At 32.9% G+C, this 103,360-nt stretch overlaps 2 protein-coding genes across 3 annotated transcripts; one reads left to right on the plus strand and one right to left on the minus strand.

Moving 5' to 3' along the window:
• Positions 1-5,074: 5,074 nt before the first annotated feature.
• LOC143223004 (uncharacterized) lies at positions 5,075-64,382 on the minus strand. 2 transcript variants are annotated; one of them, XM_076450343.1, is made up of 10 exons: positions 64,246-64,382; positions 54,206-54,392; positions 48,872-48,963; positions 37,586-37,699; positions 31,981-32,058; positions 27,593-27,686; positions 15,947-16,026; positions 7,491-7,627; positions 6,250-6,338; positions 5,075-5,679 (listed from the first exon to the last, which is right to left on the minus strand). In XM_076450343.1, exons 2-10 carry the CDS (start codon positions 54,383-54,385, stop codon positions 5,389-5,391), a joined length of 1,155 nt encoding a protein of 384 aa, XP_076306458.1. In that variant the 5' UTR covers positions 54,386-54,392; positions 64,246-64,382; the 3' UTR covers positions 5,075-5,388. The 2 variants fall into 2 exon arrangements, with proteins under 2 accessions (XP_076306458.1, XP_076306459.1); XM_076450344.1 differs by lacking the exon at positions 64,246-64,382 and adding an exon at positions 63,911-64,028.
• A 15,440-nt stretch (positions 64,383-79,822) lies between these two features.
• On the plus strand, positions 79,823-87,598 carry LOC143223005 (troponin C). The gene is made up of 5 exons (XM_076450345.1): positions 79,823-80,072; positions 80,179-80,209; positions 83,374-83,517; positions 85,856-86,107; positions 87,224-87,598. Exons 1-5 carry the CDS (start codon positions 80,061-80,063, stop codon positions 87,250-87,252), a joined length of 468 nt encoding a protein of 155 aa, XP_076306460.1. The 5' UTR covers positions 79,823-80,060; the 3' UTR covers positions 87,253-87,598.
• Positions 87,599-103,360: the final 15,762 nt, after the last annotated feature.

A 103,360-nucleotide genomic window follows, 5' to 3' on the forward strand; every position in this document is an offset into this window, starting at 1 on the left:
CTACGACAGTCCGCTTTAATTAATGTTGTGTATTGAGTTCTATAAAAGCACTTCAACTAATGCTGGATCAAAAGGCACATGTATTGTGACCTTAGAGTCACTATGGATTAGATTCAGCTGTTGACCTTTGTGTTGGTAAGTATTCCTTGCCTGGCTTTCCCTACATTGTTTATTTATCTTGGAAAGTTTTGAATATTTTCATTCAATAAATATGCTATTTCATATAAGAAGAAAGGTAGCATTGCAAATGCAAAGAAGTGGGATATTTTTCAACTGAATTGGTTCAAGTGGGTATGACATACACACTCTGGCAAGATTTCTAAGTTTTTCACAGTAACACACTCACACGAACTTCTTTAATTAAACATTAACTAAACTAAGCAAAGCAGTGAACTTGATTTGAATAAATATTACAACTTCGAAATAAGTCTTAAAAGTGTAAGTTCGGTAGACAATTGGCACTCGTGAAAAATTATAAGTTACTATTATTACAATATATATGCATACGTATATACTTGAAGTTACTACACTTCAAATATGTTTAGTTGTTTTCCGGTTTCTTCTTTTATATAAAAGATAGCATGTGATGTTACGTGAAAACGTTTGTTGAACAAAGAACTGGTAAACAGTTTGTAAAAAGACTTTTCTTATACGTGTTTATCTTGTAGTAAAACTATCTTGGTTTACAATTTATGTTTATATTTAAAACATGATTTTGTAGCACATATTTACCTTGTGTGGTTTTGAGCTCTCTCACCACATGGCCATGTTAGTATTCATTAACTGCCAAAAACTTATTTGAAAAATATGTCAGTTATGTTATGTCAGTGACTCTCTCTTAATAAATACTATAGCTACAAAGAAGTAAGTACACTATATTAAAATGGTTTTATGGGTAAATCAGCAAGTCATGTGAAAATCACAAATATAAAGTTATGGTGAAACATAATGTATCAGAACAACATTCTGACATTATCTGTCCCCTGAAAAGGATATGTTACATCCCTTTCTAATGCAAAATTCTCATACACTCGTTTCATACAGATATGTTCAAACCTGAGATTCAGAATTTCTAACATGAAGATATCCTTTCTACTTAACAGATTGTAAAATAAAGAAGTTTGAATTAATTTAAAGCACTAAGACCATCCATAAAAAAAAAAGCAAGTCACACTCTCATTGTGTTAAGCAACGTGTAATGTCTTGCAATAGATGAGAATCTATGAACACAAAGCTTAACAACAGAAGCTGACCACACTCTTCAAGCAATAGTATGCAACATAATGAAGAACCACACTCTTGATAAGTGACAGAAGTTATGCACACACAAATGTTTGCAGAACGTATTATTTCTACCATATCATATCAAAAGAAACTGGAGAATGAAACAGGTATTCATGCTATTCCATAAAGATAAACCATTCAAGTTCCCACATGCAGAACCAACAGATTTTTATGCAACTGAACTGTTAAAACTATCACTGAGAAACTGTCGTACTCATTGCAGCAGAAAGATTATGGAAAGAAACACAGTGTGCTTTGACATGATAATGTTACAAAAGAACCTCTAAAAATGATATCTGTACTGCATGGTTATTATCAAACAGAGCATTAACAGATATTGCAGCATGACTATAATGACGTGGTGAGACAAAATTTTAATATTAAAGAGGCCAACATTCGGGCAAACGTAACATGTCTCTGTCATGCAATCTCAAGAAAGCAAGTTTTGACACCAGAAAATATGCAAAAAACAAAAATTTCTTATATCACTGCTTGGGACTTGCATATCAATATGAATAATTCACAAAACCACCAAACTGTATTTTTCTCACTAAAAAATTAAAGAAAATGATAAAGCTTCCAGAATTGTCTATATCTCTGTATGGGATCTGCAAAGACTATCTTTGTACGAAATTATATGTAAATTAGTCTAAATTAAGCAAGGTAATTGACCAAAACATCTAAAATTATGTTTAACATTTTGACCCCCCTCCCACTCCCAAATGACCAAAATTGGGCATAACACATTTTTTTAGTATAGGTAAGAGACCTGTAAAAAGGTATATTTATACCAATCACATAAAGTATACCTCCATATTTTGCCAAATTCTTAAAAAACAACAACATAAAATTAGGTTTTTGTGGCATCTTAACCTTTCCTGTAATAACTTAAATTCGACAAATCTGTCAATGATTGGTACTTGTACAAATGTATCTTTGTACCAAATTCTATGTAAATTGGTCAAAAAACATAATATGATGCTATTATGCAAGTTCTGGATCTCCTAGAAAAACAAGATTCATAATTTGAAAACCCAATGTTTTTGTATGTTAAAGTGTTGTGTGAATTAAAATTATTACTGGTGACATTTTTCATATTGACTGCTTTAAATATGACCACACAAAAGTCCAGAATATACATTTTTGGCCTGTTCGACCTTTCCCCAGATAAAATCCTTCTAAAGCCTAAAATAAAAAAAAATAATAAAAAGTTGAATGAAAGCTTTTCATTAAAAAGTACATGCAAAAGATTTCAAAACTATTCATTTTTGAATTACACACACCAATTTGTCCTTGTCCAACCTACAACTATAAAATACAAAAACTGTTCCTATTTTAAGATACACAAATTAGCGAAATACACATTTATATATCTTACCTACAGTGGAAATGATACAAACCTAGTCCCATTAGAGGACTAACAGACTTCAACCTTTAAGAATGACTAGCTGGTTGAATTTCAAATATCCTAGTAAATGTCTTATATATAATCCTATTTTACTTAAAATAAAGAGTAGTGAGTAATAAAATACATTATTGTATGCTACAAGTTAATGATAAATATGATGTGCTACAATTATTATGACACACTACCCCTGATAAAATAAATATACAGAACTGTTCCTTAGTTTCAGATAAAAGGAGAAAAAATGTTCAAATGTGTGGCATGATATTCAATACTTATTTTATTATCCTAGTCTTTTATCATTGTAATGTTATGTAGGCTCAGTTTAAAATATTGGACTAGTTGATCTTTTGACACGTGTTCCAGTACATTTAGTTTCAAACTGAAATTATTCAAAAGTCATTATTAAGGTTTAAATGTCTTTCAAACGTATTTTACCAAAAAATCAAAGTTTTTCCAATGAAAACTGCTTGATACTGAAACCACGACTTTAAGTAGTTTAATAACTGAAATCAACTGAAGTTTTTTTTGCACTCTCACTCGCTTCTCTTCTGGTAAGCCAGCATTGATTTACCATTTTATTAGATAGCTACCTTAGCTTTAAGTAACCACAATTCATCTTATAGGTAAGCTTATTTTAAGAATTATTAATATTGAATAAATATGAATGTGGTTTGAGAAGTATTTTTGTATATAATTTTCATTTCAAACAATATCTGTGTGATGATATTTCATGATTAATGTAAAATGCACATTTATTTAGATGTATTCAGGTAATTTGTTTCTAAATTTTGGGTTAGATATTCACCAAATAGTTAGTATCTTTTGGTAAATAGAATTTGAAAATTCTACAACAGTGGAACCCTAAGCAGCCACCCCTCAGATTCGGTCACCCCTTGAAAGCGGTTGTTCAATCACAGTCCCTTTTTTGTTTACATAATCCCTAATTATGTACAGTGGAACCCCTCTAATCAGGCCAGTTTGTCTCAGTCCCAAAGGTGGCTCCTTTAGAGGGGTTCCACTGTAATTGACAAACTTTTTAGCTCATGCAGGAGAGCTAAAACCATTTCACGGGTTAATGCAGACTTGTATACAAATTAGTATAAATTGAATGTTTACCTTCCTTACATAAAATTTATATAAGAATACATTAAATTTTTGCTCATAAAATTAGTTCATATTATTATTATTATTATTACTGCATTGTATATTTATATTAACTCTTTAACATACTTACATGTACACACTTCTTTAAATATGTTTAAATATATGAAATTAGAAGTTACTATACAAACTTAGAGAAGGGGACATCAATGTCCCTATATTATTTATCACATGAACTGAAGTCCTGTATTAAAATACTAATATCTTTTTGAATGGATGTGAAAAGATCAAAAATAAATGAATAATATTAACCTTTTCTACAACAACTTGGAAACTACTGTATACAAAACAATATATCTGGAACAGTGAAACTAAAAAACAGAAAAATAAACAAGGTAAGTAAAGAAGACTGGAATGAAAAGAAGAGAAACAAAAATACTAAAATGGATGACAGATGAAAGATAGTGGTATTGAAGGTTTGAATATATAGAAGAACAGGAAAAAATGTCAGAGAAAAGTTTGTTAGTTGTTCAGCTCAAAGGTACACAATGGATTATCTATTCCCTGCCTATTGCAGATATTGGAATGCGACCTTCAGCATTAAAAGCCTTAACACTCCTACGAAAAGTGGAGCCTAATAGGCCCCAGAGCAACTTGAAAGGTTATTAATATTAGGCTAATAATTTTGTATTTAAATGCCATTTAAATCCATTAATGAATGGATTAACGAGATTCCCACTGTCCCTATCTACTATCTAGAAACCACAGCCAGGGGAACGGGCTTGAAGAAATCAGGACTAGAAACGTCTTTTCGTAGGAGTGTTAAGACATACAAGTGAGCCACTAGAGGGTAATATAAGAAACAAATGTACTGAGAGAAGACAAGAACTACTAAAGTACTGATGATAAAGATGAGAATTTGATACCAAAATAAAGACAATAATGTGAAAAAATACACACAGAGACAGACAGACTTGAATATAATACACAGTGACAGTAAAATACAAAATATTAAAGTATATAAGAAAAATAATAGTTCCATAATAGTACATACAAGTATGCATAGCAGTAATTACAAGTGTGAACAAATGTGTTATTGAGTGAATGGAACTAAGAACTGTTCATTTACATTTTTTGAATGTGCTGATGTATCAGACTGTTTTCAATTTCACAAAAATATGGAAGGGAAAAAGAAAGTTTCTATAAACCCAATAAAACTTTAAATTTAGAATTACACAATGTGTTAAAAAATAAAACATCAATAACAAGTAAACAACAGGCTAAAGTTACAAGTATTTATTGTTTAGAAATGTTAACCAACATTACTTAGAAAAATAGAATCCATACATTTTAAGTTCTTTTAATGATACTGTCATGTTTAGCTTCCACTGTATAATAAACTAAAGTTTTTGAACATGTTCTATATGACACTGCAATTGATGATGTAATTTACAGTTCTTGACAAAAGTAATGAACTAAATACAACAGTTTCAGGAAAAGGACTAAGAGATTAGATGGAATTATGTATTGAACTTCATAATTTTTAAGAACACACACATTAATACAGAATCCACACAGGATTATATATATTTGACTCAAACATTAATCTTTTTTTGAAGTGAAACAATTTTGTGCAGTTTCTTAGAAGCTAGTTGAATTACTTTAGTGACCTCAGCATTTTGTTTGCTCCGTTTCAGCTGAAGGATTTTTTTCTTTGTGTAACGTAAAACTTTTCGTCCTTTAAGAGTTTGTTCCTCAGTCATATACAAAGCTAAACATCCATTCTTCTTGCATTTACAGCTACTGAGCTTCCTCCAGACTCGAGATAAAGATTTCATTGTCTTAACCCTTACAAATAGCTTATCCATAGGGTACCTATTAAAACACTGGAAACAAAACTTAAGTTATTTATAGCCTGATAGTAATCACTTTTAAAATTACATAAAACAACATAATTCTCAGGTGATTGTAATTTCTCGTTTCTGTGATTTAATCATACACTAGTATAACAATGTTAACTTCACAGCTTTTTTAGCTACTGTGTGCACATAAATTTACAATGCAAAATAATTAAGACCTGTACACACACTTTATTCTTGGTCATCCTACCTCTAATTTAGATTAAACTTTTTACTATAAGTAAAGATAATTTTCCTGATTAAATAGATAACTGCATAAAAATATTAAGTTGTATAAAAACAACTGTTGGTCTGTACTACTTACTCTCTGGATAAGCTAGGCTTATTTACAAAAACTCATCAACCTATTATAGAAATGTTAAGTTCCATGGATTATCAATAAGATAATATCAAACTGTTTACTTTAGATAAGGCATCAAAATTATTCATAAAAGATACTTCAGAAGAAACTAGCTCAGTATATTGTCAACATGACAACACTATTAAACTAGAAAGAGATTTTTATTTTGATAAATCAAATGAAAATAACTGACACACCTCACAATTATCTGATGATTTCAAAGTTGTTTTCTTCTTGACAGTTTTGTGGACTAAACAATGACTGAACTGTTGTCTTGATAATGGTTCTATATAAAAAAGTTTATACAAAGAAATTATTTCTTCACACTAGCTTCTCTAGATTGAAAGGATAATTTATCCTAAAAACTGCATAGTATATTCATTTTTACAAAATGTATCTAAAAAATACACAAAACATTTACTTCTTATAAAACTACTATGACTTCACATTTTTGTCCTTGAAACAATCCAAATTATACAACATGAAATGGTATACTTCTTAAAAATGATCAGTTACCTCTTCAATACATTGTTACTACACTACCATGCAACCAGTTTTTAATACAAAGTCAAAACATAAAAAACACACTTCACTATCAGATGTTTTTACTGAATAAATATAAAACAATACATTTACCCATCTCTGATTGTTCATATAATTTGTCACACGTAGATATACAAGATCAATTATTTTAAATTTAATTTTTAACATTTAAAAACTGTTTCTGAATTAGACTAAGACCATTCTTCACATACTATGACCTCCGTTTTCTGATCTGATATAAATACTATTTCAGTAAATTTGTAAGCTCTGTTACTTGTATTTCCAGATTCTAAGGGTTTTTTTTTTTTTCCCTTTATTAAACAACACTAATAACACACATTTAACTTCAATAAAAATAACCAAACAGTGATAGCATTTCTTTGGTTATCAAAAAAAAATATCCACAAAATCAAAAGTAAAGTCAAAAAGTCAAATTCATTTCTTAAATTTTCCTCTGAATGTTAAAACAAGTCTAAGGAAATAAAAATTCTTAAAACTTAACACTAAATATATATATATTTTTTTCTTGTAACCTAATATTAAATTGCTGTTTTGATTTTCTATCATTCTTTATTAAACTTTTATACTTAAATTATAGCTTGATTTTAACAATTACATTAAAAACATTTTACTTTAAAGTTACAGCTTAGATGCCAAAAAGATTGCAAAGTGTTGGTAAACCAACTGGCCTAAAAACTATTAGAAAAGTAAGTTAACTCAAAACACACCACTGATTTTGAACTGTAGTGGACAAATTAAGGTGAATGTGGTGAAAAATCTGCAATTAACTTTTTATAACAATTGTTTATTTTATTACATACATTTAAGAATTTCCATTCTCATTTTCTACATACTAAAATATGCTATATAAATGGCTCTGAAAATAAAACCTAACCTCCAAGATCTTCCACATTATTATTTCCATCACTTAATCCTTTTTTTGTATTTTCATCACAAACATCACGACTTTCATATTCTCCTTTAAACATCTTTTCAAGGAATTTCAAGTTTTTCCTATCAGGAGCTGATAAACTGTAATATACATTAAATATATAATTAACTTAAATATATGACAAATGATATATATGTAATTAAAATACTTTTGTTTAAAAGATAATTCAACTTTTCAAAATTAGAATTTTTATAAGAACATCAATGTAAAAATTAAAATACATGTGAAAAGATATATTTTTAGTTTCTTCAAGCAAAATTACACTAAAAATGTCTTGCAGACATCAGCAAGAAAAACTAATAAACAAATAAGAAACGATAGCATAAAAACAAAATGAACAAGCATCAAAGCAGAGAGGGTAGGTGCAGTATTCCAGATTGGTAAATGATGCTTCATGTGTAGAAATGTGAAAAGCTTATATAACTCCATCATAAGTGTAGAGCATAAAGAAGGTTAAATTAAGCTCAGGAACATGTGGTAATTTTGCAATGCCTAAAACCACAAATGAAATGGTAAGATTTCATGTTTAATAAAAATGCAAGGATCCTGAACAGGAAAATGAACATAAAGACCATACCTCAAATCCTTGGAGACGTTCTATATTCCAAAAACAAGATCCACAACTAAAGATAAGAAAAGAGGTGACTTGAGATTCCATGCTGTCATGAGTATGTCTATCAAAAGAGAGTTGAATGCAAGATAAAGAGGGTGAAAAAAAGACTGTATGGACACAGCCATGAGAGAATGTAAACAATGATTTTCCAAGTTATTCAAAACTCTTGGAGTGACAACCTCATGAGAAGATGGAATTACATCATACCCAAAGCAGCAGTTTTGTGACTTTTCATAACAGACTTGAGCATGCGTATTACACATTTTGTTGATACATACGCAACAATCATACTGATGTAAAGATGAAGAAATATGAAGCCTATTAAAACCAGAAACCTAAGGCATTGCAAACAACTAAGAAACTTGACTACCAAAAAAACCTCTTCCAAGACCCATATAAAGGTACCTGCAAACAAATAAAAGTCTGTCAGGAGGGTTAAATGAATCTTTCAAGTTTCAACCTTTACTGTGTCTGTCACATCACAACTACCATGACTAATACTAGTCTTATATGGCATTAGATACAACAGATATAATGTGATTGATATTCACTTACTGCCCCTCATGAAGTTTTAGAATTATTAACATGGTTTTCTTCCATTGATGTTGTGGTTGATCTTCAATAACATGGGAAGTAAATTTTTACTTGCACAATAATTTATTGGTAAAGTTTAAAAACTACATGTTAAAATCATTAAAAACTCTACATATTTTGGTGGAGGTAATTCCACCATCTTCAGAAGAATAAACCATGAAGCACGCAGAAGTTTCTTATAAACCAACGTACAAGTATAATTAGCATGTTTTATGCTGTCACCATTTACAATAATGATTTCCAAACATTTACTTTTACAGCTACTGGACCTAAATCTCTAATTATATCAGTTTTGTTTTTAACAATTCTAGTAATTCCCTTACAATTAATTTGTCTTTTTTTTTGTTACTTTAGAAACTGTTAAAAACAAAATGAATATAACTAGAGACTTAGGTCAAGGACCCATGGAAGTACATTTTTGGAAACAGTTGTAAAATATGTGGGAATTATTTCACTGAAACATTTAAATTTTTGAAGCTTTTTAAACTTGTATTTTTTAAAATTTGTAAATTATTATGCAAATAGAAAACAGACATCTCTTTGATTAATTACATTTAAATTTTGTACACAAGAACGGTCTGTTTTATGTAATGAGCACGTGAACTGGTTTCTGATTCACCATTTCTTCTGAATGAAAATAAAGTTATTAAAAGTAAAAATAAATAATAAGTAACCAGTGTTCAAGTAACTATATAATAAAGTGTTATTAATTCTTGCCTTAATTATGAATGTTAAATGATTTAGTCTAGTTCACACTAGTACAACTATTCATATAAGTTGATACTACATATAGCATCTCAAACACTACTGTGTTTGTCTTATCTCAGCTGGCCTGATGAAGACTTGAATTGGGCAAAAGGTTTCATTAACACTGGATATAGCAGATGTAGTGTGGTTGGCGTGTTGCTTTCTTTCATTCACAAACTCTTTGAATTACATTTCAGAAAGTACACAGACATAATACTTGCCTTTATCACCAACCGGCCCCTCAGTAGATGAGTCCACAACTGACAAAAACTGAATAGAACCAGAATTAGATGACAATATTCAGTACACTTAGAAAAAAGGAAAATAATAAAAACTTCAACTCAGGCCTCAAACTTCTCCAATCGTTCAAGGTCAAGAAATAATATAACTTCCACACATGAGAAAGTATGGTTAAAAGAATCTTTTGTAAGAAGAAAGTGAAGGAATTTTCATACAAAACAAGAAATATTAGCTTCTAGATCTCCAGAATCCAAGAATTAACCATCACCTCCTACCAATAACATAAAATCTCTATCAGCTTGCCTCCTATCAAACCTGTGGCCTAGAATCTCCACAAAATAGCTAGAGTAGTCAATAAAATGGACACAAATGAAAATATTCTTCAAAGGTTGAGTGTATACATAAGAAAGTTCTTATACGACTAGATAACTCCTTCCACACAGGCTTAGTCAAATCAACCAAGTTTGTAACCGTTTTGTATTCTTTATAGTTTCCAAATTATAACTTTCACACAGTATGTGTATCTTCTCAAAATTTGTCAACCTTTCAGTAAATGTTAAAATAATTAAAAAAGTCTAATATTTTGTGTACAAAAGTAAGTATTTTGAATAATAAAGATCTATCTGTAAATATATTGAGTACCTTTGCCTGCAGTGATTTTGTGGTTAAGACTGAAAACACATTATTCACCAGTACATTTTCAAATTTCATTCTTATAATCTCTTTAAAACCTCTTAAATAATTATGAAATGTTATTTTTAAGTAAAACTTCAGTTTATCTGTTATTATTAACCACCAAAACATATTGAAAACAAATCTAAATTACCCTTTTTTCTTAATAGAATGACTTGAAATTGAAGCTACATTTATCTTAAAACTTGTAACACTGCATGTCTGTTTATACTTTTGTTTTATTGCCCTTTGAATTGTATCTAAATTAAAATTCCCACTGTAAAATTAAAAAAATCAATTGTTGAACATGTAGCTCATATTATATTAGAGAATTATACATAACATATAGGCTGCTCATAAGCACAGCTTGTGAAAATCTTTTTTATTATTATTCTTTATTTTGTCTAATCTAACTTTTTCTTAATAGAATGACTTACATTTATCTTAAAACTTGTAACACTGCATGTCTGTTTATAGCTTTTGTTTTATTGCCCTTTGAAAGTTTCTAAATTTACATTTTAATTATTATTATTATAATGTCTGTTTATACTTTTGTTTTATTGCCCTTTGAATTGTATCTAAATTAAAATTCTGTAAAATTAAAATCAATTGTTGAACATGTATTATTATTAGAGAATTATACATAAAATATGCTATTATTGTGAAAATTATTATTATTCTTTATTTTGTCTAAAAAAGTTTGTAATTAAAATCTAAATTACCCTTTTTTCTTAATAGAATGACTTGAAATTGAAGCTACATTTATCTTAAAACTTGTAACACTGCATGTCTGTTTATACTTTTGTTTTATTGCCCTTTGAATTGTATCTAAATTAAAATTCCCACTGTAAAATTAAAAAAATCAATTGTTGAACATGTAGCTCATATTATATTAGAGAATTATACATAACATATAGGCTGCTCATAAGCACAGCTTGTGAAAATCTTTTTTATTATTATTCTTTATTTTGTCTAATCTAACCCAAAAGTTTCTAAATTTACATTTTAATTATTTTTATAATAATAAATACAATACACATGAAATATATTACTTGCCTACATATTTCGTTTTTGCTGTTAACTGTTGATAACACTTAACCTTACTTTTTATAGAATAATAAGCAAAAAGCAGAAAAACTGGAAGTGGACAATTCTTTGTACACAAAACAATGCAATATATGTCATTTGATAAACTAAAACTTTGGATTCTATTGGTTATGAACAATATAGTTTTAAATGTCAAAGCCAAATACTGGCAATTTCTGAAAAAGAATGCAACAGGTGAGCACAGGAAATGGAGTACGATTTTGTATTTGATGGCTCTGTAATCAAATAAGATTGAATGGTATAAAAATTATGCTTTTTCTGAGCAATGACAACATTATAATAATTTACATTAATACTTCTTGAAGAGGTGGTAAATACATTAACAAACAGGGGGCATGTTGAGAGAAAATGTTAATTTAAGGATTATTTCAATAAACTTAAAAAAATTGCATAATAATAACATTGATTTATTAGCTATTCATATGACACTTTATATAGCATGATAAAAAATAGCTTAGTCATACATCTAATGTATCTCATTAAAACATCCTGGCATGCACACAGAATGATGCCCATTCTGAAAGATAGACAGAAGCAGGAAAAAAGAGGATTATTGGGATCATAAGCACAAAGAGCAATTGAAAATTTGAGCAGTGAAGTACCTAAAAAATGCTCATGACAAAAACATAGTGAAAAGAAATAAAACATCTGCAGTTAGCTTATTTTTACAACAGATTTTAGACCTATTGGTTTCCAATATTTTGCGAGCTTTTTGCATTTAAATTGTTAACTTTAAAGAATATAACTGCATAAATGAATAGCATTCCATAAGATCTTTTGTATGTAATCTTCCACCCAAATTGATTTTTCTGGAAGAAGAAAGATGGATCTCAAATGCTATTTTTTACTTTTAAATGGCAGCCATTATCAATTTTTGCTGTTAACTACAACGTTCCCACTGTTTAAGGGTTAAACACCATTAGTTTCAAGCTGCAATAGAAAAATTATGGGAAATGTAGAAAAAATAATTCAGATGTTTCTATAACAATTTTAAGGACTGTTAATTTTCCACTATTTCACCAGTTTTCATTATTTAGACCATACACTGAAGAGAGTCAGTTACATTGTCTCCATTTCATAAGAAACATCAATAAGAACATAATTAATGAAAACAAAGCTCAGAGGAAAATAAATATTCAACAGTAATTATTACCTGATCAACTGCCCCACAAATAATATGGCCAAATAAGACAAAACCACAGACTTAGAAATGCATTACTGGAAATGCAACAAAAAGTAAATAATATAATCAAAAGTATACAAAACATGAGTCTAGCATCTCTGCAATAACATATACGAAAGAAATAAAATACAGGGTAAATGACAAACTTTGCTGGAAATAAGAAAACATCAGTGTTAATAGGGACAAAGAAACTGTGAGAAACATTTATAATCATGAGTTAGGGCAGGAGGTTACTAATGAGAAATTCATCTAACATTTTTGAAATGTTCAGGCAATAATAAATTAGCTGGCACAGAAAAGAAACATGGAAAACCAGGTAGCAACCTATGTTACCTAAAATAGTAAAAGGGGGTAAAGAAACAATTACATATTCTGTCTTAACTCTTCAAAAAACCAAAATTTTTTTACCAACCAAAAGTAGGTCCAACTCTAAAAGCACCATTGCTCTTCTAAAAAACCAATCTTCTCAACAACATAGGTAGGCTAAAGGACTGTCAGAACCATGAGAGATAAACACTAATTAGGAGAAAAAAGCAAGAAAAATAAAGCCATATACCAGTACAGTGTAAAACATCAGACAGAGAATGCTCAATGAAACCTCATTAGTGGAAAGTTACATTTTAAGTTTCATTTCAAGAAAAATGAATGAGCAACTTCTTCATTAGTAACATAAAAAGTGGTTTGTAAGGGAAAAAAACACATACATTAGAAACAAAGAATAATTCAAAAATAAAAGGAAACAAAAAAATTAAAGATCACTCACAGTACAAACAAAAGCAGAGATGGGCGATCAAAGTTCCAAAAGAAAAATGTATTCTCCACTTCAAATATAGGATAGAGAAAGGCTGTAATATATAACAGGAGATGACTAACCTATAATGACATGAACAGAGGTAGTAAGTACGTGAAAATGTGGCTATGTAATTTAGGAAAGAAATCCAATGCAGAAAAAATGTGAAGAGTTGTAAGACAGGAGGCAAGAGAAAAATTATGTTTATATATTAGCAAAAATCAAGATCACTGACTAGATCAAAGTTCTATTAGAGATAACATTATTTAAACCTTAGCATTTTTTTTAATTGTAAGTTCTACTGATGCTCCATGAAGTTGATAAAGGCCAACTGAATGTAGCAGAGATTAGATAGGTGTGGCTGAAGTAATGACTAAGTTTATCTTTTCAAACTTACTTAGCTGTATATCACTCAATGTTCATTGGTAGTGCATAATCCAGGCTAAAAGTAGCTATGACTTTGGAAGAGAAAGCATGTGACAGATTAAAGGGAAATGAAATTATCTTTGCATATTAACTCTGTCAATGCAAGTTTGGTCTATATGACTGACAATGTAACCTCTTTGTACTTATTTAAAGTCTTTATAGATTTAACACTTCTGACTTTCAATATAGTATATCTTTACAATATTTTAGTCTTTCATATACAATAAAAGTCATATTTCTTAGCAAAGTATTTTTAATAAAATAAAGGTTTGTCCATGAAGATATTGAGTATGTCTTTTGAACAGTCCATGTGCAAAATACTTTTCATATTAAAATTAAAAATACTTTTCCTCATCTCAGAAATCTCAAATTTCTTTTGTGTAATTCCTGAAACCTTCTAAAATGCATTTGACATTTTGTTTCAGTAAAACTTTATAGTTTCTGTTATATTCTCCACTCTATCTCAAAAGGAAATGTGAACTTGAACAACATCATAACTCCACCATAAAAACAAAACAACAATTAAATAAGTCTAAATTTGTAACATGACACTACACAAATTTATCCTAAGTCACTTTATGTTCATAACAGCATATATCTATTTATAATTAAATTTTGTTTTATTGCCCTTTAAACCATATCTAACTACATTTTTAGTTGTAAAATCACTCAAGGCACATGCAGCTCATGCTACGCTATTGAATTACATTACCCTTTAGCTACAAGTTGCTTGTGTGTGCACGCCTCTTGAAACATTATTATCTATTTCACTTTATCTAACTTTAACTATGTAAAAATATTTCTACTTTTACATTTTAGTTACTTTTTTAATCATACATAAAGAATAAACATGAAATAAAATTATCTTTTTTCTTGCTCTTGATTGTTGAAGAAAGTTAGTCCTATTTTGTTTTTTCTAATAATGATAGTAATGCACTTAATTTTTATTTAATTAAATAATGCATCAAATAATAAGACTAATAACATGCAAAATGTAGACAAATTACCTTGCCTCTCAAATTGTTTCTGGCTTTCTTATTGTGTAAAAATAGTTATTACAAATTTATCCCAGCAAGCCGTTAACTTTCCCACTAGAAAGATGTTGGTACTGTGAGCAAAACTGGCATCTAATCATTCAGAATATAACATTATACAATATTTTATTTGATAGATGAAAACTTTGGCTTTCTATCAGTTACAGGTAATATATATTTAAACATGAGAGAAAACTAATAATGAATTACAAAAGAGAGGATATGCCAGGTAGGTCTGACTTTCTACTTGATAGCTCTGTAACCAAACAAAATTAATTGCAATAAAGATTATGGTTTGTCTGAGTAATGATGATTTTATAGAGAATAGTTTACATTTAATATCATACTTTTTCGAGGATTGGTGGAGAAAATAAGGAAGATGACAACGTAACAAAAAATGTGTCGTGTGTCACACTACAGGAAATGCAGGACTTTCTAGAATTATGCCTTGAAGAATTAAGAGCTTAAAACTTGTGTACTATTTAAATACAGATTATTAGCTAAGATTTTATGTTATTCTAATTGCTACATCGTAAATCAAAAAGTAGTTTAATAAAATTATGAACTTAAGACCCTAAAACCTTTTGTCATGCACAACAAAAGAATATCCACTGAGATAGGGCTAATTCTAGTACTATTCCTGCCTTCTTCCCTCAACAGATTTTTTTTTAAACATATCTTTCTAAATATTTATATATTGAAATTATAAAGAGCCCATCATTTTGTTGGTTATAGGTTTCTAATTACATATGAATCAAACAAACACTTGAATAAAAAATACTATCAAAGCGCAATGAACCTCACTAATTTAAGGGTAAACAACTTACATTGTTCAAAATTAAACAAAAATCATTCATCAGTAACACATCCACAGACATTTTCAAAATTTAAAAAATTCTGCCCTAAAATTATTTAAAATACAACAGAAACCAAAATTTAAAAATCCATGAAGGTATTGCATGTAAAAAAGCATTAAAAAAGAATTTAACATACCTTGTTAAGGAATAAAATGCAGGCTGTAAATCAGGTCCTAAAAATGTCCACAAATCATCTGGTAGTTTTTCATCATTGTTCTAAAATATAAAATATTATTCATAAATTAATTATGACACAAACATTAACAACTGTTTCAACAATAATTTTACAGCCTTATTGAAACTAAGGGAAACCACATAAAATACAAAAGCAACTCCAACCTAAATATTGATATGTGTTGAACATAACAGAATTGTCAGAATAATAAAACTTTAAAATAAACCACTGATAAAAATAGAGATAAAAAGTAATCATTCACACTTTAATTTATAACCAAATGTTCAGTTGAGGGTTTCATAGACCCTTCATGTGAAAACAGCTGTCTTGTAGCAGATAAAAAGAGCACTTTTATTAATGTAAACTTTGAACTTATGGCTGTATGGTATCTCACTGGTTCTTTATATTTTGCTTTTTCTAGCTACATTGTATGGTACTTTGTTTTTGTCTTACAACTTTAGAGGAGATCAATATTTTGCCAGTAGAATTTTAGAAGATTTAATTCAGGTGATTTTCTTGTCAGCACACTCATTTAGCAGTATCCTGCATGACCCATATATTCATCCAAGTGATGGTCTTTTAATTTAGGTGACTATTATTTCTGCCATCCACCTGGAAATCAACCATACTCAATTTTATGTTGTACTGTCCATGAGCCAGTTGCAGATATTACATTTGTGGCACTCTATTTTTAGTTCATTGCTTTTAGCAGTCCAAAGGAAAACTGGCTTGATGGTTTCCACTTTCATCCTTGCATTGCTTGTGCAAAGCTTGAGTGATCCACCAGCCTTATGTAAAATATTACTGTCATATGAGAATATACATGCTCAGCAAGCTTTTTCACTACTTTCTGTGGTTATTATGACACATGACGAACAACTATAGTATCTTTAAATTGGTGCTATCTTTTATCTGCTTCATAGCTGTATTTTCTGCCTAGGAGGGTTACTACAGATACCAGTGGCAGCAACTGTATCTTTTGCATGGAAGTATCTTACATATTGTAATGATCAGTTGTGGCAGCTATATGGCACCGTTCATAACTGCCTTCTAAAGTGTGAATAAGCCAACCCCTTACTTGCTTGTCTGGAGTCTATGGAGTTACTGTAAAATTGGAATGTCCCAACTAAAAATAAAGACAGCAGCAACGATGACAGAATTTTTGGCCTTTACACTGCAAAGTCTTCATTAATAATTTTGTGTATAAGCTCTGAGAGACTTCTGAGGCATGCAAGATGTAATAAAGCATAGTATATTCAAAGAAAAGTCTTAAACATGTTTTGTATCTTTTCAATCTCATCATGTTGCATTGCACTAATACCAATAATTGGTAGTGTATAACACTCTGGAATCTTACAAATAATTTGATAGTCTTTCAGATGAAAGTCACCCTTCAAAGGACTTGGTAAGGATATACCACTGGTGTCAGCCCATATTTCAGGGATGCCACCTTTTATGAAGTTGCAATGCGACTCCAACAATAACTTAAGATTACGCACAGTTCATTGCAAAAGTTGCACATGAGCAACAGCCAAGGAATTAATTCACCTGAATGAGAAAGAACTTTTCACGCAGAAGTAAAAGTAGGGGATAGAGTTGTGGAAACCAAACTCACCATGACAAGCCAACAAAGCAGAGAAGGGAAGTAAAGAACAAACAAAATGAATCAGGTACAAAGTAGGTGGGAGATAAGATCTCTCCAGCCTGACCCACCAACAAGTTACATCCTGAAGAAAAAGAATATGTTTATTATAGGTGTCCCACATATCTGAAAGTGTCACTCAATCTCATGAAAGTGGAGAGAAAAAGCAAAGAATTAGGTTCTCCTATAACACTTGTAGCATACAATTGTTGGCCACAAATGAATTCCTGAGATCAGCAAACTAACCCATACAGCCTCTGAAGATTGTTGGTGCAAAAACCATACCAGAAAAAGAATGGATGGAAGCAGAGAAATGGAGTGTAGAGACAGATAGAGGAGTAAATTTAGAAAGATGGAAGACTGTAATGGTATAATACGAAAAGGACCTATGGAGAGACAAGAGAGAAGATAGAATGTTGATGTGGGGCTGCAACCTGTGAATCCAGAGAATAAGGTACTCCACCAGAATAACCATGGCAGACAAAGTGAGCCAGATAAAGATCCCTAAGATAAGAGGGAAGCAATGGTACCTACACAAGTAGGGCTCAACCTCCAATAAATCCCAGCAATAAAGCAATCAAGTCAGAAAGGAAAGGTTGAGAAAAAAGAATAAGCTAATTTAGAAAACATAAGTGAACAAGTATCCACCAACAAATGTCACAGGGCAATGTTGGATTCTTTCAAAAAAGAAAAATGAGGAAAAACAATGCAACATGGTAGTGAGGGTAAGAGATGGAGTAAAATTGGACTTGGGAAAATTGAATAAAAAACAGAGATCCATAGTAAGAGAGTCCAAGAAAGGGAATACAGCGTGATGTTAAACCGAGCCATAAGCAGCAACCAGGCAAAGAGGGCAGGGCATGACTGCACCACAGTAAAGTAGAGATAAAAGCTATTCAATAAAAATGTGAATACCTGAACAAGGAGGTTAAAAATAAAAGTTAGAAGCATGAAATGGATTAAGAAGTGAAGGAGAAAAATCATATAAGACAGGACAGAGAGAAAAAATGTAACATACCTGAGAGACCATCAACAGAAATAAGAAACACTTAGGTGGATCCATAACAGAATTGATAAACGATGGTGCAAAGGCAATCAAAATCCCCTAAATCATAAACAGGATTCATAGGAAAGAATATAGCAGGTTCAGAAGAATGTCCAGGTCACGTGAAAGACTCCATCTTCCATTACATAATAGCCATCACTTCCTAAATAGACAGAAGAACCTGACACCATTTTAATTTGTTTGTCCAGCATGAACAACATTTTTTGTTCCACACTAGATAAATTGAAAGTTACCATCACTTGTAAATTCATAACATGGAAAGAAAGGGCTACAAAAATGAATGAAAACTAAAACCCAAACTTAAGATTTCCAAAACAGTTAGCATTTTGGCAGATACTTGATTGATTGATTGATTTAGCGTTTTATGGCACAAAGCAGCTAGGCTATCTGCATCAAACGTCCAGTAAATAGGTAAAAATAAATGATATGTAGTAAAATATATAAAAGGAAATGAAGGTAAAACAAAACATCATTGAAAAACAGAAAAAGCATAAAACCAATGTTGACACCTTGTCTACAATGTTAAGAGAGAAAGCAGAGTAAGAGAAGTTGTAAAGGTCTTTCTCTAGTAAAATGGTAAGGATCATAAACCTGCCAGGAAGGCTAACAGATAAGTACAAGAACCACCATCAGTCACCTGAAATTGGCCTTTCCAGTCCTGGTTCCAGGTTGTGTGTCATAACAGCCATTAACAAAAGATAAAATAATAAAAGTTGTAAAGGACTTCCTGTAGCAGTGTGGTAATGATTGTAACCCACCAGAAAGACTAACAGGTAAGTAAAAGAACCACCATCAGTCACCTGAAGTTGGTCTTTCCAGTCCTGGTTTCAGGTTATGCGTTATCATGGCCAGTACCAAAAGGTAAAGTAATAAAAGTGTTAAAAGACATGCAGCAAAATTGTAATGACAACTCGCCAGGATGACTAACGGGTAGTTCAAACAGCAGCATTAGTCACCTGAAGTTGGCCTTTCCAGTCCTGGTGTTGAGTTATTTAATGTTCTGGCCATTTTCCAATTTCAAATTGAACTAGAGAGATTGAGATTCTGAAAAGGGAACCACAATTAAAAAGGTGTAATGAATAAATATCCAACACTTAAATGAGATTAAAAAGATTAATGGCCATTAAAAAACTAAAAACTTTATCAAGGTGGACAGTGTCACCATCACCGATAACACTGTCCGATGTTATGGACAAGCCCTGGGACAGAACATGTTTAAAATAGTGCCGTTGTTAAGAGTTGTAACAATGGCAAGAAAGTAAAATGTGGCTTAGAGTGATTTGAGTGTTACACAAACTACACACTGGTGCAACAGTTCCAGATAAAAGAAAACAATGAGTTAAAAAACTGTGACCAATGTGTAGTCTAGTTTGAACAACTTCTTCCTTCTAAACCTTACGGAAGCTAGACGGCCAAAGCCCAATATAGGGTTTTATTTAAAAAAGCTTGTTGTTATGTTGCTCACTCCAAGTGGACTGCCAGTTGGCACGGAGCTGAGCCTTGAATACAGGACCATAGTCCATGTACGGAATAGGCAGTGATGATAGTGCCAGAGCAGATAGATTTAGCTGCCATGTCTGCAAACTCATTCCCATGAATACCAATGTGGCCTGGTATCCAGAAGAACTGGACAGAAGTAGATGTTAATGAGAAATGGGCCAGTCGGTTTTGAATATCAGCGAGAACAGGGTGTGAGCCAATGTGAAGCTATTCCAGGGCCAGTAGAGAATCATGGCAGAGCCCACAGAATTACCTGATTTGGAACCATCTGTATAAATTGGAATGGAATGATTGTTCAAAAGATGTTCAGTGAAGAAAATATGGTACTTCCAATCGGGAGTATCTGCCTTTTCCAGATGACTTAAAGAAAGGCCACATTTGGGGGCTGTAATAAGCCATGGTGGGATGGGCTGACCAGTGGATTCTGCAATGCTATCCAAGGACAGACCCAATTAATCCAATTGCACCTGGATGCAAAGGCCAAAAGGAGCAATGGCAGATCGTCTGTTCAGAAAAAGTATGGCCCAATAAGGAAGGAAAACACATCCCCAAGTGGGATGCTTTGGTAAAGAACGAAGAATATAGTAAAGAAAGTTTGCGTACGGCGAAGGTGCAGAGAAGGTTCATAAAATTCTATGTATAAGCTTTGAACTGGGGAGGTGCGGAAAGCCCCAGTGCAGAGTCGAAGTCCTTGATGATGAATGGGGTCCAGCATCTTTAAGGCCGAGGGTCTGGCAGAGCCATAGACCATTGATCCATAGTCAAGTTTTGATCAAATAAGAGTACAATATATCTTTAACATAGAACATCGATCCGCTCCCCAATTGGCAGTAGAGAGGACACGGAAGATGTTCAGTGCTCTTGTGCATTTGACTCGTAGCTGCTTTAAGTGTGGTATGAAGGTCAGCTTATGGTCAAAGATAAGCCCCAAGAACTTGATCTCACGGACCACAGGCAGCAAAACTTCACTGATACGTAGTTCAGGATCAGGGTGAATACCCAATTGGCAGCAAAAGTGCATGCAAAAAGTTTTAGAGAAAGAGAAATCAAAGTCATTTGCCGTGGTCCACTTCAGTACATGATTGAAGGCAGTTTGTAGTTGCTGTTCAATATATCTCATGTTCGGCAACTGACACGAGATGTGAAAGTCGTTGACATAGAGCCCGTTTGCAACAGTGAGAGGGAGTTGTTCAGTGATGGCATTAATCTTTATACTGAAAAGTGTGACACTCAAAACACAGCCCTGAGGGACCCCAAGTTCCTGTACAAAAGTGTCAAACACACACGAACTTAGAATCTCCTGTCCATTAAAAATTTTTTAATAAACATGGATAAATGGCCAAGCAACACATATATATGGAGGTCTCGCAAAATGCCATACTTCCATGTCATGTCATAAGCCTTCTCAATGTCAAAGAATATTGATACAAGATGTTGGCATTTGAGAAAGGCTTCTCTGATAGATGTTTCAAGTCGAATTAGGTGGTCTGCGGTGGAGTACTGTCGTCAGAACCCACACTGGGTAGGCGAGAGGAGGTTGTTTGATTCGAGGAACCAAACAAGATGAGCATTAACCATCCTGTCTAAGGTCTTACAAAGACAGCTCGTCAAAGCAATTGGACGGCAGTTTGAAGGAACCTTGGGATCTTTCCCAGGCTCAGAGAAAGGTATGATAATAGCCTGGTGCCAGGCATCAGGAAAAAACATTCTCCTGCCAGATCTGGTTAAAAACAATTAGAAGAATATCAAGAGAAGTAGGAGAAAGATAATGCAGCATGTCATAGAGTACATCATTAGATCCAACAGATGTACTGCCAGACTGATAAAGGGCTATTTTCAGTTCCACCAGTGTAAAGGAACAATTATAGTCAAAGAGACAGTCAGTTTGAAAGGAAAGAGGTAAATGCTCTGCCCGAGTCTTGATGGCTAAGAAGGTGGAGGAACAAGCAGAAGTGCTAGATACCCGGCAAAAGCTTTCACCTAGAGTATCGGCTATGCTCCGGACATCACCTACCTCTTGGCCATCGGAGAGTAAGAGCGAGAGGGGGACAGAATTGTGGTGCCCGCTGACCTTTCAAATCCGTCCCATATGACCTTGGAACTAGTGGTAGAAGATATGCTAGTTGTGAATTTAATCCAAGATTCCTTCTAGCATGTGCACGAGCCTGTTGAAAAGCGATGCGGTTCGAAAGTGTGGGATATCACACGTTTTTGAGCCTTCTGTGCCAAGCAGGATTCCACCACGAACGAGGATATCATGGAAAACATGTTGAGATTTTAGGAATACACTGAGCAGCTGCTTGTATAATACAGTCAGTTACCACTGCCACACAGTCGTCTATTGATGGTTAATTCACCATGGCAGGATCAAGTTCTGCTAGAACAGTGAAAGTGGACTAGTCTGCCTGATCCAGCTTCCACAGGGGCATGCAAGTAGGGTGGCATCAACCACGGCCAATCTCTCTCAAAAGTATAGGAAAATGATCACTGCCTCTATGAAAAATGGAAGAATAATAAAGGGGAGCAAACTGAAAGATCAGTAGCAGTAAAGGACTGACTAGGTGTGTGAAAATAAGTGGAAGAACCAGTATTGAAAAGAGAAAGATTGTGATCAGAGAGCATACGCTCTATAGAGCGACCCCTCCTATCAATAACAGCACTTCTCCAGAGGGGATGATGTCCATTAAAGTCCCCCAGGATTAGAAAGGGAGATGGCAACCGTTCAATGAGAGCATCAAGTGGTGATTGATCATATGTCTCTCCAGGGGACAGGTAGAGAGAACAAACAGTGATGATATGACCTAAGGAAACACTGATGGCTATGGCCTCCAAGGGTGTGTTGAGTGACAAAGACAGGGTGGGCACATGCTGATCAACCAACAGTGCCACTCCTCCATGTACTCGTCCATCACACAGCCTGTCATTTCTGTACAGAGAAAACTGCCAAATGGTGACTGTATCAGCAGGTTTTAGAAACGTTTCTTGTAAGGAAAGACATACAGGATGGTAAGAAGCAATCAGTGTTTCGATATCATCCAGATTAGAACATCAACCTTGACAGTTCCATTGTATCAAGCTGGCCATTTTTAATGATGGGTAGGTGAAGTGGCTGGAGAACCCTTCTGTTTACGACCACGTCTTTGTTCCTTACTGTTCTTATTCGGAGGAGGTCTATTGACCTCTATGGATCCTGCCCTGGGTTGATTGGGCAGGTCTTTGTTTTTGGAAGGGGAGTCCAGTGACTGAGGATGTGAACAAATGATTGTTTTGCATCTTGGGGTGAGAGAAAAAGATGTATCAGAAGAAATGCCTGTATTTGAAACCAAAGGATGTGGATCTTGAGGTTTGTTGGAATGTATGGGAGGAACAGAGATGGATGTAGAAGTTGATTCATCAACCTTTTTAACCATGGAGGTCAAAAGGCTTTTCATTTGTTTTGAAAACGATTCTCTTGGAGGCACAGAGAGATCTGTCTGCACTCCCACTGTAGTTGTTGAATGAAGTGCAGCAGCATATGTCCGAGATGGAGTGGAGAACAGCAATTTCTGAGCCTCACAATAACTAATGTTATGAGTCGTTTTCAAACACTGCACCTCTTTTTCCTCCAACCATTTTGGGCAAGAACGAAAGTGGAAAGGGTGAGAACCATTGTAGTTGACACAATGTGGGTCCATGTCACACTCATAGGCATCATGGTCCTTGCCACCACAAAGAGTACATGTCGGGGAACCACGACATGATGTCTTTGAGTGGCCAAAACTTCTGACATTGGAAACATTGGAGAGGGTTTGGAATGTATGGCCGTACCCTGCTAATTAGATAACCTGCCTTGATGGTCGCAGGTGCACATGGTGATGTAAATGTCAAAACAGGGATATTTGTCAGCAGTGTAACTCCATCTTTGCGAGTGGAGATGCACCTCACTGCAGAAACTCCTTGAGTGGAGAGACCAGCGAGAAGCACTAACTTAGTGACATTCTTCAAATCCTTCTCAACAATAACTCCTCATGATGAATTCAAGGTAGCATGAAGGGTAACTTCAATAGGTACATCAACAATTGTCTTTGAATTCAAGAGAAGTTAACTTTGTTGGGATGTGGATGTTTCAACCAATATGTCTCCAGATCGAAGCTTCTTTACTGACTTTGGAGATCCAGCAAGACTCTCTAGTCCCTTCTGACTAAAAAAAGGGGACATTTGCCCTAAAAGTTTTTCTGAAAGAGAATGTAATATAAGAAAACGAGGTACGTGTATTACAGATGTTGAAGATTGCTGCTCAGTCTTCAAGACATGGTCATTTACCTATTGACTGTTTTTTCACTATTTTATTTAAATTTTTTGTAGGAGAATCCATAGGAAAAAGGAAAATTTTGGTACCCACTGACCCCACCCATCATGGAGCCCTACGAGGAGACACACTACAATGTCATGCAAAAACACTGCAGTAATGCCAGGGTTTTGTGAGCACTATATTCAAACACCAGCATCAGACACAATGTCCACAACACCCATTAAGAACTTCCAACACTGGTACTTGGTTGACTCTAGCCCAAGTGGACCAGCCGAATGACCCAAGGGGGGCCACCCAAAAGCTGCCCGTCTACAGGAATTCAAGGCCAAAGTGGTATGTTGGGGTTGGACCCCTCAACCACCAGGGTCCTCTCCTCCCCTTCACGGGTTGCCACGCACAGCAAACACGTGGGTGGATGTTTAGATCCCAGAGGAGATAAAGTAAAAGAACAGAACCTTCCCTGGGATTTCCCCCCACCATGTACAGGAATCCACACCGAGGGGGGCAGATACTTCCATACCAAACATTGTCACAAAAGCCCATGTGCAAACAAAAAGACATCTTTCACACAAGTATCAAACTGAGAAGTGATAACTGAACAATCAGTATTAAGGGAGTATCTGTTGTGCTTAGAAGAGGTATCATGCTTCTGATTGTGGAAGGTTACCATATATTCATTTCCACACAAAATGCAGCATTGACGCATTGAAAGAAATTAGTTTGGATGATAGATAGCCTCAAAGTCACTGGCAAGCAGAAATGTTTGCATATGGAACTTCAAATGTCAAGTTTCTAATAAATACATTGTAGCTGTCATGATAACCAATACCAAGTACTAATTACAACTGCTATCAATCCATTCTCATATAAAGTTTATATGAATACAGCACATTCTGACACTGAAGAAAGAACCCACTAAATTCCAAAAAATTGTAGAATTGAAATACTTAGCACAAGAAAGGTTAATATTCACTGTTCTTAAATGTTTACATTAAAATGAAACTATGGATATTATATGTTTATGGGATTATTTTAAAGTCTCTATTTCGATTTATAAATACACACACACACACACACACACAAAACATAAACCAGAAAGACCACCCACCCTATAGGCTACATCTTCCTGTCATATATTGTCTTTCAAAAAATATCCATAATTCTCTGCTAAACCATTATTTTTAACCAATATGGGGAGAATATTTTAATTTACTAAATTATGTAATAGGTTAGCTCATATTCAATACATTTCAGGAAATTCAAAGTTGATGTTGTCAAGCTTACTTCAACCAAGTAAGAAATATATTTTAATGCACTTACACCTCAGTTAGAAAGCCATTTAAGTTGCAATAATTATAATATTCTATAATTATTTGTGCATGTTAATATTTTGTGCTCCTGTCTTAAATTCAGTAAAGTATTTACAATAGTGTTAGCTTCTATCCAGCCTGATTACAATAAAGTACAAGATCCACAAGTGCTAAGTTTCCTATGTATATTTCTTATTTATTGTTATAAAAGTGAGTACAATGTAAAACTCATAATATTAATACGTTGGACAAAAAACATGAATGAAACAATTTCTCAGCAAAGTATGCATGTAAGCTGCAGATGCATTATATATAATTCAATATTTTGTTTCATTTATTTGCTTACCAGGTTTCTTTAGATTTGTTACATATTATTACACAGTTCAAAGAGTGTTAAAACAATAAAACTGAATAAAAACAGATGTAAACTGTTGAGCTGTGGGAGTTTAGGATAAATAACTTGTGTTCTGTTACAACCTACACTTACTGTACAAACAAAAATTGTAGTTTAGATTTTTTTTGTGGTTGCAAGGTTAGTAAAATGAGTCAAATCTGTAGAGTTAGTTTATCGAAAATAGCAGACAAAATATGTAATTTTACTTAAAAATTATTTTGACACTTAGAACATTGTAAAGGTTGTACAAATGAAATCTGAAAACTAAGATGAAAGAGTAGTTTTAATCTTAACAAGAAAACCACCTAGTGATCAGACAAATCAGGTTGTTACTCCATAAATTCAAAAATAAATCTTAATTAAATATACTTAATTTAAAAAAATCATTTTTTGTGTACAAAAGCATTATAACTTTTAGTAAGAGTTTGTCAAATTTTATGAAGATATACTTCCTATGTAAGAAGTTATGGTATGTTTAATTTCATGTCCAAACATGGATAGCCTCAACTAAAAGTAGCCCCTTTCTCCTGACCATAAAGAGAAGTTAGATAATGAAGGAGGAATAGGGGAGGTCGGGTTGACTGCCATGCTAACAACAGTAATATGGGGAATTCATACCCACAAATATTATGGCTAATAATTCTTTTAAAGGAAATTATTCATAAATCCAGAAGATGATGCAAAAATTGTAATATCCGATGGAATTAGGTACAGCATTTTATTAGAAAAGTCATTACCAAAGTTTCATTGAGAAAAAGTGATTACATTATCTGAGTGTTTATATACAGTGCCAGGATAAAGAGTGCATTGACTTTGGATATAAAATATTGGAGCATGCTAGACCAATACTTACATAAGCAATACAACACTGAGGAATAGCTATAATGTCAGCAGATATGTTTTTCAAATGTTTAGTCAAAATGACTAAACTTGTATGTGAAGAGCTAATAAGTAAAATAACTATCTGTTTGACACAAGTTCCTAATAATTAACCAAATGAACATAATACAATACTTGGTATCCTTCAGTATTACAGAAGTTTCTAGTAGCCAGTCAATTAATTGAAAGCAGAATGGAGGTTTCTACTAACACAATAATTGATCATAAAGGTAATGGCATTTCTAGACATAAGCAAATCTACTGTTACTGTTATGAAAAATCCAAATCAAGAGCAAAAATTGAAAAATCTAAAAATTAAGCTATACAGCCAATAAACTTGATATCACTCCTTAACAAACTTACAATCTACAATATGGTTAACTGAAGAATTTCTTGCAAGTACTACATTGTTATTTAAAGTCAAAGAAAGTTTTTTTATACATAATAATTTGAAACTTTGCAAATAAAATCTGTGTGGAAAACTGCTATTACTAAAAATAACAAGCAAAGTTGTAATGTACAAACCTGATTTATCCAATCTTCCCTCCTTTGATGAAGAAGCTGCAATGACAGAGAATACAGATCCCGAAATTTGAAAAGGAGAGATTTACACAAGACACTGAAACAAAGAAAAACAATTAATATCTAATTCTTATTATCACATTTATACAAAAGTACATGACAACCAACACAAGAATTAACATCTGCCCTACAATGAACTTGTATTTTAAGGAGAGAGAGATTTTTAACTTTTTTGTACATATGACATATAAACAATGTCCACTTGTTGTCATTATTTATTTTCAGCATAACATATTATACTGGAAGCAGAATGAGATTGACTCATTGAGAACTGGCACAACAAAGGTCCAGGGTTTTAAAAAAAGGGACCTGGATCAAATTTCCTTTGGCAGGTGATATAGGAAAAACCAATAATTTCATGGAACATAAAGGAGAAGGGGTAAAAATCATGTACATACTAAACAGCTCATCATGAGAAGCATCAGTGAACAGGTGCAGATCCAATTTGAGTAATTGAACACTGATAGTGATATTGAATTGGCCAGCCATCAATACATATCCTGAAGTAGAGAAGAGGACAGATGAAACATTTTAGTCAAGATTACAATGAGTGATTCTACTGTACATTATTGGGAAGGTATGTGTGTGTGTGCTCCAAAGAAATAAGTGATTACAGTGAAGCCATGGTTTCCATTAGCAAAACAATCTCTCATGCAGCATAAGTAGGATGTGCAAATCCTGGAGACTGGTAGCTTACATGCAGATGGAAGAAGACTGAGCACAACTGTGAAGGGGGTTGAAAAACACTCTCAAGTGAATATTGAGGGAGAATGAGGAAAGTGCTGGAAGTGTTGATGAACCTCACCTCCTTTGGACATTATTGATAGATGGGAATCGAGGAGGGAGAAGGGAACTGAAGAGGAGTCCTTTAGGTTAAAAAACACAGTAATCCTGTAAACAGAAAAGTGTGATAATTGGTGGTCAAACTACAACATAAAATTGCTCACAGAACCCAACTTAAGTGTGTAATGACTGACAAGCTCAATGCAAATTTCCAAAGCATAATTAGGAGAAGGAACTGCTGAAATTCATCCTCCTCATTCATCCCTGAAAATGTAAAAAGGGAAAGGAGTTGAAAGATCCTCATCACATATAGGACCTCACTACTCAAAGCACAATGGCTATTACATGATCCACTGTCAACATGTTTCCATCAGCCACAGTTGATACATAAACTGTGTGAGAAAATTATTTACTCACACAAGTAGTAGATGTTACATGAACTAGTTAGATTATAGTTTACAGAAAACAAAATCCTTAAAATAACATAAATCTCATTAAATTAAAAGGAAAAACAGATCTAACATTTTCAGTGTTAAGGAAAAGGATTAACATTCATGAGTACAAATACACAGAGGGAGTTAGTGCACAAGATGCATCACCCTCTTATTTGTGGAGGGCTTTAGCTGTATAGTAATGTCATTATGAAGTAGCACAATTCACAAAATCTAGTGAGATTAAGCAGAAGTTCATTAAAGACTAGTGGAATTAAAATCTAAAAGACAGAAGCAAGGAGGGAAATAAATATATACAGGGAAATGAATGAATTTGAATTAATTAAAAATTGGACAGAACATTTAGATAAACTTGAACAATTAATAACAGGTCAGGCAGTAACACTTTTTTATAATTGATGTTAATAATGTGGTGTTCAATTTGTCAGATATTGTTTAAAATAAAACAGAAAACAGTAATAAAAAGCAGTCTGAAGCTTATAACTCCTTTAAAATGTAAACTTGTGAACAATTACAATAAGTTTTAAAATGAGAAATACGAGATGATAGTAGTAAATCATTTAACAGTATTAGAAGTCAAACAGATGGAATAGTTCTGCCATTGTTTATCAGTAATAAATAATGGAGTATAAACCATATATGATTAATGAAGAAATGCTATCAATAGTAAACCTTATGAAAAATGACAAAATAAATTAAACCTAACAAGGGTAGTAAAAAGTTCTTATGAATAAAACAGATAATTCTAAAATAAGTAATACTTTAAGTTACAAAATAAAATGATGTCAGAAAAGAATTCTACAATGAGTAAAAGAAATTATGAAATTATTAGTAAAAAAAAAACTTCACTGTTTAATCCTGATCTTTCTTAACACTTATTACCTACTAGTGATAATTTTCCATGTTTGATTTTTATTCCTTTAGTTCTTTCTGATAATACTAATTAATATTGCCCATAAAAAACTTGCACATGTACAAAAATATCGTACTTTTATAGATAACATTAATAATCTTGAAAAATTAAATTTCAACATTTCAAAACCAATGGTATTTATAATGACACCATATTGAAATGTGTTAACCCTCGTGGTGTGAATGGCAACATCTGTTGACATAATGGCTCCTTGTCTGTTTGGCTAAAATATATAGTGTCATAGGTTTTGTATCACCTAGTAAATTAAAATAAATGTTTTGGTTGTATATGGTTATACTGGAGAAATAACATCATTTATCACTAATAATCACAAAGATTCAAACAGTAAAAAAGTTAAACTTCTGTAAAATTTTGAACATTTAAAAATGGCATCCACATCACAGATGCAAGTATTCAGAGCTAACAAAACATGAAGTATATTGAATGTCAGTGATGGTGTACAACTACTATGCTCTGAAACCAGTTATTATAAGCAACTGGGGACCTCCACAGCAATATTCACAACCATGTACACAGAGTCATACACATGGAAGAAGACACAGAGGTGAAGTCCAGCTACTTTCTCCCTCAACAATATCATAACATGCTCAAACACCTACCAGTTCTGTTGACAGAAAGAGAGGAAAAGCTGGTCAGCTGCAGCAAGTTCTTGCAGCTCTACCACAGCCCCTTCAAGTGCACCTATAACCATCATAAAAAGCTTTCCAAGTTATTTATCAAAAGAAGAACAAGCATGTGAAAGAGCATTTCAACAATCCAGTTGACACTGCATAAACATCTTGTTTTCACAAATGAATGAAAAAAAAATAATCTGAACTAAAAGCTTATATAGCATTGCAGATTTCAATGGGAATGTGCTGGAAGTATTAACTTGCAGACTAATGGGGAACCTTGTATCTCATTTTCACTTTGTGCAGTGATGTCCAGAAATATACTTGAGCTTATAAATTCCTTTCTCCAATTTACAGACAATGGTCTTGAAAGATCACAATGTGGACAACCAAAATTTGATTCTCTGGAAAGTACAACCCCTTTTGAATATCTGTAAGCCTCCATTAAGCACTGCATTTGGTCGAAATATCATTCAATTCAAGATCCATGTATCTTTCAGGCAGTATTTGTTATTGGGGAATAAAAATGTATCTTATGTGATAGCAAATCTGGTTACGTTTTGAATTTTGTCACTTACTGTGGTAAAGGAACTGCTGTCACTTGAAATAAGTTTTCTGTAACTGAATCCATTTGCTTAGAATAACTGTACGGATATGAATACAAATGTGTGCAATAATGTACACTGATAATTTCTACTCATCGTCAGTGTTATTTGTTGAACTAGAAAATATATTCAATGTTGTTATATCAGTATTAAACTTTTTGTTCAGTGACAAAATGATTAAGTACAATTTTGTATAACTTATTCACAAACTGATTTAGTCATATATTTAAAATCTGGTAAAAATAGGGTAATTTACCTAATTTGAATAACTTTCTGATTTGAGGAAAATAACAGCTGTAAGATAGACATGCAACTTTATTACTGCCTTACAAAATTTCTAAAAAGTTCACCCATAGTTTAGTCAACATATTGATTAGTATGATACCATCTAACTATAGTAAGTTGACTTCCTTTAATAGCATGTCAACAAAAAGTGAGTAAGATATGAAGCCTTTTGCAAAAAGGGTAAAACTCCTTTGAAGGTATGTCCATGTTATAATGTCATCACTCAAGAATTAACACACTTTCAGTAAAAATGGCTAACAGTTAAGCAATTTAGACAAAATGATAATGCAATCAAAAAGCTACAGAACAAGACATCCATGTTTTCCTTAGACACATGTGCATTCATTAAGTCACATACAAGCAAAAAACCAACATTCAGCGAGTGGTAACTATATAAAAATGATGATGTAACACTTCTTGAGATTATTAAACAAATACCTTCTAAGATGTAATACCATACTACTGAAAACTGTTAAAAACAGTCAATATCAACTGAAAGCAAAATGCTATGTCAATCTAAGAAGATCTGTCCTCTTTATGTTTATGTTGGTGTTGTAAGTAGTTCACGAACAAATTTGGTACAATTATATCAGAATTTAAGAAACCTTATTTTATAAATGCAACATAAGCATACTTTTAAGAACTAATATCCAAGTCTTACCTGATTCTAGCTATCCCTGCAGCCACAACTATTAGGTTGGGAATGAGATGTCCTACTCTGAGTCGCTGCAAAATATGTCTACAAAACTGCTGTAAGGATTCCTTCTTTATTTTATGCATATTAAGCTGGTCATCACAAACATACTCAAGCACCATTAATATTCACTACTCCCCTCTCTCTGGGAGTAGATAAGGTATTTTAGTAATATACAATTAAAATTCATAATATTTTAAACCTAAGCAAATGCTACAAATGCCTGTGTAAAAATCCCAATTTACTCCTTGGATAGTAACAGCACATAAAATTTGTCTCTCTTTAGCTGAAACTGAAAACTAATCCAAACCATGTTATTATCCATGTGAAAATCAGTTTCATAAGGTATGTGATAACTGTTAGGATGCTATGTAAATAATTCTCACAGAATGTGCAAAAATTGCAGTCTTAGAGAGTTAAAGTCACACTTGACTGGTTGTTAGTCTGAATCCACAATATTAAAACCCTTGTTTTATGAAAAGTAGCAAAAAGCCTAAAAAAAGAAATAAGTGGTTAAACTCATTGTGCAGAAAAAGAATTAATTATTAAGCAATTAATAATTATTTCTCCTTTCACTGAATTTAGCCATATCATTGTATTGAATTATTTTTCTTTATAGTGACAAACCATTTCATTGTAATTTTAGAGATTGTAATATTATAATACATTTGTCTGTTATTCCCAGCATTATATAAATGTTGACATCTCCTTTCAAATTTTAGCTGAACAGACTCCTGAAAATGTTGAAGATCAGTTGGCTTCTCAAGATTACTTTTCAAGGTGGTAAGGCATCTAGAAATGCACCAATACCACTTTGTCAAAAGTAATGGTAACCATTATTTGCATGTAATAGCTGATACAAATAACATAAAGAAAACTTGTATTTTTTTAAATTAATCAATTCATTTTTTGTGACTGAATAAATTTAGGCACCATAAGCAATATGAAAAAATGTAATTTTTTGAAAAATAAAATTTATATTTCCATTATCTATGATAGTTGGAATCACTAATACCAATATTTGTTGACAGTACCACTATCAATGTTTAAACTGATATAACAATCAATGCATCTCTAAATTCAAAACGTCATTTCTGTCAAGAAAAATGGATTTGGATGAAGTTTATTGGACTAGGAATATGAAATCAGCAGGCATAAAATAAGAGACTAACGATTTAATATGGTCATTAAAAATATTTTTGTAAATAATGGAATTCCAAGAACTGACTTTCCTATCATGGGCTTGGTTGAATCAATAGAGTTCACTACTCTAAATTTACCTTTATAGCTTCTGTACTATAGCTTCTAATGTTTTGTGTATCCTTAATAAATTTCAAAAGCTTTTCAGCAATCAAGAGCCATTTGTAGACAAAATTTCAGAATTTTTGATGAAATATTTTTACTGCAGATTTCTCTAAGAATATATATAGTCAAAGCATTGAGTACTTAGAATGCAAAACTATTTTCTTGTTAAGATTAAGATATTCATATGCAATATCTCAACTTTTATCTGCATAATTTCTAAAACCTCCTAAACAAATTTCATATACTTTTTGTCAGTAAAGATTTATATTTTATTTTATTTTCTCTATCCTAACTTTACACGAGGTTGGTGAATTTGACTGACCTCGTAAAAACCAAAAAAACTGAAATAATTTTTTTTTTTCATTTTAGAATACCTTCACATTGTAATATGAAACTACATTTGTTTATCCTAAATAGCTTTAAACTTGTAACAGTATATCTCTCTTTACACTTAAATTATAGTATTATTGCTCTTTCAACCACGTTTAACTAATATTTCCACTATAAAATTTGTAAATTACTTATCAAATCTGGTGCTCTCAATACCCTATTATATTACATCATACATAGGCTTCTAGTGGGATGCTCACAAGCATGCCTCATTAAAAACTTATTATTTTACCTAATCTAACCTAAAAAGTTTCTAATTTTTACATTTTAGTTAATTTTATAATAATAAATTAAGAATACAAATACAAAAAAGGAATAAAGTACTTACCTGGGTCTTTTTGTTTTTTGCTGTCATTGAAACTTACCCTACTTATTTACACTAATGGTACAACCATACTAAAACGTTTGTATTTAATTAACTAATGCACCAAAATACACAGAGTAATCACTTATAAAAAGCAAACAATGTTCCATAACTACCATTTTTTCTGGCTTTCTAACTATGCAACAAGAGTTTTTAAAAATTCAACTAAACTCATTAATATGTTTCCCATGGGAATAAAGTTTGAACTGGAAATTAATTTATTAAATAACTACAACTGATGGCCAAGTACAACTCTCATCTTGAAGTGAAGATCTCAACTGATGAAAATTACAGAGAAAGAAAATTATTACTGGATACCAATAACCAAAAAGTAAATATTCTGGAGACATTTCTGTAACAATTTGTGCCATTCTTTTCAGGAAATAACCTCATATTCTAAGGTAGAACTGGAAAATGGGCAAGTTATGTGTGGCTGCTGTAAGCATAATTCAAGATGATGTACTATAGAATTACTAGCTTGACAACAGAAAAACAATACTTTATTCACAAAAAATAAAAATATTTACCAAGAGACATACAATCACAATTAAACATCTTATGCCGAGTTTAAAATATATTTTTCTGTAACTGACCACCCTCCTCTTTGTTGCCAAAATACATTGAGCAATTTCACTTGACTTTGAGGTTAGTCTTACATAAATCTTTAAAAATCTAAAACAAGACATTTCTTTCTCTTTGAAGCTAATACAAGCCTAAATGACAGCATTTCCAGAATCTATAATGCCAAAGGAAAATAAACCATAGGTACCCAAAATCCCTTTGACCCTTTGTCAATGGGTCACAGGTCACAAGCCATGTCATCTCATTTGTTGACTTGCATTTACAATTTTATTGAAATATTATTTTATAAATCTATGTCAATAAGTTTGGAATGAAACTTTAATATTATACGAGTTAATTTCTTAATTTAAAAACAAATATTAAAAGAACGCACCTAAATATAGATTTTACTGAGTTATGTGGTATGTTGAATACAGCACTATTTAAAATTAGATCCTTGTACTAAGTCTATAGTTTCATATAAATTAAGAACTCAAATTAGCAATATGAAATACTTAGAATATAAAAAAATAACCTCATATCTCTATTTTTTTTGAGATATGACTTATATGCTCAATCAAACACAGTGACACCATTCACCTCTTTCAATTTTTAAAAACAGTCCCTAATGTACACTTACTTCAATATATGATAAGTAACTAACTAAACAACAGCTCAGAATGTCCCCTTGGTAGCATTCTTAGTCATTTTAATCTGTGAAAAGGCTACCACATGCTTTCAAACCAAGACTTAAAGAAGGTAGGTTGTGTCTTTAGAATGTTAGAAGTTTTATATTTTTTTAAAACTAAATGAATCTTAGTTATTAAGATTAATAAATTATAATGGAATTCTATGATAGCAGTGCAATTATTTATGATTTTTTGGTTATTCAACTGTATATATATATATATAAACCTAAAAATAATTGTGTTTGATATCATCCATGTGCAAAATTTCAAAAAGCTTGGCAACCTATGACCAACAGCAACCGAGTATAAAAGTTGTAGCTAGAAGAGATAATTGTTTGCTTTACTTCCTTATTTATTGTTCTACATTTTGAGAAATAAGTTTAATAAGTTATATCTAAATAGTAACAATCTATATACACATATAATGTATAATAATTGAAATGTGACTGTATATTACAAAATACTAGTACAATAAAACACATCCAAGACAGGGAATAGTAAAGGTCAGTTTTATATTATTGATATGTAGCATGAGTGCATGTGTGCTGTGTCAATGCAAGTTATGTAACATTAGCTAGGCATGACTGGAAGGTCAGTATAATAAAAAATAAGTATATATATACGGCATTATGAGACTTAAGCTACTTATTCTAAAATTTGTATTTGTGTGTTATAACATGTAGTCACTCTAGCATGAAAAAAGCATAACTTGTATTTATTTCCTAATTGTTTTATGATGTGTATTAGGTTAAGTGACAGACCCTACATAGTTAGGGTATAACAAAATATAAAATCTTACTAAAAACAAATGTTTAAAGTGTATTTAGAAGGTATTAGAGATTATGCAAAAATATTTGAGATTTTGGGGATGTAGAATAGGTTTTTTAAAATCTTAACAATGAAATCACTCTACACTCAGATTAGTAACAAAACAGATTCTATTTTCACAAACAAATCTTTAGTAAAAATATTTCATTAGAAAATCTGATTTTTTTCTGTACAAGATATTTGTAACATTTTCTAAAAGTCTACAAAATTTTGTGAAGATACACATGCTGTATCAAAAGTTATAATCCAAATACTCAATGTGTGCAAGTGTGTAGACGAACTTGTATATAGTGTACTGAGCCCATTGTTAAAGGGTTAATAGCCTCTCAACTGCAATATTGGAACACAATTTCAAGAGGCTAGGTCATTCTAAAGATGTGTAAAAAAAATTCACTTGGGAAGAGAGTACATGTAGAAATGTATCCTATATTAATTTGGGATGTGTTAGTAAATTTGTTCATTTGTAGACAAACATCTCTCAATTTTGGAGATAGCAAACCAAAACTTTTGAGTGAGATTCTTATCTATATAGTATAGCCACCCCCATTACTGAGGAGAGGTAAAATGCACCAGAAAGTAACCCAGGCATAATAGAGGTCTACAAACAAATTTTGAAAGGGTTTCGAGCCTAAATCTAACATTGAATTTTGTATTCCTAGTTCCCTAATTGATGAATACAACCTCAAAAGATAAAGGGGGTAAATGCGAGGCACGTGCTCAAGAATTTCAGATGGGTGTCTTAATAATATTTATGGGTATAAACCCTCTTGAATGAGATATAGAAATGTTTAGGAATAAAGGAGTTTCTAGTACAACGGGGCCTCTGTGAATCATGAGTGGGCTTTGCAGTCCAGTAATACAAGGTAGGTATTTTATGACTCTTCTACAAAGCTTCCATAAAAAAAACGTTTTTATGAATTTATTGAATTTTTCCCATGGATGATCTATTAAAACACAGTAATTCTTCAGATAGTTGCTTTACCTTCATACCAGATGCACAAAGAAACTGAAACTGCTTAAATTATCAAAAGAATCTTATCATTGGTTGAGTGAATTTAACATATTATTGTTCCTAAAACTTCATTAGCTCAAAACTTGTATATCTTTATTACAATTAAGCATTTGATATAATTCAAACTTATAAGAATGTACAACCAGATAACCAAACAGCCAAATAATTCATAAACTGTTCTTAAATTTGTAAATTTCAACAGAAACTATTCAGTAGGAAAATTAAATTTACTTAAATGTCATTAGTCACATCCAGTTTGATGCCACTTATTTGAAGTTGAGCACAAAGCTACACAATACACTATCTGTGCTCTGTCCACCACAGGTATCAATACCAGGATTCTAGCATTTTATGTCCACAGACATACCTCTGTGTCATTGGGAGGAATCATATCCAGTGTCTTGCTTTCACTTGAAAGGATACAGGAATGTTTCTGTACAATGAGCTGCAGTGACAGCTAGCAGAACAGATGCTTCTTGAACACTAAGTAAAACTTTTCCCAATTCACTCTGACCTTCATCTTTTACACAGCTTGTGCTGAAAGAGAAACCATGATAAGCAAAAAATAAAAAATATAATTTTTGCCAAAAATGAGACAAACCTGGTAAGCATTTCAATGCTATTCAGAAAATATAAATAATACATTAACAACTTACTAGATAAAAAGTTATATTCCACCACTCATACACAAAAATAATTTCAGTATTGTTACAAAATCTTCAAATATTGACTAAGTTAAAGTCAAGAAAGAGAGCTGGTAGACCAATCATAAATATGAAAATGGAATAACTATCATTTTCAATCCAAAATATGAAAAAACAAACAAACAACTATGTTATGAAGGTTAAGATAGGTAACATTTTTGCAAACAATATTCTTGGTTTTCATCAATTTATGTATATTTTTCTTTCTTCATAAATTAAATTCCTTTTTTTGTTTATGTGTATTGTTTGAATATGGTACAGTTAACACTAATGTTCAATACATAAGAATTTGAGTTACATTTGAACCACTGGAATATTTCATCATTGCTACTGTACACTAAGCACAAGTCTTATCTGAGGTCTTCTCAAAGACAAAAATCATCAGAAGTTTTAAATAAATACAACTTAACCCAATGTGCATGAGCTTGAACCATTAGACTGACTATATACTGAAGAAGGAATATTTACTATAATTTTGAATCTACTAGGCATATTTACAAGTAATATTGCAAGTCTTGCTTTAATTTATGGAGCTGTTATATTTTCTGAAATCTACTCTATGAAGAATGTACAACATATTGTAACAACAGTAGAAATAAGTAGAATTACAAGTTTTCATTGTTAACCTTATTCTAATCACATATAACAAAAGTGGAAATTTTTGGAAAAAATTATCATTTGCATTGTGAAAATGAAATGTTAACATGACATTACTGTGGAAAACACATTAATTCTGTATCTCCCCTACCAATTTTCAGACCACCACAACAATAGCTTTGAAGTGAAGGAGAAAAATGAAGTCTGCTACCTATCCAACATAAGACTTCTACTTGCTTACTTAAACTTCTGTAGCTTTGTTCCTACAAGGTACGAATCACAGTTCAGTATTAATGGAAATTCTTTTTGACAGGATAGCCCAAGTTAGAAGTATGATACACAAAATGAAAATTATCAATAAAATTGGTCACTATTTAAAATTGTGAGATAGCAAAGTAATACTGTGATTTAACTTGTGGGTAAAGTATAGAAATAATCCTTAAAGCTTTTATATTTCATGTAAATGTGCTTTTCCTGATACAGCTCTAGCAGTTGTATTATTTTAACAAGATTATAGTTCATCAATTAACTTTTGTAGCATTTGTTGTTAAATGTCCAGAATAAAGATTTTATCATTTGTTTATATGTGTTTAAATAGTTCTATGATGCCTTTGCTAATTTCATTCTCTGAAAGGAATCTCTAAATCTTCCTATTTTGTAGTAATTTATATTTACCTGTTGAGCATCAGTGAATCTCACTCAATTTGTAAAGTACTATTTTGATACTGAAGTCAAATATTTATTTCAGAGTTTATTTTGAAAATGTTTCCACTTCCCTTTTGACTGAGTACCATAAAGTTTGAAAATTCTGATCCTTCCTCAAGACCACACAAAACGTATAATGGACAGAAGGATGTTGTAGTTGTGGGAAAAAAAATGCATTATAGACCAGGCAATCACTTCCTTGGATCATGTACTTTAACAAGTCAAGATGAAAGTTACAATTTTCATAAATGAAAATATCTAATAAGTACTTCCCTCTTCTCACAATACTAGCTTTTCTCATTTTGTGCTGCCCTCTATATGCAAACTTTTTCAAAGTTCATGCAATAAACATTCCTCATCCCTCTGCTGGAATTCAAAATTGCAATGTGTCTCATGTAAATCATCATGTGTCACCTCTCCATTAATAGAAGAGCTTTACAATCATGTGGTGCATGCAACCCTCTTAATGCACCACTACCACAATTTAGCAGAAGATGTGAGCACCAGAATAATGTGGGAAGCAAGTGTAAGAAGAGGGAAGCACTTACTGGAAATACAATTTCATTTTGGAAAATTATAATTTCCTACACCATACTCTCTCTCCGCTCAAAGGATTAGCTTAAATCCCACATTAAAATTGACTAGTGTGAGGGATATCCTGGATAAGTCTGGCATATCCCTTGAAAGTGTCTCAAAATTAGAGGAATGGACCAAATGATCTGAGAAGGTATACTGCATCACAATTGAATCAGGTATCTCTTCACCAGAAAATCAACATGATTAGGAGGACCAAATTTGGTGGAACATGTAGGGAGCATATCAGAGGATAGTAACGATATGTTAAAGATAAATCCAAATCACTCAATCCCATGCTGGACAGTGAGCAAGTGAAAATATGTCCCTTGGTGTAGAGTGGCTAGGGCTTGACAGACTGTACTCAGTAAGTCAAATATATCCAAACTTGATAGCAACATCCTCGCAAGAGTAGGATGAGGATTATACAGTCTTCACCTCAAGCCCCAGAGTCATGAGGGAACCTATTAATCGACTTCATAAGCTCAAAGGGTAGCCTAATGCCATGGATCCAGAAATGTCTCAAGTGGAATCCAAAGGAAGTCCCTCTCATACACTCAATCTCCGCAACTATGAACCAACCTGAAACGAGACCAAGTTGGTATCAACGTCATAGCTAAACATGGGAAAACCCAGGGCAGAAGTGGAAACAAGCCACACAATGTGTTTTATATGACCTACAACACAGAAGACAAGTCAAGAAAGAAAAATGGACAATGCAAAACCTGTGTGAGGACTTGTGTAATTAATTCACTCAATCTTCAAAATGTCAGTTGCTGGGTACCAACAGCTACACATGGATAGGAGGAGGGCATCAAAACAGAGGGGTTAACTGCAACTGGGAATCTCAACTTCCAGAATTGATTTGCTATTCTAATGGTCTTATAGTTCCCTCTACACCAGCAAAATGCTACCATCCAACTCTACACTGGATTTTTATAGTCATTGTAGTGGAACTCATCCAGCAGGTTGCCTCCATGATCAACCACTCCAGCAGCATGGAACTGGTAAGTGGTCAGAACTCTCATACTCCACCGGAAGGAAGGCAGGGAAGCACAGTGGAGATCTGGTGGGACTGCAACATGCAAGACAGTGAAATGTGTGATCACGAAAGTCTGGTACAGACTACAGTGATTTATTCAATCTCGGCATAGCAGGGATGGGAAGATACCCTTCTGTTTTATCCATGCTGTCCATGGATGGTACAATCCAGGAGAGGAAAATTAATGAGGCAATTGTCATAAGAAACACATTCTGGTAATCTTGTGAAACATGCCACTTTAAGGATAAGCATACACAGCTATGGAAAATGTACAAGAATAAATATGGCTTATGTTGTAGATGTGATAGCAAGATGTCTGAACGGTTACAGCCATCTAAAGGGAACTTATTTAGAAAACAGATAGAATATTTGGTCAGACACTATTCACCACAAAGCAGGATGCAGAGTGAAGCTGAAGCAGGAGCCCTTGAAAGAAAGGGAAAATACTAGGAAAGACCTCATGTTACAGCTGTGCAAAAGTCAATAGAAGAACCACAATATGCAGGTCAATACCTCAAGGAAGCAGAAAGAGTGATGTGGTGTAGATAGTGAGAGATGAACATGTGTAGAGTCATCCACATGGCTGATCACAGAATCTACTCCAATGACCAATAAAAATGAGGAGCAAAAGAGAAAGTAAGATGACAGACTTGAAGGGACAAAACATGAAAGAAATCACACTGAGGAGGAGATAAGGAGGAAAAGACCAACTGGATGATATGTAAAACCCAACTGATCAGGATAATCAGGAAAAGATAATGGGAATAGGAAGATTGCTAGGGGTAAAAAGGCAGGAACAAGGACCCCAGCAGGAAGTTGTGTGAGCAATATAACAACAGAGGGCACAAACAGAACAGAGGGAGTTATCCAGATCAGAATGAGAGTCGAGATGAGAAATAGAAGATGTGCAGATAAGGAAAAAAGATGACTGACTTTCTCAAGCTGTAGAGGTCTTTGGAAGGAAAGAACAATCCAGATAAAGGATAATGTAGGAAGAGCAATACAAATTCTAGTAACATTGAAGTCAAAAATATCTAATGGACAATATCTACAGGCTAGGTGGAGAAAATAATCCTTCAATAAGGTAAAACAGGGAACACACAGACAGTAGTTAAGAGTTAAAGTTAGGGTATGAAGGACCTCATTAATAAATTAGTCCAGAAACAATGGACACCTTAGTGGCTCAAAGAACCAGAAAGAATGGGAAGCACAACCTTGCAGAAATTGAAACAATGGAAGGTATGCAATAACACCACCAAAAACCCTGAAACTGAGGAGACCAAAGAACCTCTTTCAATGAGCCACATGTCAAACTGAGATGCATGCAACTGTAGGGTGAGAAGCCTGGAAACCTTGAGCCAAAGCCCAGCAGTAAGAAACACACCACTTCCTCAGGTAAACAGACAAAGAAGAAGGAAAAATGGAATGGGCTAAGTGAGAACTCATCAATGACTGGACAAAAGCCAAGCATGAAGACAATGAAATGCAAGTGTGAGATGTAGAATTGGCAAATGGGATTGGTGTAACTGCTTTGGAAGTAACGGAAAAGAGATAGGAGGACTCACCAGGTGTTGAATCAACCAAGGTAAATATAGTTGAATGGACCATTAAAGAGTAATCAGAAATACTCTGTATGGAGTGGCAAAAATCAGGAAGACTACCTGATAAAGTAGTCAGGTAGGAGGAGAAACAGGTAGGATCAGTCCCTGCTATAGGCATATATTGCCAAAGCCCGAGGATGGGGAATTGGGGACCTACATAGAGCATGTGTGTAAACCTTCTGGGTGAGGAGGTTGAGTACAGACTTGGATAGACACTGGCATGACCACTGATCCCAAGGATAAGGATGGAAATAGGGAAGAAAAGAAAAATGGTAAGACAAAACCCTCTAACAAAGCTCCACAAACCCAAAAATCAGAGAGAAAAAGGCTACTCAAATGAAGAAATTCTGTACGAGTTACCACCATTTCTGAACTCACCAGAACCATTACATGCATACTATATGTTGCCACAAAAAATAACTAACTGCACTTCAGTGGGAAGATGGGACAGACAGGGTAAGGTCAAGAGACAAGATATAGAACCATGTCTGGCTCTGATTGAGACCAATGGGTCACTTAATGGGAAAGGTGGATCACTGTTGGACAGAAGTCATCCACAACTCCAAGGAAACAGAAACCATGTTATGCACAAAACATAATAAAAACTGGGTCATAAAAGGTTCTGTATATATGAAGCCTGGTGACTGTCATGACCCAAAAAGACCAAAAGAGAAATGAATGACGTATGTAGAGCCACAGCTGCATAAAACATGCAACCTACAATATAAAGGAAGAGAGAGATGTCCCCAGAAAACTCCATACATCTCCTGTAAAGAATCTCAGATAAGAAGAAGAATGAGGTGATGTCATACAAAGAGTGCCAGAGGAAAACTAGTGCAGGAAAATGGGGACCTGTCCCACAAACAGGTAAAACTAAACCTACAACTGACAGTCCAGAATTAGGTAGCTTACCCCAAAAGTTAAAGGTAAACCAACCAATGGAAAAATGAGCTTTCCAGTTCCATCACCCAATGGGCAGCAAAAGCACAGCACAAACTTGAATACAAGGCAGGGGTAGAAATATTCTAAATTTTCAACAGGACACATGTCCTGCTGGACAGTGAAACTTGCTAGACATTTGAAATTTTAGCAGGATACCTCAAAATTGTCACCAGATATTACCGAAAACAAGAAATCAAGTACAGACAATTATTATATAAAACAGAATCATTTTATTATTTTATGGCACTGAAACATTATTTCAAAGCAAGTGGCAACAAGCCTTACATCCATTAAAAATGACATATAAATCATTTATTTAGATTAAGTCATCCAGCACTAAGACATCAGTTGATATAGACTCATTATCTCTGTTATCTCTACATGTGTGAGTTCCATGTGGACTCGCAAATCGTCTGGTTTCTTACTGTCCTTCCACCAGGATTCTACAGATTTGCACAGTAATTCTGTGCTTGCAAGATCACAGGTCTTATTCTTAGCTAATTTTATTGTCATCAAATCATTAAGAGAATCATTTATTAGTTTATTGTCATCTGGGAAAATCCACATTCTTGTTCAGCAGATGACATGGAAATCACCTGCATGAGGCATACCAAGGCCAACACTGTTGATCCAAGGAAAAGTTTACCATCCTCAACAGTACTTTGACTTAACATGTGGGCCCACACTCCACTTGCACTACTAGCCAGGGACTCATCTGATTTGGCAAGTCTTGTGGCTTTGAGCAGTGTCTGGTGTAACTCAGCTTGACAAATATCAGCTGCAATGTTGAAACCTTTAGCTTCTAGCAGAGCACCAAAGTTATCCAATTGTGTCTGGAGTTCATTATGGCCATATGATGACAATGCTTCCTTGCTTTTAGGCCAGTTGCTTGGTTCAAAAATTTGAAAGGTGCCAATAAAATCCTTATCAAATTCTTCAAATCTCTCATTCAGATATGTGACAATTTTACCTATGAAGATGGCAGTTTCTTCAGCCACAGATTGAGCAACTGTCTCTTTTGTGGCACTTTTTGAGCCTCTGGCCCTTGTCTGACCACTAACTGCAATCACCTTTCCTCTAAGTAACCACTTGGCAGTTTGTTCACATGTTGTGAGCTCTTTAACAATTTTATGGGATCTCTCAACATGATTCAGATTGCCCAGCTTCTCTTTGCAAACAGTGAGTTTGTCAGAAACAATGTTCACAGTAGCAGAATTGTCTTGCATTTTGAGACTAAGAGATGTCAAAACAGGCAGAACTGCCAAGAATGTCCATGTACAGGATGAATTTAAGGCTTGTCAAAGTACTGTACAATCCTGCAGCTTTCTGTCCACGTTCCCCTTTGTCATGCAGCTTTACTTGATACAAATGCTTTGCTAAAGCTGGCCAGTTATGAGAAACTGACTCCAGAGCAGGCTCTTTGTAGGCCACCCACCAGGTTTCCTGTCCCTTTTGTTGGCTTTACCAACTTCTTTGAGGCCAGCCCAGTTCTGTGGCAAATTGTCATAAAACTTCCATTGGTTTTCTAAAAATGTTTGGATATTATGAAGGTAAGGGATGTCCTTGATGGTCTTCTTAATTGCAACTTCCAATCTGTGACTAACACAGTGGATCCCTATCAAATAAGGTTTTTGCACCTTCAATCTGTTGACAACTCCTTTATTTGTGCCAAAATTGACAGCTGCCTCATCAGCTGTCAGGCATACAATTGATTCAAGCCAGTCGGGAAACTTGCCATATATGGACAATGCTGCAAGTACAAAAAATTAGTACCCAATATTAGTTACTTTCTGTAAAACAAAACAAAATGTAAATTTGTACTTTGGAAAATTAAATTGCTCCATTATCTATTAACTAGTTGTGCCAGGTTAAGCTCCAATTCTGTCAGTGGTAAATACATGGTTCTTCTTGGTTTAAATCAATTGAAAAATGCTTGAGTTTTCATTGATGTATATTAATAATGGAATGACTATGTAAACCTAAATTAAAACACAAATGTACATGAAATATTGTCCATTTTAATTTTTCTTAATTAGTAATTCAGGATAAATCCAAAAATTCTCATCCCAGGTAATTAAGAAACCTTTACTTGAATTAAGTGCCTGTAGCAAGTGTTCAGAATCAGCCTTCTCAACTGACTGCAGACACAGGAAGTGGGTTACTGGTTAACAGCCACTGTCCAAGTATCTTACATAGACTATCTTCTACTCAATGTTGGCAGTGTCTGTTGAGCCGTCAGTCATAATGCCAAAGAATAATGAGGTGTGCAGACGAGATCTGACATTAATTCTAACTGTTTCTGCAATATACTTCGTAAAGATAACAGCTTGTTTGTCATTGGCATAATGTTCTGTTAAGTTCATACCAAAGTTGTGCTCCTGCAGCAACAGAAGCTCTTGAAAATTGCTGAATGGTTTGGCATTCAAAGCCATTTAAAGGGCAGCCCTGAACAGCACAAGCAAATGATCTTTCTCAGTCTGGTAAAGTTTGTTCAATGCTTTCATCATGGGAGTTAAATCAGGTATTTATTTTGCTGTCTTAGCTTGACAACTTAGACTGTGGGCGTGACTGTTTTCATGCTCCTTAACAGCACTTCCTCTCAGGTTGGAAGATCCTCTTATGAAGGTGTTCTTCTGCCTTCCACTATTTTGGTCATATTCCTGACAAATGGAGCAAAACATCAGTCTGGTAGCATTATTATACTCCAACCATGGCCGGCCTCTATTCTATTCATCCTGGAAACGAGTAGGCTTAGCGCCAGTACTAGCAGTAACAGTTTTTGCTTTAACACTTGGGCTTGGGTCAACAAGCTTGGGTTTTTTTACTCGGGGTTCCATAGTATTGTCTTCTGATTCATTAGCCTTGCTCGTGAAGCCAAACTGAAATAGATCGTGAGACTTTCTCTTTTTTTTTACTATCAGACGCCATGATCAGAGTGTCACGAATGTTTGGCAGTCACGTGACTATCCAGGACGGCATGGATAAGTCGACCTAAAAAGCGCATTTTGTAAGCGTTCATGACCATTTTTTAAAATTTGCTTTTTTTTTGTCTTAAATTAAATCTTAAATTTTGCAAGTTATTTTCCACTCATTATAGAATATACTTTTAAGCAAAATGTTTGGATTGTGCATATACAGCTTTTGCCTGGCTTTAAATAGAAAATTTCGAACCCTGCAAGGGGATGGGGAAAAAGAAGGGAGAAAAAAGAAACAATAACGAAGATAAAAACAACTATGGCAAGAGATAAAACATTCTATAACTGAGATACACTCACTGAGAAAGTTAATGAGAGCTGAACAGGAAGATGAGGGAAGGCATGGAAAACTCCAGTGAGTAAAGGAGATCAAAATTTTATCAGGTTGTGCTTGCAAAAGGCTTGAAATGGACAGAAAGTCAAGAAAGAGAGACACCATGCATATTGTAGACTCTTCCATCTCCCCACAAAGGCAGAGAAATTCCCTGAATGATCACTCATGCCTGTGGTTGGAAGTGCAGTAACAGACCAGAGATAAGCACCTGAAGTGACAACAACTTCAGAATACATGTTGAATACTAAACCAGTGAAAAATGCATGGCAAACACAGGTTAGTCAAAGGCTTTCAAAGAAAAATTTCTGCACTCAAACACTGCCAAATAAGAAGTGAAAGTCTGGTAATGATGCATTAAGGGAGTCACAATACATAATAGTGGTAATCTCTCTTTGGTGGAGAGGTGACTCCTGATGACTTATATAAGTGATGAAACTTTGGATTCCAACAGAGGGATAATAAAGGTTTATAGCATACATTTTGAAAAAGTTTGAAAATAGAGGGCAAACCAAAACAGGAAAAGCTAATCCTGTGAGTGGAAGGAGAGTACTGTACTGCAAGCAATGTCTGCACTTTTCATCTATTCTTAAGGTCATGAGTTTGGAGGTGGGCAAAGGAAAATCTCAGATACTGTACCAATTTGAACTCTACTGGTCACTTCCAACTGACAGATCATGAGATAACAAGGATGAACCATGACAAGCCTGAATATCTGAAGACCAAATGAGGTGGTCTCTGTGGGACATCTTTTAGTATTACTTGAATAATCAAGGCTTTAACAGCCACTTGTCAAGACTGCTGCTCATGATCAGGAAGAAAGATGAGGTGGATATGGTAGATTAAGTCCACAAAAAGAAGCAGTGACATAATTAGTCTGTACAGAATCTATGGATCCTTTAGAGGCAGTCAGAAGTTTTCCAGACAAATAAAATAAAAGTAATAATCCAGAGTAAACAGAGGCAACTGCTAACCCTTCACCTAACCTTTAGTTCAAAAATATAAGAAACTGCCACCAGAAACTTCTTTTTAAAAGACAATTACCAACTGGAGTTCCCTGAAATAAGGCTGAGGGACTTTTAATATCAGAAAGAAAGCCATCATGATCACACGGTCCCCAGAATCAAAGTTAACTGCATATCTGGGATACTGATGCAGAAGAAGCAAAAGACAAATAGACTGATGATGAGAGAATGCTGTAGCAGGTAAAAACGATCTCAAAGGTAAAGGAGGATATTCAAGAAACTGGAGCATCCTCACAGTCCCCACACACAGTAGAAATTTTAAAGTTGAAGAGAATGTGGCAACTAGGAGAAAACATAAAGATGCCACAAAAAAAGAAGCTGCATAAATCTAAATATACTGTAATGATGGAAAGAAAAAACAGTCAGGGGGTTTGAAAGAAATGCAATAAGTTCATTCAAGAACCTGCAGAAACAACCAGAATAAAAGAAAAAAAATATTACATGTCTGAGTTACCAAGGTGGTGAAGAAAAAAGGTAAAGTTACCTGATATTCATTTAAAAAAAAGAAACAGAAGCAAGGTGCTGGAAATGCTGATCAAAATCTTCCAATGATACAAGAGGCTTAGAAAAAAATGAGAAAAGCAAAAGGCCCTCGAGATCTGAGTCTAAGGTGTAGAATGTAGTATAGAGCCAAGCACTTCATGTATAATGACAGTAATACTGCTCATCTCAGAGTCCATCTATTTCCTATTGGATTGAAAGAATTGTTGATGTGTGTTTGGGACTTGGAAAAGATAGGGCTTCAGAAATGTGGGTAGAGGAATTCATATTCAACAAGAATCTGTCTTCCTTTTACTTAAAGAAATAAAATTCAAGCAAAATAATAATTTATTAGATGCTAACTGAAATTTATGTGCAGTGCAAAAGATTCCAAGTTTCATAAAAGTCTTTAGAAACTTTATGAGTCTGGGAAATGAATAAGACTCAGGTTTAAATATAAAAACTGTGAAGGGGATACAGCACTAGGTTGTTGCATTGCCCTCCTATTCGTGGAAGTGTACAATCTAATGTTAATGACATAGATTAACTTTTTTGTGGGCGAGTACTGTGGTATAAATATATTTCTAGTGCTAAAGTTCGTGAATATTTGAACATTTTATGATACATACACAATTCTCTAATTTAGTAATCACGTGTTATAACAATCACCTCCTTAAAATGTACTTATTCTATGTTACAAATGTTAAGATAAATATCCTTTTAAAGTGACTTACTGTGTACAAACCTGCTGGATGATTTTTTCATGCAACATGTGCAATTTGTGACCCATTTGCATTTTGACTAACTTACACAAACATCGATTCACCTAAAATTCAAATAAAATAATACATATAACTATTTGTCTTACAACACTAAGTTTTGCTTTTCTTATACTTGTTTTGATAGCTTTAATTTGTACTACTATTACTAATTGAAAAGAACTGATTTTTTTTAAAGATTACTGCAACCTTTAAAGGAATACACCAGGAAGTTTATCACTAAAAATATTTTGTTAAAAAATTCCACATGTAAAAGATTAGAAATGTGTGTTAAAAAATGAGCTGGTAAGCACCTACTCTAAAAGCTCCTATCAATATCATGTGAAAATATTTTATGTGAAAAATTAAAGCATATAAATTATGCACACACAGAAATCTAACTTTATTACTATATGATGTGCAACACTAATACAAGATCAAATGACATCTAGGATCAGCAAATGGAGACATTACAATAAATTTAAGAAATAATTTCACATTATAAAAATGTTTTGAGAAACCGTTTGTCCTAAGTTTATTTATACACACACACACATTTGTTCTTTTTACTGTGAATGTGGTTTTATGACAAACTTTAGATAAGATTTAGCATTCGAGTTTTCATCTTACAATGTTGAGTAGATTACATATTTTAATGAAAGTGACTTTCCTGAGAGTTTTGTAAAACTACTATCTGAAATATCAACAAAAACAACATATTCTAACAGCAGCCAACTAAGTATAATCAATTTACTTCATAATAAACATGTATATATATGTTACAAGCAAAAAATGTTAAGTTTTGTGAATAATGGACTTCTAAGATGTAAAATAAATAAGCCCATTTATCATTCAATTTACCATCTGTCATTGAATTACACTAGTTTTAGGTACTTTTATCCTTCACTAGTAATGCTAGACAAGAACAAACACCAAAACACAACACTAGACTTTTTATCATTAACTGTATGATGTTTTTAGTTTTCTCTTACTCACCACAGCAAACATATATTTATATAAAACTTAAGAACAAATTTGTGGCACCAATTCCACATATTCTTCCAATCTTATATAAATACAAGTTCACTACAGTCAGTAAACAACTAAAACACCATATATACATATAAAAAAATACAGAACCTAAAAATGTTGTTTGACTGTGCCACTTCTTCACTGATTTGTAAAAGCTGGAAGAAGAAGCAACAGAAACTGGGATTTCCAGACCAAACACTGGTACATTTAAATACTGATTTCAATAGACTGCTTATTTAGATTTTAAACTTTACTTTAGGGTTTGAATTTAATTATAAGGTATATGTTTCCAAAACAAATATGGGTTTTTCTAACATTAAAACAGTTGTCCATGCTTGTAAAATCAAGGCTAGCTCATTATAAATTACTGTAGAAAACAGAACTTTTGAGTATCTAACAATTTTAAGGTGGTTGTTTTTTTTTGGTTTTTTTACAATACACTAAATGTAATTGTAATAATTTCAATGGAAAAGCAAATCATGTTGTTTCTCTGCATAAGCACTACAAAATAGTGCAAGATAATTTTTAACATTACAACCAAACTTTTCTATATGTTATGTTTTTTACAAATCAATTGATTTGAACTTTTATAAATAAGAATAAAGTAAGCATTTCTACATAATAATATCACACCACTTGAGAGATTTTAATGTTTTAACTGTTTGAATGAACAGCAATATCAGAATAAGAAAATGAACAAACTGATCTATTTCAAGTATTAACTTTCTTGTTAAAGACAGATCAAAGAAAACAAAGGATGCATGTGACAATGTTTTAACTATTTTCAAAAGCTAATTAAACAACTGCTATAATTTTATATCTATAAAAGTGGCATCACAATGTAATTTATAATTCAAATTTTAATAAAAGTTTTAATTTTTTAATTCAAAACAAAATATTTTTGTATATCACATGGCATATATTGTCTTATTGTTTAGTTCAAATTTTATTCCACCTACCACGTAACATCTATAATGATTAACGAATTAGAAACTGACAATTCAGACATTTACAAGCTAGAATATAAAATATTCTTATTTTTTATTTTAGATTTGCTGAGATATCACTATATTTTGCAAACCTACCACAGTAGATCCACCTATTACTCAATTCTTTTGGAACCTCTTGTCTTCTCACATCTACTTTTAAGTTTATAAGCTATAGAAAGAGTACATACTAAACTTTGTTAACCTGACAGCTTTTAGTAATTGGTCTGAAAAGGAAACATGTAATATGACTGAAAATTGTAAAGTCTGAAGTCTACTAAAAAAGTCATTGCTCTATACAGAAATATTTTCTTTAACCCATGTATAGTTAGAAAGCTAAGTAAATTATAGTGGTTTTTATGGGCACCAGTGTAGTCATTTCATTTTTTTGATTTTCTAAAATACATCTTTGAAATCTACAAAAATTAATATCTTCCCCATCTACTTGACAGGTTAAAGAGGCTTAACAAACAAGTCACACATCATATTTTATACAAATATTGTTGTTGGATGTTTTGAGAAAATAACCAAAATTTCAGTATTTGCAAGTAAATAGCAATAATATATTCACATATACATGTTCACAAGTGCCTATTTTGTACACATATAATGCTCAATTCTGACTGCCCTCGGATGATTACCATTAAATATCTACTAAATTTATTAGATCAAACTGAACTTCATACATAGCCATATCATAAACATTTTCTCACAATTTTATTACTTTACACAGTTCTCATTTTCACCACTGTACTATAAACAAGCTGGTCAATCCTATCAAGTGAGTTCTAGAGCCAGGATAACAATGAAACTCAGTGGAAAAGTTCTTGGTTATTGTACTACAAGTACTCATGTTACTGAAAGTGTCGTATTACAAAACAATGTAAATAATATTAGAAGTGATGATTAATTCCTTTATGTATGGCAAGTTTAAACTTCAGCTGCTAAAGTAAAATAAACACAGGAAAGGGATTTGAAAAGGTCATAAACAGAAACTATTAGTGGAAGCACTACAATTTTTTTTGTGAATATTTAAAAGGATAGAGCAGTACTACTGGCTTTATTTTGCATTTTTCAACAACTACAGTTTTATAATGGTTATAAGATTGGTCAAGTTGACTAACCCCATATGAAGTTAGGGTTGATAAAATAGTTTTTTTCTGAAAACAAATGTGTGGTGTATATATATATATATATATATATATGAAAGGTTTTAGAGATTATACAAATGAAATATGAAAATTTTTTGCTCCAAGAACAGTCAACACTGACTCAATATATTCACAAAAATTTTGTAAGAATAATTAACAATCTTGAAAAGACTTATAATGTTTACTAAAAGTTTAAAATATTTTGAGAAAATATACAAAATGTGTTAAAACTTATAGTATAGAAACTATGATGGGCACTTTGGATCATGTGGTCAATGTAATCCCATAAGACAATAACAAAAGATGATAGTTTAAAAGCAAAAAGATACTTAATATGTAATCAGTTGAGAACAAAGGTAAGAACAGTTGCATCTAATCAATTTATAGTAAACTCCAACTTTCAAAAGTGTCTTTAATGTTCAACTTAGAATTAAGATTTAAAAGAATAACTCTAAAAAGCATAAATTCATAATGAGATTTGTGCTTTAATGTCCCTACCTTATGGAGAAAATTTGTAAAGTATCTTTCAAGAAATTGATTTTTCTATATTTATTTACAATATCACATAACCTAATTCTTCATTTTAAGAAAACTGAGGTGTGGGAGACTACATAAAAATGGTTTTTGATCAAATTTTCATGCTTTCATAATATACCTTAGATTTGCAGACTAACCAAATATATTTTATTAAAAGTGTTTGTTTTTGAAAACTTTCAGTATTTTACTTTTCTTGTGAACTCACTTATATATAGTGGCAACTGTAGCATCCAAAATGTCTGAAATGATATTCCACTGATGCATTTGTATGCCTGAAATCTAAAAAGCATCCTCCCGATATGATGTTTCAGCATTCAAAATAGGACCTTAACACTGTTAAAAACATGTACAAACTGTATAGAATATGTCAAATGAAATACATTTTCAATATTTGGTAAGTTTATCTATTTATTATAGCATAAGGCCTATGAGTTATGACAAACTGATGCCCTTTCTAATATACAGTTGCCCTAATAACTTTCAATCACAACACACTAGACAAATGGTAGCTGAGATACGTACACATAAAACACACAAGCACGCTTATGTTCAATATTACTTCATCATATTCTTTTATGTATGTCAATAATGAATTTTTATTACAAACAACCAAAATTCAAATAAAAATGTTAGTGTTCATTTTTCTGTTTGACAGTAACAGACAGCAATGGAGAAATTCTAAGCTCTTATGCTGTAGTTATGCTTTTCTATTTCAATGTACAATTATATAATTTTAATACATATTATTCACAACATAACTTCAAATATTCTGAACATTTAATAACTATTTCTGAACCAACTGCACAATACTGTGTGCATCTCAAAAATTTATTTTAAAATGTCACAGCTGAACTTCTTCATGGAGTAAATTGACGATCATGCACACTCACAAAAAGTATTCAGGCATTTGCAAGAAATTTTAAGTGAACAAGAAAATAGTACCTTTGCAATTGTTATAGCATGTGAAAGAATGGGTATATGAAGTGTATTGATACTTAAATGTTCAGTTATTTCTTTCAACAAAAATGCTCATTATGTAACAATAGTAACCAGTAATCAAAATATTACCATTACAATTTTTCATTGTTTTCAATTAACTAACATTTGATCAGCTTAATCACTGTCAGAACTCACAAAAGAAAGTGATTGAAATTATGATTTCTGATTGCCACTTTTGATTATTTCAAATATCCTTGTGATAAGAGTATTGTCATTGTTTGTTGTTCCCCAGCACACTTTTACGCCCTGAATCTTAAAACATTTCCACTGTGACGTTTTAGTGTTAAACAATGGCCTTAACGTCTAAGAACTTTCATCTTTAACTACCTATATAGTAAAATCTCTTTGGCATTCTTTTAAAGGTAGGTCTCAAATATCTTTCATATATAGGCCTTAGTCATTATCAAAACATTGAAACAAGAAATTATTAAGTTCTCAAAACAGTTATCAAGTAAATTCAACTTTTAAAAATAAACTCAAAATTAACCATTATAACTTTCTGTAGTAAATCATCCAAATATTACTTAAAACAATCAAAAGACAAACATCTGTTATGTTGGCTGTGAAATATAGTTTGATATCTTGATAATAAAATTAAGACATACCCTGTTGCAACTTTGAATGAACTTATCAAGAGGTAACTTTAGCCTGATGCGATGATACACTTTTCTCAGAATTGCAGCCTCAACCCAAAGAAGGCTCTGCTGACCCAGTTCAACCATAGTAGCCTGAAGAATATCATCCATTTTTTTGGCCAATAATTTAGCCATCCCCTGCTGTTCCATTATGGCCCTATAAACCAATCATTAAAAAAAATGTTTACTCACCATTCCCCAAGAAATATTTCTATATTTTAAATATCAAAAAGGCATTATAAAAGAGTGAACTAAAAAAAAACAAGACAAATTGATGTCAATAAACTCATATTTTGTATTGAGACAGATACATTATATATAACCATATTTTCCTCTTCACAGTTTTTCTTTTTCTGCCAAATAAAATCAAAGTGGTTTTAGCTAATAATTTTTTACAAACTGGAAAAGAGTGAAATGCTTTTGTTTTTCTCAAGCTTAGAATAGTCAATTGGTTGTTTAACGTTTAATGGCGCAAGGCGATTGGGCTATCTGTGCCAAACAACTGGTAAAGTAAAATAATTAAAACATGTAAAAAGTAATCATGCTAAAACAAGACATAATCCAATTTTCAAATTAAAATCTTAAAGAGTTAAAAAACCATTGGCCCTTAAAAATTTAAAAACACAACTGAGGTGGACAGTGTAACTATTGTCAATGACACTGTTCAATGTCAAGGGTGAACCCATTGTAAAAATGTTTAAAATGGTGCCATCACTCTTCATTGTAAAGATTGTATGACAGTAAAATGAGAGCTATTGTGACTTGAATGTCAGACATACAACACACTGCTGCATCAGTACCAACTAAAAGAAAGCAATGAGTTAAAAAACTGTGCCAAATGCATAGCTTTGCCAAAACAACTTTTCCTTCTGGTCCTTACAGAAGCAAAACAGCCAAAGAGCAACAGATGGTTTGATCTTGAAAACTTGTTATCATGTTGCTCATTCCAAATCCACTGCTAACTGGCACAGAGCCAAGTCTTAAGAACAGGACTTTAGACCATGTATGGGACAGGTACAGCGATGATTGTACCAGAGCAGACAGACTTAGCTGCAATGTCAGCAAGCTTGTTCCTGTGAATAACAATGTGACTTGATATTCAGAAAAACTGGGTAGAAGTAGATGATAGAGAGAAATGGGCCAGTAGGTTTTGAATATTGACAAGAACAGGGTGAGAACCAACGTGAAGTGATTCCTGGGCCAACAGAGAGCTAAGTGAGTCAGTATAAATAGTACAGTTTGTGTACTGCATAGCTATATATATATATATATATATATAGTGTGTTATCCAGGGCAAGAGATATAGTACACATTTGGCAGTGAACAGAGAAATTGTAGAGGGGATTCTCTGTGCAACAACCAAATCACAACAAACCATGGCAGAGCCCACAGTCACCTGATTTCAAACCATCTGTCAAAATAGAAATGGAAGAATGGTTCAAAAGATGTTTGGCAAACAGAAGGTGATACTTCCAATAGGTAGTATTTGCCTTCTTCAGATGACTAAAAGAAAGGTCACATTTGGTGATGGGTTGATCAGTGAATAGAGCTATGTTATCAAAGGTCAGGCCCAATCAATCCAACTGTGCATGGATGTGCAGATCAAAAGGAACAATGACAGGCCATCTGTTCTGAAAAAGGATGTCCCACTGAGGAAGGAAAACACAACTCCATGTGGGATGCTGTGGTAAAGACTGAAGTTTTGAAGCATATAGTAAATACAGTTACAAAGGATGAAGGTATAGAGGAGGTTCATGAGACTCAGTGTACAAACTCCAAACTCTGGACTGGAGAAGAGCAGTAGGCCCCTGTATAGAGCTGAAGTCCCTGATAGCAAACAGAGTCCAATACCTTCAAGGCCAAGGTCCTGACAGAGCCATAAACAAGAGAACCATCATCCAGTTTTGACTGATTAAGAGCATGATATATTTTTAGCAAAGAACATTGATCTGCTCCACAAGAGGTAGAAGACAGGACACAGAGGATGTTCAGTGTCCTTGTACACTTGGCACATATCTGCTTGATGTGGGAATAAAGATCAGCTTATGGTCAAAGATAAGCCCCAAGAACATTGGGACTATAGGAAGCACAACTTCTTCAAGACAGAGCTCAGGATTGAGGTGAATACCCCATTGGTGGCAGAGATGCATGCAAACAGTTTTTGAGTGAGAAAAGGTAAAACCATTTGCTGTGCTCCACTTCAGTAAGCAAGTGAGGACAGGCTGCAGCTGCTGTTTAATAAACCTGATGCTCGATGACTGACATGAAATTTGGAAGTCATCAACATAGAAAACATTTGTAACTGTAGGGGGGGGGGAGTTGTCCACTGGTGGTATTAATCTTTATAATGAAAAGTGTAACACTCATGACATTGCCCTGATGGACTCCAAGTCTCTCTGGGAAAGAATGTGAAAGAGTTGAACCCACATATACTTGAAATTGCCAATTCATTACAAAAATGTTTAATAAAAATGGGTAAATGGCCATGCAACCTGTACAAGTGGAGGTCTCGCAAGGTGTCATACCTCCATGTTAGACCATAAGTTTTCTCCAGATCAAAAAATACAAAAACAAGATGTTGTCGCTTGAGAAAGGTTTCTCTGATTGACATGTCAAGTTCTTTCAGGTGGTTTATGGTAGAGTGCTCTCATCAGAACTCACACTGAATGGGTGAGAAGAGGATGTTTGATTCGAGGAACCAAACAAGACAATCATTAAACATCCTCTCTAAGATCTGACAGAGACAGCTCATCAAAGCAACTGGATCACAGTTCAAAGGTATCTTGAGATCCTTCCCAGACTTAGGAAAATGGAGTATCATAGCATGGCACCAAACATTGAGAAAAATATTCTCCTGCCAAATTTGGTTAAATACAACCAGAAGAATAGCAAGAGAGACAAAAGAGAAATGACAGAGCATCCTGTAATGAAATTATCAGATCCAAATTAGGAACTATATATATTTAAAAACCAACCATTTTTACATATATATTTTTCTCTACAAGTGGGTTTTCTCATCATCACAAATTAGGTACTGCCAGACTGATGGCGTGCAAGCTAGAGATCCACCAGCATAAAGGGGCAATTATAGTGTTTGAGACAATCAGCCCAAAAGAAAAGAGGCAATCACTCTGCTTGTGTCTTGATGGCCAAGATAGTGAAAAATGAAGTAGATGTGCTAAATGCATGAGAAAAGCTTTCACCGAGAGTATTAACAATGTTTTGGGCATCAGTAACATCCTGGCCATTAGAGTAAGTTCTAATGGGAGGCAGAAGTATACTATCCACTAACCTTTCAAATCTTGTCCCTTGTGAATTGAGAACAGGTGGTAGAAGAGATGCTAGAGAAGTATCTAATCCAAGATTCCTTCTGGCTTTGACGACTTACCTGTCAACCATGTATGTGGGCCAACTGGGAAGTGATGCAGTTTGAAAGTGTTATATACCTATGAAATGTATCCTAAGCCTATTCGTGAGCTTTTCTTGCCATGTGGAAGGTAGGATTCCACCAAGGAAGAGAATACTGTTAGAAACGTGTCAAGGTTTCAGGAATACACTGAGCAGCTAACTGAATAATACAATCAGTCACTGCTGCCATGCAGTCATCTATCAATGCCTTACAGACACTGACAGAATCAAATTCTGAGAAAACAGTTGAAGAGGGCCAGTTAGCTTGGTCCAACTTCCATCAAGGCATGTGGGTCGGGTGGCTTTGACCACAGCCAATCTCACTTAAAATGATAGGAAAATTATCACTGCCCTATGGGTTACTGTTAATCTTCCAAGAAAGTGAAGGGAAGCAGATAGAAAGATCAATAGCAGTAAAAGACAAACTAGGTGCATGAAAATAAGTATAAGAATCAGTAGTGAAGAAAGGTTGTGATCCAAGAGCATATGCTCTATGGGACAACCCCTCCCATCAATATCAGCTCTACCCCAGAGGGGATTATGTTCATTAAAATCCCCCAGAATTAAAAAGGGAGAGAGTAACTGCTCAATAAGTGCACCAAAGTTTGACAGGTCATAGGCCAGGTAAAGAGAACTAATAGTGATGTTATGACACAAGGAAGCACAGATGGCTACAGCCTCAAAGAGTGTATCATGTAGCATAGACAGAGCAGGTACATGCTGATCAACCAATAGTGCCACTCCACCATGCACACTTGCACATCACACAACCAGTCATTTCTGTACAAAAAAAACTGCCGAAAAGGTGACTGTATCCACAGGTTTCAAAAATATTTCCTGGAAGTTGACACGTATGGGATGGTAAAAATCAATCAAATCCTTAACGTCATCTATATTTGAATGAAAAACCTGAAAATTCCACTGGATTAGAGTGTCAATTTTTACTTACACGGAGGAGAATATGGTGGGAAGCACTTATGTTTTCAACCATGTTTTTTTTTTCTTATTGGACGAAGGTATACTGATCTCCATGGATCCTGCCCTAGGTGGAGTAGGTAGATCTCTGTCTGTGTACAAAGACTCCAGTGACTGAGGGCATGAATGTATGGTTGTTTTACTTCTCAGGACTAAAGTAAAGGATGGACCCGAGGAAACATCCAAACAAAAAGTCAAAGGAAGTAGAACCAAGCAGTCAATGGAAGGAATGGCAGGGAATGAGATGGAAGTAGACATAGATTGATCAACTCTTTTAATCATGGTGGGCAAAAGATTCTTCAGAGGTTTTGCAAACAATTTTGCTGGAGGCAGAGATCTGTCTGCACTCCCACTGTGACAATGGAATGGAGTGCAACAGCATATGTCCGAGATGGAGTTGGGAACAATAATTTCTGAGCCTTTGGGTAGGAAATAATATTTATTGTCCTAAAGCATTACACTTTTTTTTCCTCTGCCCATTTTTTTAGGGCAAGAAATAGAGTAAGAGGGATGTGAACCACTACAGTTAACATAATGTGGTTCCAGTTTGCACTTGTATGTGTCATGGTTTTTAACCCCACAACAAGCACATTTTAAAGAACCTCGGCATGATGTTGTTGAGTGACCAAATCACTGACACTGAAAACATTTGAGAGGGTTGGGAATATATAACCATACCTTATAGTTTAGATAACCTGCTTTAACTGTGTCCAGAGAATGTGGTGATGTAAACATCAATATCAGAAGATAAGCAGGTGCCATAATTCCATCTTTGGAAGTGGAAATTTGGAACACCTCAGTAACACCCTGGCTAGAGAAACCAGGAAGGATCTCTGACTCAGGAATGTTAAATCCCTTTCAACTATAAATCCTCTGAAATAATTCAAAGTTTTATAGGTATTAAACTCAATGGCCTTTGAATTAAAGAGGAGTTTGGCATGTTGTGATGAAGATGTTTCCACCAAAATGTCTCAAAAGTGCAACTTTTTACTGACTTAGGGGAGCCAGCAAGCCCCTCTATTCCATTTTGAATAATAAAAAAAAACAAAAAACATTTGCCCTGAGGATTTCTTGGATAAGGAACAGATAACCATAAATCAGCATACAGGATCTGACTGTGATGTTGACTATGCAACAGAATTGTCCATGGGTGGTCCTTTTCTGATAATCTGGTTTTTGTTTAAATTTCTTCATTTTTATTTATTTTTTCATAAATGGAGGTATCCATAATAAAGACATTACATTTCAGTGCCCACTGACCCCACCCACCACAGACCCTTACCAGGGGATGCACAAGTGTCAAACAAGGACACTGCAACGATGCCAGGGTTTCGTGAGCACCATATCTGAAAACCAGTGTCAGACACAATGTCCATAACACCCATTTAGAATGTTCAACACTAGTACTCTGTTGACTCTAGCCCAAGTGGACCAGCCGACTGACCATGGAGGGGTGACACCAAAAGTATGTCCATGCCCATCTGCATGGAATTCAAGGCTAAAGTGGTGAGTTGAAGTTGGACCCCTCAACCACCAGGATCATCTCCTCCCCTTCACGGGTCACCCCACATGGCAAATGTGAGTTCAGATCCCAAATGAACTAAAAATATAGAATCTTTTCTGGGAGGTCCTTTCACCACATACAGGAAGCCACCTTAAAGGGAAAACTTAGAATAATCTGTCTTGATCTGCTGTGGACATACTTTTCCAAATCACCAATTCCAGTAAATTTATTTTCTGTTTAATTCATTCTTGAATTTGTTATAAATAGTACATATCTTGGATATCAGAGTACCTAAACAGCACTCAGGAATAACTTGTATTCAAAACTTATCTGGTGCTGCCACTAATATCTTTCTTAATACTCTTTTTTACATTTAGTATATTACAAATCCACCTAAAGAAAACATAATCTATATTATTAGAAAAAATTATCTGAAGTACTTTTGTTATAATAGCTTATTAAAAAAAATATTAAGAACTAAAGTGGCAGTGTAAGGCCATTCAGAAAAAGAAAAATTATAACTAAAAACCACAGTAAAGATAATGAATAGGTCTATTTGTATGGAAAATTAATACTTAAACAGTTAAGCAAAATAAAATAAAGAATGCTTGCATTAAAACAGCATATCTGAACCATAATAAATGACATTTAAAAAAACAAAACCAAACCAAACAAAAATCAAACTAATGCTGCTGCATAAGTTAAAATGATCCCAAGGATACAGGCTATAATATGAAATACAAAATGTGACCTGCATTTTGGAAGTGACTGTGGTGGTAGGACCCACATTGCAGTACTTAGAAGAAAGAATTGATAAAAATAAAATAATTAAAAGAAATAAAAATTGGAGAGCAAGATGTGGGTGCTCAAGCCAACAATATCCCACATGTATATCAATTTTCACTGCCTGCAAACAATTGTGGGAAGGTGACTGTCCTCCTAAGTAAAAGGAGGAAAAAGATAAATGGAAAAGAAAAACAAAATTAGATACTGTCACTTGGGTTTAAGTAATATAAATGTAACTCCTGAGGTTGGCAATTCAACCCCCATTATACTACATAGTAAAACAATCATTAGCAAATTATAGAAATTCAAGAATTAAAAATTCTTCACAAATAACAAGAAAAATATGTAGTAGTTCCCACTGATAAAGCTAATTGTAATTTTAGATTTAAATTTGTACATTTATGATAAATGAAATCCATAGTACACATATATTTAAACTTGTGAATAATCTAAAGAATCAGTAATTGGTAATTTCAAAGCTAATAAAAAATGTTTTAAACCAAATTCTTTTGTAGATTTACCTTTTCTGTATACTATTACTAAACTTCATAAATCTCAAATTAAATTTAGGTATATTTATAGTTCAATGCAATCAACTGTTAAACAATCAGCCATTTTATTAAATAAATAACTTGACATCTTAGTTCATAAAATTAAGTATTTAAATATTAATACTAAGTAATACTTATTTTTGATAATAAAAAACAAACTCATTTAAGATTATCCAAACAACTGTGAAAAATATTCAAACATTTGATTTCATCACATTGTATACCACAATTCTACTGTTTGCTTTTAATTTTGTGCAAAGCTTCACAAGGGTTATCTCCACTGAACCTCTCTAATTTAGCAGTGTGAGGCTACAGTGAAGGCAGCTAATCATCACCACCAAATGCCAACTCTTTTACAAAGGAGAAGTGGGATTGACCATCATATTATTATGCCCCCATAGCTGAAAGGACAAGCATGTTTGGTGTGACAGGGGTTTGAACATGTGACCCTCAAATTAGGAGTCGAGCACCCAACCCACCTGTCCATGCCAGGCTAATTTCGGCTATGAGTTAATTAATATACCAGTTTTGTTATCCTTTCAAAGTACCAGAAGAAAGAAAATTTAGCTCTAAAAACATAAAAGACATTTAAGTTTCTGCATTTACAATAATTATATATTTTCCAATAACCAGATTTTTAAACAAATAATAGGAGTTCCAATGGGAGCTAACTATTATACTTGTATTGCAAATTTATCTTTATTTGTATGAGACTAGGTTTATTGAAAATTACATAAATCCTGATATCTTTGCCTTAACTTGCAGATATATAGACAATTTAATTTGTATAATTAATCTAGATATAAATAATTTTATTAAAGCTTTTTATCCAGTACAATTAGAAATTGAAAATGTAGAAGCACATTATTTAGATGTGGAAATTAAATAACTGATAATGATAGCAATCTAAATATTTTTGTTAAAAGAAAATATTTTGCTTTTCCAATATACAGCTTGCTTAATGGAAATATGATGAAGCTAGAACAAAACATTTGACCATGACAATTGAACTTGAACAGGTTGGAGTCCACCATGACATTTTAATATCTACACATTACAATTCTGAATCTACCATGCAAAAAAGAACTTCCCACAATACCAATTTACAGCATTTATTTATACAATTGAGCTCAGTATATACAAATGTCATAAATATAATCTACTTTTGACATGAAAACAAAGAATCAGCTGCAAGTCATACATTAATATAATTAGTATTGGTTATTACTATATTAACATCAGAAATTTTATGAAATTTATAAGTAAGATAAGCATAATTAGTAAAATTAACTGACATGTGTAGAGCATTGTGAATTTTCAATATAGATACAAGTCAACTGAAGAATCCTGACACTGAAAACATTCAAGCCATTGAAACATGCTTTTGTTCCAAGTAGTAATTCCTATAGAACTTTAGGATGTATTTACAAATATACTATTTACAATAAAAAAAAAAAAAGCAATTTTTTTCTCTACATATACATCACAAACTAGGCCTTAGACAGTTAATAGCATGTATACAGTTCTAACTTCTCAACTAGAAAAGAATACTAAATTGCTGGTAAAAGTTAAAAGGCAGGCAACTGTAATTCCAGGGATGGATGACAGGCTAAGATATTTAACTTACAGTTGAAAACTATTTCCTTTTGGAAAAAAAAAGTGTGAAAGGTGATTTTATTGAAGTAGGTTATTCGGGAATAAATATGACAAAGTAACTAATATTTGCTTGCCATATTCTAAAAATAACAGTTTTTGCAAACCAAACAAAAAAGGCTTAGCTTCATTAAAATAGTTTAATTTTTCTATCACTAATGCCATTAGAAACTAGTAGTAACAGGATGACTGTCTTTAGTTTTCAATGGCAGAATTGCACATGTACTGGACCTAGAAGTAAAAATACCAAATGATTCTTTGCTGTTCATATGTCCTATTGCTAAATTTACATTGTCAGGTATAAAAATGTGCAATATTGCCACTAATCCCATTATTAATAGTAGTCTTTCGATTTATACCAACGATTACTCACAGTGAAAATGTTGATACTCGAAAATAAACCATGTTCAATATATATGGGTATTTTCTGAAATATTGAGAAAACACCTTCTATACCTTAAGTTGCAACAATCTTGAAGGAATACATAGTCGACATTTTGAAATCTAAAATGATGATGTGCTAGAATGGGAATTTACGTAACTTATACTGCTAACATCAAATGCACATGAAAATCTGAGTTCAACTATATATGCAAAAACGGCTCGTAACAGTTACCTCTTTCTTTGTGAACCTGACGATGACCGAAGAAGGTCAAAACGTTGTTCGCTCTTCCACGTAAAATATTTTCTCAACCCAAACGAGCCGTTTTTGCATATATATTTCTCTACAAGTGGGTTTTCTCGACATCACTGAGTTCAACTGCTAGATCTCAAACTCAAAATAAACAATGTGCTTACCGCTTTTAATTACTACAAATAATGACCACGAGCATACATAACTGATCTAACACCCTTTATGCTATGGTTCTTGTAGTTTTCTTTGATTACCATTTACTGTTCTAGTAATTTGCCCTTTCAATAACAGTTTCAAAGTATAAACACTTTATGAGCATGAATATAAACTATGAACAACATCATGTCGTAATGAATGTTTTTTTCTTACATTAATACTACGATTACTAAAAATTGAATATACATTAAAGTGTATGAGATAAGAAATTTTACTTTTATTCTTTATAGATTATCGTTTAATTTAACCATGTATTTTTAGTTATAGTAAAACACTAACTCACTTTTTGATTCTACGTAGAGCACGTTGGGTTTGTATTATAAAACTTACACAAGCTCTCCCTACCGGTGCCGTAAAGATATTAATATTCGATAAAATTTTCCAGATTAATAGCTACTCACATGAGACTTAACCTGATGGTCTAACCTCTAAATGAAAAACCTTCCTTGCTCTCAAAAAGATGTTATTTCACACTATGTCACGGGTGGAGAAAGTAATTTTGAATAAATCAGGCAAATCAGTATAATGTGTAAAGTACGTTTTGGCAAATTCGCACGCAAAACATGCTAGTGCTGGGATGTGTCTGAAAACATGTCTTCAGATAAATTTTGAGAAATAGGAACAGACAAGCCCGGATTAAGGTATGGGCTTACCGGGCTGAAGCTCAGGTCCTCACACTAATTAAGAAGCCTTAAGCTATGATTACAAATGTATTGCACGTAGTGATTCTGTCTCGAGGGAGCCTTTATAAATTGAAAAGCTTAGGGCCAATAAAACTGTTAATCCGTCCTGGGGTGGAGATCGAGTGTTGCACTAATTTTATTATAATTTATTGAAAGTATTAGTCATTCGAAATCACTTTTATAATTCACAAAAATAGGTGTTCATTGGCACTTATACTCACCATGGCTATAAGCAAGCACATGCACGTACACTTATCATTAGTTATTATACTGATTCATACAAACGACTATACTATTGTAAATCTATCTTTTTTTTTTATCTAGAAACAATTTCTGACGAGCAAGTTAAAGTTAAAAAACAACAACTTTTGTTCACTGTGACAAAGTGTTGATAAGACTTTGCGACGCGGGCGGCCTGCCTGATTATTATCTGCACGGCCTGCATCTGGTGCATATAGATATAATTAGAAATAAATGTTGCTCGATTTTGTTATTGATCTTGAAAAATGGTTTAATTTTGGAAATTTTTCTGATATTTTCCCATACCTTTTGATATTTATTGAAGTTTATAACAATTGTGCTTTTGTTGTATTATTTATTAATATTTGTACTTAGTCCTGGCCAAACAAAGGTTTACTAATTATTTTTTGTATATGATAAAATTTTGTATTTTTCATTTTTTTGTGGATTTCTGTTCTTATACTTTAATAACTGGTGTTCGTTTGATTTTTATTGTAACGGAGTTTTGTTTACAATTTTACAAACTTTCACAGGTCGAACAGAAGTTAAAGTTCTCAACTCGAAAACGTCGGATTCGAACTTTTACAAACAACACCAGTTAAACTTCAAATTGCTTGCTAAAAATATATTTTATGCGCAAGAAGTTAGGAAAAAAAACTATAAAGAGAAAACAAAACTCCGTAATTCATCACAATAGCTGCTTAATAATTCAGTAACCTATCCGATTAATTGTAATTCGTAACACTCAGAAGATCTGAGTTTTACTCTTTTATCCATAAGTGGGATTGATTGTTACAATATAGCTCGATCACAGCTGAAAGGCGAGAGTGTTAAGTAACGTAATTTGAACTCACAACCCATTTATTGCGAGTTGAATATCTTAAATGTCAGGTCTCCTCTCTTTCACCTTAGAAAATGGGGAAAATACTGAAAGTTTGTTAGTCTGATCGTGTGAAGACTCAGAGACGGCTCTGCTGTCAGGCGAACAAGGAAACCGCGTAGAGCCTCGCGCAAGATCGCTACGAAGGTAGAATGTTTTAGCCTGTTAAAATAACTACTTTCAGCCTTACTCAAGGCATTAACTCAAATTTTCCACTATTTTGCGTGTTGGACACTGAGCATTTCTACACTGTTATGCGGAGAAAGGGTGAAGATAAATATGACAATGGTATTAAATAGGCATCTTTCCCTTAAAAGATTGATGTATGTTTGTTTCACAAGGCTACTATACATCAAAGTGCTGATACAATAATGATCTATGCTAACTAGGCTTAAGCAATGAAATATTAGATATCTTATAAGTTAGTTTAAAAACATCACGTATGATGGACTGCTGCTTAACATAATGTAATTATGCTTTACCAAAAATCCTGATTTATATTGGATAATTTAAGTGCAGTAAGTCTTCTTATGTATATCTTTTACAAAATATGCACACTTTTAAAAACATTGTTTTAAAAAAAGTGGAATTCGGAAGTTAAACACTGAAGACTGAATTATTTTAACTCAAGTTCGTTTGTTTCTTGTCAGGAACAAAATTGTATAATCTGCTATTTGCACTGTACCATTGACCCTACGTTTTTGTCATTAACACTGGTTAAAATTTATAGCGTTGGAGTAAACCACAGATATAAATAAAACTAGACTGGCCAGAGTCACAATTCTTTATCATTGAAGGGCACGTGTTTATATGAACGCCATTGTTATGTGTTGGAGTTCGATAATGTAAGATGGCTGAGAGTGACAGTCGTGCGTTTAAGTCACCACTAGAAAGAACAAAGGGAACACAGTGTATGCCATTATTAACTGTTACACACATCGTAACCAAACGTCGATGACAGAGTGTGTTACATTCCAAAAGTAAGTAAAACATTTTTTCCCTACAATACATTTAGCTACAGTGAGCGACATTACTATGGATGTTGTGGAGACATCGAACTGGCGTTTATGTTTACATCTAGTTTCAAAGTATAGTTTTAAAGCGAGCCTTCTTTTTTCTTTTCATCTAAACAAATGGATATAACAGTTTGATAGTTTTTCTATTTGAAATGCTCACAAGATTATGTATTCATCAAATTCAAATAATTATCCAAGACATTTTAATGTCACCTGCTGTCCAGTAAAGCTATATAGAGACAACGTCAAACATACACTGCTTACAGATACAAATACTGTGTAAATTCACTTTTGTCAAGTTTTGGTACTATCATTGAGTGTCAAGGTAAAGTTTATTAAATATATTACTTAGCTTAATTCAGGAGAGAGGACATTTGGATTAATCTGTATGATTTAAGACAAGTCTAGTCTGATTGGTGGCGTTATGACTTATCTGGAAAACAATTCAAACATAGGCCCAGTAGTAATACTGTCAATGGGCTCATTCTCAGAATTACATGAGAGATTGGCCCGGCATGGTCAGGTGGTTAAGGCACTCGACTTGTAATCCCAGGGTCGCCGGTTCGAATCCACGTCGCACCAAACAACCCCGCCCTTTCAGCCGTGGGAGCGTTTTAAGGTTACGATCAATTCCACTATTCGTTGGTAAAAGAGTAGTGCAAGAGTTGGTGGTGGGTGGTAATGACTAGCTGCCTTCCCTTTAGTCTTACACTGCTAAAGTAGGGACGGCTAGAATAGATAGCCTTTGTGTAGCTTTGCGCGAAATTCAAGAAACAAATGAACTCTATACCCCACAAAATGAACTGGACAAATGAGTAGGTATTTTCATTCTTACACATATCAGTATTGAACCTAAACAATGAAGAAAGCACAATAACTGTTGTACTTCAAGCATCTGAGCCTGTTTACAGGACATTCATTCAAGAGTACATCAATGATAATAAATAAACAGTAAGTAAAAAGTGGCTAGAGAACAACATCATTAAACAGACGTTATTAATTATTTTTTACGTTACAGTTCTATTTCTCTACCGCTCAAGGGCAAGTCCTAAATTAAAACAGATCAATAAAAATAAAATAAACCAATTATTTGTACCCTAGCGATAGTCAGTAAATCTGTACACTGCGTTATGTTGTAATTAATTTTAAAATGATAATCACTTATTTTCGTTTGTAGTTTTTAATTTTAACTTTCTAGAATCATCCACATGATATTTTACTAGCAGAGTACTTGCATTTTTATACAACCTATAATATACATCAATTAGGTTTACTTTTAGTTGCTAACTTTAATATTAGAAATAGAGTATACATTTGTTTTAGGGTGAAGAAAAATAAAAGAAGTGAACTCACTTTTTATAATTCATTTTTACGTTTGTACGTTGTTGATGAACTGCATTGTGAGATTTCTTAAATCATTCATTAAGTTTTAAACATGAAATGCCAACTTAAAAATTACAGCAGTACGAACACACCATTTACATAAAGCAAATGAAATTAAGTTAACAAAATTAGGATTTGTCGGCTTTATAAAATATTTGCATTTTTTCTAATGCTTGAGGTTCTCATCAGAAGATAAATTCAAAAATATTTTATATCGGACCGAACACCGCCTGTTATAAAGAGAATAGGATATGTTATATTTTATCAATTTTGAACATACAAGACATATGACAACCATTTTCGAAAAAGAATTGCGATGAAACATATTATATCAGGACTACGTCTTGACATTGTTTGCCATCGAAAATTGAGTGCTTTTGTGAAGTGTAACAAACAGTTCACTCTAACGCAAAATATTTATAATATCAAATTATAGAAGGCCTGGCATGACCAAGCGCATAAGGCGTGCAACTCGTAATTCGAGGGTCGCGGGTTCGCGCCCGCGTCGCGCCAAACATGCTCACCCTCCCAGCCGTGAGGCCGTTATAATGTGACGGTCAATCCCACTATTCGATGGTAAAAGAGTAGCCCAAGAGTTGGCGGTGGGTGGTGAAGAATAGCTCTTACGCTGCTAAACTAGGGACGGCTCGGTGCAGTGGGCTAACAACCCACTCACATAAATACTTGTTGAAGAATCCGCAAGCGATTGCGTCCCTATGTTCCTAGATGGAATCTAATGGTGATATCTAACTAATTAACAAATTATAAAAATGTGTTCCGATAGATAGGAAATTTAAAATTTCTAAGATTTAAATATTTCTTGTGTTTAATGATATTCGAAAACAAAGGAATACGGACTAACTTGGGGCGCCAGAACCATTCAGAAAGAGAACTGCAACAAGTCATGCACTGGGTACGGTAAATAAAATACAATGTCTTGTAATATAAAGGCAAATGGCAAAATACCACTTACTCGCCTTCAGCAACAGTAAGCAACATAACCAAAAACAATCTCTTTCTGGAAAGGTGACACAAATATATCCTTCAGTTTTCTGGAACGCGAAACGATTATTCATGCTGTTTTATACAAAGACTTAATGGCAAGTCACAGGGAATAAAGCCTATGGATTTTCATGAGATGTGACATAAAATAGACTGTACAAAACATTAATGGAAGAGTAATCAGTGATGTCGAGAAAACCCACTTGTAGAGAAATATATATTCAAAAACGGCTCGTTTGGGTTGAGAAAATATTTTACATAGAAGAGCGAACAACGTTTCGACCTTCTTCGGTCATCTTCAGGTTCACAAAGAAAGAAAGAGGTAGCTGACCACATGTTTGGAAAAAGTTGTGTAACTGAGTGTCGGTGTTAGATGTTTGAATATATAATTTTATTTATTTTATTATATTAATATAGGTATAAAGGCATTCCTTTATATTGGTTTATTTTGAATTTAAGTTGTTGTATAAGTAAGACTTCTTTAATTTTGCGTTTGTTTAACACTCAAATACTAAATAAAGAAACAAATATAAACAAACGCAAAATTAAAGAAGTCTCGTTTTTATAAGCTGAGAAGAGAAACAGATATATTTCTTATCGAGAAATATAGAGCCGATCCACTTCTGTCGGATCCAACCTGGTTGTCAAAGTTGTCATTTTTGTTTGACATCACATCCCACATGAATGAATTGAACTTGAAACTTCAGGGAAGAGTAACCTTGTCTGTGATCTCAAAAGAATCATGAAAGGATTTCGGAGAAAGCTGTCGTTGTTTGAAGCACATTTGGAAGGAAGAAACCACTCTCATTTTCAGTGTTTCAATGTGTTTCATGCTGGAATCACAGAAGATGTCAATCTGGAGCTTCAGAAAAAAATTATTGGTGATTTAAATAAGCATTTTTAGAGATATTTTGGATCTCGACAGAATCGAAAGTGACATTTTCCTTTTCGGAATCCTTTTGATTGCGTCATTGATGACGTGCCAGTGGAACTTCAGCTGGAGGTCATCGATTTGCAAGGAAATGACTTGTTGAAAGCAAAACACAGAGAGGAGCAACTTATTGAATTTTACAGCTGCACACCTGAAGATGATTTTCCACAGCTGAAGCAGTTCGCATCTGGTATGGCATCAGTGTTCGGAACAACTTATGTTCTGTGAACAAGCATTTTCAAAAATGAAGTTTGTGAAGTCGGTACATCGATCAAGGTTGACTGATGAACATTTGAAAGCAATTCTAATGATTGGATGCAGCAATTCAAAACCGAACATTGAAAATATTTTGAAAGCCAAATGCCAATTTCATAAATCTCACTAACTTTTTTTGCGGCTTAGTGAAATTCACAAATGTACTCACTATGTGCGATGTGACAATTGTTTTTGCTTATGTCACTTTCTTTGATAATCTTTTGGTAAATAAAAATGTTGGTTGTATTTCTGTTTGTTTTTATTATATGTGTGTATTGCATGCTACTCACACATGGCTAATGTGGCATCCTAAATTTAATGTCAAGTCTTTTACAGAGAGCTTTCGTTAAGCTTATGAGTATAGAACACAATGATGATGTGGCCCGCACTTCTTATTCCCTAAGTAATCTGGCCCCCTGTGAAAAAATTTGGTAACTCCTGTTATAGAGTACTAGCACAGACTCGTGAAACATTTGCAGTTAAATTAATATTTTTATTATGTTACGTATTATAATTTATCTCGAACGAGTCTCCGATTTGTTTTGTTATATACTACGATTTGAAATAGCCGGGAATTTTAATTCAGAAATTAATTAAAGGTTGATAAGCATTAAAGTAAGGATATTTGCCAACAATAATGATACGCACAGTTTCCTTTCTTAAAACAAATACATTTTAATATAGAAACAATAATATAATTTATAATAACGGTTATTAGAAATAGTTGTTTCAAATAATGATTTATATACAAAAAATTTACAAACAAACAATCTTCAATATTCCATCTGCTCTGGAACTGAATATTTAATTGAGAGGTCCAGGTCCATGACGAGCGAATTAATTCTGAGTTGATATTGTCACACTTCGTTTAAGCTACTTAGCTTTATTTTGTTGGCTAGCCTAACGCTACTTAAAAGCTGACTTTTTAGCGACGAAAATTGTTTGTTTTTTGAATTTCGCACAGAGCTACACGAAGGTTATTTGCACTAGCCGTCCCTATTTAGCAGTGTAAGACTAGAGGGAAAGCAGCTAGTCATCACCACCCACAACCAACTATTGGGCTACTAATTTATCAACGTATAATGCGATTGACCGTCACTTATAACGTCTACATGGCTGAAAGGGCGAGCATATTTGATGTGAGAGACGAAGATTCTTAATGTTTTTGTAGAAACGCTAACGTCTGAAGTTAATCCTCTGAAGTTAAACGGTTTGTAATGTTCCAAGTCTGTAAACGTTCCTGATCAGATGTCTGTAGGTTTCCAATTAATAAGTGTTCATCAGAGTTATAGCTTTCGAGGTATATAGTACACCGACGGTAGCGAACCAACAATATCTTAATTTATAAACTTTAAAACGAAGTTCTGGATAGTTCAATTGGCAACAATACTGGCAATCACTAGTATTTTACATACATCATACAAACTTAAAAAACGTGCGAAATTTCCGCAATGCACATTTAACAATGTTAATTATATACATTTTAAATATATTAAACTGGAACAAACATAAATCGTAAAATAAGTGGGTGATAAAGCAGAAGTGGCAGATGCTCGAGAAAACTTTTACCAAGGGTATTGGTGACACTCTGGTCATCAGCAACATCCTAGTCATCAGAGAGCAAGATCGAAAGGAGGGCAGAAGTATGCTGCTTACTGACCTTTCAAATCTTATATCATATGACTTTGGAAGTGGTCGTAGAAGAGATGCTAGTTGTGAACTTAATCCAACATTCCTTCCAGTTTGGACATCTTGCCTACTGAACATGTGGAAAGTGACGCAGTTTGAATGTGTTGGATACCTAAAAGGTATCCCAGGACCGTTTTTGAGCCTTCCATGTCGTGTGGCAGGCAGGATTCCTCCATAGACGAGAATTCTATGGAAAACGTGTCACAGTTTTAGAAATGAATTGAGTGGCTACTTGTACAATGCAATCAGTCACTGCTGTCACGTAGTCGTTTATCAATGGGTTACAGACGATGGCAGAATCAACTTCCAAGAGACCAGTGTAAGAGGGACAGTTGGCCTCGTCCAGCTTCCACCATGGCACGCAAGTTAGGTGGCATCTACTTCAGCCAATCTCCCTTAGAATGATTGGAAAATGATCACTGCCCCGTGGGTCACTGTCAACACTCCAAGAAAAGTAAGAGAAAAGTGAAAGCGAGCAGATAGCAAGATCAATAGCAGTAAAAGACTGACTAGGTATAGAAAATAGGCATAAGAACCAGTATTGAAGAGAGAAAGGTTATGATCTGAGAGCAAACGCTCTACAGAATGACTCTTTTCATCAATATCAGCACCTTTCCAGAGGGGATTATGTCCATTAAAATCCCCCAGGATTAAGAGGGGAGACATCGATAGTTCAATGAGATCATCAATGTCTGATTGATTATAGGAATCTCCAGGAGACAGGTAGAGAGAACAGACAGTGATGGTATGATCCAAGGAAACACAGATGGCCACGGCCTCCAGAGGTGTATGGAGTTGCAAACATAGAGCAGGCACATGCTGATCGACCAACAGTGCCACCCCACAATGCACTTGCCCATTACACAACCTGTCATTTCTGTACAAAGGAAACTGCCGAAAGACGATTCTATTGGCAGGTTTCAGAAATGTTTCATGTAAGGAAATACACACAGGATGGTAAGAATCAATCAGCATTTTGATGTCATTCAAATTAGAACGCAAACCTCGACAGTTCCACTGTATCAAACTGACCGTTATTACTTATGTGAAGGAGAACTGGGCAGAGAGCTCTTTTGTTTTAAATCAAGTCGTTTCTCTTTATTAGGCCTATCGACCCCATGGATTCTGCCCTGGGTTAAGTGGGCAGGTATTTTTCCATAGATGAGGATTCCGGTAACTAAAAGCATGAACGAATAATCGTTCTATATCTCGGGGTCGAAGAAGAAGATTGACCAAGGAAACGCCAGAAGCTAGAGCCAAAGGAAGTGAGTCTGGTGAGCCACTGGAAGGATTGGTGGGGATAGAAATAGGTGTTGATTCGTTAACTCTCTTAACCTCTGTCAGAGGCATGGTGAGATCTGTCTGCATTCCCACTGTAGCAGTGGAATGGAGTGCAGCAGCATACATTCAAGATAGCGTGATGGACAGTAACTTTCAAGCCTCGGGGTAAGAAATGTTGTAAACCATTTTCAAACGCTGTACTTCTTTTACTTCCACCCTCCTAGGGCAAGAAAGAAAGTAAGAGGGATGAGAGCCACTACAATTTTAAAAAATGGTGGTCCATTTCACACTCGTAGGCATCATGATTCTTGCTACTGCAACGAACACAAATAAAGGAATGATGACATGATGTATTTAAGTGACTGAACTGCTAGTATTGAAAACATCTAAGAGGGTTTGGAATATATGGTCGTACCTTGCAAATTAAATAACCTGCCTTGGTGGTGTCAAGTAGATGTGGTGATATACACGTCAAAATTAGGATATTGGTCGACAGCATAATTTCATCTTTGTGAATGGAAATACACCTCACTGCAGAAACGTCTTTGATGGAGAAACCAGTGGGGTTTCTGACTCGGGGATGTTCTTCAAATCTCTTTCAAGAATAACCCCTAGTGACGAATTGAAAGTAGCATGGAGAGTAACCACAATGGCCTCCATTGGAGTTCACTGTGTTTTAGAGTGGATGTCCTCAGAACGTATCTCTTTGACTAACTTAGGAGAGCCAGCAATCCCCTCTAGTCGCTTCTAAATAAAAAAAAAAGGAGACATTTGCCCTAAAGTATTGTCTGATAAAGAATGTAATATCAGAAAATGAGGTACAGCTGTTGAAGAAGTTAAAGATTGCTGTTCAGAATCTTTAAGAAGTAGTCGTTTACTTATGATTTGTTTTTTTATTATTTTATTTTTATTTGTGAGATCTATAATAAAAAAAATATTTCAGTGCTCACTGACCCCCTCCACCATGGAGCTCTACGAGGGGATGCACTATAATGCCAAACAAGAACACTGCAGTAATGCCAGGGTTTCGTGAGCACTAAACCCAAACACCAGCATCAGATGTAACGTCCACAATACCCATTGAGAACGTCCAACACTGGTACTCGTTTGACCCTAGCCCAAGTGGACTAGCTGATTGACCCTGGAAAGCCAACCTAAGGCTGCTCGTCTGCAGGAATTCAAGTTCAACGTGGTGTGTTAGGGTTGGCCCCCTCAACCACCATGGTCCTCTCCACCTCGTCTTTAGTCGTTATGCATGGCAAACACTTGAATGGATGTTCATATCCCAGAGGAAGTAAATTGAAAGAACAGAACCTTCTCTGGGAGGTATTCTCGCTACGTACAGGAATTCACCTTAAGGGTAATGATTGAAATGTCCTACCTATTGTAGAAACTATTCTTACTGTAAAAACTGTAAATTGTGATAAAATGTCACTACATGTGAGGAATATTTCTCTGATCAAACCCTAAGTCTTAATGCAATTTGTGTAATATAAGACCTTAAAGTGTTTTTTCTTCTTGTAAAAATATGTATTTGCATATGCTTGATTTTTGTTCACAGTCAAAAAGACTACTGAATTTTTGCGCTACATTATCTTATCATTTTTTATCTTCTCCCTTCCCCCAGTAGCACAGTGGTGTGTCTGCAGACTCACGCTAGTAGAAACCGGGCTTCGATACAGAGCACAGATTAAGCTTTGTGCTTAATTCCAATCAATCATTCAATCACTTCCTAATATTTATGTTAGTCTTATGCTCTTTTGTTTTTATACATAACGTTGTTAAGCCTGGCATGGCCAGGTAGGTTAAGGCGTTCGACTCGTAATCTGAGGGTCGCGGGTTCGAATCTCCGTCACACCAAATATGTTCGCCCTTTCAGCCGTGGAAGCGTTATAATGTGACGGTTAATTCCAACTATTCTTTGGTAAAAGAGTTGCCCAAGAGTTGGAGGTGGGGTGGTGATGACAAGCTGTCTTCCCTCCATTCTTACACTGCTAAATTAGGGACGGCCAGCGCAGATAGTCTTCGTGTAGCTTTGTGCGAAATTCAAAAAACAAACGAACATAACGTTGTTTTCTCCTAAGACGTAATATTCATAACAATAAATAACGCATATTGACATTTGTATAGTAGTACCTAAGATTTAATTTAGTATGACGATATGAAGATACTACATAGATATATTTCACGTAATATTGTATAACGACACTGAAGATACGACTCAGTTTTAGTAGACTTCATGCAGTAAGACAACACAGGAGACACTAATCAGTTTTATTTGATTTACTTTAGTATAACAACAGAAAAGATACTACCCAATTTTATTAGACTTAATCTTATATAACGGCACTGAAGATATAACTCACTTTTTTTTTCAGAGCTCGCGTAGCTAGGTTGTTAGGGCGCTTGACTCGTAATCCGAGGGTCACGGGTTCGAATCCTTGTCACACAAAACATGCTAGCACTTTCAGCTGTGGGGGTATTATAATGTGACGATCAATAGCATTATTCGTTGGTAAAAAAGTAGTCCAAGAGTTGGCGGTGGGTGGTGATGACTGACTGCCTTTCCTCTAGTCTTACACTGCTAAATTAGGGACGGCTATCGCAAATAGCCCTCGAGTAGCTTTGCGCGAAATTCAAAAGCAAACAAACAAATACTTATTAGACTTAAGAATGTATGATGACACTGACGACAAGAACCAGTTTTAGTAGATTTATTCTGGTTTAACCACACTGGAGACATATCACTGTTCAGTTACCTTGTAGGATAATAATAATATACTTTCTTGTTTTATCAGAATTAATATGGTAATTTAACGCCAGAAAATATTCTAGTTTTATTAACTTTATGTGATACGATAACATTGTTTGTTTGTTTTGTTTTGAATTTCGCACAAAGCTACTCGAGGGCTATCTGTACTAGCCGTCCCTAATTTAGCAGTGTAAGACTAGAGGGAAGGCAGTTAGTCATCACCATCCACCTCCAACTCTTGGGCTACTCTTTTACCAACGAATAGTGGGATTGACCGTCACATTATACACCCCACGGCTGGGAGGGCGAGCATGTTTGGCGCGACGCGGGCGCGAACCCGCGACCCTCGGATTACGAGTCGCACGCCTTACGCGCTTGGCCATGCCAGGCCAGGCGATAACATTGAGGACTGCTAAAAATATGTGTTTCAAATGACTTAATCTGGTGTGATAACAATGGGAAGACAGCCAAGTGTTTACCAGATTTGATATTGAATGGTAATAACGAAAAGATAGTCTAGTTTTATTCGACTTAATTTGGTAAAAAATATTGAAGGTTTTATTACTCGTACTTTCTAGATTAAATAATTTCAAAAAAAGGCTCAACTCGACTGGACTGAAAGCGGAGTAGCCGTGTTTTTGGAAAACCCCAGTCGAATCGGATGCCCTAATCATAAAGCTACGTTGGTTTTCTTGTTTAATTTTGTTATAATCAGTTATGTACTGAACTTTCAATTCAGTTCTTTTGGAATAGATAAACAACTACAGATATTATTGATAAATAAATAATAACTTAATATTTTGGGGATATACTGATAATTAAGCTCAACACTCAAGTTATTTTTTTCAAAATAGATTATTTACGTAAAAATGGAAGTTTCTTTTAAATAATTCTATCCCTACAACATATGAAACTTTCAAACACGGAAGTGGAAGATCTCTTAAATTTCAAACATCAATCTTAAGTGTGTGTTGTGTTTTTCTATAGCAAAACATTGGGCTATCTTTTCGAACCCTGAAGTAAAGTAACTATATTTAAATCTTTAAAATGTTACCTAAACAATAAAGAAAGGCCAGTAAAGGAGGCTCAGCATGGCCAAGTGGTTAAGGCACTCAACTTGTAATCTCTGTCAAGCCAAACATACTCGCCCTTTCAGCCGTAAGGGCGTTATAATGTTACGGTCAATCCCATTATTCATTGGTAAAAGAGTAGCCGAAGAATTGGCGGTGTTGGGGTGATGACCAGTTGCCTTCCCTCCAGTTTTACATTGCTAAATTAGGGACGGTTAGCACAGATAGTGCAGGTGTAGCTTTGCACGAAAATTCTAAACAAACCAAAAACTAGGAGAGGAAAAAAAAAAACGCATCTGTCACCTTTTCAACATCTCTCGGTCGTTCCAGCAGAGCCTAACAATGTTTTGTATTCTTGGTCAACCTAACGTAATTTTGGCTTTCAAGGGAAATTTCATACTAAAATTATAACATTTCATGTATCGGCCATATATATAAGATACAACATAAAAATAAAACAGCAAAATATCCACAAATACTTATATTACAGAAAATGATAATAAATTTAAAGATCAAACTGACAAAAACAATTTATATGTATATATATATACATACATACATAAAAACAAATGTATGGGCCCGGCATTACCAGGTGGATTAAGGCACTCGCCTCGTAATCTGAGGGTCGTGGGTTCGAATCCCTATCACACAAAACATGCTCGACCTTTCAACTGTGGGGGCATTATAATGAGACAGTCAATCCCATTATTCGTTGGTAAAAGAGTAGCGCAGACAGCCTTCGTGTAGCTTTGCGCGAAATTAAAAAAACAAACAATACAAATGTATGTCATTATAATGTTTCTATACGACACAGTTTTGGAGCTCGCCTGTTTCCTAGAGTTAAAGTACATTTTTTTTAGTGATTTGCCAAAACTAAATCGTAATATCTGCAAATGATAAAAGAAAATCACATTAAAAAGAAGAACCAATGTTTTAAAATTTATGTGATTTAGGATTCAAATACATTCTTTGAAAATAGCTCCAGCAAAGTTTTATACATTACTGTTTCTTTATATAAACGACTCGAAATTTTTTCCTTTGCTTGTTTGTTGTTATTTGACGTTGGTGTTTGAAACATCGAGTCGCTGATATGTAATTATTTAATCCTGGAAGTTTGTAAAGAAAAGTCGCCCTTTTCTTTCTTCGTTTATTTGTTTCTGCAAGAGATAAACGTATTACTACCAGAAAGGACTAATATTGTATCTACCTATTGGTTCTATCAGTTTTACATTATTTTCTTCGTGATATAACTTCATAACACGGAGATTACGCAAACTCTAAAAATAAAGAAAATAAGATACATGAAGTTATTTATATAAACGCTTATATTAAGAATATTAAACTTTTATGGCCAGCGGGCTAACTGGGATTGACCTTTTAAAACTATAGGCCAAAATGAAAATGTAACGCCAAACATTTGTGTACAATCGATGGATAATATTCCGTGATGACGAAAAAACCTGACGATGACCGAAGAAGGTCGAAACGTTGTTCGCTCCTCTACATAGAATTTTCTCAATTCATACCAGCCGTTTTTTACATATATACGATGGATAATATTATTAACTGAAGGTTTTCGAAATTTACAAAGATTTAAAAATGGCACAATAACTAAATATAAATAAACATAGTTATGTCAGATGGTGATACTGATATTTGTTACATCAACTTGCGAATTTAAGAAACCTTCATCAGAATTACCCTAGTTTCTCCACACAACGATAAAATAATTATTTTCTGTTTGGCAGTGAAGAAAACAGAGAAAAAGACATACTTGTCAAGTACACATGTCTCAATATTTTTCACGTTTGTAGCCATAAGTATCTCGGCGGTAAGTTTCAGGACTCACACCGTTAAAAACTGGATTTCATACTCGTGGAGGGCACGGCGTAGATAGCCCATTATGTAGTTTTGTGCTTAACAACAAACAAAACACAGCAATATTATCTATTGTTATTGTTTTGTATAAAAAAGGAAAACACTATGCCTAAAATAAAATATTTACTGAAATTAAAGAAAACAGTAAATACGTTGTTAAAAACGTTTGGTTTGACTGTTGTTGTGTGCAAAACTACACGATGGGCCACCACAGGTATTGAAACCAGATTTGTAGTGTCGGAGGCTCCTAGACTTAACGCTGAATCACTAGGGCGGGAAGAAGTTTAAAAACATGTGAATCAATGCCTGTAGGCAACTTGGTTTTAGTTACTGAGTTATTTGAATGTTTAGCTTAATTTTATGGAAAAAAAAAAGAATTTGCCTTTGGAAGAATTGTTCATTATTACTTTTGGAGTAATTATTTTAATGTTGTACTATTTTCTCTGTTAAGATAATGTAAAAAAAACACCAAAAGACTCGCCAAGCACTAAATGTGATTATCGCCGTTCATATTCTGCATTTCATATCGTGTATACAAGTGTTTAAGTTTTTCTCAATGTTGTTTCATTTAAAACAATCATGAGACCAGAAAACTTCAGGATCACTACTCTAGGGTACTTGTCATTTGTCGTGTGTAAACTAGTTACCACGATACTGTATTTCAAATAAAGCTGGAAAGTTGCTTCTTCAGCTTGATATTCCAAACTATTAAGGAAAGACAGCTGTCATGAAAACTCACACGTGTCTAAAAATAAATACACTTCGGGTATGCGGATTTGCTTTCACGGCATTTGCGCTACACTGATCACATGACCTCACCGAAAATGGGTGTCGACTGCATCCTCGTATCATTTTAACTACTATGTTTTTTCGCTCCCAACATCCTATGGGTGTGAGTCTTTTCAACAGCAACTATAACAGAAACACAACTCTCAGTCTCTTTTAGCCGTCAGGACTGTGCACTTCCAGGACTAAGTGTTCCATACCTAACAGCTTGTAAAAAAGTTTGCTTGTCTTCCACGAGAGACTCCTACAAATATGGCTGGGGCGGTAAGTAATAATAAGTCGAATCATTTATGTATTAAATCTTGAACAGTTCTTTTCATTTATCGAAATCAGTTACAAGCTGTACAGAAACTTTTTCTTCCTTTAACAGGCTGAAGACCTGAGCAAGGAACAAGTCCAGAGTAAGTTTATGATTGTTTTTTTCTAATAGTGAGAAGCGTCAGGCTTTATTTCTGTCTCTCTCTTTTAAAGGTGACCTTCTAGAAATTACTAGTATACATAAATATTTTATCGTTGAGTATTTATATTTGAGTTTTAAATGACAAAAGGTCATTTCTTAGCATTGATTGTCTGGAATTTAGTACAAAGCTACACATTGAGCTATCTGTGCTCTGCCCATTACTGGTATCGAAACCCCATTTCTTGAGTTGTTAAGTCCGCAGACATTCCACTGTACCACTGGGGGCGTTGAATCATGGTTTAGTTGTCAATGTTTCATTAGTTTTTTACGTAAATAAGTACTTGAAAAAAATATTAAAAATTATTTGAGAATTGAAAATCAATGAAATGTTAACGTAGCAACATTTGTCATGTTATGGCAAAAGAAAGACAAACATCAAAGCTGCTAGAAAAGCAAATAGCTTTTCTCGAACTACTGAACACATTTCATTAAAATAATTTTGAACTAAATGCAAATAATTATATTAAAATATATTTATGACCTTCTTTAGTTTTTTTATTTTTCAGCTTTTTATGGTTTTGGTTCAAGTTAAGTTCAACGCTACACAATGTGCTATCTATGCTCTGTCTACAACTGGTATCAAAATCCGTTATAATTCCAAAACATACTATTGTGCCACTGAGGAGATTGAGTTTTAATGACAAACAACTTTCTCAATCTCTCACGAGCTTTGTAGTCATAGAAAAGCAAAACAAATGTTCAATAAGATACAATATAAGAAGGTTATAATTCAAGATACCCTTGGATATTATAAAATCGAAGTTAAATGTTTAAACACGGAAAAAAAGCTTTAAACACTAAGCTATCTTCTTACTTATCAACGTGAAATCATCTACTTATTAGGCAGCTGTTATGTTTAATCCTTTATTCGAGGATCTCATGTAGCTGTATAACTTGTGCGTTAAAGCACAGCTTTGTATTTTTCTTTAGTTGTGCTTCACTACACTTTTAGCCTTTAACTTTCATTCCAAAATCAGCAAAGTAGTAGAAACACTTCACTTCTTTTCAATCTCCAACTACCGTTTCACACAGTTCTGGAAGCATCTTTTTAAACCAAATGCATTGTTTATTAACGCAAACTATTTTGCTGAAATTTGTCACCCAGCTAACATTATACTAAATTATTCTTTCTTCCTCTCTTAAACTCTGCTTCTGGTTAGAATATTGGACCGGAGATCAAAAGGTTTTGGGTTCGAAACGCTGTGGGTGTGTTAGAAGTCTAATATCTAATACTACTATTCTATTCAGGTTGTCTTCTCTCTGGTTCACAGTGCTGAATTAGGGAAGCTATGTTGGAGCAACAGATGGCTCTGCTTGTCCTGTTTCGCTTAATGTGTGCACCAGGTGACATTCATTTCAGCAAACAAGCTCTCTCTTTTATTGTTGTTATGTGTATGCCTAACAGTGATTCCATTTTACAATTTTTTAGGTAGTCAAATAAACTGATTGACCCAAATAGGGAAATTATGTGTAGATATTGTCAAACAACAACGTCTGTCCGCAAATAATTTTATCTTTAAATATGACTACTTTGTTCTAGAGGGCCCGGCATTGCCAGGTGGTTAAGGCATTCGACTCGTAATCCGAGGGTCACGGTTTTGAATCCCGGTCGCACCAAACAAGCCATGGGGCGTTATAATGTGACGACTAATCGCACTATTCATTGCTAAAAGAGTAGCCCAAGAGTTGGCGGTGGGTGGTGATGACTAGCTGCCTTCTCTGGGGTCTTACACTGCTAAATTAAGTACGGTTAGCGCAGATAGCCTTCGTATAGCTTTGCGAGAAATTCCAAAAAACAAACAAACAATCGTCCTAGGGTTTTTTTTTGTAAGTTTTAGTTTCTAGAAGATCGAATATTCTAGAACAAACTATTTAAGTCCTATAAGATTTGTTATTTGCATTTGACAGTAAATGTTCCTATAAAAGTTGCGTCATTCCAGTTTCTAGCGCGCTATCCTTTATTTATATTGTTCATCCTTTACTTGTATTTGTATTTCACATGCGTATTCCTATACGAAACAGGTACTTTCAATAAGCTTCATTTTGACTTTTATCTTTTCATTAACAAAAACCTTTGAACTCTGCACTAAAAAAAACGCTATCAAAGCGATGATTGTATCATTTCCTCTTCTTCGGTTAATTATCAGTGATAAAGGTCATACAAAATATCCTCTTCTTGAAGAATTAACTTTTAATATATTTCACGAATAAGAAAAAAAACAAACATGAAATTTTAATCGTTCGTTTGGTTACTTTTTGTTTATTGTACCACACCATCTACATACAAAAATAGTATTTGAAAAGCTTAGCAGTTCTCTTCATTTACTACCCATAATACGTGGGTAAAAGTTGGCATAGTGTTCTCATACTTTTGTACGGTATACCTGTGAGCAACATTCGAGAAGTTAAATAAAGCCCTGCACATTGAGTACTGTAAGCTCGCTACACCAAATTTGGCCATGAGCCTATTCTGGATGCTGCCTGAGAATCTTAAATAGACTAAAAAGACCTTCTTAAATGTAACAACAATAAAAAAGTCTTAAAACAATAAATAATTTTACATTTTGATAAAAAACTGAAAATAATGCACTATCAATTTCCATTGTTTAAAAACTGAAGTATTATCAACAACTTTTTAAATTTTGTTCGTAAAATAAAAACAATTCTAAATAGGTTAAAAATATTTTTTGTTATTAAAGTTTTGTTTCAGATTTATTTCTCAGTGACAATAAATGGGATACTTTAAACATATTTTTATCGCCACGATTTTTATTTTCTATTTTTAACCGGACACTAAAAATATTTTGAGATGAAAGCCATAACTCACTCCATTACAAAAATTCAGGTAAAAACAAGATTTTTAATATCACAAGTTGTGAGTTTTATGATATGATACTTCTACGCCATTATTTATTGAATTTTTGTGTAATCTTTTGAGAAAAGTTGTAGCTTTATTAAACTATGAAAAACATAACGCACATTTTACACATCTTACAATATTGTCAAATCAAATATCGATGTTCTTTCAAACTACAAAATGTCTATATAATTACATCTAATTATATCTACTTTGTTTTCTAATATAACTAAATAAATTTCATATAGTGTTGCGAAAAGCTTTTGACATGTTCGACAGGGATAAGAAAGGCGTCATCCACACCAACATGGTTTCTACCATCCTCAGGACTCTAGGCCAGACTTTTGAGGAGAAGGACCTGAAAGATCTAATCGCTGAGATCGATCAGGATGGTATGTGTTTAAATATGCATTTCATATTTAGAATAGTAGCATTATGGCTATATGAAGGGGAAATGATCGTCAGAATAACAATATATGCAAAATGAAATAGCTTCAGTGTCGCACCGGTAAAAATAGGCTTAGCATTATACTCAATTAAATAAGCTACAGCTTCAGTATAACTGATGTTGGCTAATTAAATACCTGTAATTTCTTCGGTACTACTTCAGGCTTGTAATAGAAGAAAATAAACTAAAATTGTATAAGTTGATTGTGTTGCAAGTATCATCACAAACACGTTTCGTGAAGTTTGAATAGAATATGAATTATAGTTTTTTAAACAGCATAATGAAACAGTCGCTGGATTAAATTTTCATTTCATGTTAAGAATTCGTCTGCTACAGTTCAATCGGTATTTTTAATCAAAATTGTTATAATAAAATAGTGGAAGTCAGTTGGTGATTAGAACTTCAAAAAAACACTAACTTCAATTCTTAAACCTGTTTATTTCCGATAAAGATGGTAAATTTGGATGGAATTTTTAAAAATGAATTAATTGGTTTGCATTTCAAGTTTGAAAGTTTTATACTATTTTCTTTTAGAAATGTCTGGTTAAAATATTGATTTATCAGACATATAAATTAATCAATCAAGAGAGAAAATATTAATGAACTTTCACTGAAATATCCTTTCCAGTAGGCTTTATAAATTATATTATTAATAACTGTTTAAACAATGAGGGTCCTTCTAAGCTATCTGGTTGGAATGTTGCTAAACTAAAAGTATCTTTAGTGCTTTCATATACAGGTAAACAAGTTATGTTTATCAGAAAGCAGTAACTTCAAACTATGACATCATACATTCCTTCGAGTTGAATTGAGATGTATTTTCAAGTCTGTTTCAGGCTACAGTATTTTTTCGACTATAATGAACGTATACCTAGGTTTAAAACTTTTGATGTGGTTTATGAATATTAATGTAATAAATACTCTTTAGATTATATTGAATCTACTACTAGATGGTTAAAAGTTTGCGTACATATTCGTGTTCAGTATGTGAAAATGTAAAATACAAATTTTCTTCAAGAATCAAGAAATATGTGGAGAATAATTACAGTGAACCTATAACTAGTGACAATGTGAAATCCTTACAAAGGGAAACAGTGAACAGAAACTGCATATAAAGGGAGTTTATTGGTTATTAGACTTATACTAATATTGTATGAACAAAAAAGTGAAGTTTGTTTATTATTAAACCACGATTAGAGAATATTAATGTTGTTTATGGTGATGATAAAACTGACTTTTAACCAAGATTCTGCTTTAATTTATATATAAGCTCAGGAACAAAAAACACTTTGTGTAAGTCTTCATGAGTTTACGGACTTTTGACAACTTTAATAGTTACTTGTGAAAAGGGGTCATTGAATTAGATACTTAGATCTGATTGTCTGTGAAGCGAGGAACTAGTGGAGTTCTTTAGCCTTATTTCTAGTACTTTGTAAGATCTTCATTTAACTTCATAGCTTTCTGTTTTTTATATACTTTGGCCTTGATTCGTAAGTTTCCAGTACTTTGAATAATTTGGTAGCTGTGAGAAACTACATTGTTTGATGTGGCGCAACTTTGGTTTTTGCATCACTGATCCAAACGTTTCTACTAATATACAGAACTTAATAAGCAATAAATCTGTTTGTTTTGAAATTTGCTTGTCAAAATTTTGTTGTTTTTGCCTTTTTAAAAAAAAAAATCTTTAACCATGTTTGGATTTGAAGTTTCTGACATTCTGTTGGTTTTCTGAAATTTCCGTGTGAACAACAGGAATTATGTTAAGTAATATATATACGTTTGTGTTAAGTCTGTAGTCTTTGAAATAATTCATTTCTTTGTCAACCTAGAAGGCTAGACGTTAGAGGAGATTTTTTAGGGTAATGTATCTTCGGCACAAGGTTTTTGCAATTTCTATCTTGAAGTTATTTGGGGTTGGTAATGTGTCGATATATATATTTGTCTGCAGGAAATAGTTTTTGTTAAGGAATGAAGAATAAGTTGATAAAATAACGGCTAAAATAACATAAAATAATAACTAGAAGCTGTTTTTTAACTATCCATGGGAAGGCGGATTCTTCGTTAAAAGCAAACTATTAGCCTCTTCCTCCCTGCCAAGTTTCCAAAAACCTATATACGTTATGAATAATTATTAACATTTTAATAAAATAAATGTCAGTCAGGCATATAAAATCGATTGTAAAGGTGTCAATCACCAGTGTTTGCTATACACAAAGTAAAAGTTGTGTTTTATCTCTTAAAATACTTAGAAATGTAGTTACAATGACTACTGTGATTCCCAGGAAGCGGTGAACTTGAGTTCGAAGAATTTATGGCGCTAGCGGCTAGGTTTTTGGTAGAAGAGGATGCCGAGGCAATGCAGGAAGAACTTCGAGAAGCCTTTCGGTTGTATGATAAGCAAGGACAAGGGTTTATAAATGTATCTGATCTGCGAGACATCTTACGGGCTCTAGATGACAAGCTGACAGAAGATGAATTGGACGAAATGATTGCTGAGATTGACACAGACGGCAGCGGGACCGTTGATTTCGACGGTGGGTTGTATTCATAAAAACTTCTGTTTTCACAAACGTTCATACAGGATATGTACAATTATCATTGTTATTTTAAATATTACTTTCAGTTGGTAAAGTCTTTTTACTTGTTATGAAATATTGTTTTCTGCGGATATGTTCTAAACCCTAAATTATAACATAATCATCAGGGTTTAGAAAATTTAATTTTGTGTTGGAATCCTGAAACATGACGTCAGTTTCACAGCTAGTTTTCATATATGCCAGATGTTCGAGTCAGCACAAATTCTTCCTCACACACTGCTTAAAATCCTCTGGAAATATATCATAGCAATTAAAGATTGGAACAAAAAATTCAAGGTTTCTTTGGAAAATACTGTCAACCAGATTTCAAAAAGAGTCGCCTTTATGGAGTAATCCAAAATACATTTTGTGAGATCATAAAAGTATATATATATTTAGCACTATAAAGATGATACCAATAGTGAAACTAACGCTATAACATATCGATTTATTTAGCTTCAACATTACAAGACAGTATTAGTATCTCCTTATCTCTAAATACAATTAGAGACATAAATAATTTACTTACTTAAATCTATCATATTTGTGTGCAGTTTGTTTTTTTTTCAAATTAAGCACAACAAGTTATGTTTAATGTAGACAAATTCTCTTGTATTGGCCAACTTTTAAATATATGAAATTATTCATACAAGGTCATAATCGTTCACTTAGTTAGATTAAAAAAAGTCATTTAAGATTTCAAACTAATTTGAACCTAAGAAAGTTCAAACTTAAAGCTCCATGTCTGTTTTCTTATAAAAACCGCTTATTTCACTACCTTTTTTGAATATATTCACTTTACTCGTATAAAGAATCTTGATTTAAAATGTTATCTAATGTTTTATAAACTTTATCATTCAATTTGCTTTAATACACAGACAATAAATGTTAAAAATAGGTTTAAATCTATTCGCACGTTTGATTTTATAACGTTATTGTACTTTTTTTTCAAACTGCTGTATTTCTATCTGTTATCATGTGATTGTTTATTTGAATTTACAGTTACATTTCTCCAAATAACTCAATACGTATTTAATTTTTTTAAAAAATGGTTTGATTTTTCTATATCATTAGAGTTCATGGAGATGATGACAGGAGAATAAACGTCTGTGGAGTAACAACAGTTTGTAGGGGTGAACCTCTGTCATATCTTGTGGCCGTTTTACGTATGGCTATTGGTTGATTGTTTCTAGCGGTCGTCCAATATATTTCTTTTGTTGTTAAAAATAAATATTCACTTTAATTCAAACCTTCGAATTGATGTTTCTATGTGACAGTTCCAGCAAAACGAGTAAGTGTAAACAATATCATTTTCGTTATCTGAAAATTTAGCAATCAGTTGTTTTTTTTTCCGTTTCGTTTATGCAGTGGAACTTGTAAAAGTTTTAAGTTGTTAATTATACACGACAAAAATCTGTGAAAGTAAAATATAACATCTCATTAACATAATCTTTGTCATTGTCTTATCATTTAAACAATTTTTCCGTTGTGATAACACACAACAAACAAAAAATATAGTGCTTCAAAATAAGGAATAGAAATAATGAAAAAATTTGACTTGTCAACGAACAGAAATAGCAGAGCTCTGGTTAGAATACAAAAGAACCAGTATAGTAATTGAGCTTTAAAAATCAAGTCGAGTAAAAGATTAACTCACGAAAAATAAAACTACTAAAGTAAAATATAATAATGAATGAGATATATATAACAAACTAAACTTGTTATAATGTGGACTAACTAAACTTGTTATAATGTATACAAACTAAACTTGTTTTAATGTGGACTAACTAAACTTGTTATAATGTGGACTAACTAAACTTGTTATAATGTATACAAACTAAACTTGTTTTAATGTGGACTAACTAAACTTCTTATAATGTGGACTAACTAAACTTGTTATAATGTATACAAACTAAACTTGTTATAATGTATACAAACTAAACTTGTTATAATGTATACAAACTAAACTTCTTATAATGTGGACTAACTAAACTTGTTATGATGTGGACTAACTAAACTTGTTATAATGTATACAAACTAAATTTGTTATAATGTATACAAACTAAACTTTTTATAATGTGTACAAACTAAACTTGTTATAATGTATACAAACTAAACTTGTTATAATGTATACAAACTAAACTTGTTATAATGTATACAAACTAAACTTGTTATAATGTGGACTAACTAAACTTGTTATAATGTATACAAACTAAATTTGTTATAATGTATACAAACTAAACTTGTTATAATGTGTACAAACTAAACTTGTTATAATGTATACAAACTAAACTTGTTACAATGTGGACTAACTAAACTTGTTATAATGTATACAAACTAAACTTGTTATAATGTATACAAACTAAACTTGTTATAATGTGGACTAACTAAACTTGTTATAATGTGGACTAACTAAACTTGTTATAATGTATACAAACTAAATTTGTTATAATGTATACAAACTAAATAATGTTATAATGTACAAACTAAACTTGTTATAATGTATACAAACTAAACTTGTTATAATGTATACAAACTAAACTTGTTATAATGTATACAAACTAAACTTGTTATAATGTGGACTAACTAAACTTGTTATAATGTATACAAACTAAACTTGTTATAATGTATACAAACTAAACTTGTTATAATGTGTACAAACTAAACTTGTTATAATGTGTACAAACTAAACTTGTTATAATGTGGACTAACTAAACTTGTTATAATGTATACAAACTAAACTTGTTATAATGTATACAAACTAAACTTGTTATAATGTATACAAACTAAATTTGTTATAATGTGGACTAACTAAACTTGTTATAATGTGGACTAACTAAACTTGTTATAATGTATACAAACTAAACTTGTTATAATGTGGACAAACTAAACTTGTTATAATGTATACAAACTAAACTTGTTATAATGTGGACTAACTAAACTTGTTATAATGTATACAAACTAAACTTGTTATAATGTATACAAACTAAACTTGTTATAATGTGGACTAACTAAACTTGTTATAATGTGTACAAACTAAACTTGTTATAATGTGTACAAACTAAACTTGTTATAATGTGGACTAACTAAACTTGTTATAATGTATACAAACTAAACTTGTTATAATGTGGACTAACTAAACTTGTTATAATGTATACAAACTAAACTTGTTATAATGTATACAAACTAAACTTGTTATAATGTATACAAACTAAACTTGTTATAATGTATACAAACTAAACTTGTTATAATGTATACAAACTAAACTTGTTATAATGTGGACTAACTAAACTTGTTATAATGTATACAAACTAAACTTGTTATAATGTATACAAACTAAACTTGTTATAATGTGGACTAACTAAACTTGTTATAATGTATACAAACTAAACTTGTTATAATGTACAAACTAAACTTGTTATAATGTATACAAACTAAACTTGTTATAATGTATACAAACTAAACTTGTTATAAATGTACTAAACTAAACTTGTTATAATGTATACAAACTAAACTTGTTATAATGTGGACTAACTAAACTTGTTATAATGTATACAAACTAAACTTGTTATAATGTGGACAAACTAAACTTGTTATAATGTTAATAAACTTGTTATAACAAACTAAACTTGTTATAATGTGGACTAACTAAACTTGTTATAATGTATACAAACTAAACTTGTTATAATGTATACAAACTAAACTTGTTATAATGTATACAAACTAAACTTGTTATAATGTGGACTAACTAAACTTGTTATAATGTATACAAACTAAACTTGTTATAATGTATACAAACTAAACTTGTTATAATGTATACAAACTAAACTTGTTAAATAATGTATACAAACTAAACTTGTTATAATGTGGACTAACTAAACTTGTTATAATGTATACAAACTAAACTTGTTATAATGTGGACAAACTAAACTTGTTATAATGTATACAAACTAAACTTGTTATAATGTATACAAACTAAACTTGTTATAATGTGGACTAACTAAACTTGTTATAATGTATACAAACTAAACTTGTTATAATGTGGACTAACTAAACTTGTTATAATGTATACAAACTAAACTTGTTATAATGTATACAAACTAAACTTGTTATAATGTATACAAACTAAACTTGTTATAATGTATACAAACTAAACTTGTTATAATGTATACAAACTAAACTTGTTATAATGTGGACAAACTAAACTTGTTATAATGTATACAAACTAAACTTGTTATAATGTATACAAACTAAACTTGTTATAATGTGGACTAACTAAACTTGTTATAATGTATACAAACTAAACTTGTTATAATGTGGACAAACTAAACTTGTTATAATGTATACAAACTAAACTTGTTATAATGTGTTATAATGTATACAAACTAAACTTGTTATAATGTATACAAACTAAACTTGTTATAATGTATACAAACTAAACTTGTTATAATGTGGACTAAACTAAACTTGTTATAATGTGGACAAACTAAACTTGTTATAATGTATACAAACTAAACTTGTTATAATGTATACAAACTAAACTTGTTATAATGTATACAAACTAAACTTGTTATAATGTATACAAACTAAACTTGTTATAATGTATACAAACTAAACTTGTTATAATGTGTACAAACTAAACTTGTTATAATGTATACAAACTAAACTTGTTATAATGTATACAAACTAAACTTGTTATAATGTATACAAACTAAACTTGTTATAATGTGGATACAAACTAAACTTGTTATAATGTATACAAACTAAACTTGTTATAATGTATACAAACTAAACTTGTTATAATGTATACAAACTAAACTTGTTATAATGTGGACTAACTAAACTTGTTATAATGTATACAAACTAAACTTGTTATAATGTATACAAACTAAACTTGTTTATAATGTTACAAACTAAATGTATACAAACTAAACTTGTTATAATGTGGACAAACTAAACTTGTTATAATGTATACAAACTAAACTTGTTATAATGTATACTAACTAAACTTGTTATAATGTGTACTAACTAAACTTGTTATAATGTATACAAACTAAACTTGTTATAATGTATACAAACTAAACTTGTTATAATGTGAACAAACTAAACTTGTTATAATGTATACAAACTAAACTTGTTATAATGTGGACTAACTAAACTTGTTATAATGTATACAAACTAAACTTGTTATAATGTGTTATAACAAACTAAACTTGTTATAATGTATACAAACTAAACTTGTTATAATGTATACAAACTAAACTTGTTATAATGTATACAAACTAAACTTGTTATAATGTATACAAACTAAACTTGTTATAATGTATACAAACTAAACTTGTTATAATGTATACAAACTAAACTTGTTATAATGTATACAAACTAAACTTGTTATAATGTGGACTAACTAAACTTGTTATAATGTATACAAACTAAACTTGTTATAATGTATACAAACTAAACTTGTTATAATGTATACAAACTAAACTTGTTATAATGTATACAAACTAAACTTGTTATAATGTATACAAACTAAACTTGTTATAATGTGTACAAACTAAACTTGTTATAATGTATACAAACTAAACTTGTTATAATGTATACAAACTAAACTTGTTATAATGTTATAATACAAACTAAACTTGTTATAATGTATACAAACTAAACTTGTTATAATGTGGACAAACTAAACTTGTTATAATGTATACAAACTAAACTTGTTATAATGTGGACTAACTAAACTTGTTATAATGTATACAAACTAAACTTATAATGTATACAAACTAAACTTGTATAATGTGGACTAACTAAACTTGTTATAATGTATACAAACTAAACTTGTTATAATGTATACAAACTAAACTTGTTATAATGTATACAAACTAAACTTGTTATAATGTGGACTAACTAAACTTGTTATAATGTATACTAAACTTGTTATAATGTATAAACTTGTTATAATGTGGACTTGTTATAAACTAAACTTGTTATAATGTATACAAACTAAACTTGTTATAATGTGGACTAACTAAATTTGTTATAATGTATACAAACTAAACTTGTTATAATGTGGACTAACTAAACTTGTTATAATGTGGACTAACTAAACTTGTTATAATGTGGACAAACTAAACTTGTTATGTAACTAAACTTGTTATAATGTATACAAACTAAACTTGTTATAATGTGGACTAACTAAACTTGTTATAATGTGGACTAACTAAACTTGTTATAATGTATACAAACTAAACTTGTTATAATGTGGACTAACTAAACTTGTTATAATGTATACAAACTAAACTTGTTATAATGTGGACTAACTAAACTTGTTATAATGTATACAAACTAAACTTGTTATAATGTGGACTAACTAAACTTGTTATAATGTATACAAACTAAACTTGTTATTGTAACTATAATGTATACAAACTAAACTTGTTATAATGTGGACTAACTAAACTTGTTATAATGTATACAAACTAAACTTGTTATAATGTGGACTAACTAAACTTGTTATAATGTGGACTAACTAAACTTGTTATAATGTGGACTAACTAAACTTGTTATAATGTGGACAAACTAAACTTGTTATAATGTATACAAACTAAACTTGTTATAATGTGGACTAACTAAACTTGTTATAATGTGGACTAACTAAACTTGTTATAATGTATACAAACTAAACTTGTTATAATGTGGACTAACTAAACTTGTTATAATGTATACAAACTAAACTTGTTATAATGTATACAAACTAAACTTGTTATAATGTATACAAACTAAACTTGTTATAATGTGGACTAACTAAACTTGTTATAATGTGGACTAACTAAACTTGTTATAATGTATACAAACTAAACTTGTTATAATGTGGACTAACTAAACTTGTTATAATGTATACAAACTAAACTTGTTATAATGTGGACTAACTAAACTTGTTATAATGTATACAAACTAAACTTGTTATAATGTGGACTAACTAAACTTGTTATAATGTGGACTAACTAAACTTGTTATAATGTATACAAACTAAACTTGTTATAATGTGGACTAACTAAACTTGTTATAATGTGGACTAACTAAACTTGTTATAATGTATACAAACTAAACTTGTTATAATGTGGACTAACTAAACTTGTTATAATGTGGACTAACTAAACTTGTTATAATGTATACAAACTAAACTTGTTATAATGTGGACTAACTAAACTACAAACTAAACTTGTTATAATGTGGAGTAACTAAACTTGTTATAATGTATACAAACTAAACTTGTTATAATGTGGACTAACTAAACTTGTTATAATGTACACAAACTAAACTTGTTATAATGTATACAAACTAAACTTGTTATAATGTGGACTAACTAAACTTGTTATAATGTGGACTAACTAAACTTGTTATAATGTATACAAACTAAACTTGTTATAATGTGGACTAACTAAACTTGTTATAATGTGGAGTAACTAAACTTGTTATAATGTATACAAACTAAACTTGTTATAATGTGGACTAACTAAACTTGTTATAATGTGGACTAACTAAATTTGTTATAATGTATACAAACTAAACTTGTTATAATGTGGACAAACTAAACTTGTTATAATGTATACAAACTAAACTTGTTATAATGTGGACTAACTAAACTTGTTATAATGTATACAAACTAAACTTGTTATAATGTGGACTAACTAAACTTGTTATAATGTATACAAACTAAACTTGTTATAATGTATACAAACTAAACTTGTTATAATGTGGACTAACTAAACTTGTTATAATGTGGACTAACTAAACTTGTTATAATGTATACAAACTAAACTTGTTATAATGTGGACTAACTAAACTTGTTATAATGTGGACTAACTAAATTTGTTATAATGTATACAAACTAAACTTGTTATAATGTGTTATAATGTATACAAACTAAACTTGTTATAATGTATACAAACTAAACTTGTTATAATGTGGACTAACTAAACTTGTTATAATGTATACAAACTAAACTTGTTATAATGTATACAAACTAAACTTGTTATAATGTATACAAACTAAACTTGTTATAATGTGGACTAACTAAACTTGTTATAATGTATACAAACTAAACTTGTTATAATGTATACAAACTAAACTTGTTATAATGTATACAAACTAAACTTGTTATAATGTGGACTAACTAAACTTGTTATAATGTATACAAACTAAACTTGTTATAATGTATACAAACTAAACTTGTTATAATGTATACAAACTAAACTTGTTATAATGTGGACTAACTAAACTTGTTATAATGTATACAAACTAAACTTGTTATAATGTATACAAACTAAACTTGTTATAATGTGTACAAACTAAACTTGTTATAATGTGGACTAACTAAATTTGTTATAATGTATACAAACTAAACTTGTTATAATGTGGACTAACTAAACTTGTTATAATGTGGACTAACTAAACTTGTTATAATGTATACAAACTAAACTTGTTATAATGTATACAAACTAAACTTGTTATAATGTGTACAAACTAAACTTGTTATAATGTGGACTAACTAAACTTTTTATAATGTATACAAACTAAACTTGTTATAATGTATACAAACTAAACTTGTTATAATGTGGACTAACTAAACTTGTTATAATGTATACAAACTAAACTTGTTATAATGTATACAAACTAAACTTGTTATAATGTATACAAACTAAACTATAATGTTATAATGTATACAAACTAAACTTGTTATAATGTACAAACTAAACAAACTAAACTTGTTATAATGTACAAACTAAACAACAAACTAAACTTGTTATAATGTATACAAACTAAACTTGTTATAATGTGGACTAACTAAACTTGTTATAATGTATACAAACTAAACTTGTTATAATGTATACAAACTAAACTTGTTATAATGTATACAAACTAAACTTGTTATAATGTGGACTAACTAAACTTGTTATAATGTACACAAACTAAACTTGTTATAATGTATACAAACTAAACTTGTTATAATGTGTACAAACTAAACTTGTTATAATGTGGACTAACTAAATTTGTTATAATGTATACAAACTAAACTTGTTATAATGTATACAAACTAAACTTGTTATAATGTGGACTAACTAAACTTGTTATAATGTGGACTAACTAAATTTGTTATAATGTATACAAACTAAACTTGTTATAATGTATACAAACTAAACTTGTTATAATGTGTACAAATTAAACTTGTTATAATGTGGACTAACTAAATTTGTTATAATGTATACAAACTAAACTTGTTACAATGTGGACTAACTAAACTTTTTATAATGTATACAAACTAAACTTGTTATAATGTATACAAACTAAACTTGTTATAATGTATACAAACTAAACTTGTTATAATGTGGACTACCTAAATTTGTTATAATGTATACTCCTTTACACACAAACAAACATTTAAAATGCTTTAACATGTGTCATACAATCGTAATTAATTATCTATTATTATTCAGTTCACTATCTGCTCATTTTTCTACCTAGGAATTTATTTTACCGAATGTTAGTGAGTAAAATATTTCGTGAGGCCTAATCTAATCTTTGATTCGCTACTTCCATTGAAATAGACTAGTTTCGTCGAATTCGCGGCTCTGAAGAGAGAGGTAAACAGATAAAAAAAAATAAAACACGTATATTTTTCAATTCCTATACTGTTGGAATTTATGAGTAACAAACTATTAATTATGCACAACAAACAGAACATAATAAATACCAAGAAACACGTACTGCAGGATAAAAACTTTCATTTTAAGACAACCACATGACTTTGCGATTAGATAACATCTTTTATTCAGTAATGAACCAGTTACTTAGAATGCTAAATTAAAGATAAAACAATCGTATTGACCAAGTAATAATGATTTTATTTACACGAAATCTCTGTGTGATATGACGTGAAGCTAATTTGTATTAAGAGTAACGTTGCAACACAAACCAGATTTTTCAAGGAGGGAAAAGGGGCTTTCATAGTCCCTTGGTATAATGTGAGTAAAATAAGGGGGGACTATATTGATGAGAGACCACATAGAAGTCAAACATGACAGAACGATAGTTAACAGAATAGTGAGTAAGGAACAGACGTTGAGGTGCTACCTCGACACCAATGGGCCCAGCATTGCCAGGTGGTTAAGGTACTCGACTCGTAATGTGAGGGTCGCGAGTTCGAATTCCCGTCACACCAAACATGCTCGCCCTTTCAGCCGTGGGACGTTATAGTGTGACGGTCAATCCCAATATTCGTTGTAAATGAGTAGCCCAAGAGTTGGCAGTGTGTGGTGATGACTAGCTGCTTTCCCTCTAGTCTTACATTGCTTAATTAGGGACGACTAGCGCAGATAGCCCTCGTGCAGCTTTGCGCGAAATTCAAACCAAACCAGTCGACACCAATGAAGTTTCGGTGGCGTATGCAACATACAATGGAAACTCCAGAAGGAAAGTAATGAAAGACAACGACAACAGCTTTCAGAACAAGAGGACGCAGCACGCGTGTTGAAAAATCTAGAAACAAACGAAATAGATAAATGAAAACAAGAGAAAGTTGAATAATCAACTTATCAAATTAATTAACAAGAAATTGGATTGGCACTTTCAGAAAGCGAAGCAAAAAAAGCAAGAGTAAGTGAAAAAACTATGATCTATCCTGGCTTTAGTGAAATGTGTTTTACACGGAGTGGTCAAAGTTCATATATCATTGCCTGATATAGCTAGTGCACGGTAGTATAAATTGGTTATTTTAGAAGTGAATGTTGTAGTGTGAAGAAATGATTCTTCAGTGTAGTATTGTCAGTTTGTTTTTTAATTTCGTGCAAAGCTATACGAGGACTGTCTGCGCTAGCCGTCCCTAATTTTGCAGTGTAAGACAAGAGGGAAGGCAGCTAGTCATCACCACCCACCGCCAACTCTTGGGCTACTCTTTTACCAACGAATAGTGGGATTGACCGTAACATTATAACACCCCACGGCTGAAAGGACGAGCATGTTTGGTGCGACGGGGATTCGAACCTTCGACCCTCAGATTACGAGTCGAACGCTTTAACCCACCTGGCCATGCCGAGCCTTCTGTATACTAAATCTACCCATATAGATGTGTCCTAAGAGTAAAAAATACTGAATATTTTAGTATGGGGACGAAATAATAACCAACTTTCTTTTTATTCCATTAAACTGTGAAAGAATGAGGTTAGTTTCGTTAAACATATTTCAAAGTGGAAATAAAATATGATGATGAAAAGTAAGATAAACGAAATTGGATGTAAAAATTAAAAAAAAGATGTGTTTCTAGAGAAACGATTTTTTTAAAGTTCTGGAAAGAATAAGATAAAATTCAAACTAATTAAAAAATGAAAGGCAACAAATAAAGATATACAAATATATCACTACTGAGTTCTTACTCAGAAAAAATAACAATACGTTGTTGCATCATTTGGGTGCCATTGCTGTTAATAATATTTCGGACCATAAATTCAATAATGTTTCAATAAGTTCGGCCAGTTTAGCAGATTTAGGTTAGTCCTAAATCTCTACACTAAGTCAACAATGCAAACTAATCATACGAACAATAGTTTTCTAAATGTATATGGTAAACTAACGAAGCAGAATAATCTTATCAATAAAATAGGAACAATAAACTTTATTAGCAAAGTTAATGCAATAGATATTCTACACATTTCAACTGACACTGATAAAAAATCAGTTTAAAAAACAATAACAGAATAAACTGCACTTATGAGTCTTAACAACAATGGTTTTCTGCTTTATACACTGTTGTGAAATTTACAATTGTTAAAAATATTTTTGGTATAATTTAAAGGGGATATAAAATGGCTATATTAGGCAGTAAGCTTTCTAATATAACGTTATTTGTGACTGCCAGGTACAAAGTTATAGTGTACCAAAAGAACATTGGAAGATCTAGCCAAAGAAGTCCCATTTGGGTAAGCAGGAAGTATAAATATCTTACAGTGCAAGAAACAGAGCTTTTAGTTCCTATGACAGATACCTCGAAGATAAACTATTTTGTAGTTTTCCGCTTTAATAAACAAATATAAGTTCTGATTAAACTATGAACACTTTCTACAAAATAATTTTTGAATAACAATTAGTAAACTTTTAAGTTGATTTAAAACTTAAATTTGATAGCACGATCATTGAGACCTTTCGTTAACATACTAAAAAAGAAAGTTGAAAATGTGGCTTATATGAACTTACAAACATTTGCATCAAACTGCATGAAAACACGTTATTTAACATTTACTGGATGGTAAGTGTACATTTTCAAAAACTATAGGTTCCCGCTAATACAGCGGTATGTCTACGGATTTACAACGCTAAAATCAGGGGGTTCGATTCCCCTCGGTGGGCTCAACAGATAGCCCCACGTGGCTTTGCTATAAGAAAACACACACACACACACACAGATTATACTACAGTGGGCATAAATTACACTAAACTTTCAGTCAACCCATCTATTAATAATAAAGTTTGTTGGTTGTCTTTTACATAGATAAAATAAGTTTGGTATTAAAAATTATATATATATTTTGGTCTACCATAAATTCCAGATCATCCTAAGTGCGCTCAAAATTAGTATTTACTTTGCCCAAATAAAAAAAACAACCGATAATTACTTGACATCCTAATAATCGTCTTCTTGTTGATACACTTACAAATGCCATATATTATAAGATTATTTTCACAGATGTAAAATGAGTTAAACTTCTTCTTGTGGTGTGGTTATAGACTCGTCCAAAAGCTTTCTGGGTTTTCGTTTCCTTGTGTATTATGAAAAATACAATTATTGTTTTTCAAGTTTGCAAAAAATACAAACTGGTATTACATTTCAGTCTGCATTATCTTGGTTAATAAATATGGCAAAATTAGTTACAATAAAATCGTTTAAAAATATTATAAATTTCTTTCAATGTAAATATATCTTGACGCATTGCAAACAAGTACGATTTTCCTAACCCTGAAACTCCTCCAAAATTACTCATTCGCGATGAAAATATACGAAAGAAAACATAAAGACTAAAATAAAAGATACCACAACAACTTTTATATATACTTTAATCATATCATAAACTGAAGGGAACTGAAATGATAAATGACACGTACATCAAATAAGGCACAAAGTAAAATAACTGCACAGAAAATTTATTCATGACATAATTTTAATCTTTTATTTCTATTTTGGATCATTCATTACAAAACTTAGCACCTGCTCCATTTACGCTAAATAAAAATGAATGTAGCTATCTTCATGGTAAGCTTCTGTTCTTCAATGTTGGCTTCTTTCTTTCCTCTGAATGTTTCTAGGATGGTCTCGGCATGATCAGGTGGTTAGGGCGCTTGACTCACAATCCTCATCCCACCAAACATGCTCGCTCTTTCAGCCACGTGGACATATTAATGTTTCAATCAATCCCACTATTCTTTAATGAAAGAATAGCCCAAGAGTTGAAGATGGGTGGTGCTGATCAGCTGCCTTCCCTCTAGCCTTTGACTGCTAAACTAGGGACACCTAGTGGAGATAGTTCTCGTGTAGCTTTGTACGAAATTCAAAATAAAACAAAACAAGAAAAAAGGTCAAATTACATAGAAAGGGTCCAAAAAACTTTGGATGTTTTGCAGATAAGGATTTTGCACTATTAATAGAAGGTCCTAGGTTTGATTTTTTTTTTCACTTGTGAGCAGGATATCCGTAACATTGGATCAGAACTAATAAAATCATAGTTTATGTGAATGCACACTTCTCAGAATGAAAGACCGATGTGGTATTAAATAAAGTAAAAAAAAATAAAAGAACAACAACTAAAACCAAAGTAAGGCAGGAAACACAAACTTATGATAGTGCTAGCTATGAGGATAACAATAAAAGGGACACTAAGCAGTTCCTCATATCAACCTGCTCGCAACCCTCCCCCAAAAAAAGAACTGAAAGAAAAACCAAAAATTGTGAGTTCTTTTAATGAATCACAAACAGAAGAAAAAATTCGAAATCAACTTGTCTTTTTTATTTATTTATTGCTAAACATAATATTGGGTTGAGGAATAATTCGTGAGCATTTTTTCAAGTTAAACAAATATATTCATAAATGAAACGCTTTCGCAAAATAGTTCATGTCATTTGGTAGATAATTTTTTGCTCTAATAGATGGTGTGTTTGATTTTCATATGTCTTTAATTTTCGCTTTCATTTTCAGCTCATTAAATGGAATGTCAAGTGGATAAAATCGAGCATTTTCGACACCATCTGCTTTTCGCATTTAATTTCTTGCAATTTCGTTTAAAACAATGCATACTATATACCTAGGTATTACATGAAATAAAGTATCATAATAAATGTTTTGGGTGTAATGTATTCATGCATTGAAGTATTGTATAGTCTTGCATGTAATGCTTGAATGAAATTATTTAAAAACGCTCAGGAATTATTCCTCAACCTAATATTATGCAATGCGTTATCTGCATTGCAACCACTGTAAGTATCGAAACCCGACATTTTAGCGTTACTAATCTTCAGACTTATCGCTGAGCCACTGAAATGGTGGGTAAGTTGTTTTACCACGACTTGTGACAATTGTCAAGTGACTCTTCCACTAAGACCCGGCATGGCCAAGCGTGTTAAAGCGTGCAACTCGTAATCCGAGGGTCGCGGCTTCGCATCCCAGTCGCGCCAAACATGCTCGCCCTCTCAGCCGTGGGGGCGTTATAATGTAACGGTCAATCCCACTATTCGTTGGTAAAAGAGTAGCCCAAGAGTTGGCGGTGGGTGGTGATGACTAGCTGCCTTCCCTCTAGTCTTACACTGCTAAATTAGGGACGGCTAGCACAGATAGCCCTCGAGTAGCTTTGTGCGAAATTCCAAAAACAAACAAACAAACAAACTCTTCCACTAAACGAATATTAACCATCGTATAAAACTGGACTGACGTCTCGTTTAGTGATCACCCTTATAAGGCTTTGTTTCATAAGTTGATGACAAATTTCGGTTCTCATGCCGAATACAGCTACCAAAATTTAAACATTCTGTATATTTTGCCTAAGTTTACTATCTATAAAAATGCAAAAAAAAATTGAAATTTAGGATGAGTTCTTAGACGAAACAAGAGCAGCAAAAATCCTAGAAGACATTCAGTCTTTCAAACCCTCTAAGTGTAACCACAACTGTGGCCAGTAGTTACCGACTACCCTGTGGTTAACAGTGATAAACTAAGCATTACAGAGAAGTAGATATCTAGGCTTCTCTAGGAAGTATCACTCGCAGAATGTAGGTTACATCTACATCCTCATATCTGGTGTTGGTATTTTTGAAATGGATATACTGTAGACATCTTCTTCAGTGTTTTCTGTGCAGCAGAAGAGCTGACGTTCTCTGGAAACATTATCAGATGCCAGCCACATCAAGATGAGGAACATTGGACTACACAAACAAGTAAAATAGCAATACCTCCATAATTACAAGTGGTGTTACATAATTGTCTCCTGACAAAGTCTACTTCGTAAGTTCTGAATAATACGTTCATGAAATTTACACACGAAAGAAAGTGTTTTCTGTGCAAAAGCCAGAAATATTTGCTAACACAGTCATCTGACCAGTGATGGATGAAGTGTCAGTATTTTTTCTTATTATGGTGTATTGACTGTCCAATGTTTACTGAACACGGTTATGGACAAGTTAAGTAAATACTGATGACATCAATGCTTGGATTGCATCCGTCACACTTTAACCAAAACATCTGCCTGGTATAGCCAAAGGGATAGGACGATCGACTCGCAATCTGAGGGTCTCGGGTTTGAATCCCCGTCACATCAAACATGTTCGCTCTTTTAGCAGTAGGGTGTTATGAAGTGATGATCAATACCACTATATGTTGGTAAAAGAGCAGCCAAAGAGTTGGCTGTAGGTGGTGATGACTAGCTGTCTTCCTTCTAGCCTTACACTGCCAACTTAGAGACGGCTACACAGATAGCACTCATGTAGCGTTGAACGAAATTCAAAAACAAACAAATCAAAACATCTGTGATCATTGGAGAAGGATCTTGCAAATAATATAGGCCCAGTGTAGCAAAATCAACTAAGCGACTTTTGGGTTGAATATGTTAACGCGTTTATTAGACCAGATGGCCAATTGGGCCAAATAATGTTGATCTGGCATCATTTAGATAAAGGTGATGCACATCTAACAAAGGAACCACCATGTTATCTTCCTTGAAACATTAGGGAGGTCACCAGTGCAAAAAGTTGTTTGTTTGGTTTGTTTTGAACACCAAGCAATGGTTGCAATGTTTTAAAATCTTGACAGAAATAAATGAGCTGAACATTTGTCATGTGTCACAATGGTGTATAAAACTAATAAATCTATGGAAAGTCGAATCAAAATCGGAAGTAAGTTAAGATCAAGCTGAAGATTCCCAGATAATGCATTGTTGTTCTTCTTTGTAAGATATCTATACTTAAATTGTAAAGGATTCTTAGTATCAGTTTAAAGGATAAAAACGGCGAACAGTCAAAGCAACTTGCACAAAAAATTAAGATATTTTTAACAACAAGCCTGGCCCCACAGGTTTGTCTGAACATAATATTGTAACCACTAAAAAAGCCCTGCCCTGAACTTCAACGAATTATAGTTAGAACGAATTGTTGAATATTATTCGATATGTTTTGCTATTGTTTCTTTTGAATTAAGCAAAAAAGCTACATTATAGGCTATTTGTGCTCGGCCCACCATAAGCATCAAAACCCAATTTCTAGATGTGTGAATCCACAGACATACTATTGTGCCACTGGGGTGCATATTGTGATTGATCTGAAGTGGTTTAATTTTGAAACATTGTGTTTTTAGGGAATAAGTTTATGCTTTTTGTTTTTTTTCCAATATTAATTTTTTTATGTAATGACTTTGTTATTTATGCTTTATTGTTTATTAACGTCTGTATTAAGTTCTGGCCAAGCGCAGATTTACTTTTTTTTGTATGTTTGTTTGTTTGTTTTGGAATTTCGCACAAAGCTACTCGAGGGTTATCTGTGCTAGCCGTCCCTAATTTAGCAGTGTAAGACTAGAGGGAAGGCAGCTAGTCATCACCACCCATCGCCAACTCTTGGGCTACTCTTTTACCAACGAATAGTGGGATTGACCGACACATTATACACCCCTATGGGTGGGAGGG

This window comes from Tachypleus tridentatus, chromosome 8 (genome assembly GCF_004210375.1).
Source record: "Tachypleus tridentatus isolate NWPU-2018 chromosome 8, ASM421037v1, whole genome shotgun sequence".
Classification (NCBI taxonomy): Eukaryota; Metazoa; Arthropoda; class Merostomata; order Xiphosura; family Limulidae; genus Tachypleus; species Tachypleus tridentatus.

What these genes read in the sequence shown, in the direction of transcription:
- LOC143223004 (XM_076450343.1), bottom strand. Translation starts at nt 54,385, where the DNA reads ATGGAACAGCAGGGGATGGCTAAATTATTGGCCAAAAAAATGGATGAT. An exon ending in TCATTCAAAGTTGCAACAGG is followed by an intron (nt 48,964 to 54,205) that starts GTATGTCTTAAT and finishes TTTGAATTTTAG; the next exon opens with GTGAATCGATGTTTGTGTAA. An exon ending in TAATGTGGAAGATCTTGGAG is followed by an intron (nt 6,339 to 7,490) that starts GTTAGGTTTTAT and finishes TTTTTTATATAG; the next exon opens with AACCATTATCAAGACAACAG.
- LOC143223005 (XM_076450345.1), top strand. An exon ending in GAGCAAGGAACAAGTCCAGA is followed by an intron (nt 80,210 to 83,373) that starts GTAAGTTTATGA and finishes AATTTCATATAG; the next exon opens with TGTTGCGAAAAGCTTTTGAC. An exon ending in CGGGACCGTTGATTTCGACG is followed by an intron (nt 86,108 to 87,223) that starts GTGGGTTGTATT and finishes CTATATCATTAG; the next exon opens with AGTTCATGGAGATGATGACA.